Source organism: Varroa destructor, unplaced genomic scaffold, assembly GCF_002443255.2.
Source record: "Varroa destructor unplaced genomic scaffold, Vdes_3.0 BEIS01000007.1, whole genome shotgun sequence".
NCBI lineage: Eukaryota > Metazoa > Arthropoda > Arachnida > Mesostigmata > Varroidae > Varroa > Varroa destructor.
In genome coordinates, this window is record NW_019211460.1 from 34279080 (window position 1) to 34416960 (window position 137881).

Consider the following 137881-nt stretch of genomic DNA (forward strand, 5'->3'; position numbering starts at 1 on the left):
CCTGAGCTAAACCTTTTTCACACCCCCGTATCGGCCGTATCGTTCTACTGCGCAGCATATACGTGCGTCTAGCGCGAACAACTTGCTAAAACATATGCTAAAATAGAATACTTTTCATTGAAAAAATCGCTCTTAAAACGATCAGTTTTCAAGATACGTATCTTTCCCAATGTATTTTTGTTTTATTTAGATTCTTAGTTCAACTAAAGTAACTTGAACAATCACTTATAAACTTAGGTATGCCGAACTGTTCGGAAATTGTTATGACGCTAGTGTATGGAATCTATTACGGAAGTGCTGTTACCAGGCGGCAAACGAACACGAATACAGATTTGCGTGAGTTCCGCAAGCAAGCTACTTGGAGTTGTATCAACTTGTCTATGAGTGTTAAAAAATAGACACTTAGTGAAATAGTTCTATCCTTTTAAATCGTTTTTCGGTCGACGGCACGTAATCATATGAGGTCGAACACGGTTTCTCTTAAAACACTGTAGAAAACAAATAGCTTTGTTTCGTTATACGTCTTAGTGTAATGAGCTTGCTAGCGCAATGGACCGACGATCTGTAGCTGTTCATTAGTGAGTAAACGCATATGTATTACATAAGGAATCATTTAGCTTGCCCCTTTGCCGCCATTACTGAATACGTGCGGCGAAGATAACATGGCTGACGAAAGCCGCGTATAATGAAATACTCCATGGCACTTATCGTCTACCTAGACACTCTCATCGATGAGCTCGTTTCTACAAATTGCGTCAATTTGGCTGCCGAAACGGCGGAAAGTCGTTCAACAAGAATGGGACGTGAAGTTTTCTGTCTAAAATTAACTGATTCTTCATAAACTGAACGCAACGATCTTCTTAGTTTTAGCTTATCACACCTGTTTAACGCGTTCGATCAGCGTAAATATCACCGCACTGTTTCTGTCTGTAACATCGTAATTGGTATCACACGGGTTATACTGTCACCGGTCGAAGGTTTTGATCGAATAAAGTAGCATTATAACAGAGAAGAATAGTCAAAATACTCCCAAACATATCAATGTAACAGACGAAGTATAATTGCCGACAACGTAAAAACAGTACAAAACACCGAATAATAGGTCAGTAATAGCATTGTTCTGTTCGACTACATTTATCTCCTTTCTATAGAAGCTACTTTAACCTTGTTTGTGTCTCACCAGCCACAAACTAAAATCATCTGCTTGGTCCCTGTCGAAGGGGGAAAAAAACAGCAAAAAAATCTGTTTTACAGCATCGTCTAATGGACGCTGCTCGCGACATATTCTGTCTCCCTCAGAACAGTCAATGATTTTTTCATTCCGTTCCAGCTATAGGGAGACCGTGGCGACGACAGCTGCGTCAAGGAAGGATTCATCTAACGTGGAAGGACAAAAAAACTCGCTCTTGTTAGCGTTCCGGGTCACGTTCGTAGATAGTCGCTAGATGCCAAGATCTCTGCTGCTACGTACCTCTGGAGCTGCTATAGCGCTTACTGTCGCTGTATGAGTGGCTTACCTCTGGCTACGCTGTAATTTGGATACAAAGTACAGCAGTAGGAGCAGTTAGTTGCCAGATAGTAGCCACTATGGCCATGTAAATGTTAAGCGCCAAAGATACGTGCGTATGATATGCCCTGTTCTGAGCTCGTCTGGCTAGCTGACATATATATCTCCTACTTCGTGACTGTACGAAACAGGGTGGGGTGGGCAGGCAAAGTATAAACAAACGGTAAGTACGTATTGCAGGAGCACATATATGTGTATATCTAGATTATACAGGGACGGGTTCAGTGGGGGAACAGAAGTCGCTGCGCTATTACCGCTGACGCCAATGCTTCTTCTGCCGCAGTCAGTATTGCCTTTGCTACAGGAAAAGAAGTTCTCTTCATACAGCATGCTGAGCGTACCACACGTACTCGCGAACCACTTCACTGGTCAGTCAGATGTTCACGTAGCTGGCTTACTTGGTAAATAAGTAGTCTGCTGATAATGTGTTCTGTTGTCCTTTCTTAGCTAAAAAAAAAAAGCTGGACGTGGCGAGGGGAGCAAATCTCTGGCGGTGTTTGCTTCGTACTTGCATCTTTGCGGTTCTATTGTATTATAGCGAATTCAGTTCACGGCAAAAAAGCTACGAAGGCTAATGGAGACGCGCTTAGGAGTATATGGCATTGAAGACTGCTCAAAAAGTTGTTAACCTTCTATATAATCAGAACCTTCCCTGTACCGAGCGCTGCAAATTATTCTAAATATGTTCCCACTTTAAAAGGAAGACCTAAACAAAGCGCATATCATTATTTGTAAATTTTAATTACTATTTTAATGTGTATTTAATGCGTAGCTAGTTAATCCATAAATCACTTTAGGTCTACTGAGGTAAAGTTTGTCTAAGACTAGTATCGACTGCTTCATATTGTTGTGGTAGATTTTAAAAAATTCAATTAGCGGCCTAAACATACGCGTGCGACCCATATATTTGTGCTCCTTCTAAAGGATAGCTGAGGCACGGTTATATTGGCAAAAATCCTGAACGATACTGCTGTGGTAGAACATGACTTGTCAGTTGAGATAGGCAAAAAATTTCATCTAGACAAAGTTGTATTGTTCATAAAAACAAGAGATTAGAGATAATAACTCGTCTCGTATAAAAATGTAATAGTTAAATGGTGCAACCTGGAGCAATGAGAAGATAAAAATAAAGGAACGATTTTAGAGTGGATGTAGGTCGAATTAACAAAATTATATTACAAACAACACCAAAGAAACAAAAGCGGATATTTTGAATATTAATGTAGCTGCACTCATTATAGCTAGGTGAAGATCTAGCAGGCTTGAACGTAGTAAAAATTTGAAAGCTGCTTTAGATAGATGCTGAGTGTTTTTGATATTTGTTCATATTGAAACTATTATTGCATTGTCAATGGGGTGTGCATGTTATGTCATTTGGATGACGCCTACCCCCTATTTAGAGAAGCTGTGTTTTTTTGTAGCATACTTACCCGCCAAATACAAAAGTGTACACGCCTGCTCAACAAGCCCACTAAGCAGCAACACTAGAAGTCCTGCCCACACAAGGGGCATAGCTGGCCGTTTTCAAGAGATCATATTCAACATCAAAAGCGATTAGAAGCTTTTTTTTTCTGCTCTTACCTCTTACCTTTTACCTTTTTACATCATCCAGAGTTTGGGCTGTGTCCCTTGCTCCGCTGTGCTGTATCAGTTCCCCGGAGCCGTCCCAGGCGTCAATTTCGCTACTCGATACGCCAATGTAACGGAAAAGCAATCTTTTTTTTAGCGGCCCTTTGCAGCCCAATCCGCTGAATACGATGCTTTCGCGCGCTTTAGTCCTAGGAGCCACTTCGCTGAAGTCCTTGTATCAGTCTTTGACATTAGTATGTTAATAGCACGAAACAAAGGTATCAAAAAGGGAATGTCATTGCAGCCTCCGTGAGAGAACCAAGCAGGAACAGCGGTCCCCGCAACCACGATCACCCTTCGGCATCGGGAGAATCCCCAATGGAAACCAACGAGCTTTGATTCGATTGAAAGACGGCCCAGCGCTCACGAAATGGCAAAATGAAAGGAGACTCGCCTAGCGCGGAAGGACTTTAAGGAACAATAGTAATAACTCGACAAGTTAACTAAGGCAATGGTGACGATGAGGACGAGAAAATAAACTTACGGTTCTGGCGTCGGACAGCGCTGCCCGACTATGTGATTCTCATTATATTATCACAACGGTGCCAGCAGCAGAGGCGAACGATTACAAAGAGGACGTGGCTTTTCCGAAGCAACGCCGGGAGAGGTTGGAGATGCAGCAACTTGATAAAAGTGAGAGGGGAAAGAGAAAAGGCCCATGAAAAACAGCGAGAGGGCGGAGCCGCGAAAGAGGCATCCTGCGTGAAGAAACAGCAGAAGCAAAAGGAAAGATCAGGTGGCGAAAAGGAGAAAGTGAAGGGCATTAAGGAGAAGGACAAAAAGGACATCGTTATGGATCACCCGATGAAAGAGTAGAAATGAGGCCAGAAGACGACAAGGAAAAGACGAACGAAGGTGGAGAAACCATAACAATGGTAGTACAACCATACAATCGTGGGAGAAGGACACGCCGAGGACCAGCAGTAGCCTTTGCAGCGGCGAAGGATCTCCTCGCAGTATGGCGTATTGCGGCAAGTAAATAGACAGCATGCCGCAACGAAATCCCTTTACTGAACAAAGCTTCACTGCTCCACAGTGCTCGACTGCAGCATTCTCATTGGAGACGACGACTTCTTCGAAAAGACAACCAAGCCGAAGACCATCTAACAAAGTAATGAACAACTACGTAGAACGCCAACGCTGGTCTAAAACGGAAAGCCTGAAAAAAGAGGCGTAATCGAGAAGCTGAAAAGGAGAAGCGCCAGTTAAAAGGGTGGGCCTGCGACGCAAGACGAAGGCTCGTCGACTGTAATAATACGTTCGCTCAGCGTGCGTCGTTCGTCGCAAATGACGCCTCGCAATAGGGGATGCCTACAAAGGAAAGTGGGTTCCGCAGGACACAGTCAGGGAACCCAAAAAATCATCTTCCCGCTATTCAAACCGTTCGGTGATCACAGATAAACGACACTGTATTTATTTCGAAACAGTGCAACGTAAACTTCATCCTAACAGACGATGTATTGCCTCTTAAGCTAGTCATCCGTGTTGCTCGTCGAAGTGGCAAAAAAAATTGACAAGTCGTCGCTGTAGAGAGCAAGTATTATGCTTAGCTAGCAGACAGTTAATACACATTATGGTTGACTTTTTTATTATCAGCATATTTTTCCTTTTAAGCTAGAGGCTCTAAATTACTCTAAATTTAATAGGATTACTCTAAATTTTAAAGACTATGTTATGAGTAGACAGGACGACGAGATTACGGATACATTCGAAAACAGTTCAATTTTCTATGAACTATCGATGGGCTCACTTATCTGAAGCAAACAAAACTTTTTAAAACAGAATAGGACAACGAAAGTATAAGGTCATGTTAAATTCGATTTTTTCCCTATATAAATTTTGCCAAACAAATATCATACATATCGTGCCTCATTTTTTCGCACTTCCCTCGTTGTTCGCTCTTATTAGTGTCGTGGTTGAGTGTGCCGTCTGCTCCTTCTCTTTTTTTTTTTAGCCTCTCTAGTGAAACACGCCAGTGGACGCTCTATTCCCAGGGGAAATATTCGCTCATTTCCTGAAGGTTTTGAGTCACACTGGGTTACTTTCCTTTTTCTGCTGATCGCGCCGGCTGGCCCGCGGAGCGGTCTACACTTCGCTAGCGATCTCTGCCAGCAGCGGCTCTCGAACAAACCCTACTTCTAACTCGACAGCCCAGTCCGGGGTATGTATCGCGCAATATGCTGCTGAACTAAGCTGCGTTGTTGTCGTTGGGTGCTGTACGTACTCATTCTTCTTTGTGGTCTGTAGTGTTACCCCCTAATACGGCCGGCTATTTTTATCCCCTCCAGCCGAATCATTTCTTGCGTTGTACTGTTATTTCTTCTCTGGGTCGAGTTGTGTCCAGCATCTACTGCTGTTCGCAATGGATATACGTTGTCGGCACATAAAGAGTTTGTTACGCTCCCTAGTTCCCAACCAACGAAGCCGGCAAACGAGACTTAGAAGCAAAAAGACACTATCTGCATTGCGTCCTGCCGTAGAATCGGTGCCTTATTTAGACGAGCCAAAGACAACGAACCAGTTTGTTCGCAGGCGACCGAACGCATCGTAAATGGGTTGTGATTTTTCGATTGTGACAGGCTAGACGAAGCGTTAAAGAAGCAGGAAGTGGTAGGCTGGGCTTGACTAACGGCCACCAGAAGGACCAACGAACCGCTGTGGTGACAAGCAGCAGGCCATAAGAATGTTAGAGGCCAACAAGTCGCTTCAAGTAAACTGTAGCAACCGACAGTGAGTCAGGCTGCGTCCTTCGATGCCAACCAGTCACTCCATCGGATTAACAATGCTTTCATGCAGTCTCCTGATGACAACAACATTCGTTTAGAACAGGAAAAGGCTATTGTACAAGGACTCAGGTGTTAGCAGCATATACTTATGATCCAGTATGATAAACTCTAGAAAAAAGAAGGTAATCAATATTTGTTGCCGGATGCTGATAGTTTGAACACATTAGAGCAGCGTCCTTGACAGGCTTTGCTGGACCACCCTTATCAGCTAACCAACGCTGCCGATCAAGCTTTAAGTGAGCTGCTTTAGGAGATGGCTTTTGTAGCTCTGAATATAAAGTTTTACATGTAAAAAGGTTGACAAACAGTGCTTATCTCTCTAGAATAAATGCCTAATCGACTATTCCCCGTGTTCTTGGAGAAGAAACAATGCGTCAGCATGGCCTTAGCATAGTTCATCTGTCCAGAAGCTGCATAACTCGCGTGGGGAAGATCAGTTCTGCTGTTGTCTGCGTAGCTCGTCCCGTACGTACCTCGCTTGCACTCCTTTTGCACGTATCTCGCCCGCCCACCACTAGCGTTTTCTACTGTCTCCTGAGCTATTGCTGTACATTACCTTGACTAAGATCCCCAAATGAGAAGCTGGAAGCACACAACACCTCTCCTCTTTCTCTGTATTTTGCCGCAGGCTTTCGTCGTTGCCGCCGCTCCCGCTGTCTAGCCGTCATTGCGTAGTCTCTGCTATTGTGGACGCTCCTGATACTCTTCCTATTGTTTGCGTTAGGGCGTTATACTTCTAGCCATCTCCAAAATCTTACTCACGCATGTTGTCGGGGATGTAGCTGGGTATGCTGTTTCCGCGACAGGTAAGCGCTCATGAAAACACCAATAGGCGGAATAAGACGCCTCGCAAGTACGGGATGAATGTCAAAGCAGACTGCGAGTAAGCAGGCAGGAAAAAGAAACAAGAGTGAAACAATAAAAGCATAAAAACACCATGAAGGAAAACAACGAGAACAAGTCGCCATTCAAAATGATAAGAAGGAAACTCGAAACGAAAGGTCTAAAATGCACAGCCATGAGCATGGGTCCTCACGGCGGTCTTCGTATGTTCGCCAGCTCCCCATGTAAAACGTTAGGGATATTTAGTAAATCTATGCCTGATGTCATTACATCTTCGTCTATCTATTTACTCAACCAGGAAATCGTCCCTCAACCAGTAGCTTTTCTCTCCAAAAAACAGAAATTATTGCTGGAACTGAATTATTTTTCCAGCATCCTATTATAAAAAAAAAAGTTATACTAAATGCATTGTCTAGAATAAATCAGTTTTAAGGATCTACAGCAATTCCGGCACTTTGGATTACTTCGATAGGGAAGCTATGAATTTACGCCTTCTGTAGTGAACGCTACGTAGTGAAAAATAGTACGTATGAGAAGTGGGTTTTAGGATTCCCCTAAACAATTTGGTCGTAACGAGTGAATAGCATTTTCTGCTGACCGCGTTCGTTAGATTTGATCTATTATTTGGCGCAAATCATCGAACACAATTAGAATTCAGTAGCATTTCCTACCGAAGACCGTTCGAGCCGTTAACAAGCATTTGTTGGTCCTAGTCGCTCATTGCCGCTGCCATGGTTCTACGTACGACCCGGCGTTCTACAGCTGAAGTGAGTATGGAGGGCAGAGCTATGGGATGGGCGGCAACGCGGGTGGCAGAGCAAAACACACACGGACGTGTTCACTCGGGCGTGATTTCCACTTTATTGGAGACTCGCAACGGTCCGCTTGCTCCCTCATCCGGCTACGGCTGAAGCTCGAGTGCTTGCAACACAAATGCTAACCAACAGTAGTACATAGCTGTAGTACTTGTAGCAGCAGCAATACTGCCAGTTGTAGGCCAGCCAAATTGTCTGTCACGTCGTCCAAGGTCCTCCGATCTAACGTTCATCGCTGTTGAAAACGAACGCCAAATTGGAGGCAACGATTTGATTAAACCGTGAGAGAGAGAACTGACTTGGTTTGACATTCCTTTCGTTGGCAGTTGGAAAAGGACGGTGTCAAATCGTTTCAAGCGAAGACCCACGCGTGTCCTGCTTGGCGTTGGTCCATCAGTATATCTAACTAGTGGGGCCACGTTTAAGCAAATAGGAAGCAAATAAGAGATGGCGTGCCCCAGTTTCGTTGATCCATCGAGTCCCTTAACGTGGCTGTTCAGTCGCCGCTGGCAACGCAACCTGAAAATGAACTCCCAAACGTAGCAGACGGATATCGGCGTATCGACACTGTAGAAACCGAAGAAAAGTTTCGTTTTTATAGAATTCCGCCAAGAGGCAAGAAGAAATAGCAAGCGACTCATGTTGTTACCGCTGCTGCTTGTACAACGTGTGACGGAAACTGACATGGATGTGCAGTGGGAGCAACACGGTGAAGGTATAATTCGATAACAGGCTACACAGGACGCTTAGCGCCTACCTTCCAAGCTGGGTTCACTTAGCTTGCTCTACTGACTTTCTCCCTTGTAGCTCCGTGACTGAGACAATACCAAATAACACGAAAGGTGGGACACTTTAAGGAGAAGGGTATGCAGCGAAGGTTGAAGTGGTGGCTTCGTCTAGCCCCAGTCTGCGTCTGTTAACCCGTACTACCAATTTGAAGCGTCGTACTTCACTTCACGCATCCGCCCCACGAATGTCCGGAGGTGCGCAATGTCTCATTTATATACAGTGAACAACATAATCTTCTCGCGCGACCTATTCCCTACACCCTTTCCTGTTTCCACTCTCTGACTGCTTGGCCTTTGGCCACACAGCACGAAAGGCTACGCATCCGGCAACCGACAGCTTACTACCATCAGTTTTGAAAACGGGAAGGTCCATATTCATCCACCCGTACGTCGTCAAAACGAAGTATCTGCAACAGCGATCTTGGTACATTTTATACTAAACCTTCGGAGCCAACAAACCCACCTTGTCCTTCAGTCTTTAGATCTTGAAGAATTTTTCTGGACCAAATTTGTTGTCCGGTGAAAAAGTCACAGATTATTTACGGATAACAAGTATACGAATAAGATATAAGTATTAGCAATTGAATCAACATGGAAATAGTCTCTGTCCTCAGACGTTCACAGTTTTTTCTATCACATAGAGTCAGTCTTAAACATGTCTTTGGTATTTGACCCGGTATTCCGAGATGTTATTTTTTTGGGGGTTTCAACAGGTATCGATCAGATTGATCAAACATGATTTTAGATTATAATATTACGTTACACTAATACATTTGCTTTTGAGCAAACGTACTAGTGTAAGGACAATATTTTTGTATTATAATATTTTAGTACGAGTTTCCAAACTTTCTACAATTAAATAGCAGCAGCTCACGGAAGTCTATTCGAACGTGCTTTGTATATATAGCTAGTAGCTTGTTTCTCCCATCATGTATCGCTATCATATATTGTATCATACATTCTAGGTCGACTTATCGATAGCCTTCGTTGCATTGCTTTGTCGGCATATTCAACGACCATACTTTATGATAAGCTTCGAACCACCATCAAACGCTTCCATGTTCGAAAAACTTTAAGTGCTGTAAGAGAAGAGAAACTGGAACTGAGGGAGGAACAAGAGGATTATCTAATTTGGGAGGAGGTTCCTGCGAAGGAAGCTGAGAATTTCTTGGGCAGCAGCAAGATTCCTCAGGGAACGCGGAGGAAGATCAATCGTCGCTAGAACAACCCAGTTCCATACATATGAGTAGAGACACAAGAGCGAACATCGAAGTACACACACAGTCCTCGCTTAGCACGAAGAGACTAAAGCGCAGAAAGTAGTCAGCAGAGACGGTGATGGTGCACAAGCAGTTCACAGAGCGCCGTGTTTTTGCACGAGTGTACATTTTTCAAACGGGGCCGCTAAATGTTCTCTCAGGAGAGCGAGCAGCATAACCAGCCCTTGGCTAGTGCGCGCTCTATCTAGGTGTGAGGCCATAGGGAATATGGGTTGGGCTTAGTTTGATGAAATAGATCTAAATGATGACCCCGCAGACCCACTAGCAGCACCCAACTGATGCTCCAACGCGCTCCTTTTCTGCCTTACCGGTAATATTCATTACGTTCATTCATTAAGTGTAGTAAGACACTCTATAATACCACTACTCTTTCTTACAACCTAATAACCGCTACTACAACCCTGATTACACCTGTACAGCCCCCAACCTCCTAACATGAAATAGCAGTGGCCTGACGCGCCTACAGTCACAGAGAGTCTGATGGGCCATTGTATGTGGGAAAAGGATAAAGCGGATCCAGCCGCAAATACATACCAAACAAGTTTGTACATTTGGCACGCTGCATATATGCCGCGTTATCCCTGCCCGTTAGTAAGTTAACAATGAATAACTAAGTGGCTAATTCTCATCTGTTAGGAAGTTAATGATCGCTCGGTATCATGTAATTATGGTACTATGATTAAAATATAAAACTGTTCTTTTCATTAGACAATACGCTTAGCAGTATATTTATAGCCTCCATTTGATACATCGAGTAGTCGACAAAGAAGAGTGACTACATGGGATGAAGATCGTTAAAGACATGATAAGAGAAAATTATATCTGTATATTTGTCAAAAACGTTTCTACTTAGTGATTGAAATGGGTTCATTACAGTTAATTTACTTTCTAGAAAAGATAAATTGAAGTCTCTTATGAGGAGCTTATCTTGAATTACGAGATGAAGTTACGTGGGCCTGAGGTGAGGATATGGGCCAAACATCATAATAGATCATCATTATTATTCAAGTATATAATTGTCCATGGTGAATTCTGCTTTATAATTATGACCATTCATAATATTACGCATATGCTAACAATATTGTTTCGTCCGAATAACGCGTTATGCACAGAAGCGTCAACACGTTTTTTTTTCTAAAGCAACTACATGTGAAACGCCACATCATTTGGTACCGTACGTGCAGCACGACCATATATCGATCGACGTATATACACGTAGCCATGAGTTGTATTCTGATATCACTCAGTTTTACTAATTGAATCATCTGTAAAAGCGGCATAGATAGCATCCGATTTTCCATGTGCTATAAGTGCAGTAATCTTTATAGTCCTACCTCGCCCCTAGCCCAAAAGCCCCAGAGATATTATCTAACACAGATCTAAATAACGACTCTTATAAAACGTAGTTTGATTTTTATTTGACTTTGTATGTAAAATGTAGCTCTAGGATAGGCAAAACTGTAGTAGGAAAACGGGCTGTTCCGTTGCCTCTTTATCGTTCAGCAAAAATACAATGTAATACAAAAAAACATTTAGCGCTCCCATACGGACCCCATCTTTTGAGATTAGGTCAAAGAAATAGATCTAAATTGCGCATAGTTTCTGACCCATGCATATCTAAAAATTCAAAAACTTTCAGCGTCGTGGTTTAAATCAACGATTCCTGGCTAGAAAGAAACGCACTGACTCTCCTCCCGGCTTGAATTTTGGTAATCGCTAGGCTTACCGAAGCGAATCGAAGGCTTGTGACGTCAATCAAGGATAAAGGCATACCGACTACGTATACATGTGTATCTATAGGTAAGTATTGACTTTTTATTGGCTTTCCAACATTTCCGGCTATTGCAGGTGTTAGCCGAAATCATCGTTGTTGTTGTAAGAAATGTCGTCTGGCTGGACCATCCTGCATCTGTTGTTGTTGCGATGCCCTAACCCAAACAAAGACTGTGTTCAATGAAACGGAGCGTTGTATACGTCGTATGAGTTCTTACGATGTCCATGTCGTATGAAGAAGGTTTTAGCCGAATACCGTTATAAAGGGTCGGCGACGGGTTCGTGGCACGGTCATTAAACTAACTAACGATCAGCAGGGTCGTGTCAGGGATGGGGCAGAAAAAGAAACGAAGTGTCGATACAACGATATGGCGTAACGTGTCTCATACTTACCGACGACAGCTAAGTCTCTATATATATATATATATATATATATATATATATATGTGCGTATAAAACGTAAGTAGACAAACTAACTATATAGTAATTTCAAAGCTCTTAACAGTTGCGATTGCCTGTTATTAATTTGACATTTCCACTGGTGGTAGGCGGCATTGTTCGATCAACTAAACAAACCTAACTGTGTCTAGCTGAGTTTTTGCCCCTCGCTCGCCAGCTTAAGACAAAACAATTAAAATTATGTATTGTGATTACTGCACCACTTGTTTTTTCATTCTTCAGCTATTTTTACGGTTGAAATCCAGTGACAGAAATTGCTCGACATCTGAACGCGCAAGGGGTTGTTGGGAGGCACTATTCTGTCGCAAAGGCGATTGATCGGATTGCACTTCAACAAAACAATTTGAACGTTCAGCAAACATTTAGACTATACGAGGTGGCCTCATCGTACAAATACCAGCTTACTCAGCGAATTGGTTAGAATTGTAATAGACAGTAACCGAATCCGGGTGCGTGGGATTCAATAGGTTTCTTAATTAAACCTTCTTAGCTAAGGAAACATTCTTTGGCGAAATACACAGGCTATCGTTAATGTCCTGAATAGTGGAAAGGATGCTTAGCGAGCGTGTAGGCTCTCTTTCCCTCCGGATCTCATAATTATACAGCTAACTATACGGCGGGACAGTTTGTCCAAGAAAGGATCGTGCAGACCAGTGTTACCGGTGCTCTTATAGCACAACTTCTTTACGGAATACAACACACCAATCAAATAATCTCCGTCCCAGATAGAGAGCTTCAAGCTCGCTGTCCAAGCGCAGCAGCTTTTGTACTCAGTCGGCTTTCCCAGGCAATCTAGCCTTGTCCATCGCACCTTCGACCCGATGCACATCCAGCCAAGTCCTTCGCACGTCGTAGGTCTAGCGTAAAATCCCCCTAAGACGACGAATACGGTTAGGACTAAGATGGCAAAAGCAGATTCCATTCATATCTCACGTAGCCTGTACGCAGATGTTAGCAGCTGGAAGTATGTACGTGAGAGCTTTTATATATTCATCGAGACGCACAAGTATTTACAAATTATATATATTCGAAACTTGATAATGCCTCCTGTAACGGCCATCTCTTATTTTTCAAATGGCTTTCTATTCTTGTAATAAAGCGCGAATTTGTTAATGCCAGTAGCACCTCAACACAGCCTCGTGCATTGATTCCGTTCAGTCAAATTTTATCGAAAATAGACTTGATAAACATTTTATGTTACGAGACTGATTCACACAGAACGTATTTCATACGAATATATCATCGACAGTTTAATATATAATATATGCATAATATATGCATAATATATACATAATATATGCCATAGATATATGCCATAGACGGCATGCTTTGAGTACTTATGTGGTATCATCATCACAACGCTAAAGTAGATGTAATGGTATTCAGTCAGTTCTAAGAATGCCAACAACACATAAAAATTCTTCTTCAAAAATAATCTTCTTTTTTTGAGATGGCGAAGTCTAAAGAAAATTATTTCAAAGAAAGGTCCTCCACAAACAAACAAACAAACAAAAAAGAGATCACACTGCATATTGTCATGCGATAGGTTACTTGCCGATGTACAACGCTTGTTGTCGTCTTATAACAACAAACACAAATGGATAGACGCCTGTTTTTGACGTAATTGTTGAGCGGGACGTGCACACTACGCGAACTAAATGACGATGGTGAAGACTAAAAAACGTCGCATTCTGTGCATCGACTTTGCGAATTTTTGACGGGGAAAGGCCGACGGGGACGTTGACCATTGTCGATTAACAGTGGTCAGCACGATACCACCTAGTAGTTGGGCCCAGTGTATGAAGACCACTAATGCATGTACAAAAACACATCTCTCCTGCCTTCGTATCAAGCAGCAGCTAATTGCCCAGACTTACATTGCCGCTAGTGCTTGAGTTCTACTCTCGTCCGTTTACTTCGATCCAGTCTGAAGGTATGAGTGACAATCAGGGGTATAACTGTCCCTTATGTCTTATGACTTAATTTTGATAGCAAAGGTGACTGAGGCGAGACGAAAAGTTTACCATGTATTGTTACATTTAATATTAGAAATCTGTTATATATATATATGTAGACTTATACGGTATTGTTCAATCCCATTGATAACTACTTTTTGTCTACAGTTGTCCGTGTTTTTTTTTATTCATTCTGCACGTACAGCTTTAGCACGAAGGACTAAACTGTAATATATTCGAAATAAATTCCACCACGCTTCAAGCAGCAAGCTCTTTACGGAGATATAGTACTAAGAATGTGTATGATAAGATAATAAGGATCTCACCAAATATTGGTAGCATATAGATAGCACTACCATGTGTATCTAGCTGCAAAGGGCTGTACCAACTTCTAGGACGTTAATAAAGTAGTATCTTTTTTTGTCAAAATACAATTTGTCAGAACGAAAACAGAAAACGATGCGAAAAGAAAAATTTCGGAGTTGGCTAGTCCATATGGACTAGCCAACTTGAATGAGCATAACTATCAAGAGTGATCATGTAAAGCTAACGGGTCTCTAAGGAAGAATGCTTTGAAACAAGTACTTAAATTCTTCTAGATACAAGCACGGCCATCTGGTCGTCAAGTATCACGAAATGACGTCAACAAAAAGCAACTGAATATATTTATATGAGTCCTCCGTTAATATATATCTATGATCCTGCTTATGTATAGGCTCAATAGTGTAGGCTCTTTCGCCCTTCTTTATAGAAGTTACTCGCTTTACTCAGTTCTTGACCATCTGGCCCTATCTATAAAACGGTAGCACAGATATTTTTATCGGGTTTGCTGCTCACCCGCGGCATGTCGTAGACCGATGATCGTGGAGCTATCTACGAAAGAGGTTTACATCCCAAAAGAAACATTGTCTAGTGCGGCATGTGGGCCAGACCTGTCATTTGCACATTTTCTTCGAATGAACTGTGAACTCTGTTGCTTCCAGGCGACATCTCAAGCTTTCTTGTGGTCCGAGTTATTGAAAAAAAGGTTTACAAAGCATATGGTTCCAGCAGGAATATCCAGCTCGTTTTAATAAGGTCACTTCAGTGAGCGATTAATTTTCAGATGAAGTGATAGCAATGATCCGCTAGATTATATCATATAACCCCGCTTAATTTGTTTTATGGTGCTACCTAAAGCGCAAAGCGCACTAGGACGATTCACGGATGGTAGACAAGCTTAGAAAAGAATACCCGTGCCATTACGCTAGAGATAGGGCCAAGTGTAAGCGAAAAAGTAATCAAAATCTCAGTAAAGCGAATAACTGTCAAAAAGGGGTCAAGGACGTCATCTTCCATTGATGCTGCATCCAAATAAAATCTTAAATATATAAAGAAAGGAAAATTTATGCCACTGCTTTCAGTTGTTTTTTCCGACGTCATTTTAAAGCTGTTCCTCACCAGAGGGCCGCTCCTGTATCATAGCACACCCTCAGAGCACAAACGATAGAAACTGCAACCAATGGCTTTTAAAACATCTTTCAAATCGAACTAATGCGTTTCCATACGTCTTACGTACATCGTTCAACCAGACTCTAAAGCAAAGCAAACGCATAAGACTAAAGGGCTCTGAATGTTTAAGAAGAATTTTCATTGGGAAATATTAAACCTGACACTTTTAAAATAAGGCCACATACGTCAACTTGTCTGATGTCAACAAGATATCAGTATTCGGTATTTTTACCCCAATATAGTTACACCAAAAAAAGGTTTACCTTGGTCTTTGTTCTGACCAGCGGGGGGTGACAAATAAAAATTATATACGACAATAATATATATTGATAAAAAAAAAGAAGAGAACATATCAAACACATGTATTTAAAAAAGACCTATGTTCATCAGGATCGTCGAATTGTTCGAGCTATAGTGTCACCTTAAGCGTATGCTAACTATTTTTACTTGATTGAGTGCACGCTCTATTCTTGTGCTGTGAATGGAGGAGTCAGAAAAAGAGACAAGGGTATTCAGTCGAAATCCTTTCGGGAATAACACCTCTGACAGAATCCTACAAATTAAGAAGGCAATGGGAAGTAATAATACTAAGTTCCTACCATACGCTAACGTTTTTCGATCAGTAATCTAATCCTAACTAACCTGATAGAGACATGCCATAAAGGCTTTTCTTTACTTTGGGGAGACCCACAAGCCATCGTTCCTGACACAATAGTGCTTAACGTGCGTAAACAGATCGGTCAAATAAAAACTAGTTATCGAAATAAAAACCGCTGCCCGTATACATCTTTATTTTGGGATGAGCCTCCTGAAGCGATTCAATTTGCACTAACGGTCCTAAGGTCGAAAGGCCGTTATTTCACTAGTAAACAAAAGAAAAACAAAGCTAAGGATTCTGTTAAAAAATGCGGACCGTTTTGATAATTTGTTTAATATTTCTGTGTTTATTATATCTAACATTAAAACAATAGTGGCAAGGCTCAGACACAGCTTTATATATAAGTACAAAGGTTTTTTTCAGTTCAGGTTATTAAATTTTGAAATTTTTAACCTACTCAGAGCGTCATTTCCGAAAACACTTCTTTTGCTCGTATGAAGTGATGTTCTCTCTTGACAGATGGCAGGTTTACTTAAAGATTTCTGTGAAAATAGAGCATTCCTAGCAATGCTATTTCCACACGCCAGACACGGGATATAGAAAGGGAATCAGGGACTCTTAATTCGGGGTCTGAACGGGCCTTCTTTCGATCTGAGATGGCATCTGCAAATAGGGGAGCGACTTGGCTGAAAGTTTTCGTGGAGTTCGTTGGCTGCCAATTCGTCTTCCACGAGTCCGTGAGCGACTACTGAAAGCCTGCCGGGGGCTGAAGGGAAGGGCGAAGGGTATCGTCCTACAAAAAATAGCGTGCTGATGCTACTAGTCTGTCAGTGACAGTTGTAAGAGGGGGAGAACGTGGTAAGACGAGTGGACAAAATACAGCATTTGCTACGCCAAGCTGCAAAGCAAGCAAACGTTTTCCCGTCTCTCTTTGGCCGAGCCTCCGTCGTTCTCTGTCGGAAAACAACCGGCGACTTATTGAGAACCAGAAGAGGCACTCTCGACCAAAACATCTATCTCGCCGATAGTTCTTGTCAGTCTTTTGGCATGGTCCCTCTTTAGGCCTTGTCAGGAAGTAAAAGGATATTCCTGCATATGTTCAGATTTGTTTTCTTCTCTTCCTTATTATATTAACTATAAACTCAGTAAAACCGCCCTGCAGCCAATTATTCATTAGTTGCGTTTTTTTATACATATATATGTATACACGTTGTACTGTAAATACCTACGAAAATCATGATATCAAAAGGTGTTGTACAATATTTAACTTCAATAGACTGTTTTTCGGTTCCATGTTATGCTGAGCACTGTTAAAAAGAAAGAACCTTCTATAATTTGCGAAGGCCACCTAGTTCAAAACACCAGCTCATGAGTATACGAGACTGCATCTTGAAGTCTCATTTATTAAGCACCATTTGAACCTTTATCATAAGAACTAAACTCTGGATAGGGCTAAAGCAGAGGAGGTAGATCAACGTTCTGATACCGAACGACATATAAGGACTACACAATTTGTGTAAATAAAGGAAATATAAAATGTGAAAAATATTTGCCAGGGTATGAATGCATTTATTTATGAAGTCATGCAGTCATAGATGACTCAAAGCAAGCCTTTTCACGAACCTTTCCTGACTTACATCCACAATCGAAGTGCTGCCTCAGACTAAGGCCTTTCTATTGAAGTGAATTCTTTGCGTAGCATTCAAGTCCGGATTCCAAAGTCCCTTCTAGTTTTTCCTTCCGACTGCTCCATTTTGCCAGTTGAAGCTAATTTGTGCCCTTTTACAGCATCCACCTTCCACTCAGTGTCAACCAAGTGGCGCAGTATTGTCAGCGAGACGGAACAGCAAGTCACAAGGTCTATGACACAACCGCTACTACATTAGAACCGAGCCCGCATTAGCTCAGCACTGAATGAACGCATTGTAGAGGAAAGAAGGCTCTAGCGTCTTACCCTGGCGCCTTTGGCACACGGTAATCAGGCAACGGCCTAGGCGGCTGGCTATGTTGTATGTGCTTGTCGGCTACTAGCGCAGCCATAGGACGATTGACGACCCGGTAAGGCGGTGACGGATGCTTCTCGCTTCGTTGAGGTGGTAAAGGGAGCCTGCCCAGGAACTGTGAGCCGCGAAGACGAGATCCGGTAGTTGGCATCGGGAGAGAGAAATGAGGGAATTTCTTTGATAGCGGGAGTAATGTTTGGCAGGATTGAGCGGGGTCAGCTCTCTTGTTGACACGATGACGATGATGACGACAAGTGACGACGTCGATCGCTATGGATGCAGCAAGCCCGCCGCAGCAACAACACCAGCAATGGTAACGACCATAAAGATCGCAGAGACAAAAGCCACGAAGGCGGCATTTCCCATCACATTCCCCACATCCCATTCATACCTGTCGTGCGTCACTCCTCGCCCTTCCCGGACCGAACCCACGACACTGTTTTTTCCACCTTTAGAAACGTGACCTGCGTCCGCGACCTGTTTCGACCCCCTGTCGCTACCCTTTGCACAGCTTCTCTATGCAGCATTTTTTCGTCATCGCCTACGATCTTACACCTGCAATGCTATTGCCGCTGTTGCTACATCTGCTGTTCCTCTTCGGTTTGATGCTGTCGCCTTCATCTACGGGCGCATTAGAACGATCCGAACAGTGTCGACAGCAATGGCAGCATCGCATCCCTTGCAATGGCTGCCTTTCTTCAGTCGAAGAGAAATACGAAGGAAACGAAAAGGAAAAGATGTCGGCAGGACAAAAAAGATGGTCGAACAGGAGCTAGAAATGGCGACGACGGCTCGCGAACCGCGCTACGAAGAAGCGTTTGACGTGATGACAATTTCGTTATCGTGGGCTGGAGCAAATAGCAGACTCGTGTTTAGCACATAACAAGTAGGTAGGCGAGCGCTTGCATGCAAAGACTAATTCATTTCACTTGCTTCGCGACATCTTGTACCAACTATATGGATCAAGCAGGACTCTGCTTGGTACGAAACAAGTAGCTTACCAACAAATAGATTCTATTTACATCTTCATCTCTAGTTCGACCCTTAAAATCAGTATCTTTCTGGGTATTTCAGGAAAAAAAATATTTTTCTTTAATTTAGCTGATATAAATCCTTTAAGAATTACAGGAGAACGGCACCTCGGTTGTGTTGAAGCTCGGACAACGTACACAAGGACTTCAGTTGCCCCAAGGAAAAATTAGCTAAGGTTAATTGGGCTCTAAAAAATTAGAATTGTGCAGTTATCACAATTTAATTGGAAATGTGCCTTATCGAAAATCTATATATTAATTTACCGGAATCCAAAAACCATTTTATAGTAACGATAGAGATAAGAATCGTATCCCAACGTATCAATAAAATACTACTAATTGACCTAAGGCTTTTGCAGCTTACAAAAATCAAAAGTTACACTAATGATTACTAGTGTCTGCTTTACTTTACTACGTAACTTTTCGAAAAGTTGCGATAATTTTTCTAGCGTAATGCGAGCTTAAAGTGAACACGTGTGTAATGTATAATTAAACAGATTTATGCAAACTGGCTCTTTTAAATTGTCATCAGCATAGTTAGAGATAAAAAACTTCAAAAAGCATGATCTTGTCATATAAAAGCACCCCTATGAGCGTGACGACTAGACATTTGCCGCGAAACCCACGTCCATTGTCAATCCTTGTATACATATCTTCATATTCTTCCCAGAGGGGTTGTTGAGTGCACCTGACACAATTACTAATGATGCCACTATTGGATAATCTAGCTAGATCTATTGTAGAAAACATTATGCGAATAAATAGCAAACCTAAACAAATTAGTGCAAACAATATAAGCAGATCAACCAAAAGCAACGCATGTATGGAAATAAATCAAATCTATTTTCGTTGCCACCCGTATACAAATACTTTAAATAATAAAATAAATAAATAAAAATACCCCAGGCTAGCTTAACAGCATATCGCGTAATCACGAGATTATACCCCATACGAGGTAATGGCCTTCCTCTAATAAATCTCATGTAAGAATCTAGTTAAATCTGAGACATACAAACATACACTTGCAGAGATTCAGCTAAAATTAATTGAAAGAGCAAGGTTTCGCCGAGTGAATCCGATGAAGGATCGTTCATACGTACCAGCTCTCGTATAACTGAACGAGTTAGGGCCCATGTTCGGAAAGAATTAGGCAGGGCTTAAGTCGGTAGTGAATTTCAAAGTCGAGGACAATGGTAGAAAATTAGATTGCCGCGTTTACGACCCCTGGCTTGCCCCTGTCCGACGTATATCCCGGCGGCCATGGTGATTTTGCTGCTCGTGCTGATCACTGACAGCCCCGGCTAGCTTGCCTAAGTAGTTTAGGCACTACCCACTCTGCTTAGTCCACCCGGGAAACTTTTTTAGTCCAATGGCAGACGCAGGATGACTGGAATCGATTAGAAATTGACACTTGGTCGATGTTACATATTAAATATATTTTTGCAGAACATACACGAATACTCACTAAAGTAAGTCTATATATTTTTTTTTTATTTTAGACAAACGTCGAAACTTTCTTACATTGCATTCCCTTTCATATAGTACATCTCTGCCTAAAATTGAGGACTGAAACACATGCTAGCGTATGACATTCAGCTGCCCAATATCTCGGTCATCGGTTCAGAAGTATATTTTTTCTTATATCATGCTTTGCACGTCTCGCCATCCTTGCATACAGCAGAGGAGAAAGATCGACTGGTAAAAATGTATTCCTCATTTTAGTTTAGTTTGTATTATAGTTAAAGATGGATCTTAGCGAAAATTTTCTATTGGAAGAGCCATAACATAACTACTGGTTCAAACAAAGTATAGTTGAACCATGCTTTACGTTGCGTTCATGTTCGACAAGGTTGCAGTCACAACGGCTTCGTTTATCGTCTCCAGATGGATTTCAGGCAGTTGTGCTGTATTTTCGAAATTTCGACGTAAAAACTTCTTTCCAGAATAGAGGAAAACAGGCATGCCGTAAGGTAGCCAATCTCTAATCATAGTATTTTATGACTCCTCTACAGGGCTACGTAATGAGCTTTTCGTTACGACTAGCGACATCCTACCACGTTACTGTTTGCCTTTTTCAACAGCAATGTTGTTCGTGGCCCTTTCTGCCGTGTATGAACGAGAATTCCAAAAGACAAGAGACACGGAATCGGAAGCTGTTTGTGCATCATAGCCAAAGGATCTAAACGACTTCTGCACACATCGCTTTGCCTGATGGACCTACACGGCGGCTAGCAGGTTCAGATTCTAGCGTTCTAGGTAAGACGACGGCCCAGATGGGCAGCGACGGGAAGCCTTTATGCATTTATGAGAGATGAGAACCCCGGTTATTCTGCTAGCCATTGGCAATGCCAACCAACCTATCGGTCTTTTAGCATGACGTTGTCAGACCTCTACGACCGGAGGACTGCTAGAGCTGTCATACAGCACAGGAGACAGAGAGAAAGGGGAAATGGGGGAACTGCAGTGTTGCAGCGAGGCCACAGCTATAGAGATGAGGACATCCGGAGCTAAGCATCGTAAGTTGCATCCGCCTGCCACTTCCGGTAGCTGTCTATCAGTTTTACCTACAGCCTTTCGCCGACCTCCATATCGGGCCGTTCTTGCTGCCTTCGCAGAGACTGGAGAAACCGAACGAAAGAAATAGGAGCCTAGCATTTGATCTTACGGACGTCGATAGAACTTCGGAGCTTACTGCGATAAGTGAAATATCTGTGCTTATACAACCATTAAATCTACGTCTATTTGAGGAACTACGTAACATAATACGACGCAAAAAATATGATCGTTTATTATGGACAAAAGACACGAAGTATTTTGTATACTATATCTAGCTAATACCTTGGTAACCTACTAAACACACGTATTTACTTATTGTCTTACACGTGCCTATAGCTGTTGCACTTTAGAAGTCGGAATAATCCGGTTACCTGACTTCTACTACTGGAGGTAAACCGTGGTGTTTATTACGAAGATCCTTCCAGAAATACAGCAGTGTTTCAGTGTATTGTTGAACCTTAGCATCGTCTCTTAGCATGGTCACCTACTTTTAGTCAGAGTTACCGTAGTTCCTCAGACTATATAACAGGCAATATGTTTGTTTTAATGGTGTACCTTTGTGAAATCAAAAGTGACCTCTGTTATGCAGTAAAGTATGTTATCAGCAAGGTGAAGGCATAAGTGCTCAGTGCAACAGCCAGCCCATTACTTTTAATGTTAATGATCCTTTTCGATTGGCTAAGTAAGCATTTGAAGGTATATACTTATTTAAACTATGAGAACTACCAACTGTTACAAATGAAGACCAACCCGATGGCCATAAATGTTCGATCACGATACGCCAGTGATAGATGGCACGCGTCGACTAGTTGACTAAACGTTGACTGAAGAATCAAACGAATACAAGACGGATTTTTCTTTATTCTCTTTTTTCTGCTATTGAACTTTGTTGCTTCGTTGGTTGTCGATAGACGAACCCTCCCCGAAGTTCTGATTTAGCCACATATAAGCGAAAATCACTTTTATTTATCCGCACATCTTGTATACATGTATTCTATAGAGGTATTCTGCTACGGCCAGCCGTTCTGCAAATCTGTATTAAGACTCAGCCCAGTATATGAAATCAAATAGGCGTGTATACGGGACCTGACCCCGTGAACGCATCTTTTCGTGTGCGTACCTCGAAGCTGTGCCGCGGTTTTTAAACATAAAATACTATCTATTCTTTATCGCAATTTCAATATAGATTTTTCCCCTCGATCTGTCTGTAACTTCCGTATTCCCCTCGTAATCTCTCTATATTCTACCCTGTCACATACGCCGCAAGTCTCTAATACCCATCACAATGGAATGTCCCCGCTTTCTCCATTCCTTATAACGAAGATGGCGTTGTGCCGTCTTTCTCGAGAATGACGGTTCCAGAACAAGCGAACGACGGGCATGAAACGAAACTGAAGAGTAACGCAACGAAGGCCGTACGGTCGACTGTGCAGCGAAGCAACCAACCGATGGAAGCTTCGTCATATGACCGGCGGCGTCGCGTACAAGGCAGGCGCCCAGAAGCCTGCGAGGTGATGACACAGGAAGCGAAGGAGAGCATTGGTCTTGCTTTGGTGGCTAAACTCGCCGGCAACTACTCTACTCGCCGGCAACTACTCGCTGGCGCCTACTCTTGTTCGGAACGTACCTTTAGTACATCGACATGTCTGTCCTGTCAGCAAGACGGCTGTGACCAGCGACACAAAGGAAAAAAGAGATGACGCCAGTAATTGGAGAGATTCGATGGTCAACTAGTGCGAGCAGCGTCGAGGCGACAAAAAAAGAACGGAAAAAGCAGTAGCGGCGCAACGCTTTTCAAGTTGGTCAAAGAAGGATTGGGGTAACGAGCGGGGCACTACCCTCAAAAGAAGAACGGGAACGAAAAAGAAATAGAAACGAAAAGGTTTTTATAAGGCAACGGCCGCTCCCTTATGCCGAAGGTATAATGACAAGAGTAGCAAAAACAGGAAGCGGGATGGGTAAACGGTCAGTCGGCCAAGGACATCGAAGGCCGCGCTAAGTACCCGACTGCATTACACCGAATTCTGCTTGAGATCTGAGCACCTTGACACACACGTAATTGCAGAATTGTGTGGGGATGGGCGTCTCGGCTTACAAGGTGCGTTTCTCTGCGGGAGCTGATGTAAAAGCTGAATAAATAACTGCAGACGAAAAAAGAAACAAGAGAAGCAAGAACCATATCTGCCGAAAGTAGGATTTATGGAAATTGCAAGGATCGTTTATTATTAATCTCACGTGTTTCGTTATAGGGAAATTTGTTTCAATTGTGCCCAGCTTGCTAAATTCTTACTACGCAGCAATATATAATACTCTATCCCACTTCTGTAATAATGGCCATAATTCAACAATGCTACAATCGACATGTTGAGTTGTCGAAAAGTATTGACCGTCTTTAAGTGAAAATTGAAACAAAAATATTTTCGCCAATAATTTAAAATAATATCATTAAACTAAATATGGCCATTCTGGTCGATAACCTTCTGTGAAGCTCTGTGAAGCTCTGGGGAAAAATTTGTGACAAGTTATTTCTGCGTTCCTTCGTCAAAACTTCATTGACACCATCGAAGTAGTTGTATAAAGATCGAAACGGATGTCTTATGGTTCAAGACCCAATAAAGAAAACGCCTATGATCCCTAGACAGCATGTAATCCCCTATCATAATACAACGTATTTGCGAACGAACTTTTGCCTAAATCTCACTCATCTTCAAGGCGCTCTATCTTAAATATAAATACGGCAATTCGAACAATGCTAATACATTTACATTTTATTGTCAAATCTGAGCTTCCAGATAACGACAACGCCGGCGGAACTAGTATTACCTGAAGGATGTGAGCTGAAAGTTAGAAAAATGGTTGATATATTTTTAATAAGCCGACACCATATAGATATATGTTTTAATCGGACACTGAGCGCCGCTTGGCGCGAGCGTCCGGTCCAGATATACCGACAATATGGTATTTCTTTATATCGAATGAAATTGACCTTTAAAGGAATGATATTAGAGTTTTGCCGGTAAAAAGGCCAATGTTAAGCCGTTTTTTTCTATTGTTATTGTTCTAGCGATTTTCAGTAAAACCGATAGTTACAATTTTTATAAGTTATTTTTTTAACAAAACTTACTGCTAAGATATGAGGTACACATAGTTCTAGAAACAAGGACACAGGCACCAAAATAGTTGGGTCGACACGGCCGGCTTGAACGACTAAGTCCCTGGTTGAAAAAGATCAAGGGGTGCTGCTTCAACGGCGCATACTATAGTACAAACTATGTGATTAAAAGATATTAAATAAATATCAATCAATATTTATTCGTAATCGATGAAATCCTTGAGAACAGCAACGATCCAAATCCATACCCAACGAAAGAAATGCTTGACTGATCCAAAATAAATTATTATAGATATATCTATAGTGCTGCTGTAACAGGAAGTACCTGATCTATAAAAGTCAACTGGACAGTCAAACGAAGCGATGGACTCATAAAAATAGATTGACAAGATAAGACAAGCAGCTTAACAATAAGATAAAATGTACCTTGATTGTAAACCGACTTGTCTACATATTTTTTTTTCCTTTATCATGGACTGATGTGTCCCTGTAAGCCTATGTTTAATTTTCTGAACTTACAGCTATAAGTGCGGAGTATTAAATCCCGAATAAAGGTTACAATGATTGATGCGTGCTACAATTTCGTCTGTCTATAATCTGTGTTCGAGATAAGTTTTCGATTGAAGAACTCGACCATAGGTCTGTTATTTTTCCAGTGGGAACGAAGTTGTGTTGTGTAGTGTATTTCATTATTCAACTTAGGCTCAATGTTTAACTACGCAAATAGCCGGTGTTAGATCCTCGTTAATGCTGATTGATAATAACTCAGTCAATCGTGGCAATCATCTGAAAGAGTAATCAATAAAACAAATGATAAATGAGGTAGTAATAGTAGGATAATAAATACCTACAAAAGACACAAGGCGCTTATGAGATGGAATATTTGACATAACAAAAGGAGAGATTTACCTAGATATTTTGATCCATGGAGAGATTTTAGACATTGAGAAGCATTAGAGGATTTGCTGAATATAAATTGGTAAACATCCGAGCTCTGGCGTAGGAATAGCAGACGGTCAGAGCGTGAAGAAAACGAACGGAGCGGAAATCGTCGAACACACTAATCAAGCCAGCAGAGATTTTTTTAAAATCCTATTCGGACTTGGATGCGTCTCTGCACAAACGCGCGTTATTTATATACATATTGTGCCTATCTGATCAAGCATCCGCTATATAATTTCGCATCGTAGCCTTTAGCAGGGTTCTGCTGTCCGACGACGTTACGTCTATAATGAAAACTTCGCACAGGACACTGGAAACACTGGGGGTCACCTAATGGTGCTGATTGACATGTCTGGTAATCAAAACAGCACACATGATCAGCTCTTGATTGTTTTGTAGGATCTAGACGAGATTGTGTGTACATTTGCTTTTATACATAGCTGATCCTTGGCTGTTCCTTCTAGGCCATCGAATTAGCCTGCTAGAATAGTTTCGTAAGAAGCAAATAGTACGTTGTCTAACGTATATCGTACTCGCGAATACGTTTTCCAGTGATTTGAAAATGTGTGTGATTCCCTAAAAATATCTATTCGAAATGACGAAACCGGCGTGAAACGGAAAGGATGATCGTAATTGCCGTTATAATTTGATGCAATTTACAAATTACGACGTCTATCTATGCGAAATATCTATACGGAAATATCGTGATCGAGCGTTCGGGTTGATCTTTCTGCCATGCAAAGCACAGGCAATTACGCAACGGTAAGAGCTCGTTCCACATTACATGGATTTCTGCAGTACTGCAATGCTTCTGTCATCTTGCAACAAGTCTCTGCAACGAAAGGTAACTTATATCACATTCTTGTTGATAGGCTTCTTCACCACAAGTCCACGAAATATCGTTTTACAATTCTACTAAGCAGTAAGTTAACTTTACGTGCATATGTTGCTTAATTAAGGATTAGGTTACAACACACTAACGAAAAACTTACGTCTGATAGCGATATCTATAACAATATAAGCAGTAAATAAAATTCAAACACAAAAAAGCGACACAATCCATATAAGTATTCAAGCACTGGCACAACAGCAATACGGACAAAAAAGAATCTCAACATCCAAGTTGCGGTCGCCTCTAGCGGATGTCAATGTTATCGCGGCAAACAATAAAACGGCCTGGAAAAGGGACGAAAGGGAAAAGTGGTCGAGGGGGAACATAAGATTGCAGTTATTAACTTTTGTTTATTATCAGTTGCCAGTGGCCTTCGGAATCGTCGCCCGAGGCCAACTACATCTGAGGTTTTTACGCCCCCTTATTTTTACCTCTATGGCTCCGTACAGCAGAGCAGAGTGCACGATACTCGGTTGCGTTTATTACGCAATATTGCGCTGCTTTTATAGTATATGCGCACTGAAGCGAATAAACTTGCAACAAAAACAAAGCTATTCGTGTTTGATGCGACAAAAAATAGAAAAATTACAAGTCAGGCCTTTCTTTTTGTGTTCGTGTCAAGCAAATGCCGTCCATATTGTACCACCAACTCGTAGTAGCCTTTTCTTCCCATACCTATTTGAGTAAGATAAAATGATTTCATCCGGTACGTGATGCTCATAAGACATACAATGGTCATTTAGAAAGCAATCTTGTATTGTGATCTTCGCTCTCCTTAACACTTTACCTTACCTAAATTGTCACAGGTCCATGATGCACCCTTAGTGCTTACCTAAATTTCATTAGAAAAGACCATTGAATACGGAGAAAAACAAAAACGGTCGAGGATTGTTGAAAGAAACCCATCTTGTTACACAAAAAGAAAGACTTTACTGGCTCACAAATAAGTTCAACTCAACACACAGTCATAACGATGTACCTAACTACATTCAATTAGCATAAATGAAACCTAACAAATTTATTGCCTCCTTTGGTGTTGTTGTTTATTAATAAACGTGCGAGAATATTACTATATATACACTATATATATATATACTATAAAAACACTTGAACACAACATTTTAGTGTAAAAATTGCAGATATAGTAAATCACGAATTCACCGTCACGAATTTCTCTTATTCTTTTCGAATTTACCTCAGCTTAAGAAGCATCGATTTACTTCGGCAATTTAATTTTTTTTTACTTTTTTATAACAACTTCCGTTCTAATTAAATTACTTTTGCGTGAAATGTACTTATTTAGAATTGCTTGATTTGCCGCATGTGAACATTTTTTACTAAGAATACTGCTACTCTTATTTAGAACAACTGATCAGCATTTTCTCGCAGATTTTAATCAAATTAATAATAATTAATTAATTCGAACCCGTTTTTGCTCGACTTCTATATGCTCTCTGTCGAACAGTGTTCTTTAAACAATCATCAATTGATGGTTGGCAAGCGATCACCTATATACACACATATATATATATATACATATATATATATATATATATACATATATTTCCTCCAGAACTCAAAAGTGTGCTTCACTATTTTTACATACAGTATACGACAAAAAGTATTTCTCATTTTGTAATAGCTGATTTGTTACTCACTGTTTAAAAATATAAACCTTTAACCAGACGATCACTGCTGCCCGGGCGTCTTTTGATCAAACCTCCGACGTCCCACTGCTAGCCATCTCGAGGGCTTAGAGATAGACCGTCTATCTATAAACCTGGCTGGGCCCTTTGCTAGTCCTGTTTTGCTTTGCCCGCAACGACGCCCGCGTTTTCTGTCAACATCAGTTGGCCGGTCCGCTGTTTTAGAGGATGGCACATGAAGCACAATCGGCGATAGGGTTCTTTGCGTATAAGCCAGTTTATGTCAGCCAGCAGATTCGTTTCTCCGGCGTGTATTTTGTGTATTGCTCATGACGGAGCTCATAATAGGCATAATGATGTTACTAATTCCGTGCTCATTAAGGCTGCCATCCTCGCGATGGTGACTGTTCAAGATTATTATAACATAGGTGCGGAGCAAATAGTTTTATCCGTAATTGTTGATCTCATCTTTTGCAGCACTGGAAGCGGACTCGTCCATTACGGCCTGCTTGCGGGGTGCTTGCCGGTGATATCGATATAAATTTGTCAGATTTACCAACCTACGGTACACTGAGTATACTCGAGTAGTATCTAGTAAAAAAAACACGGGGCACCATATGCGTAGATCAATAAGAAAGTTGTAGAGGAAAATCTAGTTTTTCTAAGCTCCTCTCACAAAATATTGGCTTTAATCTTCAATCTGATGTACCTATTAAGGTTTGAGTCGGCAGTAAATTAGACAAAGGCAACATGTCGGATGATTAGCGCATGGTCGTTCTGTATATGATTAAGCGGATGCGCGAACTGCAACTGGGGCACTAGAAAGACATGCCAGGGTTCGGCGTACGCATAGGACCACTCGTTTATGCCCCCGCTTAAATGGACTCCATAGAAAACTAGTTTCATCAGCTTAGTGTACACCAAGAGCTTTTTCAAGCATAGCTATGGGACGAATCAAATCATACAGGAGAGCCTAATAAAACAGGTGTTTCAATATGCCCTATCGCATATGGAGAAAGCGTTCAGGCCCTCGTCCGATAAAAGTTACTAATGGTCTAACCAAGGAAATTAAATATAGAAATATCGAGAATTTTTAAAAATTTTGGAAAAGTGCTGGGTCTCAATGACAAGTTGTCGTTCGATACAATTGTGTACAAGTTTCCACATGATCTAAAAGTTGCTCGAATAATTGAAAAATACGAATAATTGGCTTGCCATTCTCAGAGTCCAGTCATAGCTAAAGCTGTAAGGGTCCCTATACAAGTTCTTTTTTCGGAACCTTTTCCACTTAAGGTACATTCAGACACGTGTGTTAGTAAAGCCAGCCAATAATCAGATGAACGAGTTCTGTCTTTTTTGCCTGAACTAAACTATGACTTGAAGTAAACACCTAAACTTTACTATAGAAACACAAACGAGATGAATCGTACAGCGCAAACTCACATGAAACGCTGCCTACCTGAATAATAAGAAAAAACAGTAGTAGACGTAATAATCCCACATAAAAAATAATTTTTTATAGTCATTGTTATCAAGAGCTGTTCCATATACAATACAAAAGACATAAAATCACTGTAAAAATAATTTATTCATACTTATGCCGTTTTCATTAGACATAAACCTTAAGGTTTCAGTACCGATGTGGAACTCCGTTACGTTCAAATCAGGATTTATTTATTTACTCTTGTCAAACTCATCGGTTAGTATCCTGCATCAGTATTACAAGCTCAAGGTTTTTTGTCAAAACATATAATGCTGTTTTAGTTCTATCTCGTGAAGTCGTTTTTAATTGGTTCAAATTGACTTGACAGACGTGTGTACTATTCTGTTAATACTGAAAGCACACTTTTAGTGATACTGGAAGGCTTGAGACTTTCTCTGTGACTCACCTTAATGCCCGCAAGGGCACATAGCTCAACGCGCATGTCTATGGGCGGTGTCCTTTGAGGAGCTGGAAGCAATGCAACCTTCTTTGAGGACCATCGCTGTTTTGGGGCCTTTCTCAGGAAATTTGCTGCCTTCCCTCCATTGATGCGACGGAGCTCGGGTGGGTCGACTCGAGTCCAACCATCCTGGCGCCAGCCCCGACTCGGAGGGTACCCGCAATAAACAAGCCCCAGTTTTGCAATGGGGCTTGCGTCGAGGTCGACAATGAAATCGATCGTCCTACGAACGGAAATTCTTCGAAGGAGGCAAATATTGCTGAGAAAGAACTTCACTCGTTTCTTGCGATTCATACAAGCTTGCAGGAAGTAGCGATACATCTGTAAGCGAAATTGTTATTTGGTCATTTCAATAGTTACTTTCCGAGACGAGTTAACTACAAAGGGTGAATGATTAGTTTCGAGGACAGAATCGGAATCTGGGTGTTGAACCTAGTGCGGTTTGAGAGCGGAGCCCTCTGTCGTTGTGTGCAGAAGCTCGTTTACAGAACTGTGTCAGATAAACAGAGACGCAAGGAGGTCTATTTTTTTCTGTGACAAAGACAGACTAGCAATAAGGCACGCATTTTTCGAAAGTGTGCACCAATTAATTTTGTCATTAATAACCATATCGTTTGCCCTATTGTTCCTATGTTATCATTACTAGATGTAATTCGTCGTTAACTATTACAAAGCCGGTGCTCTGGTTTACCGACACAAAGTCATGATACAGACGCTTAATGGACGAAACCATTTTTTAGTTAGAATTTTCTGTTTGACCTTAAGACTGTCTGGTCTGTCCAAGAATAGTTTTTAATGGTTCAGTCAATATTTTAGGAATCATTAGTTAATTATATCTACACAAGAAACATCTAAATGGGCGCTAAGTGTCACATTTTTGTGCAATATAATATTACTTTTCGATGGCTGAACGAGGGATTCTAGCAAGGTTTCATTTTATTTATTTATAGATTTTAGGTAGAAACCCTCGTTCAGTCATTTAAAAGTCAATAGAATCCATTATCATTCCATGGGTGGGCGAAACGAGGCTTGATCCTGTAGAATCAATCCTTGACTTTTTTCCCTGGCGAGTTCCACTCCGCAAGTTTTCCAACTAATAGAATCGATATTCCTCTCTTAGCAGGGCAACGATTGCAATCGCGCACTACCCGTAGCAGTAGCAACTGTCCCCTTGTCCTCCCGTTAGTTTTCCCACAAACGGAGACCCTCACAGTTGCTCTTGCCGCCATTATCTCTAGATGAGCATATGCTTTTTCCTAGTTAGCCTTCAAAACGTTTATAGCGAAGCAGAACGAAAGTTGTGCGGGAGAAACTTCACTGTCGCGCTGTTAAGAGCTCATACAGTTGATAGGCACCTTGTCAACTCGTCGATTTGCCATAGTAAAGCTGTCAGTAACTTATTGGACACGTAAGACGTTGACAAACACCTCAACAATCCAGTACGCGTGTGTTCTTATCGGTCCATTCCTTAGTTCTTTTTTCGATTGACCCGTTCTGAACTGGCAACGAAAATAATAGCAGTAGGCGGTATGATAGCAATTTTCTTGCATTTTTGTTAATTTTTTTTGCTGTTACGTCATACAAGTGAATAAGAAAAAAAAAAGGAGAGTATATTGCATTGCAAGTAAGCCTCCGTTGCAGGGTCCAGTGAAAACGAATACGTGCTATGGATAAAAGATTGGCTCATTTCAGACCCATAGGCTGTCCTATTAATCGGCAACAATTAGAAGCAAAAGCAAGTATTAGTTCAATAGGACGGTGGCTAGACATAAATCAGCGTATGCGTAACCTTGGTACTTTCCTTTGAGGCTTCTGGGGCAATACGAAAATCACCAAATAGGGTTGACTAGTAATAATTCCACTGGACATATTGCGCAGACAAAATGTTCGTATTACCGGCCATTTAGAATAAATTATTTTATCGAACAATTAGTAATTTTGTAGAACGACTATTTCTATACTAATAACCAATCCACGATGTATAGGGTTGATAGAGCACAAAATAGGTGAGCGCAGCAGAGTGTACCACTCAAATTCTAACAATAACTCGTTGTTATTTTCCCATTTGCCAGTTAGTTTTTCATTCTCATGAGAACTGATCGAATGTGTTATGGGGTAAAGGAAAAGTGGTGATTTTTCTACGATGTTTGCTTACTTCATGGAACTCTCCAATTTTGGTTAAATTTTATAGCTATAAAGTGCCTGTTGGTAGTTGTATAGCTGCAGTTAATAATTCTTCTCTCGCTTAATTCACTACTTTACTTTCCGCTGTCTTTCTTTGAAGATGCTTTCAACTGCTTTTCATTAACTTCGACCGATACGAATATTTCATGCTGTTTCGGCAGCTGCTTGACGGGGGCAAAAGATGAAACAAAATATGTGTCGAAAAGACTTTTCTTCCTTTTCCTGGAGCCTCCATATTTTATGGCGTCGACTTGACATAAACTTCCGTCCATTCGATCAAATCACAAAGGGAGATCGCACGTTTGAATGATTTATAGAAGTTAACAAGCAATGAAACGGTAATAAAAAAAGTAAAAAAATAAGCCTAAAATACCACTGTCGCAACCTATTCTTATTAGGATTCTTATTAGGATAGATTCGGTACCGCCACTTCGATAATACCTGTAAAATCCCATTGTGTCGCTTTACATTTTAGAACCCGATTCATAGGAATCTACCAAGAAAAGGTCAGGTTTTAACCAGCGTTTCGTAACTGTAAAGGCATCACTATTTCCATGTCATTCTCTAGTACCTATTATTATTACCTGCACATCCTTTCCCGGGTTCCACACAAAGTGGGTTTCACTTAAGTGGCATAAGTAGTATCGAGACACAGGCCACCGTAAGGCTGGAGCTCATTTTAAAAAAAAGCTTGTTTTCAAGCCGTGTACAAGAATCCCGGCATTTTCACTTTGTTTCGATTACTTATTATGAGTGTTAGTGGGAATCAATACTCACATACCGTTGTAAGCTAATTATAGCAGAATTGAATGAATGAAGCATGGAAATAACATTTATTACTAAATATACCAAACATGGAAACTTCCGTAGGCCAGACCACCTATTCTAAGTATCGTCAATCTAGCAACAAATCTTGTATGCTTAACTGAACAAAATTACATCCTTGCACTTGTATATGAGACACCAAAAAATAAAGAAAAAAAAAACATTAGTGATAATCTACAAGTTGACAATCTCATATGCAGCCTTTGCACGCTGCGGACATGTTGAGAGAAGCTACTAATTTTTTTGGAACGATTCAAGATATTTTTCAGCGAAGGTTGATCTTTGCCCTGAGCAGCTAACATAGCCTAGACAACGTCCTCGTGAACGAAGCTACACAGCATATTCAGTCAACAAGTGGGCAAAGTTTCCCTGGAACTACGGGCATAACCAAAAACTGTAGCTTACAACGTGCTTGCTGATACGATTTAGGCTTCGGAAGACATTCGAACACTTTCTGGACCTGGACAACCTGGCAACCTTATTTCAAATTTGAATTACAATTATTGTAAGTTAGCAAAAACTTACAATCTATCTACTATATTACTGTCTATGCTAATTTTAACTGAAATTTTTCGTCGCTAAGTAACTACACAGTACAAAATGAAAAGGCGAAGAGAAGTTAGACAAGTCGAATTGAATGGGCTAAGAGCTCTACTACTTCTAACAATCAACGCGATCATTGGAACCGGATTTAAAGAACGTACCGACAACTTGAGCCCACAAGTTGCAAGTGGAATCAATCTTCGCAATGAGCGTTGTTTTGCCCTCTAGCTAGCCTGTAAATCTAGGACACTATTCTATTCCGGGTTAAGATTTTGCCTCCTCCTTATTCTCTTAACAACTTGTCATTTTTAGATTATCTGTGTAACATTTGTTGTCTTATTTAATCAAAACTTGATTCGTAAAATTAAAAAGGTATAAATTCGGTTGAAGAGGACGTCTGCTGATGCTCTCTAAAAGTTGCGTGTCCACGTAGGTCCTGTTGATGAACGTTACTATCGCCCGTCGCCGATGTCGAGTTTCAAATCGCGAAAATCACATGACTTTGTCTTTTTTGGCAACTAATTCCTTCAGTCTATCCTGAACAAGCGCTTGCTGATGTAGCACAACTACAATCGCTGCAGAATGCGAAAATAAAGAAATCACCTGTCAACCGAAGATAATTATTGTATTAGGGTATGGCAAAGCGTCACTGGCCAAATCAACTTCAATGTCCTGATGAGTGTTCTCATTGTACTTGAAAATATCATTTCGCAGAGTGGTGACGAGCATGCCGGAATGAGACCTGAAATCTTCAACTCACTGAGGAATCGAATGTTGAATACCGAAAAAACAGTAGAAAAACTTATGAAAGTATGGAAATAAATCAACACATATGATAAGTACAAATCCCAAATTCCACGATTTCGTTGAGTCGAAGACAGCTTCTATCGTCTGTCGTCTGACAACTGACGGATGGGTTTTCCGGGTTCCTGACGGTTTCCGAAGTCAAGGCAGCTTCTTCGTTCACGACTTGCAACGAAGCAGCCTCGTCTAAAGTAATGCTTTGCTGACTTCGTCTGACGCCACCTTCTAGTTTGACTTCCTTAGCAATGAGAGCTTCAGCTACTTGGATTTTATCACAAGTTTTCTGTGGCTTGGTTCCTAGAAAAAGAGCCTGATTAACATCTTCTGAGGGACATTCGACAGATATATTCTTTCATTCACATCATGGCTAATTCTCCAGAGGAACACGTACGTCCTGGGCAGAGCATACTTTTCTAGCCGTACAGCTAACGGTGTCGCCAATTGCACACGGTTCTTGTGTTCTTTCTATGGAAACGTCTGAAATTGCCATTCCCGGATATTCACTGATAAAGATCAGTCTATTGCTTGGTGCGTGCTCGGTGCAGTGTTTTTCAAACTGTAATCGTACAGTGTACTTTTCATCAGTGATCAGTGTTTGCGCAATGCCTGCACGATTAATCGAAGAGCCTCGTGTCAACGACTCGCCGTCCTGATTCGGCATGGGTAAGGTGCTTCGGGGCTAACCAGCTGATGTTCCCAACAAACCAACCAAAAGTTGATTTGCCAACGAAGTCTTGACCGCGTTAGATGTTGGCAGTTTGGAATTTATGGTAACCTTGCGTGTTAGCGATGCACTGTTGCCAACTAGCATCTGCCAGCAGACGCTGGTCAACAGCTGTCCGCACACTTTTTCATTCTGACTTGCAAAAATCTCGGACAAGTACGATGCTCGCCGGCTGGAGTTCTGACAAAATTCCTGTTTGCTAACGGATACTGGCCGGTTGCCTCTCGCTGATAATCTTGAAGTTCTTACTCATTTGTAGCACACGCAACTTCTAGACGGGCGACACGTGGGTCGTTCAAGTTAAAATCATATTCAGTCGGTTCTGGTTAGCTGCTATAAAACTTCCTAATTGCTGTTTATATATGTCGCTCGATGACTACTTGCCTAAAGGTTTGATCATGCCCCTGCTCGTGGACAGTCGGAGGCTGTCCTTGGTGAACGACTTCATTTGATTCTTCCGTTGACAAACAGTCTGAACGGTATTTTGATAAATTATGGCTCTCGAGTCACGTTTATAGAATGCTTGAGAGTCTTCTTTAGATTTTTCCTGAGAATCTTGCTCGTAAACCCCGTCATAATTATCGTCATAATCTGTCTGAGTACCTTCCGAGTACAATGTTTGAGCTACCTGACAATCTTCGCTGTAAGTTACACGAGCTCTATAGAATTGCTCAATGATTTCGTTGAGAACAACTTCGTAAGCATATTGGTCGCAACGATCTTGAGCGGTACTTCCAAATTTCGTAGTATCATTCTCATGCTCGAGGCTATCCTCTACGTAGACTGGTTGAGTTCCCTAATATGCTGCTTACGTGTGTACGTGCGTACGTAGACAACCTGAGTGTCTTTCCCATAGACGGCCTGCGTACTTGTCTCACACAGAGCTTCAGTTCCTGTTTTGGGACCTATCCGTACGCCTTTTTCATTAATCACCTGCGCTCCGCTTTTGTATATTAGTTTCTATGCAGGTTCATAGAATATACGAATGCTACTTTTGTAAGTCATCCGACCATTTTTTATATATTGTATAGGACCACCTTCCGTATATTCTACGAGGACGGTTTCATAGATGATTTGCGATCCAGCTTCGTATTGCATAGCAGTCTCATCTTTGCGGATTATTTGACCTGTCGCTTCATGTTTGGCTACAGAAGATGCGCGCTGCTCATCAGCGTTGTATGCAGCGCTGTCAGACGTCTATCATTAGACGCTGTGCACATGCTCATTATAGAAAGCTTTTTCGAAATCCTGCTTGTACAGTACTTGGTCTCTCTCATCGTATGTTGCATCAGTCTCTTCTACATACATTGCAGTGCTCTACCGGTATTCTTCGTATGCTTGTTCTGTCAAAACAATATCTGTCTGATGACCTACATTTTTGTCGGCTGTAGGCGACATACGGCGCTTTCGATACTCTTAGAGTCAATCTGAGTTTTTTCGAAGCCTTATTCTAAGTCTGCATCAAGTACAAAGTTGACACCGTTTGACCGTATCGTTATCGCATACTCCGGCACCGCAATTTGTTTTTCGTTACAACTGACATCATGAACTATTTAAGGTAACTGAGGTACTTCAATGGACTGTAGTTGGTTTTTCGACTTAATATAAGCAGAATCTTCCGAGCCCTCAATGCACTCGTCAGTAGACGCCGGCGCGACAGACAGGCCGAACTGTGCCTGCGCCTATTTTACCCACAACGGATCATCTTGAGCGACGTTTTGAAAAAGCATCGCAGTTTTCGCCCCCTCTGCTTGAATCTCTTTCACTGCACCGAAGGTGGCACCAGATAAAGGGTATGTCAAATTGATAGAATAAAGTGTCCATGAGGAATTAAGTAAAGAAAAACCCTATGATTCAAAACTTATTATTTAGGGTCACTACGTTTAAAACTTTCTATTCAAATAATGGACGCATATTATGTGAACTTTATTTGCACGGGTTTCTACTCATTATGACGAACGTGTTCAACAGACCTATGAAGATGGGTCTGAATAAAGTCATCGGGTGGCACACCACGACTAGTTCTCTTTATATTCTTCATATTGAAATCATATTCATTCATGGCAGTCCTTACCAATAACAAACTAGGAGCATTTAAGGAGCTCAAGGAACTTAAGTATACTAACGTGTTCCAGATCAGCCAAAACCTCTCCAGTAGCAGGTCTAGACTCAATGTAGCGAAGGCACTTCAGCCCGACGATTTCGTTTACAGAAGTTCGTAGGTCCACTCGCACCTCGGAATCCGCATAAAATTGAGCAGCTTGATGAGATTAGATAGTATAAAAATCGATCATTAGGGGGATGCATGGAGTCTGGAAGTCCACGATCCAGGTTCAATACATCGCAGAGTATATATAAAAATCAATCATCTCCTTAGTCATGACAAATATTCACTGAACAATAACCTGAAAGTTGTAACATTGAACTTCACTGAAAAAAATTCGTTCTGCAGCACTTAAGCCATATGGTGGTAAGCGATCCGCATGAGCAAGAAGCTTTCGAGGTACTGCGCACTCAAAACCGCAGTCGGCCAACCAAACCTTGACACTGCGTGGATCTGTAGACGATACAGCCACGCCACGTTTCCAGTCCCCGTTTAACGGAACTGCAACCAGATGATCTTCCATAGACCCAAGAATTTTCGGAATAGAACTAATCTGTTTTGTTTGAGCAAGTTCAGCTTCAAGACGAGCTAGGTCCGATAGAGGAAAACGAGCCAATCGCACCAAGACCCGTTGCTCTCCATCGTCGATGACTAGTACAGGCTTCTTCACCTTCTTCTACCGGCGGGCGACACGTCAGCACTGCAAAAGTAAATTGCCGGCAGAATCGCACAAATGCATGCTATTGTAGTCTTCGACAAATGCAATCTATCAGAGAGTTTCTAGTTTGTTTCAAGTAGCATCGTTCGCGCATAGGCCTATTTGTAGGTACGAAGGTCAAGGAGGGGCTTACGAAAAGAACAATTTTCAAGCCAAGGTGTATCGATGTCTAAGCGAAGATAGGGTGTCACCGGTTGATAAAACGAGACGCCAGCCGATGACAACAATTGCACAATAGCAACCCTACTACTTTCGAGAAGAGCCTCGGCTGGTAAGTCATGCGAAGGTAACCCGTCACCAATGACAGTCTCCGTCCACGTATAATTAGTAATAACAGACATAATTTCTGTAGTTGGCGGGGATCATTTAAATGACAGTCGTGTACGCATAGCCTTTCGATAGGTCTCGTTTGGGCCTCAGGTATTAAACGGACACGTATCATTAACCGTATTTGAAATGTATAGCAAACATCGTATATGGGCAGATCGCTTAACTGCTCAAGCTTATGTCGCGGATAAACTGGCCATTATCGATCAAGGTCAATGAAACGCGATTCTGTGCTTCGTTAGCCGTTGGAAGTTTATCTACATGTGCCCGACACCTGAAATCAATATGGGATACACAAGTAATCCGTAGTTTGCGTTCAAAGATTCAGGTCCCTTTTAAGCCTATGAACATGTCGCAACGATATACATCTTCGCGCAAACAGGTCATATCGCGCTCGTTACAGAATAGTGTAATACACTCATAAACATGCCACATGTGGACGTCGCTATATAGACCACTAGTACAATGAAACCTAAATACGTGCTTTCAGTCGTACTTCGTTTCAGCATTTAGGACGGCAGGGCAAGTGTAGAAATGCAGGATAAAAATTCAATGCAAGATTGTATTTAACCAATAATTATTCGCTGATACTCCAATCAAAAACACAGCATATCGACGAGGTAACGTACGTATAACTCTAAACTTTCGGTTTGGTATCCGCCTGTTTTTTCTAGTATAAAGGCGCAAGCACTACCAGCAAATAATAGCTGGTATTCACTTCTGGTATTCGCTTCTACCACTGCAGATCGCTTAGACGGAAATGACAATAACAAATAGTTTCAATTGATTGACCTGAACGTTTGAGTCTCGAGTGTTATCCAACCTTTTTGAAAATCGCGGACTGAGCGACCTGGACATTCGAACGAACGTTGCTATCGTTCCATGATACTACGCAATGTGCGTGGCCACAACCGACCGTCTAGCCGCTGTAGGAGATTCTGCTAAACAAATTATGTGTTTACTGTCCAATAAAAACATACAATTGCTCCAACTATATAACTTCCGAGCCATTATTCCTATATCTATGTGTAGACACACGTAAAAAATACATTCGTTTTACATATAGACATATTCGGCCATTATGAAACCGGCAGTATTCACTAATGCTGTGATCTGGTGTTATGGCCCAGATATATATGTAGTATATTGCGATGCGTCAACAACACAACTTGGAAAATGAAACAAAATCATTTCTTACATTAAATTGTACACTACAGGACTAACCGCGTATTGTCTTATTTCCCCTATATAGTGAGGCGCAATAATTATTGAAGTACACATTCAAGAGAACTAGCGAACATAACATACGTGTGCACTTCATAGAGGTTTAAGCAATTTCGGAAGTCAATACGCGTCCAGCCTACCAACAATAACCGGTCCACCCATATCAATAGACAGCCCTCTACGGTTAGCAAGGCCGCCTTCACGTTTAATAGGCTAACCCTGGGCTGAAACCGTCGATAATAAACAAACTTTTCTCCAAAGCAAAACAAATAGCTTTTAAATTAAAGCCGACTCGAATCTCAAACGACGCTAAACGAGGCTTTTCGCCCTCCGTTTCATCTCAAAATTACAATAACGCGGGCGATTTCGAACGTGTTCGATGGCCCCTGTCTGCATAATGTGTTTATTGATAACCTGACATCGTCAGAGATCATAGATTTCTCATTTCATCGATAGTGTTTATATTGGTCGAAAGTGTAAAACAGGTACGTAAAAAACAAGTGAACTTAAGTTAATGGAAAATCGTGTGGGTGCAAGTTGTGCAAGTAATTGAAACTGAATTTATAGATTCATGAAACCTTTCATATAATCGAAAAGAGTGAAGATGTGCGTCAAGAAAATATCCTGTATTGACAAACGTATGTATTTTGTTAGGATATACGTTGATCTATTGAGGGGTGCTTAAATTGGAAACTCCTTTTGAGGGTGGAATAGCCTCTGGCTATGACAGAGTGTTAACAAATGAAAATTCAAACAAATGTGGAGCGCAGTTATACAATCTTCGAGTAGCGCCACGCGTGCTATGGTATTCCAGAACTCTGTCGTGTGCTATCACTAATGTATTCAAAGTTTTTTCAAAAGGGCTGACTCTGCGGGGTTCAATCAGAGTTCCATAGGGGTCGCGTCGAATCGACACCTAGTGTGTTAGAAACTTAAGCGGTATTAGTTCCATTCAGAATACAGTATATTTCGTACTGTCTTCTCACGGCAGTGATGAATTCAACTAAAGTAAGTATATTTCGTACGTGGGTTTATATTTACGGAAGTAATCATGATGAATACCCGCTATGGTTCGCGTGCCGGAGGTGGTTACTGGAGTATACACACATTGAGACCACCAAAGCTTTTCTATCTTATAAACACTACATTGGACACATAATCAATAGTAAGGCTAATCATGTTTATCATTTTGATGTTTAATTTCACATCGAAAAACTCAAACATCGGGAGCTGTTAAATCACTCTGTGCCAGATATGGCTGTACCAGCCATTAGCTACATGTCGAGCAGAAGGCGCAACATCATTGTCCCCGTTTCAACCAATCCCAATCTACGAAACCCTGTAGAACGTGTTATACATATATATATATATATATATATATATATATATATATATATATATATATACATTTTTAATTTTTTTGACGACTTTTAGGTTCTATTTGCAGCTGCGGTCTGAAATTCTGTTGCCCTCATATCCGATGTGGCTATCGCAACGTTTCAGCCAAATGAGCACTTCGTTCAAACAGAACAAGACTCGGAACAGATGTTATGCAAGTACCTTTGCGTGATTCCAGCTGCTATTGGGCGTGTGCACGAGCTCAATTAGTAACTTAGTTGGTTACAGCGGTTTAATTTACCTGATCTCACTAGTCTATTCCATTTACTCTTTTTTTTTTCGTTTTATTTTGGTTGCTTGTCGCGCCAACCTTTATATATATGGACTTCCCATTCCATCACAACTGTTTGTGCTAGGCGTCGTCCTATTATCCTCATTTTCAGCTCCCTCTCTGGCAGAACTCAGGTGTATTAGAAGGCCAACGGAATGCCCCAAGGGATCAAACAGTGGGCAGTAGTCGATCCTGAGCGCTCACCAGAACATCATTTATTCTAGCCTAAAAATGGGACACCGTATGGGTACGAAAGATCGTCTATCAACGTCTTTGACATTTAAGGCTGAAGTGGTGCGCATTTGCGTTTTTCAGTATTACTGGTTTCAATCTACACTCTCATTTATAATATCGGAAGTGCAGAAAGTTCAGGAAACGATAATCGTACATTAACTGCAACGAATTTTGCGTTAAATGGGCAATTAAAGAATGGTAGTTGGTAACTGCTATAATAATCATAGTATACCATTCACACAGGTTTGTACTGACCCTACAAACACCAGTAAATGTAAATTTTAAAATTCGGAACATTTTTTTGAGAGACGTTTTTTTCTGTAGAGTGCTTAAAGTGATGTTACAAAGTAAAACGATTGCACCTTTTTATCAACAGTTCACCTTGGCTCAACCTTAATTACAGAGCACAATTGTTAGCGGCTTCTACAGGTTATACTGTTTATTGCATTTCATTGTTGTTATCGGGGCTACGTAGTAAAAGCTTATACTGTCTCATAATTTTGACCTTAGCAGAGATTCTAATTAATTTTATGGGTACCATTGATTTCGTCGCACTGGTGCGTTTAGCTCACCACGTCTTTTCCTTGAACAGAAGGTCTCAAGTACATATTAAAAAGATAGATGAGCTTCGTTTAGGCGCCTTCTGGCTCATTGCCTGCCGCGCCACCCTTTACATTTACAATATATACCCTCCTAACTTCGTAGCGAATTTTTTGAGCAGCATGGATAGCGTAACCAGCCTACCCAGAGCACAGGGGGCCTTGGGCGACAGCGAAAGCTGGGAAGCTACGACCCGGGTAAAAAAGCAAGGATGGGCACATGACAACCACTCTATCTAGCCGATAATTAAATTTCAATTAAACGAACAGTGAACGGCCATTCGAACACTGTTCAACGATCACAATGGGGATGGAGGACGCGGATGCTGGTGAAGGTAACAGTAATCTCTCGCAATCAGGACTCGGAAGGTAAAGAATCATCAGAGTAGAAGTAGAGACGTCTACGCTAAGAATGAACAAAATACAGACGCCGCTTCCATCTACAGGAAACAAAATCGGGAGAAGAGTTAGCAAGCAAAAAAGCCAGTAAGTGAAGGATAAAAAGGTGGAACAAGGAAAACTTTGCGCAAAACTTGGACAAGATGAGGAAGACACTCGAGAAAAACGAATTCGGCTGCAGCGAAGGCAAACACAGAAACACAGTGCACCGATCATTGGCGTAGGACGTACAGACGTGCATGTCAAATTGAGACGATGAAAGAGGTGACATCATAATGGAAGAATGATAATGAAAGCAAAAAAAAAAAAAACAAAAAAAACAACAACCCATTTCACAAGTCACAACATAGGTGAGAACCGGGAGCAGAACGTTTGGTAATCAAAAGGCTTCGTGTGCATCGACCATCTGATGGCTAACTCGTTAGCCATTTAGAACACTGGCACAAGACACAGCGAGGACTATGACAAAACATTGTAGTATGGTAAATCGTCTTACTTCAATAACTCAAAAACAACAGTCAAACCCTTCCTTGTCTTGCTACCGCTTTCCAAAGCGTTCAGAACCAAAACAGACTCGAGTAGAGCAGAATCGAAAAAAGGTAAACCCAACACATAACGGTAGATGCGACATGAAGGCAGTAATTCGTAACTACGTGAAGCAAAACATGCAAAAAAACATACGAAAAAATATGTTTCCTTCTGATTTCTGATGATAGAAAATTTTAAATATTACGAGTCTAATCATGAAATGTGTCAACCAAATCATCCTTTATTGTCCATTATTTATTGCTTTCAGTCTACACAGACGTAGCTAAAAGCAAATGGCTGGTCAACCTTAGAGGTCGTCAATAGGTTAACATTATACGGCTTTTGCAATGTTAGCAAAGCGGCCAAACGATTCCTCAAAAACAAGGTTTGTTAGCTGCTGGTTGAAACTGCACAACCCAATATATTCCTAGCCTCCCTATTTGTTAGAAGGAGAAGATTAAGTTCGTTCCGTAATCTGACGCGGTATCTATAGACCAACTGAAAGGTCAGCTGAGTCACTACGTCAATGGGTGAGAAGCATTATGTCACCGAAATGTGATCGTTATCTAGCCTGCAAAAATCTGCCAGTCCATCATGGAAAAGGATGTACATACAAAAGGTATGGCCATGTAGAAATAAGGTCTTTCCTTGCAACGAAAAGGGTAGAGTGCTAGTTCGTCCGTTGAACTCGCTCCTATTGAGTTTGAGATAATCTGCGTCGAAAAGAGTGGCCTTACCACAACATGTGTTAGCCTAACTACAAAGCAGTATCGCTAGAACCCTTCTATAGAATTGACAATAGGACAAAACTCATCGCCTTAGTTCGTAAGAATATATCGGGCAACCACGAAATGAAAAGTGGTTCCAACTTTGACACCTAAGGTATGTAAAAGGCTTATGAAATTAGGAAGCCTGCTCTCCCATTCATTTACCCTTGACATACCATAGAAAAGGACAGCCAGCTTGACATAAACATTTATTATTAAAAAACATGATGATTTTTTTTGTTAAACGTGTGCCGAAGGGGGCGCTACTGTGTCGAACTTTTTAGCCTCCTCCTCATGCCGATATGCCTTCGCTTCGTGTTTCCAAGCCTAAGCCTCGTAGTTCTTCATCTTCGTTAGGTTTTTAGTTTGTTCAGCCGCAAATTGCGTAGCTCTTTGTACGCTTTTTTTTTAGTCTCATCATGATTGACTGGTGTCGACGACGGAATCGGTCGACCCGTAAAGCATATCTTGATGCTTGCTTTGTATGCGCGACTGCTTCTATAATATGCCTCAGAGGCATGTTGCGCAAAATTCTCGCGCGAGGTGCATGTCGGCAAATTGCCAATCGTATATCTTCTGGGCCTCGTTCAATTTACGTCTTCCGCTAACGCTTTTCTCTTCGACGTAGCTGCTCGCAGTGTTCTTGCTATGCTGCAACGATTGCTGTTCCATGCATTGCATAATCAGGGTTATTTCGTTGCACTTTGTTGGGTATCCATTGTACGGATTGCGCAGTTTCTCTCAATAATGAGGAAACAAGCGCATTCAATTGATGGTTCGCAGCATGAACTTTGAACCGCACTTGAATCTCATGACCGGTACGTAAAAACAAACGCTCCATTAGGCCCAAGGTAGGTTATTCAACAAAAAAAAAAACGCTAAGAAGAGTGGTCGCGCTAAAATAAAATGTTGAATACGTGAGAAACAATGGTAAGTACCTATCTTTAAATGTCCTATCGACACTTGTGTAACGAGGTGTCATTACTATTGTCTTTATATACTCATAAATATAGGGAATAACCTAGCAACGCTAATACAATCGCTTTACAATATGTGATCTCATTATGGAAACTTATTCAGCCTACCTTCTGGAATGGCTGCCCCATAAAATCGGGTGCTTCCACCTTGATTAAGAAAGAACGATCGTAAAACTACCCAGCCATTCCGGCACTACAAGGGAAGCTTCTCGTTGGCCTCGAGTTGACAGAACTAATTTAACTGCGTTAACCCACGTAAATCAAGTAAGCCAAAATATCTCCAAACTGTTCAAAGACATACGTCCTTAGTGGCTAGATGATGTGCTGCATAAACTTTAGTTTCACATTTACCTTTTTACTTAAAGTTATTCCTATTTGTTGTCCTCTCCATTTAGAAGGGACTGGTGAATTTATAGAACGTATTTTTCTCGTATAGACGAAGATAAGTCAGTTGGGCCTCGCTGCGAAAGTTATCAAAAAAAAAACCAAAGTTCTAGTTCAGGCGCACAGAAACGAAGAAATAAAATTCGCCAAACGACGCATCACGCGAACCGCCCAAAGACAATAAGCCATCACCCAGCTATCGCTCACACAATCATCGAATGAAATACTTCCGAACTATGTACTGAAAATTAGTTCGACTGCGTCATGTGTACGTTTTCGTTATACAACACCGTTATTTATGAACCGTACATACCCCGAAGAAGTTTCGACGAAAAGTTGTTTTTTATAGGCTCAGTCCTGAATACCAGTTTATAAGTACTTCTACTCCAGAAAGATTGTTACTCCTGATCTTCTCGATCTAAATCTATAGAATGGTCTAAACATGTTGCAGTTACTTTCCAACTAGTAGGAGGCAGGTTGCAAGAGACAAGACGAGTAGTGTACAGTGCAGGTTTAGTGTCCCGTGATTTTATAGCACAGGCGAAAATTAGCGCCATTATGGCTAAACAAAAGCAACAGCCGAAGATGTATCCGCCCGCGAAAACCCCTTCGATGAATATTGAAAAGAAAAGAAAACGATTCAGGGTAATAAACAAATTCTACTTGGCAGAGGTTCGACTAAACTGGGCAGAGGTTGAGGTGCACGTAGAAATGGCAGCGTGATGAACAAGTAGAAATGCAATAATCTGCCTAAGATAGATGACATCTTAGCGAGCTGCAGACGCGTGCCAATGAGGAAGATCGGCACGCATCGAAAGTAAGACACCACGAAGGCAGAGCAGATTAAAGCGATGGCTGACACTGGCGTTACGAGAAACTCGTTAGTCCGAAAATGTCGTCACTTACTGTGTAAAATAGTTGCTCTAAAGCAAAGATTAACGAATGTAACACGACCCGTGACCGACTAATCACAGTAAACATGACAATGGCGGCGCAAAAAAGGCATAATAACTGTCACAAACAGCACAGCTGAGAGTTTATGTGGTACTAGAATTCAGTAATCGCTTACGCATCTCGTAACTGCATTTCATCGTGAGATGCCTGGGCAATTCATGTCTAAGGAAAAGACAGCGTTACACACATGAACCGTACGCCCATGTACATGTGCATAATAACTTGTTTTACTTTGTGTCGGCAACAATATATAGATACATAAATAACAATAAAAGTTGGAAATCAGATCAAATTCAGGTTACCTACTAACGCCTTAATGGGCGCCGATAGAGTATACGGGTTGTATAAGTCTCGAACGTTGGATCATGCTTTTACATATAAATAATAGTATGTTATGCTTCTGCACAGAAGATGCCCGCGAAGGCCGTTAAAATGTAAATGCACTTGAATTCTTTGAACTTTGTTCTACAAAGCGCTTAACATTGCCAGAGTGCTATAACATTCGACTTTAGCATAACGATTTATTATGTGAAGTCTTTAGGAACATAACCTCAGTTTCTTCAGCAAACAATACGGAAGAAAGTAGAACGACATTTGAAATGCGTCCTTAAATAAACTATAATGTAATTATTTTCTAAAACGAATTAATCATATCCAAGATGAATATGTTCATCTCTAAATGATCTTTTGAACTCTTGTGATCTCTAAATGGTTTTGTGAACTTTTAAACCAGTCGAACCCGCACTGTTGCCCTGGCACACCGGGAGCCAACTGTTACAAACAGCACTTAAATACAGAACATAGGGAGAGAGAAGGGCCTCAAACTACCTCAGGTGATACCTCAGGAGATCTATTAAGCAAATAAGTAATGTACATTAGTTATTTGCCTTTGACAAAAGGTATATGGTACCATTTTTTTTTTATTCATTACACTCCTACGTAAGGCTAAAGTATGAAAGGGACCGTTACTGCAGCCAATCTAAAAATATCACAAGAGCAAATCATCGTGACGACTTCACTCTTAAAGGAACAGCTACAAACTCGGTAAAATGAATTCGCTTCCCACGCTCCGCAATTTTCCAAACCCTGTTGAAGCCGCCGAGGTGAGCATATCCAGAGATCACAATGACGATCATCGCAATGAGCATAACAACCAACTGAAATGCGTTTGTGTAGACTACTGCTTTGATTCCGCCAACAGATGTATAGAGAGTACACACGATGCTGATAGCACACACGGTGAGGTCAAGGCGCTTGATGATAGGGTTCCAATCTGTTTGTGTTTATTGTATCAATCCAATATATTCATTCCTGTTGTTATAAATACTAGCAGAGGCTTAGTGCTCTTAATTAATTTTTTTTTCTCAGAGTCATAGCAGGCTAAAGTACATTCATTAAACCTGCAACGATTGACTGAGGGCAATTTTCACGATACTTTAAGCATCATACACATAATTATCTATCGATAGTCACAGTCAATTAGAATGAGATTCTAACGAATTGCTTGCCGTGTAGTCGGGCGCAAACGTTTCGACGCCGTTAAACTTCCTTTAAGTTACCGTCTAACTGTCAGCATATAAGGTGGCATGAAACCCGGGTATTTATTTTAGTACTCTTTCCTGCGGACCACGAAACGGGTAAAATTCTGCCTTGAGTAGGCGGAGTATCATCAGATGAAAATGCTATCGACATACGGCCGAAACCTTACATTATCGTCAAGGGAACCAAGAAGAAGGGAGACAATATTCGCCAGACAATAAAGTCTAGCACCAAGCCCCAGCGCAATGTCTTTATATACCTTATAGAAAAATGTAACTAGTACAGTATGCAGTATTAAGCTTTAAAATGGGAATTGGTCGACTTCCTAAGCAACAGCAACCTATGCAACGGAAACGAGTATCGAAGAAGGCGCGAAGCCTCTTTGCCATTCCGTGATAAGACAAGACCGAAGGCGGCAACATTTATTCAAAACACGACGCTCAGTGTCAAAAGGCGAGCAGCTGGGAGGTCGGAAAAAGGTCGCATGGCACAAATTTGCCGCAGCAACTGTAGAAAACATGGCTGGTGACAGAACTTAAATGACATTTGAAAGTAGGTTAATAGCCCACGAACATTTGCTATACGCGTTATAAACTGTACGAAGTAAAAATGTCATTAGGCGATGTTCTTATCTCCGCCGAAGTATCTACACGCATGCACACGTTCACATATCAGCCATAAGACTCCTCCGTAGACGGCACGGCATGCATTTTGTATTTTTATATGGATGTTATAACGTATAATATCAATTGCTCGGACTTCGAACAGAGACCACCAGGTACTGACGACAGTTTTTGTATGGTGTTGGTGATCCATATGCTTCTGTACATATAGAGCAGACAAGTCACATCGAAGCCTTACGCGAATCTGCCGAAATCAGAATCAAGTGCGAAAAACGCAGACAACTTTTGCAACCAAGAGAGACCAATACATATAGGTACAAGCACAAGTGTGAGCTAAAAATGCATGCAGTTATAGCGTATATGCAGTTAACACAACGGCCCTGTACGAAATTTTTGCTTCTGTTGTAGTTATCAATATTTTGTTATATATTTTCAATACGTAGTGCGTAGGTTCGGCTCTATGATAAAAAAACAAATAATTTATTTTTCTATTAAACCTCCCATCGAGTTCGATTATACTGACAATATGATTTCGATGAACGCAGCAGATTAAAAATCAAGCTAAATAGATGATCGAAGCGACGCCCTGAAGGCAATACTGCCAATTTGGTTTTGTAACGTTGCTACTCAATTAAAAAATTACCCCATTGTAAGATCTCGATATCGATGAGAGATCATACATTCTCAATGGGAAGATCGAAATGTACATCAGCTATCTACGTTGCTATCTATCAGCTTTGGGTAACAAAATAAAACTGCACCTGGCGCAACATTGTTTACTTTTCTATTCATCTAAAACCGCTTAAGAAACAAATCATCTGACGACCGCATCGCTTTGACCCTTCAAATAAATGATTGATGATGGCTAAAAAAACTTTTAACCTCGCACAAACATTTTCCCGTCTGTAAAGAAAAGCGCAGTGCGATTTTTGCAGGCACCGGGTTCTCCATGTGGACTCCACATTTAAGCCCCAATGGTAAGGACTAGCGATTCGATAAAGCCTTTGAACTAAAGGGGTAGTGTCAAATAAAGTAGTGTATTAAAATATTTTGGAGCATGAAACATCTCTAGTTTGCTAGCCGATCTTATAGGTTGGTATAAGACAAGCGTTTCTCAGGTACTCAATAGAAGCTACTGGAGCCTGAAAAAGACGATAAAGAAACTTCCCGAAGGATTGGTTAGCTCCACAGAGCCGACATTAGTAACTTGCCTTATTCACACTAACGAAAATGATAATATAATAGTCTCATCATTATGGAGACCGTCAGGCGAGTGCCTCTCGAAATTGTGCGAATCTTCGCAAAAAGTCCAACACCACTTGTATTGAAGTATCTCTTCGAAATGGTATCATGGTAGGATTCGATTCAAGTTCTTCATAGTTTTTTTTTTTAGGAATATTCATATAACCATGAATTTTGCCTAGGCCTATATTTATTCATGAAGATTGAGTTTACGTACAAAGGGCTTGGAAGAAAAGAAAATTTGTCCTGCAAATAAAACAATGTTTAATATAATTTTTCACCAAAGATATTTTGAATCCTTACAAAAACCTTAAGGTACTATATAAAAAGTTGAGAAATAAATAAGTGTTGTATCTTAGGACATCTCGTATTTGCAGTTAAGTTAGCTCACAGCAATAAACTAAATACGAGTTCGTGTAATGAATTATACGTCGACATATTTACAGATACTTCAGTTTATTTCAACGCCTTTACATGTGTAAATTTAAAATACAGTGCGCATCTTTGTTGCATAATAAACGTTTCGTACATGGCTAAATGCGGAGCTCAAATGCATGATAAAGGAACTATCAAGTTGGTTGAAAGGTAATCTCGTTTTTGGCACACTTAAGTCAGTGCTAGGATTTCAAAGAAACTAATCTTTCCTATTTAGTTATTTTTTTCTTTTTATGGGCCTCCACCACTGTTCGAATATGAGACGGATTTCTCTGTTTACGAACGATATATCTGCTGCTTTCTTTCGGTAACACACGTTGATTTCATGGGCTCAAGTTAAAAACCCCTGAGTTTTTCGAGCAGAGATTTACCCAGCTAAATTACCCCAATGGAACGGCGGTGAACTGTAGAAATACTCTTTGGTGTATCTACTTAAAAAACTGTACTTAATTTAATTTTCGTTATTGGGATGTCTTTTCTCTATAGTTTTGTATGTTGGTGTCTCGTTTGCATATTCTGTAAGTTAACAACAAATCAGGCAACTGAGTATTAGTTAAAATAGAAAGTTAGTTATTACCATCTTACGTATCTGCGCCATATATAATACTCCACTTAAGTTACTAGCAGGTAAAATTTGCAATTACGTTGGATACTTGCAACATATTAACAACATAATATACATAAACTAAAGTAAATATAACAACTACAAAAGCTCCTGTTCTGTTCTCCAAGGGAAACATCCCATTTGTTCTTTGTCAGCATTAAAAGCCCGCGAGAACGATTACTTCGTAAGCTGTGTTCGCGCCATTTCTCTGCGAGACACTTGCATGGCCTTGTCCTAGAGCAAGTGCGCCGTGTTGTGCTTCTGCAGCAAAGAACAATTCCTGTCGAAGCCATGTTTTGATGAAACCGTCTGTTGGCTATGCTTTGTCGCGCATTGATCGCTAGCGTTCGCTTGGCTTCGTCTGTTCTTCAGCCGAAAGCCCCATTACACATTGTCAGTTTGTCAGGTTTCCTCGTTCAGGCTTCCTATAAAATAAGTATGCCTCCCAAAAAGGTCAAGGCTAGCTCGGCTGTCGGATCCTCAACAGCAGATCAGGTTGACAAAGTAGGAGTTGATCAAAGAACCAGAGGCAAAAGAGTAGCGCAGAAACAAAGCTACAAAGAAAGTGACAATAAAAACGAGTCGAACTCCAACGAGAAACCAGCTCCAAAAACTTCCAAACGAAAGAAGAAATCTGACAGCTCATCTGAAGACGTGGAACAGCCGAAACCTAAACGAAGCTTTAAAAAAAGCTCTCCTTCTACCGATGGATCGAAGCAAAAGTTGACTACAAACAAGCAGGTCGTAAAAACTAAGGATTTAAATAATGCAGGAGATGACGAAAGCAATGCTGCTGTTAACTACGATAAAAAAGGTAACAAAAATTACACCGGAAGCAGCTATTGAGTTTGATGGAATTCCGATTATACTATTGTCGTTGAATCCAGCTACACTGTAATATGCAGCGGAGGATATTAAACCTATTAAGCGTAGTGAATCATTCCAAAGCCTGAGAACGTATTATAATGATATCTGAGCTTAATAAAAAACATCTTTGTGAGGTAAATGAAGATGTATATATCTTAAAACGCTGCCAAGTATAAGTTATGTGCTTAGATAAAGTATCACCCTCCGCTATCCTTTACTACTATCGACCTGACCAAATAATAACTGTAACAAATCAACATATCAAAAGTTTTTCTTTGATCTTTTTTCAACCAACCCTACAAACGTGTTTACGCTTCAGGCTCGCTCAAAATCGTCTCGTGGAATATCAATGGAGTTCGCGCGTGGCTACCAAAAGGAGGGCTTGAGTATCTTAATCGAGAAGCTCCCGACGTATTCTGCATTCAGGAGACAAAGTGTTCAGACAATAAGCTTCCCAAGGAACTAGAATCGATACGAGGATATAAAAGCTATTTCCTGGCCGGAGACAAGGAAGGCTACTCTGGTGTGGGCATCCTGTCCAAAATAGAGCCCCTTAACGTTTCCTACGGCATTGGCGTGAACGAACACGACGCTGAAGGTCGGGTGATCACGATGGAGTTTGAAGATTTCTTCTTGATTAATGCTTACGTCCCCAATGCTGGTCGGGGCCTTGTTAGGTTGGACTACAGAATGAAATGGGACAAAGATTTCAGGTTTGTATCTATGGTTGGGTACCGTGAACGCACCCGATTGCGGCGAAAGCAAATGCATAATTTAAGTATGTTTGATAGCCATTGTGCTGACACAGCATTACTTTCATAAATTGCTTGATTTCATAAATGCGTGATTTCTCAAAGAATGCGAAATAAAACATTCTCTGAACGTATTTAATCTTTATCTAGTAAATCTATCATAGGGCCCTAAAATATTTCGTAAATATTAGCCAACTTCTTTTCTGTAAAGTTCTTTAATATTTGTAATACCTTTAAATATATTTTCCAAGAAACTTGCGCAGGACAAAAGACCTTCCCGGTACCCGCTCTTGTTTTATATATCGCAACACACATTTTTAAACTCGAAAGTTTTGTTTGGTGTAGGCGTTTAGCTTTTATGAGAACAAAATGCTTCATTGACGCTATTCACTCGTTCGACTATTTTCCAGAATGTATCTTTGCAACCTGAAAAAGAAAAAGCATGTCATCTTGACAGGCGATTTGAACGTGGCTCATCAGGAGATCGATCTGGCCAATCCCAAAACCAACAAACGTAATGCTGGATTCACCCAGGAGGAACGTGATGGGTTGACAGCTCTGCTCGAGCAGGGTTTTGTCGATACGTTCCGCAAACTCTACCCAAACCGTACAAAAGCATACACATTCTGGTCGTACATGATGAACGCTCGCGCGAAAAATATTGGCTGGCGCCTTGATTACTTTATTGTGTCGGAACAATTCGTGAGCAAAGTCATTGATAATGAGATTAGGGATAAAGTAATGGGAAGTGATCACTGTCCTATTGTTCTACATATTAAGTAATATCAGAAAATTTTACCCACAAGCATGCACAACCGCGAGTTGGGCATCACCTTTGATCATAGCGCAGCCACTATTTAAAAGAACGAGGAAATTCGTAAAATCCTAGCTGTATATTGCCTCCATAAATTACTACAGGCACTAATTGCGTAACTTCACTAGTACGCAAAAGACGCACTAATATATGAAAATAACTGTACATAGGAAATATCTGTGGGTTACGAGTGTTCCAATATGTACTTATGAACTCTTGTAAGAATCAGATCTTAAACAATAATAACAATATGTGTAATAACAATAAAGTGTTATTAATTTTGAACATAAATGATTTCTTTATGTTTATGTTGGCCGCCTATAGCCTGCCTTTAAGTTTTGTCGTACAAAGAGAAGACTGCGGAGGTAAACAGCGACAAACCGCAAAAAGCAAAAAAGCTGTCATTGAGATAGCTTCTTTAATTAACTGAAGGTTATTTCATGGCTCGCCTCTTGCATTGCTAAGAACATGACTAAACCCATATGAACCAATAAAATATGCGAAAACATCGAGTATTGAAAAATCTAAAGCGTCATTACGGCTTAAATGATCCTCCATTTTTAGCATCTCCAATTTTAGGTATAAAGATGTTAAAATATAAGCTTGCCTCATTCTCTATTTCCAGTTTCTTTTCCTTTATCCGAACCGGCCTTTATTCAAGTAAGACTGGGAATCGATTCGACCAATTAGAAGATCCGTAGAGTTAGAGCAACTCTTGTAACCTCTCTAACATAAAAATAACTAAATCACTTAAAATCAATTTCGGCAAACTTCAGGAGATCCTGTTCTTGAAGTGGACAAATTAAAATAAATTCTCTGAATGATCTGCGCATTTGCAGTTGCTCACTCGACACGGGTGCTAATTTTATACACGTCCTCGTTTTCCTGTAAAGTTTGACGCTGTTTTTCAGGATATGTACCTCCATAATAGCCAATCCAACAAATTTCTATTATTTTGTCGACAGAACGTGTTACAAGAGGCGAGCTGCTAAAATTTTGAGGATTTTTTTGTACCTAAAATGTGTTACGATTTTATGTCTGATAGAAGTATTCAATAAAAAAAAAATGAATACGACCTTACGAAGTACTTTTTGCGCGGCCTTTCTCAATAAATACCCGCATATGGATTCGTGCCGGCATCACGGAAATATATGAACTATGTCTAACTACATATGTCTATTAAAGCAATGCTTCATTATCATACAAGGCTTAGGAGTCGCATCAGTAGAAATGGGCACGTTCGTTGTAACCTACAGTTCCAAGGGATCCTTCTATATGCCTCGAATATTAGAGCAATATGTTTGAGTATATTATGATTAGTAAAGTTCAATATGTTCAGCAGAAAGCTCGTACGCAATACGTGCCATAACTATGCTGCTGTTACGTTTGTGGTATTCATGCACTCTAAGCTTTATAAATGAGGACACGGCAAAACCTACGCTTCTAAGCAGCACATATACATTTATTTTTCAACGTATTTTCATAGTGAGGATTGCTTAATGGATTTGTTATATATACATGATAACATTTTTTTCGCTTAACCTTATTATTACTATTTCTTGTTTCATCATATTTATCGGTTTTTCCCGCCCCCTATACATGACGCTTACTCGCACATTACACAAGTATCCCTAAAGAGCACAAATGCTCATTAAACGCAGTACTTCCAACTGAACGCCAGCAGTAATGTTCTGTATTGTTGGCTTTGCTTCCGTCGTCTCTCTCTTCGCATTTTTCTTTATTCCATTTTGCCTCCTCGTGTTTCTCTTTATGTCGCCTAGTACCCTCCGCGTCCTCCTCGTCCACCTCCACGACCTCCGAACCCACCTCGACCGCCACCCCCGCGACCTCCGAAACTGCCTCCGCGACCTCCGAAACTGCCTCCGCGACCTCCAGAACCACCACCGCGGCCTCCAAAACCGCCTCCGCGACCTCCGAAACCACCTCCTCGACCTCCTCGGCCACCCCTATCAAAGCCACCTCTTCCACCGCCCCCGCGGCCTCCACCACGGCCTCCTCGGCCACTGCCGCCACGCTGTTGCGGTGCGCCTGGAAGGAATCTTTCGAGAGGCAGTAACTTGGCTGGATCGATGTAAAAGTTCTCTTTATCTTTGAACGAATTAGCTTTTACGTCGTCGTTTAGCTTGACCGACACCCAGTAATCTTTGACATTACCAAGAATCTCATCGATAATACCGATCTTCTCTTTGTTCTCGAGATAGACAGGCGCATTAAAGTATGGGACTTTGTCTCCCATCGTCACTTTGACAACGATATCTTTCTGAGCTGTGTTCTGGAAAAAGCCAAGTGGCACAACCTCCTCTGGTGGGCCCATGTCCTGTTGGAAACTTGGCCTACCTCCGAAACCACCACGGCCACCGCCTCGTCCGCCACCGCCACCACGGCCACCAAATCCTCCACCGCGGCCCCCAAATCCTCCATTGCCTCCACTTCCACGACCACCTCTACCTCCGCGGAATGACATCACTCTTCTGAAACACAACAAGTGCGACATATAAAGCGTTTACTTGTTGTTAATAATTTCAGTGAAAAAGACCTTGGGAAACAGATGTAAAAAAGGTCATATGTCTTCTTTAAAAATACATATACAGGCTGCTTATTTGATCGAGTGCATGGTAACGTAATCGATTGGGTTTACAGTCGCTAAAGATTATGAATTTCTTTCGCCCTCATATACGATTATAAGTATGTATTTACTTGTATTTAGTACAGCAGGTCTTATTAACGAAATATTGTTCGGGTGGTGAAAATCATGTTTGTGCTGTGAACGACGATAGTACCTTAACGAGTTATTAAAATAATGCATTCAAGCACGGTGGTACCTTTTAAAATCAAAACCCACGATTAATTCTTGGAACTTTTTTTAACTACTATTTGGATATATAACTTATAATGGTCAATCATACAAAGTCATCGACTACTGTCACAGTAAACAAATGAAGATTACAGTAATCTCAAGCTAGGATAAGGTCTTTTAATGAGAAAGACGCGCAAGTTGTTTGCAGTATGCCGTTGCATATATTCGACCACGGAGGTTACTAGTGGATCGAATGTATAAAAAAAACAGCTGCATTTAAGTAGCCCTTAATGCAATAACAAGTACCTTATGACTATTAAACATTTTCACAACGATTTTAATTAAAGCGTTGCTAAAAATTAGAAGCATCGAAGCATCGCAAAAGCGATATATGTATCTCATCAGTTCCAACCTTAACTTGTTTTCAATGACTTAACCTACATTCCCAAACATACTATCACTATGCCCAATTTTTCATACTATTGGTATAAAAAAAAATTATAAACATCAACTATATACCAGCGCATATAACCGGCGCGTGCCACGCGGATACAAAGTATATTTTTATTCAGCAAGGAACTGCATTTAGTGAACACTATGACAGCTTTATAGGAACATATCTAAATTTAGCCCGAAGTAATTTGTCTCAAATAGCAGTGTATTGCTTACCTTATGTAAGAACAGCCTGCGCTCAAAGAAGACTACTTGTCTACACAAAATAGAGCGGTCTCGTGAGCGTCGACCGCAATTCACCACGTGTTTAGTTGTAAGTCCAGCCGGAGTACCAAAAACATCAGCTACACAATTCACAAACACACACGCTATTTCGAAACGACAATGTTCGCTGACTTGATGGTAACCCACAGTGAATGTAAACAGAGAAAACACCTGTTGTTTATTTTCGTCCCTTTCGCTTGCCAGACCACTCTCACCATCTCCGCGAATACTCCTAGCTACTAGATCTCTAAGAAAAGCGAAATTTGAGCATCAGTAAAAAAGCTGCATGCAAGTATTTCTTCTCTTGCTCGGACCTGCAAAACGCGCCTGCATTAACAGCTGACTAGTGCAGCCTCGGAACACCGTTTCGTAGCAGACGCGCATACTTGATGGTGCAATCCTATACTGCGTTACATTTAGCTTGTCGATTCTGATTACTTCAGTGACTCCGTAGAATTTCGAAAAACCTTAGTATTGCGATTGTTCTACAAGGGCTGGTGATTCTGAGTTCGGTTTCCTTGTTGATACCGTGTATATTTTCTAGCTACAGGTTGTCAACTGGACAAAAAATATTTTTAAAGAGACTTGACTAATGGCCGATACACGGAGCACTACACCAAACTTTCTGTCCGTTTTTTCTCTATTGACAAGAAAGTTATATTGTGTTATTATTTGTATATTATTTTGATTGTGCGTGTATCTAAGTGATGAAATATTGCGGCAGCCTGTTAGTAAGCGGGAACTTCAACGTTCCGCTAGAGCGGTTCCGGCAATCAGACATAAGCTGCGGACATTTTAATTTATCTTCCCAGAAGAGAGCAACAATATCACTTATTATTGCAGTACCCGCAGTAGCGACATACCACGACAGCCGCTGCTGAGTCAGCTGTCGTTGAGAATCAAGTCAAACTCCTGCTGCTGTAGATAGGCGCGCTCAGTGACGGTTAGTATGGAGCTTTACACTCCCGTACCTAGGCGGTCAGTTAGTGTAATGGTCAACTACAGATAGATAGTACCAAAGAGCAGAGGTACACCATATCGTTTTTATGATGGACGCAATTTGAAGTGGTAAAGCAGTTGTAATACAGTTAAATAAGGCTGTCTGCCTTTAATTAAGGTGGATACGATTGACTTAAGTACTGGCATCATGTAGCATGTTGAGTCAGTTGCTGAAAGAGAAAAAACAATTGATGCGCTTACAAACTGTCACCATGGATATTTTATGTTATAAATATAACTCTCAGGAATGCTTTAGTGAGTGAATGATACCGCGAAAAGCATTTAATTCACTACTAAATAAAAAAAAGTGCTGTTAGGAACGCCTTTTAATCAGCTCTAGTAACTGCTGCTAACCATTACAACTAATATTGTATATGTGCGTGTCCAGTGAATATGTCCAGGAACACTCATGTGACCGATATGGTCGCTTAAAATTAAAAAATGTTTCGCTATACACATTAATATACACACATCTATGTATGTATATTCAAAATATGCGCGTATAATTGCAGCTAGTGGGCTCTTGTATGAAGTTAACCACATTCCATTGTGAATGAATATCTCTACTTAGAAATGTGTCTAAAGCGTAAAGAATAGAAATTGACGACAGAGCCATAAGGTAACTAAGTTAAACCAAGGATTTTTTGTCTGGAAAGAATGCCTAGGGGAATATTTTCTATGTGCATTACGAAATGTTTACCGAAATATTATTTGTTGCGCTTTGAATTGTGTTTGGATACCAATCTGTCTAATTGTATGAAGGTATTAACTTCATAGCGTAATATATCAGGGTAATACTTTTTCTATAAGAGGTAGCATCAAATATAAATTTTTATAATATGCATGTAATAACTACAGTGTTTTCCGAAGCTTTAAATTAGATGACAATAACATAAAGGTAGCAAAACGCATTTGCTGTGGTTTCCGGGATGACAGAAATCGTAATATTTCAAAATGTCTGCAAGTGTATGGTGAAAGCTAGCTAAATAACGTGGGCGCAGTTTTTTTCTTAACTTTTAAAGCGTCTTATAGTAAAGCCGTATAAAAGAACTTTATAATAAGCCTTTTTACGCACAGTTTAATTTCTATGATGTATCAAATAACTATGGCTTCCTACATTTTAGATGGATGATCTTTCGCCACTTGGAGTATTCCTTGTCCGCCGAGATGCCAATGGGTCTCGGCTTCTCTTCAAGTATCCTTTTCAGCCTGCTAAAGACCCAAGATCAGATGGTATGTTTTGCTTACCAAATACTAGAAAACTGCTCTCGTTTTATTCATTTTACCAGGCGATCTTAAAGCCTTCGTTCCATTCAGGTTGCGGCTTTACCCAAATCCTATGTTACATGAATTGTGAAAGCGATATTTCTTCTCATAGCTAACCTATTATTAGAATAAACGATTATTTCAGTTGGCCCAAGAAACCCATATGCGATTGAGGATAGCGATGAAAATTTATTCCATTCGCGTTCGGCGTGGACAGGAGACGTCTTTGAGGGAAACTACGTTAAGTAAGTAGATTGAGTTTCCGCCCGATTTCTTTCACGAAGCCAAGGATTTTCGTTAAAATAAGTTCGAATGCGTACTGCATCCAGCGCCAAGCTAGAATACTCTCATTCCTGGATCTTGGTTATTGTTATTGATACGATCATGAGCAACAACGAATTGAGTTCTCAAGCTTCCAATAAATTCTCATCCTCGCTCTTTCATGGGAATTCGAGAACTTACATTTATCCCACAGTGACGAATGTGAATATCAGGAAACTAGTGTCTTCGTAAAAAGGCTCAGTAACGTTCATGTCAACTAAATGGTAAATTACAAGAAAACTTCTCTTGTTATATTTACCATAGGTGGTTCGTAAGTAGGTTAGAATGGATTATCCTAAAGCCATACTTATGGGATAAATGTACGGAATTTCAGGATCTCAGATGAACAGATCTCGAACCTGTTTGCCTGTCCCCAGGGTCTATGCAACGAGAAGTTTGAACTGAAGGTGAACAATGTACGCTTTGTGGGCCATCCTATCATGGTTCAACAAACGGATGGTGGCGGGCCCCGACATGGGCCAGCGGGTCCTGGAACCGGAGGTACCCGGCAGACAGCTCCAGTCGACTCGCAGGGGGTTAGTGGGGCTGTTCGCCATGGGAACGTCGATGGGCAAGAGCCACCTACGCAAATGCTCAACGCTGTTTTTGCACTCAAAGCGCAAGCGAGCCATGAAATCGTACAACAATACCATGACTTGAGCCGAAAAATAGCCACTTCAGTGTGCAAGTAAACATTGGACTCTGCAAAAAGTGTTCTCTTAAATTTAAAATATTAATTTTTGTCACTGCTGCTAAGGCGCATGCCGCAGTGCATCTGCATAAAACTGACGAGATTATTTGGTTAGAAATATGAGACATTCGGCTGATAGACGAAATTGTTGAGTAAGTTTCTTAAGGCAACAGCACAAAACTCTCAAATGCCGTCCACTCTTTCTTTTATTTAAACGTAATTATTTTGCATTTTCATTGTGTACTCTCTAATATAATCTTTTTGCTTAAAGGATGAAGTGGATCTACTCTGTGAAACACGGAACATAGGTTTGTGAAACGGGATGTTTTCTAATATCATTCTGGTGATTTATTTTTTACTTAAATTTACAATTTCTGTTTATTTTTTTGCAGGGAAGAAGCCACGTCACGGTATTTCACGCAGCAATGCAGTATTATGATCCAAATTCATGATAATGATGGAAATGAATCAGACACTTCTGAAGGTGAAATTTCCCGACCGAGTCCATTCGCTCGCATTCTTCAGGAAAGCGACCTAGCTCGCATGCTGCAACAAGCTTTCATCGGGTTGTGCAATTCTGGAGCGCTGTACCTAAAAATTAACAACAAAAATCTCATGCCATTTTGTGTCGTGCATAAAACCCATAAATTGAATGCGTCATCGACGTCAGCTCACACGGACGTGCTTCGTAAGTGTATGGACCAAATCTCGCAACATATTAAGCCATACCATGCATTACTTCTTGTTGTGACCCCCGAAGAGCTACTCAAACAATTGTCAAGCGAATATCGACGGGCTCTCGAACGTCTTATAAAGTGCGCATCGGCTACAAAAAACATGATCGAGCTAGGGTATGATACCGACATATTTCTCGATACCGTTCTAGAAATGGCTTTCCCACTGGTGTATTTTGCGCACGCCATCGTGATTTTTCCTGTTAAGCCAACAAATCGTTACGTCGTCGCACCAAATGCGCCTACTAAGCTGCAGCATCCACTCGTAACTGAGTTTTCGAACAAGTTCCCACAAATGTCGCTAGCCTCTATGCTAGCAGAATTCTCTTTGCCGACGAGTCTTTCACACCTGTACAATCCTCAGCTTCACGAACCCTCCCACTTGCAAACGCTTCAAGATATCGTTGTGTGGTCGCTGCAGAAACGAATACTGATGCAGGTCCACCTTTACGTATATCTTGTTCTGCCCGACGACTCAACAGAAAACACATTGAATTGGCCTACATCTGGTTCAACTAGCGACTTTAGGGAGAACTCTGTAAAAACTGCAATCGAAGATGAACAGATTCCTGACGACGGATCAGAGACGCCGCAAATCTGGCGGATTATGAAGCCCAAACAACGAAAACTCATCGAAGATTTACCAGTGTTTAAGGATCCGCAAGATCAGGCCTTGTTCTTTAAATTATTACCCTTTTTTGATGGCAAAAATCATATCGAGCATATGATATACTGTGTAAATGTAACTCGAACAAGACTCATGGCGCTTCTGGAAAAGTTTCAAGATGTCCTCGTTACGGTGGAGCACGCTGATCCAGCATTTGATATTTTCTATCGATGACCCATTCAACAAAAAAAACGCTATTAAATGCGTATTGAAGTTATTTACTTTCGAATAGTCAATTAGCATATCGTTATTGCACTCAAACCGTAATATTGCCATGATCTGAATCAGGTTCCTACTAACTTCCTTCAAAGGTACTCAAAGCATCCAACGCAGTGTGTAGTAACACATGACAGATAAAAGTTGATGTTAAATAAATATAACACTACTTTTCTTATGTATATATATATATAAAATTATTTTTATTTTCGTCTTTCTCTTCGAGCAGTCTGTCTTTCTCTTCGAGCAGTCTTATAGCGCATTTATAGTGTAAGCGAATAACAGATATACAGTATTCGCTACAACAACGCCTTCGGTGACATTTCTCCTAGACTTTGTCGATATTCCTCAATATATTTAACATAAGCTAAAAGCACATTTACATCGTTCGACAACTATGCGTCTACGAATTACACAACGTCATTATGCGTTTGCCGATTCGCTACTACCCTCTAGAGGCATGTCTAATGGGGAAATGGGTTTGAACTGTTCCGATTGCATACGTGTGAACAGGATTCCCGCACCTTCAATTAGCGACAAAAGAATACCACCTGAAAAGTAACGGTATTCAGTCAACACTTTACTAGCATGAAGTCGAAGCAACAATTACTTGATATAATTTGTCTTGCCAAGAGTGTGTATCAGTTCACTGTTTTTAAAATGTCCGGCGAAAGTTTAGTTAAAATTGTAACAATGTGTTAACGAGCGCACCGTTCTTTCGGTACTACAGCTAGGCGTGCATCGAAACATGTTTCTGGATGTTATAGAAGTTGCAGCTTTTAATTAATGTCGTTTGCTTAAATCAGTTTCCACTACAGTGAATTTGCATTGAATTGGTATGAATGTGTATTGTCTGCTGTTACTTTTTTTAGTAGCTTACTCCAATAAATTTCATTTCCTCATTGTTAATTTATTGCTTACTCGCTACCTATTTAGTAAAACTACGTTTGATCCAAAGTTTGGGCTGGTTATTCTGATGTTGACAACTAGCCTTACCAATAATAGCTGATCCCACCATTGTTCCTGTTCCTTGTCTGACAGCGAGGATACCACCTGTAATTGCTCCAGACGCAATCGAATTCCATGGGTCTTCTTTCTTCCTAATATGCGCCAATGAACAATCGATTGTTGAGAACACCCCGCCCCACATAGCAAATTGACCACCTATAAAAACAGACAATAGAAACACACGTTAATATAAGTGGCCTCTTAGCTGTTATAAAACTCAGCCAAATATAAATTTGGTTGAGATAGGTACAAGGAGACAAAGACCGGTAAACTACCTTTTTGACTACATTTCCGGTAACTAAAGGATAACTATCGGAAATAATATTCTTCCGCACATATTCTTTATAAGGGTCTTAGGTTTGAAGTCCATTTAATAGTTTTGCACTCAAATACAGATTTTCTGCATCCACAAGTTTCGTTAAAGATTAGCAGTAAATACGCTCACAAATTTTGTTATACAATGATGCTTTCTTGAAAACTTGTGAGTGACTTCTCCGGGCCCACCGTCAACTAAAGTGTATTACTAAATAGAAAGGAAAGCCAATATTTCGAAGTAATGACATCAATCTATAGTACAGTTATTGTTTAACAGAGCACTTGTTTTCCTATAAAAACATTTTGGTAACCTGGAGGCAACTGCATACATACAAAAAGAGCAACTACAGAAGTTTCGGTCAATAAACCATTTTTAGACCTTCGCAAACTTAGGTATTAGAGTCCTTATATTTTTTAATTTAAATTCCTCATTATGCCTTACTGACTTCAGGTAGCAAGGAGGCCCTCCGCAGACGGTGCTAGGTACCGGAAAATCATTGCTGGTGGAGTGTCCCGAGGAACCGTCCTCCGAAAGCTGAGGTGAACCCAAGGGAAGATCAGTCACAGGCACAGTTCACTAAAATGTGACTTTCTATAAGGTTTGCTTAGTAACGGAACTGTTGCCACCGCTGCTAATGAACTACTTCATCTTCCGTTCTCGATTCTAGGCTCTATTTCAACATCTTTTACAGTCTGATATTGAGTTCACCTACCGGTAAAGGGTGCGCGAGTTTTGATAGCCGTTAGGGATCCAGCTAACCGTCGGCTAAATCCTGTTGGAGCATTGCGATAACCTTTGATAGAGTGGAAAATTCCACCACCAATGAGACCCATCGAAAAGGCGCCTCCAGCGTCGTCCACGATGCGCCAGGGGCATGGTTCGCGCGTGTACTCATCCATTTCGAGATATATGTTATATTACCGCTTAGCCTGTTTTTTTGGCAGGCTATAGAGCCGTTGATTACACGAGTGGTCACCACACGAAAACGATCACACTGAGAATAAATTTTCTTTCCACTACGTAACAAGCATAGTTTATGGACAGGAGATATGATAAAAAATACACGACTTCTCTCCAATGTTCCTCGTGAACTCGGAATACTGCACGAGGAGGCTGCGTTCTCAAAACGTTTGTGTGTCTGATTTATCTTTCAAGTAATCCCAGACAGCTTCTTGATCAACACGTTACACCATAGATGATTCTTCTAGCACTAGGTCTTAACATTTTTTAGAAATTTTTCCGTAAGGGAAACTAACGGTATAATTACTTATTAACATGTTTCGATACAGAACATCCATCTCTTAGAAAAATTTAGATTAGAAAAATTTTCATTATGTAGAAAGGTAGATATTACAAGCACCAGTTTCCTGTCAAATAAGCAACAGAGAGAGAAGATATTATTGTTGTTTCGAACGGGGTAGAATGGATGGAGAAAGGGTGTCACGAGCTACGGACGAATCAATCATAAAATTTTTCGTTTGATTGAAAATCTGGTATTAGTCAACATATCCGATTCGATGTGATGCGAAACTGTGATATCTGTTTAATTTTTGTGCGACTATTGCGCAAGCTCGCACACAGCGTGGATACGAGTGCTGCTGGGAAAACTTGGTTGGTTGTTAAACACACTCGATACTTGACAAACAATGGGTCTGTTTGGAAAGGATAAAACACCTAAAGATCAGGTAAGTGATACTAACAACATCTATAATGAGTACATATTTATTTCTTTATAATTTTACAGCTAGCCTGAGTTGCTCTTGGGACGAAGTGTTTTCCAGCTGGTAAAGACATTATTTAATAATCAACTTTCGTAATGTTAAATTCAATTATTGTAGATGTGTGACTCCATTTTAGTATATCAGTAAAAAACGTTCAGTTCTAATGCAAGCGCAGAAAGAATCATTACGTTGTTCATGTTATATTTTGCAAAAATCTATGACAGAGGAAAATGTGATTGAGCAATAAAGAAACATATTTCAGGTGAGTTGCAACTATACACAACTGCAAGATAAAAAGGTTATAGAATGTGTAAAAATTTCTGTTATTTTTGTTTCAGGTCTTGTTAGCCGTCCTTAAATCATTAGAAACTAAGAAAAAGTTTACTCACAAGTGATATCTGCAGTTTCGTTAACTGTATAATTTTCTTTTCTATTTTTCTATAGGTACGAGAATGGATTTCGAAGCTACGGAAGGAGACATACCAACTCGATCGGCAGATTCGAAGTATGGTTATATTTTGCATGGATCTTGTGATATATGCATAATCGTACGTGTTTGAGGTTCTCAGTTGACTTTTTACGTGACATCGTTTACTCTTACATCGATTGAGCGCCAATTGATTTTCTATTATGTTTCTTGTAGATATTCAACGCGAGGAGGAAAAGATCAAGAAAAGTCTCAAGGAGGCTGCAAAAAAGGGCGATAGAGATGTTTGCAATATTCTAGCAAGAGAAGTGGTCCGATCGCGCAAAGCCATTGCTCGAATACATGTTTCGAAAACACAAATCAACTCAGTGATCATGGGCATCAACCATCAGCTCGGTAAGAGCGTGACCTCGGTTGCGTATTTAAATTTATTCTAGACGGTAGATCTGTTCTCCACCGGTACCAACATTGCAGTAAATCTTTGGAATTTTTCAAATACATGTCACGCAAATCGGTTAGCTAATCGAGTTCTGAACGCGTAATAATATCTTTTCATTGTTGATATTTCTAGCTACCCTTCGTGTTGCTGGATCGCTGCAGAAGAGCACGGATGTGATGAAGTCCATGCAGTCGCTAGTGAAAGTTCCCGAAGTTGCACAGACGATGCAAGAACTCTCGAAGGAAATGATGAAAGCTGGCATCATTGAAGAGGTACGATGGACACTTACGAAACATAATAGTTTAAATTTAAAAATGAAATTAATTTAAATGACTAACTTTTTATTATGCCTTTCAAAGTAGTGTAGTAGTCCGGCTGATCTATGATTTCTTCCGGCATATGCTTGCTTCGAGAGTATTAAAGTACCTTTTTTAAGCTTCAATTATACTTAACCATATCTTGCATCTCATCTTGTTTCTCAGACTCTTATCTTACAAACTGACCGCTTATCTTTGTTGCAGATAATGCAAGACACATTAGATGAAACACTTGATAACAATGAGGAAATGGAGGCAGAGGCCCAGGAGGAAATTGACAAAGTCATATTTGAAGTTACCGCAGGCAAGTGTGCGGCGTGAATAGTTATAGGGCAACCAAACACTCGCCCTTTGGTATTTTCGTTTCGATACTATAACGCTATTCATATAATCTGGCAACCAACTACATGACCATGGACAAGGCGTAATTCTTTATGTTAATTTATCACGAGTTAGTAAAACCATCTCTCAAGAATGCCTTTTTTTTACCATACTTTTTCGTCAATTAATTGAGGCTCGATTTTGTCTTGGCTTACGTTTCATTCACAGGAGCTTTAGACACGGCTCCAGCCGCGGTTCACGGAAATTTAGAAGAGCCTGCCAGTTCTTCAAAGGAGGAAGAGGATCTCGCAGCGCTTGGAGAGCGTTTTCAAGCTCTGAAGAGCTAGGGTTTTCAAGGCGTTGTGCCCCTGCACGCCAACTTTGTGTTTGACGAGCTTTGCAAGTGTGTTTACTTTTAAAGAGTTGTATCTTATTTTCCTTACACTAGGACCAACGTGTTTGGTATACAGCATTGAAGCATTGAATACAACGATGAAGAAGACCGCTAATGTTTAACTGTAAAAAGGTGCATATTACGGGAATAAATAAATTACTATTAAGCAGACTATTTAATTTGATTATCATTTATCATGCTTTGTTTTGTTATTACTACTATCATTATTCCATTCCAAATTACATTAGGCGTATTTTAAAATAATGATACTGTATTTAACTAAAAGCATTCTTGTAGGACTGAACATAATTACATTTGTGTGAGGTGGTTGGACATAAGAAGGTCGACCCTTATAAACAGGGCGTCCGGTTGTTAAATTGTCTTCTCTTTCTGTCTCGTTGCAGAGGGGATATAGTACGCCGAGGATGGTTGCAAAGCATACGGTTTGGTTGCTTCTGCTTTTCATATTTTTGAGCATGGCACAAGTTGTCTTTTATTGTTTTTTAAGTTATTTTAGTGTAATGTTATCCCAAGATCCTAAACTAAGCAAGTTTGTCTAACTGATTAGAATCTTTGCATCATTGGTCAAGCTCCTGATGGGAGTTTTGGAAGCTACATCACAGATAATTGGGGTAACTCACTTCTTGATTTGCGATGTACATCGATTTCTGCCTTTTAATGAGATAATTTCTAATGTAATCGTTGATAATGAAGAATAATCATAGTGTTTTTTCAAACTAGTTTTTCCATTACCTGTTTTTAACTGCGGCTCTTTATGTAGGGTTTTAATTTATAACTCGTTGCTTGACGCGACCAGGAGATGCTCAAGCAGTTTCCGCTCATCCGTGCCTTACCTTTTTAAACTATTTCTTTACCAAACCTGACGCTTCACTTAAGGTTTCGGTCTATATGTCGTTTGCATATTTTCCTCCAGGTAGGCACTCATCACGTCGAACTCAAATTAAGAATATCGTTTGCTTCTGTCGATTGCTACACCTTTTATGCATGTCCTACGCACTTATGGAACACGTACACGTTTAACATGAAAGTTATTTTTATATTGAACGCGTAGTGTTTTTTTCTGCAAACTGTATATGGAACTTCGACTGCCAGCGTGTTGCATATTTGATTTGAACCAGTAGAGCTTAGCTGAAGCTGGCCTATCCCTGGCACAGATCCTGTCATCCGCTTTCTCATAGGACATTTTGCTGTATCTATCTAATGTGGTTTGCCAAAGCAACCCTACATGGAATCTGTTATAGTTTTTACGAGAATTCTAATAAATCGGTGATACGACCTGTAACTTAGCGACACATACTGGGTCTTACACTTGCGGTACCAATATTTATTCTTCTCATAAAAACGAATATTTTCACTAGATGTCAAACGACTCTAGGATATTCCCAGCATAAACAAACATGGACACGCTTTATTGAGTTTCTCGTCGCTGCTTTATAATAAAAACACAAAAATTTGCCGACGTTCACGTCACAATAAACTCTTGGTTTTTATTGACGTCCAACGTTTAAGCGGTGTCCATTTTGACACTTTCTTCGGAGTGCTTGCCTTTGTCCGACGCAGCCAGGCGGCCCTTAGCCTTACGTTCAAGTAGGCTCTTCCTGTCCTTATCAAGCTTTAGTTTAACAATTTGGACATTTGACGGGTGGATGGGCACGTACACGGAGTTGCCGTCGGCCTTTTCTCGCTGGATACGCTCGATGTATATACAATATCGTCTGCGATACACCTGCACCACTTTACCAACTTGTTGGCCCTTGTGGTGCCCACGCATTATTTGAACCTGTTGACAGATAGTAAGTAAATGAAAAAAATCCACAAACTTTAAAGCACATGAAATTGTTACATTACAATTCGGTTGTGTTTTACTGTCGATGTTGAATTAGGGAATAGGTTATTAACAATAACATCTGAATAAATGCTGTGAGTTTTTGGTCCAGTGCTGCCTTGAACATTGCCACAATCGTGTCTGACTGATGTAGGTACGACCTCAAACACGACACGCACTTTAACAACATTTTAGTTCGTGACAAAGAACATCGAGGACGAATTCAGAAATTTGTAATAAGTCACTTCCGCCATTTTCGAACATCGAAAAAGTACATACATATATAATTACCCTGCTCATAACCACAAAAGAAGCAACTTGTCTCAAAAATACACTATCCTAGGCTAAAACGATGGTACGTACTTCATCATCCTTACGGATAGGCATCGAGCGAACATTGTACTTCTGACGGAGGTCCTTTGAGAGAGTCGCGGACATGATCCTCCAGCGAATGTGCGATGGCGCGTTGAAGTGGCGCCTGCGGGCCACCCGTCGTGAAGAAGACACAAACTGGTTTCTCTTCATTTTCGAGCTGTAATAGTCGAATAGAGAGAGAATGACAAGTAAGTAATCAAGTTGATGCGCAGAAATTATCCTGCGAGGACCAATGTTAAATATTGAAGCTTAAAATCAAACGTTTCATCGTTCAAACGAGACGTTCAGTCGTTCAAAACGAAAAAAAGAAATTATCTTAAATATTGCACTAGTCAAACATTGTATCCAACAGCAGCCTTCTTTTGTCCGAACTAAAAGATGTTAACGGCGAAATCTATAAAGCACATTCACACTGAATCCTTCTCTTATGTACACCATCATTCTATAAGGCATACGACAGTCGAACCGACCACAACACGGTATCTTAAGGTACACGTGAATTCGAGTGCTATGCGAAAATTTATAGAAGTCTGCTAACACCAAGGAGCCATTTGAATGTGACATTTCCTTTGATAACTACAAGTAATTAGTAATACTTAAATTATTAATGAGATATAAAACAAATTAACCGGTAAACGTGGCCAACTCAATATAGCTCCTAATACCCAAACGTGTCTGGATTCAACGGATACTAGCATAGTGGTGTGGAACACCATTTTTTGTAGAACTGTAACATAGCACCATGACTTGACACGAACTTTCTCGTGAGAAATGAATAACTATAGCTTCACTCAAACACGTAATAGTGTCTGAGTGCCGTCAATTTTATTGATTTCTACGGATTAAACTGCACAAATTTAAGAGAAACCAACCTCACAGCAAGATGGCCACTGGAAAAAGACCTCTCAAACAGTAAATAAACATCGAGCCGTTTCGGTAAGCAGAAGACACTTCAAGCCGAATTTATTTTTAGTTCAGACTCAATTGCTCTAAGCAAATGTATTGCTAACCACTAACGTGTGCTAACCAACCACAAATATTTCTTTTCCAAATACACATAGAGAACGAAAATTTACTAAGCAACTTCCAAATGTTGCGAACATTTGCGATATTTGACGGCGAGTGGTTTCGAAATCAATTCTTTCTTCCAACTTTCTCCGACCTTATCAATGGTTTTGCCTGTGTTGTTGTGTGGGTTTCGTATGCGGGTAGCGGGTGGTAGCGAAGACAGCAAGCGGTAAACCACAGAGTGTGTGACGTTTCTCTTATACGCAGACTGGTATATGTCTGCGAGTCGGGCCTTCGTAGCGGGTTTCCTTTGTGTGAGTGTTCGTGGAGTGTTTTTTTGTGTTGACGGGGTACAAGTGACAGCCAGTTTCCGCGTCAAGTGAATAACCCCGTCGCGTAAGAACATTTGCGTACCGTTTTGTCACAGAGCAGTCATGTACACTGTGATACTCTAGAGAACAAGGCGGTCAGATTGCTCTGACTGATTGTCTGTCATCTTTTAATCGAATCATGGCCAGCTTATTAGGTCTCCCAATTGGCTCGCAACTCTTTGACTAATCCGTCTGGACAGGCATATCATGTACAATTAAGAGAGACAAGTAAATAGCACTGTTAAGTAATATTTTAGTCCTGAATATTTTCTAATTTCTTTGCGTGCTAGTTTGAGGGAGTGGTATATATAAGATATATTAAATAGAACTCTGCTATAGATCATACAATTGGCTTCCAAACCTCTTAAGACATTCCCGGAGTACCTGGTACTTATTTCTGTCCTGTAATTATAATTGCAATGAGATGCGTGTCGGTCACTTGGTTGAGATAAACAAGTAGAGAAAAAGGAGGAACTGAATTGTTTTTCACAAATCGTAAACAAGCTGAGGTGTGCACCCAAATGTATAACTCGATTGTGTTTTTATCGTATTTTTGATGTTTAACTTTCCAGAAGTTTCACAATGGTAAAGCTTTTCCATATTGCGGTACTTTATAAGTACCAGTCAAAGGTGACGCTAATGACGGCAGCTAGCGACCTTTCATCAATTGGTTTCTTCCAGCGATCTAGGTTTGTAAGATAATTCCTGAACTTACCTAATACGTTTGAGCCATCATTAAGGTGGCTGTATTTTATTTATTCAAAATATTTTATAGCCTCATCAAAAATTAAATAGGGTAGGTCTTAATAATGTCTTGGCAGGTTAGCAATCAACATTCTTTTTTGCTTTGCTGTAGTTCTTTTGTTAGCCATATTTAATCGCACAATACCTTTGATCTTAGAATATATACTAAAAAATATCTATATATATGACATTCTTAATGAAAGTAGTGTACACAATAAGAACTTTTCTTTATTTATTGGTGTTAGTAAATCAATCCGGAGATACACTGATATTAGTTGTGAATTTGAGTGAGATAGTGCCAATAACATCGTGTCACCACACGTAAAGGCCATGTTTCGGCGGCATCGAAAAGAAAGTAGGTTAAGCAGTTTGAGTCGATACCTTTTGTGAATACCTTATATATTCATGGAAACCTTTGTACGTATTTGATTGTTTAGTATTGATTTTTAATAGTAGATAGGATCGGGCCAATCTGATTGGAAAATAGCCGGTGGTTACGTTCACGTGAAAGATCGGGCAACGTGAGTTCGGTCTTGATCAAATGGTGCTCTTTGAGTACCATAAGTAAGAGAAAGAACGTTGCTAATTAAATAAGGAGTTTTTATTCAAGTATAGTAATAATATTAGTTAAATATAATAATACTACATTAATAATATTAATTGGCGTATAATAATATTGTTACACATATTGTGTAACTATTAACCTGTACAATACTCCATGATTAAGAATTGATGCCATTCATAGATTAGTAGTTAACTTCGAGCTTTCAGAGGCCGAGAAAACCAAGATACTTTTATCCTGAAATATAGTCCCATGTAGGAAAGGCCTCTGCGTTATTATTGGGTTCTGTGTTGAATGCGTAATGTAGATAAGATCTAACTAGCAGCAATGAAATTTCAGTGCGGCGGAGTTTATGAAATTTACATCGAGCGTCGTTGTCGAAAGAATGCAACTTACCACCAGAACCACAATCAAAGAAGGAGGTAAATGCAGCTTTGATGGCTAGTGATGATATTAGGAACAACAGTATATCAAGTTGAGTGAATTATATCGTGGCTGAGTACTACCGCTAGACTACAGCAGAAGCTTCTCTTTCATAGCAATTTTTGCGAGACGACTGTGCCCATAAACAAAATAACTGTCAACAAAACAGCTTTCTACCAATATTGTAAGCGTATCTGTAATATCGCTTCTGATTAATATTAACATATTCAATAATTTTTAAGTTGCCGTAAAAAAGCTACAGTAAAGTTGTTATCAAAACTTTCCGTTTCAATTTCGAACTTAGTATTTAAATCACGCTAGCAGTCGGACTAGCGTTGAGGCACCACAGTGCTCGTATAGTTTCTATTATTCTTATTCATTAAAACTCATTAAAACTACAGCGTTTCAATTTAGGTCATAGGTTAGAAGTAAAGTGAAATTCTGTGCGTATCATCACTTCTGGCTATCTGATTTACGAAAGTCTGCGACGTCTTGCAACGACAGATGGCACTATACAAGCTACAGTATAGAAGGAGTCCTGCTCTTGTCAGCGAAATTAATGCCTTTTGTAGGATCTAGTATATGACTATGTTTGCCTAAAGAAGCGCACTTGATTTCGAGGCTAAATTCCTCCTAATCTTGTTTGTGACTGTGATTAACATTTCAATTGGACCAGTGAGTCCGGAAAGTTTTAGTTGCATCGCAGCCTTTACAATAGTATGTCTACGTTCTTAGAGTAACTACTCTAACAGTAACCGCAGTGAACTTATGTAGGCAAATACCTGGAATTTGTTGAAACTCGCTTTAATATCGATAACTTTATACTATTTCAAATACTATTTCAGAGTACATGTGCCACTGTTACTTACGTTGCGATGGCCTGTCGGGTGTACTGATTTCGGATCACGAATATCCCAACAGAGTCGCTCATACGTTTATTAATAAGGTAAGGTAAACTCAATTTTACTAAATCGTAAATAGCAGTTATTCCTGTTGACCAGTTATGTACTTTTAAATTACGCTTTAATGTTTAAAACGCGAAGGTTCGTCTTGCTGAGATGTTCAAATTATTGACGAACATCTAGTAAAGCTTCTTTTCAGAATTCTGTTATACGTGTTTAGTCGCAATAATAAACGAGCAGGAAGAAAGAGAATAAAAATAATAGACTTATCGGTGGTATAACTCCAATTGTTTCTCGTTGGTTTATGTTAAAGTTTTTTAAACTTCCATTAAATAAAGCGTAGTGATGCTTTGGTTACTGCAACGCATTCCAATATCTTCACAGAGTTTATAATGCAGTACGTTTAATGCACGTTACACATTAGCATACCAAATACGCTTGGTTATAAAGAATTATCATTTTTAAACATGTAATTCATTCGGTAGGTCTTAGATGATTTTGCGGCGAAGTACCCTCCTGATACCTGGTCATCGGGAAGCTCGTTCCCCTTACCGGGTTTGGAGGCCCAGTTGGCCAAGTTCCAAACCCCCAATCAGGCGGACGCTATGTTAAGAATCCAGGCTGATCTAGACGAGACGAAAATTATTCTACATAACACGATCGAGGCAGTTTTGGAGAGAGGAGAAAAACTCGACGATCTTGTCGCCAAATCAGATGATCTCAGCTCTCAGAGTAAAATGTTTTACAAAACGGTTAGTTTCTCCAAAACGAGTGTGATTTTGTTGTGCTTTTACTTGCGTTATTAAAACGATTACCCAAGAATAACTTGCTTACAGACTCGTAGAGATAATGCATTAAGTTCTGTACGAAACTTTCTGCAATGAAAATTCACTTGTTGAGGATACGAATAAGTATGATCTACCACTTGTTTGTTACATACGCAACTGTAAAGCCACACGGGCTGAAATATGTGGCTAAATGAGCATTTGAGGAAATCGTCTTTTTTTTTTTAAACTAAAATTGAGCTCAGCATTCTCCTAAACAAAATGCTCGGATGACATAATCGTTGGTACGTCAAGTTACCTCGTATTACACCATGTCTATATGTCGTACTTTCAGTTTCGTATTTTCTTCAAATATGGAATTGTCAACATTCTAATTAAGGGATATCTATTGACACTAAATGCTTCTATATGTTGTCATTTCAGGCGCGAAAGACAAATCAGTGCTGTGTTCTTCTCTAGACTGCGCAATGTTTTCTCGTGAATTCTAAGTGTGCGTCGTGATCCTGTGGGATTTTCCAGAAAGGTTTATTGCCGCTGTCTTGGGGGAAAAACAAAATTTGACAAAATCGTCAAAAAGACCGACCCGCCGACAAGTGGAACCTTTTATTCTAGTTATGTCAAAGAAACGAATGACTATTTTCGAAATGTGTACCACATGGCCACATGTTCCAGAACAGGTAACAACACATACTATACCCAATAAATGACCCTATTTTCGTATCCTCACATAAAACAAAATCTATTAATAAATGTAGCATTGTTTAGTAACTCGGAAACAATTATAAAAATGAGTCCTAAAATAAGATCATGTAAGCTGTCGTAACCTTCAAGGATATAATAACCGTATTTTAGCTTGTAGGCGAAATAGCGAAAATACTACGAAGTAAACTCCAGTAGCATCGGCGCATTAACGTAACAAATATACTGTTTGATATGAATGAATCGATATATATTTTGTATATAAGTGTATGTACGTATAGGAAAAATAAGTGAAGTTATAATAATTACAATAAAATAGAAATACAAGCAAGAAATGGGATGAAACTACTATACATAAATATAGTGTGTCTACACTACTAGAATATTGTCGACGTTAAAATTTTAGTAATTTACTTGGAATATGTTAGCTAAGAAAAAGAGAAATCATTTTGAGAGAGAAACCAATTTTATTGTTATTCTCCCATTAAATGTACTTGTAGTTCGGAAGAAAATATCTAAATATAATTATAAACGATACTACTCTTGTCTTTCGTCTATATTATGCTCCTGATACTTGTCTTATAGATCGTTGCTATTTTAATAAAATTACTGTATTACTATATAAAAATGTATGAAACATACTAATATAAATATGAACTAATTCTTAAGAATATTTCGTCTCCAGATGATAACAGTTGCTGTATATGGGGTTCATTGCCCCGCGTCCTGGCGAATCATTGCTTCATTGAAAACACATAATCTGCAAACGCTGATTAAATTTAAATTGTCTCACAACGTCGTCTACCAATTCCTTATGGGTTCTATCTGTGGCGCCCAACCGATCCTTACATGGCCGCAACACTTCGCTGAAAACGTATTTAATAGCGAACAAGTTATTAGCCGCTATTTGGGCAATTATGCTAAGAATTACTAATGAATTACACAATATTAAACGACTCTTCTCATGCATTTGTGATTGATCCGTCTTCAGAAACATGCAACTGTGATACTGGACGGACCCGCAAGCTTCGCCCACCACTTTTTTTATCATTAATTAGACTAATTTGGTCCCGTACACCTTGGAGTTATTTCAGCAGCTCATTATATTATAAACAAATTTTACTCGCGCTAAGCGTGTCCAATACGTTAACTATGGTTCGCTTACGCCTTTCTTACACCTTTCCTGTAATCCCGTTATAACTCTCCTGAGATTACAAATCTTTAGCAATAATATATATATATAATGTGAACTCACAAAAGGTTGTTTTTATCAAGGGACCTAAGGGCGCTTTCTAGTGCCAAAATGTCAACGCATATTTGTAGATTGTTTCCTTGCACAGATGTCGCTTTAACGTGCTGGCATTGGCGAGCAACCTCAGCGACAAGTGCGGCTGCTATCGGGGGTAGCACCCGCTCAATAAGCGTAGGGCAGATGCGTAAGATTTGCTGTTGAACCTCTGTCAGCTCCAGAAGTAATTCCTGAGTAAAAGCCAGACGCAGTATGTTACAAAAATTACCTTTTAAATTGCCTTAATATCAAACAGAGGTCATTCGTCTTGTTGAACAAATACACGAGCGTGAGGTATAGAGTCTCAGGTACTTATAGCATCAGGTACTTACGGCAGACGACCTTCATTATATTTCTGAAAAATTCCTGTGGATGAAGCTTGTCAGTCTTTTTATGGTAAGCATGCATATATGAATGAAGAAACAGCTTTATTTATTTACCCAAATTGTCTAAGGTTTCACTTTTTAAATTAGGTATGGAGGTTCGTTCGTGTATGGAGAACGCTAAGTTGGCCTTTATTTCGAAACGAAGTATGATTAATAAATTAAGCGAAATCTTCGTAGTAACAATAGTTAAGTCAACTCCGAAAATTCCAAGGTTAGAGATAGATCTCTTGCAGCAAACTTACCTTAACATACGTTGAAACATCGTTTGGTATCTTGGGAGTGTTCCACTCGACGCTGTACTCCTGCATAAGTTCTTCAACCATATCAACGAGGGGTCTTTGCAGTCGGCTGATAACAAGTTGTAAAACCCTTTGATCCACCTGAGCTAATAACCGATCTCCTTCCTATGAAAAAAAAAAGCGTAAGTAGCAGTTAGTATCTGGACCCAATAAAAGCATCCACTAACGATAGAGTCATTTTACATGCGTTACAAGTATACTACATTATATGAAACTAACATATGTGATAACTTACCCATGGTATAAAGCAATAAATGAAAAAAAGTTATCTCTACCAAAAGTGCAGTTATTAAGTCTGTATTCACTAAATGAGTACAAACTAGAATATACTACTGGTATTTTAATAATTTTAACAATTTTAATAACGTTTATTTTAATAACAAATTTTAAACAAATGATGACACATGGCAAAACGGATTAATTTTTCACCTACATTTATGATGTCCGTTATATCGGGATACTGTTGGTTATCAAATGCGTCTTTGATACGTCGAAGTACGTGCTCACGACTAACAGCAACATTCGCCAATGTGATTAAGAGTTTGTCTTCGATTGAAAGGCGGCCACCTGGGCTGTTTCCACAGCCACGATCTAAGACCTCGCGTAAAATTGTTTGCGTCTATCATATACGAGAGTATTCTCAAGGAAAATGGATATCAATTAGCTAATTTGTACTCGAATTAATGTATTAATAGATATTAATCCACATAATAGTTGGAAGATTAGTCTAAGTTCAGAAATGTCTAGGTACACAAATTCCATAATGCGTACCAGGCTGACGGACCTATATGTTATTAAATATTAAAAAAAATTAAATATATATATATAGAGAAACGAATTGACAAAAAGAAAACAATTTTTCTTTGACAACAATTATATGTAACTCACGTAAATAACAAATATTCTTAATTAGATATTTTCTTTTTGTTTCCTATATTTCTTAGAATTTTCTTAGATAAGAGGCTAATATTGCAATGCAATATCTTCTTTTTGGATAAAGTATACATAACTTTATCGCTATGCAAGCTTTTTATTTTTCAAAAAATCAATATGAAAATACAAGAATTTCACCTTTTCTGTGGACGGAGCTTTCTCTAGGGCATTGACGTATGACTTTATCATTGCCTCTACATTCTGCATTATTGCAACTTTGACGTTCATTTGTTTAAACATTTGACCAGCGGAAGATTGTAGCACGTTCTCTTGAATCACCTAAAAAACAAATGCCCAAGCCAAATGGTAGTTTTTATTAACTGATAAACGGGTTTAGCAGTATATACACAGCTTGAGTCAACAATTATTCGTTATCAAGATTACTAAAACCTTTTAGAAGGTGTTGGATGAAGAGGATTCCTAGGCAATCCTCTTGTGGCATCAAATTCCGCGTTCAGCTTAACTAAACTATAGCCAGTTGGTTACTATTTGAATTGTTCATCAGTCTCGGCATAGTTACATTTGACTGGTGTGAATTTCATCACATACGCTAGGCGTAATTTAGACATCATTAGCCTACATGGTGCTACCATTGAGGGGATATTTATGCTAAAAGGTTACAGCTTACACAAAAAACTAAGACATGTTTATTGTGTAGAATCGAATACGTACACAACCCTGAATTAAATTGAAAAAAACATTAAAGGTTGTTTTATTCAGGATAACTAAAACCATGTTTTGACCTTGAAAGATATTCATAAATAAAAAAAAAAGATTAGTTTTACTCTGCATACACAGATATAGATTACAATACAAAGTTGGTAGATAACCAAATTAACGCGAAATATGTAACTGTCTATTGGGAAATTCTAAGAAACTAGTAAATTTTCTAGAGCCAAAATTGTGCGACTCTAATGGTGTTAATTAAAACTGACATTCATAGTTCCCTTTAAAACACTTATTATTAAAGCAGTAATCGTTGGTAATAATATGTTACAGTAATAACATTTACAGCTGTCGAGGCCGTTTCAAAGTACTTTAATGCAAAAAGTAATGTCTTTTTATTAGATTGTTGTCAGTTGTCGTCAGGTGTATTAGATTGTTGACAAATCCAAAAGCTATTTTCTAAGCAGGTAAAATATATGTACCTGTAATGCCTCAATGACGCGGTTTTCAAACAGAAGAGGTAACTGCGACGCTCCGAAATGTGCGCCTTGGAATTGGTTGCCACCCCCGCCGCCAACCATAATTCTGCCACCACAGCCCACTGGAGCTGAAGGAACATCAAACGACGAACTGCTTTGCCACGTCTCGTATTCATGTAGATGACTGATATCTAATTATAAACACGTGTAAATTGAGAAACCTGCTAAGCTATAAACGTGTATAGTTGCTGTCGATGTATTATTTACACCTAGTTAATGACATCTCATTGCAAATTTTAGCTATATTAGTCAGTCGAGGAGAATAGCTGTAAATTAAATATGATTTTGAAGAGAAATAATCTATTTGAGCATAGAGAAAGTCAACTCTGTTACCTAGACCACTTAATAAAATTTTCAAAGCTCAACTACTTGGGTCTGTCCTGCCTAAAACATACAGTCCTTTGACTCACAGATAGAGGTATGTGTCAAGTTTCCTCTATATTTCTTTACGTCATATGGCATTAAAACTGACCCTGTGCTGCTTGACTCAGTAGCGAGATGATTGCGTGCTCACGAAGGTCCGTAATAAGGCTTTGCATTCTGGCAGCTGCGTGTGGGGGATCCAACTTCAACACGCTGGAGTAGCACTTCCTGCAGAATGGTACAGTAACAATAACACCATCTTAATTAATTTTATTAACCTTGCTAGAAACACATGGCTTTGGAGACTCATATCAATGTAATAATTTTATGTTTGATCATGGTGAATGACCTACCTGACATGCCGGAGGCAAGTCGGAAGCCATGGGCCGATCGACTGGCTAGGCGAATGGGGCCAAGCCACTACGGGACTCATGGCAGGCGTGGGCAACAGTGCAGATCGTACCTCAAGACAAAGTCGGGACTCCAACTGTAAAGTTAAGTCGCTACTGCGACGTTCTTCTTCTTCACTGGGGGCTGTTTGAATTCCCTCCATATCTCGCTGAAGGTAAGCTTGCTGGAGTCTATTCAGGCATCATTGGAAATATCATAAGTCATCTTAATATGTATCGTAACTGACATATTTTCAGATGAAAACGAATAGAAAGACTATTTTACATTACCATAATATAAGATGTAAATTATAAAATGGAAGCTGCATATTTTCTCTCGACAAAAATACTGTATAATGCACAATTAATCCAAAAATATATTGCTGCTCAGTTCTTTTATATCTAAACCGCTTTGGACCGACTCTGTAGATTTAAGTTGAATCGCCATTTGACAACAACTGAATCTCATGGAGTGTATTCACGTTGGTTAAGGGGCGATGCCAATTTTCTCTCAGTTTCTTTATTCTGTCTCATAAAGAATTCCTGGGTTTAATGTTACAAAACTAATCAATTTTTTAATTCGGTAATCAAATGTACTGCTGTGAATTTAATTTACCAGGGGTTAAGAAACCTCACAATCTGCCTGCGTGATATCTGGGGAGTATGGTGAGAGCAAAAGAACCTTCCGCTCAGGTTTTGCCGCGCGCTTTGATCGACCTTTGCACGGTCTGACCTGGCACTGTCATGAAGAAGGACGATTTCGCTAGTTCGTTCACACGATTGGCCATACACAGATTCTTAACGTTTTTTTGGTCCTTCTAAACAATTTCCAAGTGTATATCAACCTTCTGGTTTCCAGTATGGAGTTCTCGCTGAATTTTAGACTTAGGCGTATTTCCTTAGACTACCTATTTACCTCTATTATTCATATTAACGTGAAGACACCATTTCAGGCAGAACATTTTTTTTGTGCAGGAAACTGCCGTTGTGGGTGCCTGTTGCTTAGTGCCAGATGAGATATTCAGAGGCCGTGTTTTTAATGTTTCACAAAGTTTACGGGCGCTTAGATTCTTAATTTTGAATAAAATTACATTGATTCAGGGTGTCTGGTGACAGTCGACTATCCTCGGCCAATTGCCTAGGTTGTTGCCATTCAAGGTCATCTCCGATCTCGAATAACCAACCGCACCACCTGGTCTAAGATGTCAGTTTTTAACTTAACGAACCACTTTCGAGCATCTTCTTTAATTGTAGAGTTTTCGTTATATCCTGGGTTGCTTCTGTTCCTTTCTAAAGCAAGTATCGAAAATTAATTCTTCTATTATTAAGTATAACCGCATTTAAAGTCTGAATTTTAACTAACGTTTCCCCCAGCGCAGCGGAAATCATATAGTGTTTAAGGAGAGGAGAAAGCGTTTTTGGATAGCATAAAGGGAGTAAATAGGATGAGGAACAGTCGACCTTTGAAAGAACCCGCACGCAGCTTTTTGATTTACTTACTTGAAGAAATCTGGAGCATTACTGCAGAAGAATCTGCAGAGACTGAGCACGAATTCTACCTGTGGAGGATCACTCTCCCCTTCAGTATCAGTCATGCTAGCTCGACTACAAGCCCGAGATAGGTGAAGGTTTTTTAGATCATCCATAGACTTGAGAAGCCACTTTTGGTTCAGCTTGATTGCCTCCCAGCCTGGATTCCGTTCCGGTTCCAGTTGTACAAGGTAGCTAAAAGGAAGTTAACACAGCGTTACGTGAGTTAATTTAAAAGTTGCCACAGTGCACGATGTAACACATCCACGACGTTATACCTGTTTTATATCTGATTGTATCTCTTCCAAATACCTGATGAGCTTCTTGCGTTGATCAAGTGGTCCCGGGAATTTTCTGATACCCTCGTAAAGCTTCTCCTTGAACAGGGCCACTTTCGATTCAACATCATTAAGGACCCGTTTAAAGATGCCAACCTCAGTGTCGTGAAACACTGAACGGGCACGCGCATAATCACTTATGACTGTGTCGTACTCTCCCTGCGAAAAAAAAATAGTGGAATATAAAAATAACCATTTGGGTTATTGACGTACCTAAAAACGTGGTCATAGGGAAACTTCATATTTTTTTTTATATTTACACTTAATTTGTCTAAGTCAGAAGTGATATTAAATTAGCATAGAAAATTTCCGTCAAGAATTATCAGTACCGTTTATAACAGAGGCACATGTAATGCCAGAAATGAAATGCAGAAATTAATAGTTACCGCTTTGACATTGTGTTCGATTTGGGCGGGCAAATTAAAGAGAAAGCGGAATTTGTGCAGAATCGATAGCGAAGTTCTCATTGAATCGGAGCTCTCTTTTCGCCTCAGAATTTGTTCAAAGATCGAAGATGCCTCGTACAAGGTCTCTGTAATTTCAGCACCGTGCAGATTACCAACGAGAACAAATCATAAAGGGCATGTAAAATGTCAAACACAAGCAGACACTGACAGAAAGCTAACGTAAAGGACTACAACAACCATTGACTTACCTTTGAGGTGCTGCGCTACATTTTCTGTAAGAGCTGAACCCATCTCAGTGCGGTCCTTGTTCATAACTTTATTGAGTTCTTTAAGAACATCAAGGCACTTCACAATTGCATAAACGTTAGACTTGAGAAATGTTGTAGGTCCTTCCTGTTGGTTGCTTACACGTCTTTCTAACTCTTTTAGACCAGTACGAAGATTCTCGAAACTAGAGAATGAAAATGAAGCAAAAAGACAAACAAAGTAAGATGAAAACACTGCATACGGTACGCATCTAGGTTCGCGGCCGCTTGTTAATTGAAACTTGTTAAAAACCCACTAGCTGAACTATCTTATCAAGTCGCGGGGTGATTTCTACAGCAATGGAATGGCAATTCTACAACCTTATTATACACAGTAAAAAATTGTCCCTATATTTGACATTAAGTTACTACTAAACATAACGTTTCATACAAATAGTGGGAAATCATTCTAGTAACAGTAGTTTTAGACAAATAAGAAAAGCTTGGTAGCTATAACTGACGATTTGTTCGAACGTAGAGCACAATATCTGGTACCTGCATTGCATGTGGTTTGTAAGAAGATAGAGGTCTGGACTAAAGTTTCGGGAAAAAACGTCCGTGGTCTTATCTCCAAACTGAGCTTTAAGGTCACTTTCCTTGGTGGGACTTAAGGCAGTTTGGTCAGCTCCACCCAGTAGGTTAAGTTCTTTGGCGAGCGACGACGACGAAGTAGGACCTTTCATCGATGGGAAAAATGGCCCATGGAAATGATGCGCCTCATCCACCCAAACAGCGGACTCTACCGTTGGCGATACAGATTCATGGATGCCTAGCAAAAGAATCATTACTTAGTATGATATACTTGACATACTTAGATGTTGATATATTTGACATTTGAGTAAAGGATTGCTTTTAGTAAACCAATGTTTACCCTTAAATTGCACAGTGCAGCTTCCTTTTCCGCCGGATTTCGTTGTAATAATAACGTCACCCACACCCGAACAGATCCGAGTCCGTGTGACAATTTTGTGCGAAGACTTCCACTCCGAGAACATGGTGCAATCCATACCACAGATTGTCACGGCTGAAAGCGCCAGATTTATGTTAGCTATATATGTTGCGCTGCATTGGTAAGACATAAAACTGTGCTGTGCTAAAAGCGCTTGATTCCATTTGCATAAAAAAGCTAACAGCTAAGCATTTCCCATGATATGCAAAGAAACACTTTTTTTTTACGAAAAGCTTAATTCACATTCTATTTGTGGGTGTATATTTGTCAGGCAGTGTGCATAAGTATGTATTTGACATACTGCTTGCAAAACTATCCAGCATCTAACAACTGAGGAATAAAACGTGCAGTACAGGAATGAAGAATTATTATTTTTGACTACATGACCAAGCCTTCCTTTTTTTTCTTTCTTCTATGTATTAAAAGCGTGCGCAAACCTCAGCAGTACAGATTCAATATGCTACCGGTACTGGCTGGTCGTAATAACAGGTGAAATCAATACATTCGCCTCCTCCTCATTTTCTCTAAAGCAGATAATTCGGCCTTTTGCTCATCGTTTCAGTGGACCCGAATGAAAGTAATAGCGAGCGATTGCAATGATTATAAATACTTCAGTTAAGTTAAGAGAAAGTAGAATAGATGGCGAGTTCTATCGTTATAAATTGAGGATAACAGGTGCGTTCATAGGACATTACGCCAGGTAAAGGAAATACAGCAGAAGGGACGGGTATAAAGATCCACGATAGCCTGTCCTGTAACAATGGTCATGCATTAGCCACATATTTCTGATACAGTTCTCAAATCTGTAGTGCTTTGAAGCGCCGATGCTGCCCGACCAAAATGTTAAATTCGAATATCACATGAAGAAACACTGTATGATAAGCGTTTGTGACTTTGTGAATGTAGGCCTGTGTCGGCATGCTTAGCTTGTGTCGTTGATCATGCTCCAGCGTTTTGGTACGTAGTCGACTTTTATACAATTAAAGCTGCCACATAGCATGTTACCGTCGTTTAACCTATAAAATCTATTTTGAAAATGTTTTTTTACTTTAAAGGGGGATTACTTCTTGCAAAAAAGTGATATGCGCTTCCTGATAAGCACTTTGGCATGCACACTCTAGATTGATTAAGAATATTTATTTATTTTCAATAACATATAATCATACATAAAAAAGAAGTTACTTAACTGTCAATTATTTTGGTATTCAATCAATTGCACCTTCAACCCGCTTCAAACATATAGCCTTAATAAACAATTGTTACAACGTTACTTCTCATCGGCAAATGAAGTTCTCTATGATTGCATCTACCTAGCGAATTTTTATTTAACACAGCAATTTAATATATAAACGTATACTTACAAACAAGGTCATTTTGGCCGGTTCCAAAGTTCTCTCCTCTTATTGTCACCTTGGTTCCTGGCGAGCCCTCGGCAGGCGAAAGGCCTGTGACCTTTGGGGTATAATCGTCCATGCTGCAAGCCAAGAAAAATCAAAAGCTCTAGCGACAAATAGCCTAGAAAATAATTGATTATGATATCCCTAAACTTTTCCAGTTGTCATAAATAATTTTGCATTAAAAAGCATTGTATCAAGTACACGTTGTTTTGCATACGTCACACTCAACTAACTACAATAGAAATTAAATTTTCGTGCATTAATAATATATAGAAGAATGCGCGTCGGATGTAATCAATGTCTCGAAACTTTCAACTAACCGAAATTGTAATAGATTTGTATCAAATTATAGCTTAAGTCAAGTGTACTTCTCTTATTCCGGTTGACCCCTCTAAGTCGTTGTTCTAAGGAACTGTATATGTCTTACGCATCTGTTCAATAGAGTTTAATGTAGTTCTATGTAAATAGTTATCTGTTACCGGTTTAAAAGGTGCTAACGCAAGTTCATCAAAAGAAAAGGCCGTTTAAGTTATCTACTCGTTTATTACAATTGTCATATAATTAAGCGTTCTGGTGAATCACATTTGATTCACAGAAAGACTCTAGCAGTGTATGCTCAACGTGTTAGATCAAAGTTTGGAACACGTTCAGTTGTGTCTTAAGCCAGATCAAATGCATTAAAGTAGTATCATTATTATCTTCAAGTATAGTAAGTTTACTTCTACTATAAGTTTGGCATGCTCTACTTACAAGTATACGTAGTATTATTTCGCTTCGTTCGTACCAGCATTTCAAATAATTGCAAAAAGAAGGTATGGATTAGGAACACACAGTAACTTTTTTGTTTAGTTATGATCTCAGTGATAGACCCGGGAAACCACGCTTAACAGTTGCTGGATAACTTTCCAGCTGGGTCCAGCTTGGACCTTATATAGGATTAACTAATAAAATTTTAATATAGCGTTTACTGTACAAAATAATAGTGGCGGTGCTATAATAATACAATAATTAAGGTGTATTACTAATAATAATTAATGTAAAGTATTTTGCAGGATGCGACACTTTTTCTATCATTACTTTTTCGAGAATCTAAGCGTTGTGAGGACTGTAGTTTTATCTTGTGACGTTCGTACAAACAAAACATGTTTTGGAGCAAAAATGACAGAAACTCACAAAGATAATGTCATAATCTCACTACTGATATATTATATGAGTTCCTTCATGAGCTAGGCACGTTTACCAATTTTTCTTATCAAGGACATTTTTTAGTTCCTGACTGGCAAAAGGTTTCTTCGTACTTTGGCTTTCAAAGAAAATCACGAAAAAAAAAGCAGTGATATTAGTTCACACGACCAAGAAGGCCACGCTACAAGTATCCTGCCTTCATCAAACCTATCTTTCACTGCCCTTAGTGCTTCGTGTGCCCAATAGCAGATAGCACTGCCTTGTTGGCACCACATATTATTTAAATCCGACTTATCTAGTTTCGTAGATGGAAAATCCTGGAAAGCAACATGTTTTCGCAGGGTCAAAAACACGGTCCAATGGTAGCTCCCGCCCAGAATTCGCACAATACGGTTACCTTAATCACGTAATGTGGTTCTTAGTAAATAGCATGAGCGTCATTGTGTGCTTATTTATGGCAGTTTTGTGTATGCATCAAGGCGATTACGTACGAATACATTTAACCTGAGACGACGATTTTTATTACGAATGTGGATGGATCGCGTTAAAACTGTTCTTCGACTTATGTATTAAACGTATAACATTTTGCATGATTTGCAAGCTTTAACTCTTGGGTTAACTGACTTTTTTTTACAGGAACGGACACCACGATTTTCGTACATATGAGCTAGTAGAGTACGACAGACTTATATGTTATCCTCTGCAAGAAATTGTAGGTGTCAGGATTTTCTGAATTGCTGCCTTCATGACTTTTCTGTGCGGATTCTCCATAAGGCATGAAGTAACGGATGCAGGTACACTTCTTTCAAATCTTTGGACAAAACAACATAATATGATTGTAGAGAACCGAGCACTTTTAGCATGTATTGATACTTAAGCTTTACAGCAAGAGTTCTTATAAAAATTTTACCCCGACGATTTAGTAGTCCTCCGAACATTCTAATTAATTTATATATATATATATATATATATATATATATATGAGACAGTTTGGCGAGCTATTTTCCTCGGCGTATGTGCATTCCTTTGCTATTCCTGGTAGCAGAAACCCGGTCCTTTTTAGAACAAAACCGAAAACTCATCATGGCAGAGGCAAAAAGTTCATGTTCGAAATATAAGCCAGGACTAATTATCGTATAATATGCTAATGTCCTCATATCGGACGAACTCGTACCAGGGTTATAAACTCTATTAATTGCCTAAAATCGACGGTCTACGTTATAATTACTGTGTAGTACCCAAAAAGTTCGACGATTCCTCGCACGAGGCAAGATGATGGAGATTAGACCATATGGACTCGAGATTTCACCCAAATGGTATAACAGGTCTATAATAATAATGATACTAAAACAAGATGATGCTAAATGTTAATGCATAAGTTCGTTGATGTTTCCAAGAGAATTTCCCATTTTTACAATTAAATCATCCCGATGTAGAATTAACAATCAGTCTTTTTAGACCTTTGCATAATTTCGTTTTCTTGACGTTTTTTGACTTCTGGTATACTGTCGGCCACATATTTATATCAACCGAATTGTGTGTAGAAAAACTATTGAAAACGACTCGAGCAGATCTATACGTATCAATATCACCCTGCTCACGATTAAAATTAGAATTCATTCACACATTTAAAGAACTAATCTTTAAAAATAACTTGCAAACCATTTAGAATCTGAATCAAAGTCTTTATTGACGACAGGTATATTTAATAGATACATTTGAAAGAAACACTCTATCGCCACATGTAACATTTTTTATACAAACTGCTGTTTTCATTTAGACGTGACGTATTAGCAAACGACATCATGTTTGTCCCGATGTATTTCAAACACCCTGAATATATAGACCAAATATTTGAAATCTCGAAATCGATTCTGGAACGAAAAATAAAGCTCTGTTAACGAGGCATTTTTCAATAAGATGATGCGCACCTACCTCGGTTTTTTCTGGTAAGAGTCGAAATCTATGAAGGAAAGTAAATATTACTGGGCAAATATCATAAAAAAACATATAATTCGCGTGCAATTATACCAGGACGGCTCTAAGTTTCTAAGTAAATCTAAAAAATAAATTTTTCATTATCATGTGTCTCGTCGAATCAAACCTGGCCACCGCAAATAATCACAATCGTTGGAGCCACTTTCAAGAGCATCAACACGCAAATACATAAACACTTCACTCGCCTTCAACTATAATTTGGATCAAATGTTCAGTAGCCCTCGTAAGACGATTCAAGCACCGTGCGATGTTGGCTGCTGTAAGTATTTCTAGCAGCAACGCAGACATTCGCTATTACTTCTACTCCAAACAGACGCAATAAAACAAAGCTAGCTTCATTGAATATTAGTTATATATTCTGACCAGATTGTTTGTAAGTTAGCACCATCACCTAGAATATTAGGATTATGCGGTGCATATTGAATATATGTCACTGTTAATTCAATGTTTTTTTACAGGAAACAGTCAAGAAGCTAAACGAGGATAAAAACTAACGCGGATCATTGCGGTACTTTAGTAGCGGTAGCAGAACAGAGAAGCACCACTAGAGCACACGCATTTCTCAAATCATTGAGTTCGAGGAAGCATACATAGAAATGGTATGATAAAAAAAGGATGAACCGACTTGTTTACTAAACAAATCCTCACAGCACCGTCTGCGATGTAAGGTACTCTAAGGATTTCAGTTTGTTCGAGTTTTAAAAAAGAATGCGGCTGACTTCTGCCTGATGGATGATTATAAGTCAGTACACGAGCAATCAAATAATAACTGAAGTTTTTTCTCACCTTAGCATACCTTCTGCTCTATAATAATAGCTTAACACCTATTAAACTATAACGAAGAAAACATATAGGTAAGAACTGTGAAATGATGATTTTCATACAAAAAACCGGATTATTTTAAGTCGAATACACTAAACTTGTCTTTGATAAATACGTCACTCACAGAACATAGAGCTAAGTTAATTCAAGGTACCGCATAAATCACACAATAAAGATAGTCAATATCGCACACTTACGAAATATAGCTAAGCAGAATCGGAAGTATTTTGTCCTTTCAATTATGTGAGCTTGTTCAGTTTAACTTTCCCATTCGACGCAGTGCAAACTCAATGCGAACGGAGGCAGTAACTCGCCGTTTCATGTATGGCCTTTGAACCCATACCGTCACTATTTACGGTACAGTGTCTAGTTTGCTGGGTTCCATCCAGGACTTCACCGTTAACCTGTGTACCAGTTAGTCCCCGTGATAGTAGTATAGCTAACGTGTTTTCCTAGCAGTTTCAGAGACAGGTGGCAGTATCGGTTCGAATTCGGCCGTTGGCCCGCTTCGTTTCATACCGACAGCATGCGGTTCTAGTGACAGCCAAAGGTATAACTACCGAGCGTAAAACACAGAAACATCCTTTGTACACAACAAGACACCATACTCCAATAAGGAGAAGTCTGAGGGCCACATAAACAAACACACACAGACGCATAATTGAGCGTTTATCGTATGGATTGTGTATATAGACTATGTAGTAGAATCAGCTGACGGTGCTTAATCCATAGTCATAAAGGTATGCGTTCTATTGGGAGCCCTAAGTACAGCAATAGTTTATATTAATTTAATAGTTTCACTTGTGCTAACGAATGTTTGCATCCGGTGCATTGAATTAATGTTCCAACAATAGAATATCATATCTGAATTAGCAAACAGATTACAGCTGCAGTTTACAAAATTTGTTAGTCGGAACTTGACGCATGATTATGTGTGTGAACAAACATTTGAATTTTTCATGTTGATTACATTTACCTGCCCTGTATGGTTTATGTTCAAGTGTTAATCTGAACAGAGAAATGAGCAAATAAGCATAATGTTAACTAAAATAGATTCTTTGACGACAAACTTTTTTTGTAGATAATTTTCTACGTTTATTTGTGCTGGGAAGGCTGATTGGCCCTGAGCAAGATGTCGATGGTTGCTAGTGCCGTATGACATAGTATAACGATGGTATACTCCATACACCTGGCTACATTTGCCGAACAGGGAGAGCCACAAATTCTTTATTCACGGGCTTTTTGCCAAAGTTTGCCCCTGCCTCAGTCACCGCTGGATAAGCTATGCACGTTTAGCCTTCAAGGAGTTGACACCCTCAATGACGAGCAAGATAAGGTGCGTATATATCTATTGTCGGTAATATGGCGTTAATATGCGTTACATGTTCTGTCTGTGGTATTTAGTCCTGTTCATTCGGAGCGCGTCGTTTGTTCTGGGAAACTTGCTTGGAGCCTTAGTTCTACTCGAACATATTCGTAATGATTTGTTTTTAGGAGCAGCAACTGCTTCGTATTTCCGAAGGCAACGACGTTTTGGATTATTTGCTACGAGAGGGAAAAGCAGAATTTCATGCAGCGCTTGCGCGAAGCTCAGAAAAGGAAGCCAAAATGCGTGACTTCCTCAATGGGACCTTCCGGCTGATGGGATCGGATCTGGTATGTACAAACCGCGTGCTCCTTTTCTATTATTTATGTGTATACTATTGGCCTATAACAAAAAGACTATTTGACTCCAACTTTTTGCGGATAGAAATCGTTGCAGTTAGCGTATCATAGATGAGCGCGTAAGAGAAATGCACAAGCCTCTTGCATCTTCGAAATAATGCTGTTTGTATATTTGTATATGAATAATCAGCACCTGTTTTTCTCTTGTATGCCTGAATAGGCTGTCCACTGGATAGCTACTCTTCGTGGTACTGTCCTCATGACGATTGCAGCATCTTCAGATCCTCCATCGGTGATTCGAACCAATCTTCGTCTCTTAATGACATCGCTATCTAACCGAATTCGGTTGGACCAAACGCGTGAAGTGTTCCTGAAATCGCACGTAATTGCGCTCACCATCAAGTATTATTTACCTTGTGGGCAACTGTTACTCCAGCCAGCTGTCATTCAGAAACAGGTTGACGAAACCATCGGAAAATTGCTTAAATAATTGAGTGCGTGACTGCGCTATGGCTTTTCTCCAAGACTGTAACCTTCATACGAACAATATAAGCCTTTGCGTCTATACCGTGGCATCGCTTGGCAACTGATGCCAGTGGATACGAGGAGTCAATATAGAGGTGGCTGGCGTCAGGGAAGTCCATCCTGGGAAGCCTGCCGAAACTGGAGTATGCTAGACGCATCCAAAAGTCGATATGTACTGAATGCGCTCGAAGCCATACTTGAAGCATAAGGCGCATGAGTACACGTAATATTTCGTTGTAGTAATTATTAAATAGAATCCAATTTGCTTTTCGATTCCCGTTATGTCAAATGGCCTACTAGCAGTGGTGTGTATTTGTCGCCTCGATAGTACTTTTAAGTAGAACGTTGCAAAAGTTATTGAACTTCCAAGGGTTACCTGCAACTTTATAACTACAGAAGACTTTTTAATTTCAGTCTGAAACGGAAATAGGATTATTAGTTCTTCAAGGTTGTACTTTTTTGCTTCTATACTTGGTACATTACTGTATTTTGAATTCGAAAATCGAAAAGTAAAAAAGCTTGATTGCAAAATAATAAAATAGTAACTTTATCGGATAGAAGTATCTAGAATACAAAACATATGTAGTAAATGCAGAGGCGGGACTTACCTATTATTAGAAAATATTGCCAGTATGTAAATACAAAGCGTTTCACAGTGTTCTACAAATTTTTGTGCACTTAAACCCTCTATGATACATAGAATCATACAGTTGTTTGTTGAGGAGATTCACAATACCACAGAAAGGTAGAAGTTACGTCAACAATGATAACTGGCGCAGTCGAGGCTCAGCAAATCCAAAGTGACTAGAAAAAGCCTGCTTCGTCCAAAACAAGTCAACGTGCCACTATTGGAGAGCAAGTTGTGATACTTGAGACATTTGATACATGAAAGGAAATCATTTAACTAGGATTATGTCGTTCCAAGCAAATAAAGCTAGGTTTCAATTAATTTATTTAACTTTTTTTTTTAAATAGTTTGCACTTCTTTCCAATACAGATTTATTCATAATTTGGAATCGGTGGAATAACACCTCATATTTAGGTTTTGAAGCCAGAGGAACCGTATAGTATTCTAAATAAATGATCTTGGAATAACTTGAAAAATAAATGCAATTAAAAAACCTTACAAAATGTAATAACCTGTACTTCGAAAAAGTGATTCTTTTGAAGAACGGACGACAATTTTGCGAGTTATTAGAATCGGTGTGTTTGTTACTTAGTGTGAAGAAAAGATAACACTGAGAAATATTGGTGAGCTTTTGATAAGGTTTTACGTTGAAATAAAATGAATTAATCTAGTTCACCGAAATGATAGCCACTTTGTCGGGGATGAGTGACAATAGCTTATTACCGCTACGATTTTTTTTTCTTTATCTTTGTGTTCATTGTCTGTTTTGAGCCTATACAAGCGACGATCGGATTTCTGCTTACCACCAGTTGGTAATTTGGCTGAACAGCTCTAAGCTGAGTACTGATGATTTTTTGCATTATGGCTCCAACTTTTGTTGTTACAGTCTTCCTATTGTATGTGCACACAGTAAATTAGCTAATTTTAGTACGCTGGTTTGGTATACAACAAAAATTCAGTGGCACCATGCTAATTTAGTTTTTATCAAAACAGTTATTTGCGGTGTTCGTTTTTCTTTTTGAGACAAAGCTCTTTACTGTCGATCAGAAATATCAACTCCACTTACACTTTTACATGTTTTAAACTAAAATATTTTGTTTAAACAACTCCGACGTAGTTGTGTACGTATGTGCGTGTTACCAAGAAACCCTACAGCTTAAACTGCAAACCCATAAGCAGAAAAATTAAATTAGCATCTATCTGCTATTAAAGCCTTGTTCTCGATACATTGGCGTACAGTTTATTCTATTGATAATGTCTGACATAATTCATATTGCTTCGTATCGATCAAAATTGTGGTCTTTCTCGAATGGCGACTGATTTCTTATTGGCCCAGATATACTGCTAGAAATCTGATTGCCACCGAGACTGACGGAAGGTACACGAATGATAAGAATGTGAACACAACTTGGGCTTTGTTCATATACGGTATTTTGGTATAGATAGATAACACATCTGATAATTTCGTTTTGCTCAGAGTTGCGTGGGCCTCCGTGCTGTTTTTGCAAACACAGTCCAATTAGCTGCTGCGTACCTTGGGCTTAACTGTCAATAACTATTTCTTTCTATTTATTCTGCTCGATTTGTAGGTTGGGCAGATAGAATACCTCGTTGTATTGGGGAAGAATAAGGACAAGTTCAAATTGCGTACGTAATTACAGTGGCGTTAATGTAGTCTCCATCTTCGTCGTTAAAAACGACACCATCCAGGACTCGGACAACTAGACTGTAAAGCGTGTGCATGGGAAGACCCCGAAACGTGCACGTGCTTTTGTCAGAACCGATTGTGTGAAAGGCGTAGCACCGGTTCGAATTTAGGCAAACGACTTTATAGTAAACAAAATTGCCAATAAATCCCTCTGAATTCCTTGAATTCCTGAATGGACTTGACTAAAGGTACTTAAGACATGATTAGGGCTTGTCGTATTGGCCTGATCCGTCGCTAGCGCACAGGAAATAGAGAGCAGTGGTAAGAAATATTGCTGCTATCTCACAAGCAGCCCCAGACTCTGTACATCGAGCTGAAGACTCGGAAGTGGGCGCAACTGATGTGGTGCGGGCTGCATTTGTGCACACTTTTTCAAAAACGTCGTCTATAACTGCATATATACACTCACATCATTTGACGCTACAAACTAGAGGAGTATAGATTTATGGTAGTGCAACTTCGACTTGGCATAACTGACAGCCTTATCTCTAATGTATCCAGTTCTAAGAATATACTAGTGAAAACAGTGTTGACTATTATGCCCCACATGTGATGTAATGTTACTTAGAAGACCGTTCAGGGATGGGTAAAACGACGACCTCCTTATCATCTAAAGACGATATAATATCTGGGGAGATGAATTATCTTTTTTTTTTAATTTTGTAAACGTTTCCAATGTAAAAACAAGAAACACAAAGTGTACGGATGGGGTGGTGATCTACGAAACTGGTGGCCCGTACGAAATTGACGTCAATCTTTCAGGAACTATACCTACAATAATAGACAATTTGGTTCCAGCCTAAATCTTAAACAGGAGGTTCTATATTCAAAATAACTATTAATTATAATTATATAACTTCTGTTGTCAACGTAACTTGGCAGTTAAATTTTTGGCTAAAGAAGTTTAGGATTCCGCGCTTTACCTCCCCGCATGCTACAATCGATGATACGGTGCTAACGTGTGCGTGGACACGTTAGCAATAGCACAACGCACTGTCGGTCCCGCTGTCACGCGTAGGCGCTGTAAGAGTCACGAAGCATACTAAGCGAAATCCCCTCTTAGTATGTGCATCCGGCCGCCATTCTCTTCACGCCTCGGGGTTAATGAATTCACACTCACATAGCAAATATATTATTTTGATTATAAATTCGAACACATTGGACCTGTTTCTTCTTCCCAACCATCCCTTTTATCATACACAACAACGTCGACGACTTACATACCGTAAATCGGTTCACCAAAGCTTTACTGCTTGCGTTCTGCCGATTACCCCTTCCAGATCCCATTCCAGCAAAGTTGGCTGATGTTGATGCACTTGCTCCTTTAATCTCATTTCAAAATCCCTGTTGTCCGCGCAGATCCTCGCACGATTTAAAGCTATTTATTATTACTTTTCTGTCGGATTAGAAAATGTGTTGATTTTGTCTTGTGACTCTTTGCTCTTTTTCATCCTGAAAAAATCGGATATGCTTTACGTATTAAAATAAATATTAGGTCCATCATAAAAATTACTTGATTGCATTTTTAATTGAAAAAGGCCGTAAAAGAAATGCGAAATAAGATATATAAAAGATAGATAAAAGATGCCAGTTCGACACTAGAGAACGGCAAACCCTAAACCCTCGAGTTAGTTGTTTCAGTTGCTCTGGAAAAGGTGGTTGTAAACGCTATATATAATAAAAGCAGCTATCGTTGCGTGTGCTATATGACCTGCACTAAAGGACAAGAATATTCAATGAAGGCAAATCTTCAAGCCTTTACTGACGGTAAATAATGATGGCGCAGCTTATCTGAATAGACACTTGCTAACACATTAAAATCTGCAGAGATAGAGAAGGAACGCAAAAAGCAACGCAACGCTCGAGAAAGACATGTTTGCTTTCTGCTTGGCTTCCTTGAAGAAAACTAGCGGATGACAAGATTTTGTTTGGTTATATTTAAGATAATGGTATTTTGCTTCCATTTTCATCCGCGTCATCTATTCTATTGACGCTTTCGCATAGGTCTTAGCTATAAAAGAAGAGTTATTAACTTAGTTATGAATTTTCTAACAACAATGTGTTTTATACTGAAGTGTACTGTAACGTACATCTGATCCCTTTCATGTGTTTGCGAAAGGCTTTAGCTAATTTATATAGACAAAATTGGCATTAAATCATCAAACGTTTGGGTTCACTTTCTTCTATATTTCTTTTTGAATAATTAAATTGAGACTAATCTCCTTAGGCTAGAGAAATGCACTGTGTACGTCCTCATGCTAATCCTAACGCCACCAATAACATTAAATTAACGACCTAAAACAAGATCTCTCTCGACAACTATACTATTACCTACATCGCCAGTCAGTATTGTAGTTGTCTTTCAGCTGGAAAAGCCCTATAAGCCAGGGCAACCTTGGAAATCAACATGCTTCATCTTTTACATCATTTATGAACCTAGCCGATAAATAGTCTAGTAAAGGTAACAGAAATGTTAATCAGCGTTAATTACATAACAATATGATCGGGAAAGTTTATATGTTTATAGTAGATTACAAATTAATTGAATTAAATCGTGGTGTTATTACGAGATATCAGAACGAGCAGTGTTGGCGCAGATAATAACAAAAGGACGCCAAATGCAGGTGTATAGAAACATTATTAATATCCTTTGAAATTATTAATTTGGAACGCCCAAAAGCAGAGTCGCCCAATGATTTTTTTTAAGGCAAAAGCTGATTAACCCCCCAGCGGCAGAAACCTCATCAAATGATACTAGGCACCGCAAAGCCACTGAGGCGGAGAGTTCCAAAAACCCGCTAAGCGCCCAGGCGGCCTGAATGTAGACGCCACAGCCCTTGAACAGATCAGGACAAGACGGCTGGCTAAGTAGACCGGCCATTAAGATATTCTGTAGCTTGCCGCATTACGTAATGACCGACCAATATTATGAGTCACTGTCGGAAATTGCTTGCTTGTGGGTATATTCATACGGGAGACAGTGCCCCCGAAAGGACACGCCTAAGACATCTGTAGGCTTTTTTAAAAAAAACGATAACATAGTTTAACTGTGAAGTGGAATTGTTCCGAACTAAGTTTATAGTTTTGGTAATCAGAAATAATAAATCAAATCTGTCAATGGAGCTATTCCGTCTCTATAGCTGTTCACCAACCAACGACGTTACACAGAGATAAACACACTGTTTTGAAATCTACTTTTGTGTCGATTGCGTAACGTATTACTCGCCACATTTAGACCCAACCTCGTCTGCAGCCAATTCAAGAATTACTTATGGGCCTATTGGAGATCTGAGCTGCAAGTATATAAACCCCCAGTGTATGATTTTAATTGAATAAAGAAGACAACAAGTTCCACTGCTACCAGCGGAAGTGCTACACTTACGTATAAACGAATGTTGTACAATAAAATACCCTCCAAAAAAAGACGCCATGCGTATTTACACATGTTAATCATCATGAAATAAATTTTTATTCGATGGAAATGTATTGTTAGATATGAATCCCTTAGGAAGGGTGTTATTAAAGTACAAAACGCATAATACAAGAAAAGGCTTAAAGAATCATGTCACTTTATGCTATTTCCTTCCACATTCTGTTCATAAAGATTATCCGCTGATGTTATTGCCGTCTTCCCTGCATCTGTTGCGTGTCTGTTTTTTTACTATACCTTTACTTGTCTACTTCAGTATCTCAGTAAATAAATACAGCTTATTAATCTCGTTTAAGGTTATGTTGTATTTACTACGCTCACCTTTATTTGGTATCAACTTTTGGGCAGAAGACGTTGAATTATCGTAGTCATGAGATATTTACGTCTCCGTGTTGTATATCGCTGTGTTTGTAAAAAAAATTTGTATTTACGTGTGTCATATATATATATATATATATATATATATATATATATATATAGGATCTTTACATAGGATCTTTTCAATGGCAGCCACGCGCTGATCAAAATGCACAGAGATAGTAAAAACATCTGGTAAAACATACTAAATAGTTAAGGTGTGCCAGCAACCATAGATTTGGCATTATTATGAATTCCGTATCTCATTTTCTCCTCATATATCTTTCGCTATCATATCCTAGGCAGATCCATAGATCGTTTCATATGGTACTTTTTCTTTTCATACGAGGCTTTTCTTAAACATCGTCATTTTTCCTTAAGCAACGAAATTAAATATGTGGATTTCCTAACTGGTTTCTTAAATACCCATACAATTATTATATATCACACAACTTCTGTGAAGTGAATCGTGATCTCTTCTCTGTTTTATATCTGTCATATTTGGTACACGTTTATCTTGTTTCCCCTCCTTAGTATATATGACTTTTAACGTAAACAGACCAAATGTACGTTAATCTTCTTCCTCGTTTATTTTGCGCATTATATCAATTAATGCATTGAGAACCACTGACTAGATTTTTGTTCCCGAGAGACAGATTGGACAGATGTTAAACGGCTCACGTCAAAGATTGCCGCTATACGATAATAGCATTTCACTGTTATTAATTAGCCGCATCTATAATTCGAGTAAGTATTTCAGTAATTAATTGGAATTAATGCTCTACTAGCAACATTCACAGTAAAATTGTTACAAAATCCATCCACCAATCGCTTAACCATGCGTCATCTCAATATTCAATTTTCGTCTTTCACACACATTGTGCTGTATATGTAAATAGGAATAACATTCTCAACGGCTTTTCTCTCTACATTTTTCACACTTTATATTCCTTCCGTCATCTCCCCGGCCCCATACCGACCATAAAGTCCTCTCCATTTGTCGTTTCCCTAATTCGATATTTCCGCAATATGTACATGTATCTCTCAGCGAGTTCTGCTCATATTGTGTCTTTCATTACTGTACAATGCTACATAATACACTCTTACAGAACAGACTGTACATCTACTTCGCCGTTCTTATTGTTCGTTCCGCTTTGATGTTTTTGCAGCACCATCCGCTTATCAGTTTTTGACCATTTTACCGCAATCGTAAATCAACATTGCTTCTTCTACTACATTACTGTCAAATTCAGACCTTTTCTATGATAACCTAATCATATTCATTCCCTTTCTCCTTTTGCTTCTTAGTTCCTGTTTGGTTATTTGAACTTTTCCAATTACTGACCGGTGAATGCGATTCAGAATGATTGATTGAGGTACCAGTAGAAGGAAAATCTGCGGGCACGACGAAGTGACGCATCCTTCGTTTTGTTCACCTGTGTTACCCGTTTTTCATCCCTGCTTTCCGCTTTCACTGAGAACGAAAACTTACCTGCGAAACTCTTATCTCTAATAATACTTATTTTCTTTCGAGTGTGACAGTTACACTTGTCTTTTTTTTTCTTTATTTTAACGTATTTTTTCCGGGTTTTCTTATTTCCTTACCGTATATCAGTCCATTGCATGTCATCTCTAACTCCTTACTCCGCCCTGTGCTGGGTAACCGATATCTGGCCGTTTCATTTCGTTTTCGAATAAATCGCTAGCTTGCTACTAGCTAATCAAATAGGCCTATTGTAGTAATCGGCTACTCTAATATGCTAATTCACTGGCGACAGTGCGAACTCTCCGAGTCCGATGGTTGCAACAGCTGCCTGTGGTTCAGTTACATCTGGGAGGCAGCGGCGGGGGAGACTATATATCACAAATGTCAACCTTGTGCATTGTTGGGCCAAACTGCCGACTGAGACTTTGTCGCCGTTTAAGCGACCGAAGATCTTGTATGCTCTCATAGATAGCGTACGCATTTTCCGAACTTTTTTCTGAACGGGGAATAGTTGAATACGGCGTAGAATTGACACTCTTTTTGCGCGAAGTTTGGCGTGAGTATGTGGCGTATGGGTTCATTTGGTATGCATTGTACGGGTTCATCTTCATGGTCATACCAGGCAGGACCTGTTGCCCACCCGGAATGTTGGTAAAACAGAAATCATAATCTGCGTTCACGGGCGGTGGAGGGTCTGTTCCCTTCTTTTTCGCATACATATAGACCCCAGTACCCGATAAAACTGCCACGATTACCAAGAGAAGGCAAACCAACGGTACTACCGTATACATAACCTCTGCTTCGGCAGCATTGATGCTTACGTCATCAGTCGTTTGGGGACTTTTGCTGGGATCGGGCACTCGGATCGACAGCACATCCGACGGTTCGGTCTTACCGAGATTCGTGTGAGCCACCATATATATCTGGTAGTATTCGTTCAAGTTCAATCCAGTTAACTGGTACGTACTTTGGCCTGGATGATCTATATATGTTTCCTTCCACACGCTCTGCTCGCCTTGTCGACTATAGATAGTGTAACCAGTTACTTTAGTCGAGGGTGAAGACCAGCGCAGGGTGGCCGATTGACCATCAAGAGTTTTTAGATGCAGCTGAGGTGGTGGCATATAGTCGCCATCCTCGGTATAGAACGACGTCTCCAAACTTGGTGGTGAATACCCGATACCATTAACAGCTTTGACAACGACGCCGTAAAGCGTGTATTTCATGAGCCCTCGTAGTGTGTATGTGCTCTGATCAGGACCCACCGTATGGAAAGAGTATGGCCGATTCGAGTCTTGACTAGCTGCCTTATAACCGACGAAGTAACCGGTCAGTTGCTCAGAATTCCATTCAGACTCTGGGGGAGGTATCCAGGATATGACGGCGTGATTAGGTCCTGTCGAGATGACCTGAACATTTGAAGGGGCTGCAGAAGGTTGTTCATCTTTCGTACGTACTGTAACGGTACGTGACTGTTCCGAAGGGCCAACATCGTTGTAAGCGATAATGTAAAGTTTGTATTCAGTCGCTGGGTGAAGCTTTGGAATCTGGACTGTAGTGGATGAACCGGCCACGCTTATATTGAACCTAAAGCAAGAAACAAATAAACTTACTTTCAAGTTTTTCATTTTACAATAGGTAAGCTTTTTGGAGAATTATATAAAATACAGGGCATGCATAAAGTTTGTTTTAACTAATCACCTATCCGAATCGCCTATATTTTTACTTGTTAAAATAAGGCCAAAGTTAAAGTCTTTTTATTTCAAAAGCGATACATCATACATAAGTGCGTTTAATTCACAGTTCCGTATTTCTATCTATTAGTACAAGAGTTTACGAAAGCTTTCGTTCAAAAGCGAAGAACTAATTGCATTAAAAAACGGATTTTTACTACGCAATAAAATTTTGTATTTTTTAAGCACCAGGGCACGAATAGAAGACTTAGACGTACTGAGTAGCGTTCGAAATATTTGATGTTTCTGATTTGACCTCACTTGAGATCACTATATTTGATATCATTAATATGTTAGAAGCTTAATGTTTATCTAGTAGATTCCTTCGGAAGTTTGTCATCGTACAGAATGTTTTGGTGAAATTTGGAAGTAAAAAAATAGAACTATTTTAAATGTATTGTTAAAAGCGCTGGAAAACCTGAATAAATGACTACGCAACGTTAAGACGTTAGATTGGCACTCAAATGGCCGCCAGGCATTTCTCTAATTTGCACGGGTGCTCTAGCTTTCTTAACCCTATTTTATTTGTTTAGAACAACTGATGCATCTCCAGTATGATAGAACATTTTCTTCTAAAAAATGGACAAGAAGCGCAAGGTATAATATAGATTACTTCGAGAGCTACAACTGAGCCGTAATTGATTTCAGTAGCATCGTGTCAACACTTCGAGATCTACCTGACGTCACTATTACTCTTCTAGCGTTTAGGGTCAAATAGTTATTACACAGTGTTTCCTTGTACAATAAGCAGATTGTAGCTTTGAAATAAGTGCCCTTTTTCTATTTGCCATGCACACTATTGAAATTACGATCAACCCTGATTGAAAATAACTGTAAAACGAAGCTTTACAGCAATAGTTTTTTTAAATTTACTTTATGGTATGTTGATAGTGTGCTGTATGCGCTACTAATGGTGCTAATTAATATCATCTAATAGTCCTATTAAATACCTACGTGTACTTTTGATTTCCGCTAAACTTACTTTGTTATATCTCTGTGCGACCAGAAACACACGTTATACCCAGTGACCACAACTCGCTTAGGAGTGGTCCAGGTCACGCGCGCACTACGACTCCAGATTCCAGACACTTCAATACCTTCCGGTACTTCAGGCGGTTCGCGCACCACTAAGCGTGCTTCGGCCTGATCTTCGCCGAATGAATTCTTCGCAACGCACATGTATCGACCAGCATGCTGAGCACCAGCATCTCGAATAATGAAATTCGAAAAGAGTTGCTCTTGCTCCTTATCGCCTAGTAGAATTTTATCCGAAGAACTTTCCGGCATGGTTTGGCCGTCATGGCGCCACTCAACGATGATCGGATAATCGCCAGCAGCCGAGCACGACATATTGACGGTGCCACCCCGTTCAACCTGCACAAGCGTTTGCGGAAGCTTGACGCGCGGCCGCACAAATACCCTAATTGTTGCCTGTTTAACCAGTGCAGACCCGATTGAGTTTGATGCCTCGCATGAAAATACACCTGCGTCAATTTTTTTAGCAGCGTTCACTATGAGTGCTCCATCTACAGTGATGTCATAGCGGCTTCTAATTAATAGCTGATTGCCTTTTGACCATCGATACGTCGGCGCCGGCGATCCCCCGGCATGGCAGGGAATCTTTAGTATTTGGCCCTCTTCGACATCCATATCGAATGGCTCTTGCATCCAAAACGGTGCGACATTCACTCGAAGGTGCGCCTTCACTGAGGCTTTACCTGCTAAATTTATCGCTTCACAGCGGTATTCACCGACATCATCTTCTGAAAGTGATTTAAACGTCAATGTGGATGTATGCTCAGCTTGTGTGATGACCGTCATGGCTGACGAGAATAAGCGCACACCGTTTTTTTGCCATTCGAAAGCAAGTGGCGAATCGCCGATGGCGACACTGCATGTAAGCCGATACTCTGTTCCTTTGACGAGGTCTTCTGGAATAACTAGCCGTGCAAGCTGGGGTGCCTTTGCGGCCGCCCCCGCTGCCACGCACAGGCCTACGAGCGTAGCAAAGGCGGCGATGGGCGACCCCATCGCGTACGGTTTAAGTTCAGCTTAATACGAGGCTAGCTGAAGTCTATGCCCTGTCTGCTGAGCGCTGCCGGTCAAATGTACTATCTTCTCCTAATGTCCGTGTTTCCTGTCCGCCTTTTTAATCCGAAAATGTCTGTGGATTTGTTTTGATGTTAGCTCGCCATCGTTCCATGGCTACACGCGGCGGCCTAAATCCCCGTTGTTCCGCGCGGAAAACCTCACTTTAGAGAATACACATACGCGTACATCAATATACAAAGATTTACACTCATACTAAGCATACACCCTGTTCAGTAATAGTAATGAGCATAATAGATAAACACACAAGAAGTAAATCCCTTCTCCTCTACTGCCACTTCCGTCGTACACAACAACGTCTACTGCACTGTATCGCCACGATATGTTGCTTCCATTATTGTTTCTTGCTTGTTTGCAGCTGAATGATGGCTCACAGTATTCGTGGCCTCTATGCAATCGAAGCGCAGTAACCGGTGGAGAGGTTACTGCTTCGACCGGCAGCAGCTCAACAATGAAAGATCTACATGAGCACTTCACTACAATACACTGCGTTGTAGCTGTGCAGCCATATTGCAACCGTTCTGTCCTATGGGTTTCTGTATTAGACACGGGCTCAAGCTAGGCATTTGGTGCCTGCTTGCCTTTCCGAGACGCAAATGGCTGGCTAGGACGGCTCAGCGTACAGAAAGCCAGCTTGCAGACGTCGTACACAGTTAGAATGGGTGTGAATGCCTATGCATATTGGTATGAATAATTTCTGTTCGGCGCCTGTCTCCGTATCAGTTTAGTGGAGATCGACTGTATAGTTAGGGCGCAGTAGTGTAACTATGAGAAGAGTGAGTCATTCATAAAGAAGAGAAAGGGCGGTGCCGATCGCGAAGCGAGGGTGACATTAGCATGGAGCCGATCCGATGCTACCCTGAACACGACTGGTGCCGCTCCACCGAAGCGAATGGTTCGCTGCTGTCGAAAGCAGCAGGCCTCTTACCTAGCGGGGCCCCGTAGACTGAGGACGAACAAGCGGCACGGATAAGAAGAAGTAGCGCGAAGGAAAGGGGGCAAGCAAACAATCACTTTAGAGAGGGCAAACGCGGGGCCGCCACAAATGCTAGAAAGAGTACTTCTCCTGTGGAAAATTGACTAATTACAAGTTCAGACTGTGTGAGAGGCAGACTCTGGAAATACCCACAGAAACGCTGCAAGAAGGGCCGGGAAAGTAAAACAGATCACCATCAGGGGAAAATACCGGTAGAGCCATATAGTCTAAATTCGGGCGCAAACCGCAGACAAATCTTATAGGCGTGTACTGCGTATTTTTTCCAAGCATACCTATGTCCTATGACTATTCTTGTATCTCTTAACTTCCAGAATAAATACGATAACCATTATCTGGAAGGAAAAATGACACAACTTGATAGTCAAAATATTCTCCAATTTTAATTTTCACACGTATAGAGCAATCCATCATACAACTAAGTTATAACTAAAACCAAGGAGACTCTGATAATGTATCTAAAACTGGCTTCAATATAACAAAAAAACTAGCCACCCACTACTTGTATTATCTATAAACAGGAGCTCACTAGCTCACAAACTTGTCTATATGAAACGCGTATACCTTGAATGCCCCTTGCACGAAGTTTGCTTTGAGCAATAAAAAATTAACGAGAGGCAATTGCTTCCAGTTACTCCTGATGATTCTACCAGTTGCTTATTTAGCCTATAAAATAAAAACGAAGGAAACATATAATAAAAAGAAATGTGGAATGCATCAACGGCATGGGCAATAATCTTCCCGTTCCCGTGTTCATTCGGTAATACAAATACGATCATCTGGTCGGAAGCAACTTCAAAAATACGCCAAAAAAAGGCAACAGCAAGCTACTAGATGTATTGACATACCTTTTTTCTTCATTACAAAGTTTACGCTTAAGCCTTAAATACAACATTAATAAGGTAACCTCTAGCACTGTTGGCACTGCTCACAAGATTTACTCGCTCCGCTTGGCTTTTCCCCGCCTTTCAAAGATTTTCGGTCTTACTCCTTAAATGACAACGCGGATCCTTTCAGATGTGTCCATCGCCCGTGAGTTGTCGTAAGCCGAGAATCCCCGTGTTAACCACGAAAGAGGTTTACAACCTGAAAACACAACTGTTTGACGCGGCGTGTAGGCCGCACCCTTGGCCTTGATCTATTTCAAGAAACTGTTAAGTCTGTTTTCTGCCAAAAAATGACCTCAGGCTTTCTTGTACTCTAATCGTTTTCAGAACATGTGGTTTTAGCACGACGGTCCACATAACAGATAACGTAACCGTATCAGGAAGATCGTTTCGGTGAACGACACTTCCAGCGGGGTGACGTCGAATGACCTCTTGGATCATGTGGCATAACTCTACTCGACTTTTTTTGTATGGAAGTACCTAAATGGCACGATGTACTGTGACAATCCACAAACAGTAGATAAACTTAACGAAAATAATTGTGCCACCATATCAGAGATAGGGCCACACGTATGTGAAAAAGCAGCAAAAAAATTTGCAGAAGCTAATAAATGATAAAAGAGTCCACTTTATTGATTTTATATGTAAACAAAAATTTAAATGTAGAAATATTGTGGTGAATAATGAGTTGTATAAACACATTTAATTGTTTTTCGTTAGCGTTATTATGAAGTTGCTCCTGTCTTTGTATATAGCTACATACGATTCAGTAAACTACATTTCATTTTTGAAATCACTGAATCAGTTTAATTTATTTACTTCATTTTAACAGAATGCTCTCAACAGGGACTGACACAAAACGTTGTTCTTACAGTTTATATAGACAATAGCTGTAGGTGATGTGCGTGTAATATGTGTGTGTCTTTATCAGTATTAATTTCCATCAGTTGAACTTACTTAACATGAACTCAAAGTTTACTTAAGAGCTATACCATTTTAATCTCAGAGAATGTCGATCTAGTGACTTTAAAAGGTAAGATCGAACTTTTATGTTTTTAAAGTAGGAAATTGTTAAAGGTTGAAGATTTCAATTTTTTTACTAGGTAAATAGTAATAACACGCTACATCACACTACCCCAAGCTGAAAACAAAATACTGCAAGATAGGTATTTCATTACAATTTCTAATAAAGCAACACTTTTATGATATCTAATATGCACGCGGACCTCAATATTATCTAAAACAAAATTATGTTTAAAATAAATCTTTAATAGTTTCTGTTTTTTAAATAGCTATTAACAGAGATTGGGAGCTCAGGCGATATTTCGGTTTTGCGAATGGCTGTTACAATCCTTTCAATTATTGAGAGGCCTGTTAATTAATAAATAATCACTCCATCGACTATACTATGTAAAACAAAATGGAAACCGCGGTTAAACGGCAACCCCTTTAGCAGATCTAGATTTTAGGGTAGGCTATCGTGTTAATTTACTACGAAATTTTCTATTTCAACTAATAATGTTCGCTAACTTGATTTAATGTAGAAAAAATACTCAATGTGCATCTCGAGCTGCTGCTAAAATCGCTGACTCATCTAGAAACTGTCGAAGCTTGTGGTTAGTTGCAACTTTAACTTTCCGTGAATGTATCACAACACTATGATGGTAAAATGTGCAATTCCTAGGTCTGAAGAAATTTAAAGCCTTTATTTAACTGGGGTAGTGCCGTTTTTCAAAAGTTTTATGCATTAATGCAAAGCCAGCAAGATCCTGTTAATTTCAGGCTTTCTCGAAGCGTAATCTGCACATTATTGTGAATTCAGCCCAATAGCCAAGCTGCGCTCTGGGTCAATCCGATTTCCGTAGAACACTAGGTGCTTACCAATTATGAGTATAATACTGTAAGTAAAGACAGCACTTTCGATTAATAATAGCCAAGGATCGCGTCGGCTTTGGGAGCATTTGAAACACTGCTTTGTTTCACCTGGCAGTCATCTGACTGATGACCATGTGTGGCTCGAATATTGTAAATGCTGACGACAAAATTTTAACAGACTTCTCGGCATAAATTAGAGTACCATATGTACACCCCGCTCTACTGTTTCTCGCATCATTCGCCTTCCGAAGGTGTGTATATACTGTTTATAACAGAACACAGATATTTTGATGAATTGTTTGCTGAAGGATTTGTCTATTAAAGTAGTTGTTATTGTTTTTTAAAGCCTGAAACCTTCACAACCGTTACAACAGTCTTGTTCACATTCTTTGATAGCGGCAGTTAGCGAGACGGCATTGTCACACTTAAGTTCCATGGATTTTTCCTCGATCACACACGGGTTCAAATTTAGGCTGCAAAGAGGCCATTAAATACAGGAAGTACCCACTTACTCAGCCACCTGAGCAACCATTTCATTAACCTGCTCATGGTCGCCGGTGAGCCATCAGAAGTAAAAATGTGTGGTCTACCGTTTGCAACAGTAGCCATACCTACGATGCCCCTAGTAATAGATAGATTTTCCTGAAAGCAGTGTGTCTTGTGACATGTTGTCTAACGCCGGAGAGGATACTAAGAGCGCGGACATCGGCTGAAAATTTGGTTCTACTGATAAAAGGGGCATTTGAATTGTTGTAACGTTAAGGATCGTCTCTGTGATTAATTTTCACATCTAACACAAATGCTGTGCATCTAATGCAAACGCTTTTGTCTTAAGGCATAATATTTGTACTTAATTATAGTAAATAATTTAAGCCATTATATTCTTGTCGTCTTAAATGCAGTACCAAAGGGTGAACCAAAACCTCAGGATAATAAAAATTGCACTTTTGCTCCCTTTTAATTAATCGTGAACCCCTACAGCAGATGTTCTGTCGTGTTTATCTTCGTTTTATATAAAAATCTGCTCCTGGTTCTTCAGTAGCCAGGTTCACAGTTGTAATCACGAGTAACCAAAACAGCTAAGAATCTTGGCAAGGATATGTCTAACGCAAGAGTATCCAAAAATAATTAATCTTTTATTGCAGCAGTAGATCCCTTGCCTCACCCTAAATGACTTATGGTCTTGTACAGGAAATGACAGGCGTTGTTCTCGTTCTAAGAATCGTGGGTACACACACGCCGTATAACTCCCCACAAAAAATTTATCCGAATGTATCTTCAGCACTCTGTAAATAAGAGCCATTGGTCTGTGTACCAAGACTTTTGGACATGCATGATTTCCGCGATGGTGCAGTTGCGATGTGTATATTTACTAAACTAAAAAGCAAAGATTCCGCGCTTGTTTCCTGCAGGGGCCAGTCGCCTGACACAACGGTACTACAAGACTCGAAACATGATCTCAAACGTTGAGGTAAGCTTTTCCCCATTTAGCTATGAATTAATGATCACAAACAATATATTTGGCGCTTTTAGACAAATTACTGGCTGTTTCTATAGCATCGTTGGCGTTGGCGTTATATTGGGTTTTAGCAGAGATACCGCTCAGACTAGGACTAAATCATTACACATAATATATATTAAAGTGACTGCGTTGTTTTTAATGAACAATCATTTGAACGCACGACGACCGAAGTATTTACAACGGGATTTAAAAATCTGTATGTTGTACTACTTTATTTACATCGAATCACCTTGGGCACAAGTATGACACTATCTAGATGAGGGTTCACTCACTTCAACAAACTGTTTTTGATGTGTGGTTCAATCAGTTGACGCAGATTTTTATTGATTGAGAACTCTACTATTGATAGCCATGTTTTTATTCGCACTATAAGCTTAACTAAACAAACGTGCGTTGTTAGATTGCATAGATAATTTAAACATCACACACGTATCTCAACTTCTACTTTAAGGCCTTTCGTTTTTTTATCAAAAGACATTTTACTTCACGAACCTTCCCTGATGAGCTTTATAATTGCGTAAGTACTAAGCAGAACCATGTAGATCTTATATTGGAAATTTTACAGATAGTTCAACACATTGATAGTTTCTAATATACAATGGATATTTCAGTCCAGATTTGACTGATAGAGACGAAGCTGAAACCTCCTACAGGTGTGGTCCCACTACGTGTGCCGCTGTTCTGCGGAACAGCAATCCAAGAATTACTATTATGAACGGTAGAAGCCAACGTACGATCTTTTATGCATTAAGCGCCATTAAGCAAACCGAAACAGAACCGATGGATACGAGTGAGCCGTACGTTGCGGGGATGGACATTTATGATCAGTTTATAGGAGAACCGATGGAGATTGATGGAGAATACAGTACCGACCAGATGGAACTTGACGAGCAATTTGTTATGCCATTTGCGCCTTTTACGGCCATCTCAGTCAAAAATTTTTGACCAGCCTCGTCCAGGGACTTACTACCTCAACCCATTTTTCTAATCTTCGAATTTTTCTCGGAAAACGTTTGCCTTCATACCATGTCTCGATTTGGCGTGTAGGGTATGCGACCTTAGCACTTGTGAGCCGCCCTTAGAGAACTGCACTGAAAATTACGTACGAAAAATAAATTCGACTGCTGAGCTGCTGTCGGTAAGAATGCCGCGCGAGTCACTCGCGTTGTCGGTAGGGATCCGAATCTATTTTCAAGTAGATTCGTACTTTCGTTATGCTTTTTTCCTGGTCATCTACTGAAGAAATTTGCCGATGAACACTGTTCTAATCACACTTCACCACATGCCTTGCATTTTGTGGGAACTGATCGAACAACACGTTTGACGATGCTGGTGGTAGCGTGCCCACTCTACTTGCATAGTATCTATTTCCCTGATTAGGATGCTGCTATAATAGGCTCATTTCAAAGGCAGCCAGGGCCGGTTCGTTACAGTTATTTTTATTACTATTATTTTCACGGGATCATAAAATATGCATAGAAGAGAAATTATATACAGGACCGTTATCAACCTAGCAGTAATATCAAACTTACATACATCTCTGTCCTATATTGCAGTATTACTGGTTTATACGTATGTAGGAATCGACTGAGATATCGGTTGTATATAGAGCAGTACGAGGATCACCTCTCTCTGCCGTTCCTTTGCCCTTTCCATTTCCAGCTTCGTTCTATTCACACTCCACCCCAACCCATCGCTTTTTCCGCGAATGGAGCAGGTGATCTCCGCCAAGAAATTTCTTGCTATATGGGGCCAGCGCGGCTATAGCTCACGCAGTTTGCATTGAGTCGTGAGGCGAGCGTATTGCGTCACGCCTGGCAGCATATCTATTGTTACGGTAGGAGAGATATTTACAGAACGCATAGAATAGAACGAAGGCAATAACAACAACTAGCTTTAGTAAACTACAATGGTGACCGGCTCGTGGCTGGTGACGCCCAAGCCTTATTCGGTTCACCAACTTTATTCACATTCACAGTGACATCATAGCAATCCAATGTTAAACGTCCCATGAATAACACCATAGGCGGCGTATCAGCGTTAACAACATAGCATCACATAAGAACAACAGCGATACCTCTACAGCCATAACGATGAAGGGGAATTCATGAGATCTCACCTCATACTTACGACGCACCCGACTTGTGTCTACAAAGCAGCTCTTGGGTCACCTTACGTGTTTTCTCGTTATGCGTTTTCTCATCATCATATCACTATCTGACAACATTCTTTCACATGTCACTATCTGACAATATTCGTTCATAAACAATAATTCGCGACAATGGATAACAGTCTTCGTTTTTTTCATCACCTAGTTGTGGCTTGCGCCCACAAGATGTCATGCATGTAACTGTGCCAAAATACGTGCCACCTAGAACGTTATCATGAAGACCGATGGACTGCTAATTAGCCGAGGAGCGCGCAGGCGGAACATTTTCTGGGTGGCTCAGTACCCGTTCGCATGGGGAGTAGCGAAAGCGCGTTGCGACTTTATATACCTTTTACACCAGATTTAATCATTTTCACCACATTTAATGAGGAGTCACTCAGCCAACCAGTTGATGAAAGCCAACGGAGTCTCTGCTCTCTTTAGCTTCGCGATTTATGCAACAACAAGACGGCAACTCAATCAGCGTTTACGGTTGCGTCAAGTCACGCACTACGATTCTAGCCATGCAGTAACGGTAGTAGTATTAGCAAATGTAGCGACTACTACACTTTTGGAAACGACGACGGCTGAAGACATCCTTTCTGTAACTGCTGTTTTGACTGTTAATGAAGATCAATCACCAATCACAGTCTGTACCAGGACCGTGTTGTTTCATTATTTCTTCTTGCTAAGAGTTCGTTGTTTTTCGGCATGTTCGACAACATGCTCTTTCACTTTGAGACCTTTACGCCGACGCACCTGTTAATGAGCGTAAAGAGTAACATTTAGATGCACTAGAAGCTGATATCAAGCATACTCATCTACAGCTATCTAGAATCCTATTGGAACAACTGCTCTGTCATGCCTTGATACCTGCTTTTGTGTCTCGATCTTATGCCGTGGTCAGGTAACTGACATATAGACATCGCGATTGGCAACCTCAAGCACCAGCCAAAAAATTTCTACAAATCAACTATTATTGATTAGGTGTATGTAATAATGTATTTAGCATAATGACTGTTAAATACATTATTCTACACCAATACTTTGCTATAATAACGTATTTGATATAGATACGCTCGTATGTATGCCCCGTTCCTCGTCAACAAGTCGGACACTGTTTGGACAATACGTCATAACGACCAACAGTTTGCGAACGCTGAAATTTTATCATGATAACGTACATTTAGATCCCACAGCTTCGCAAATAATTAGCGATCTTACAGTTACAGCGTAAATGGATGATTAAGATAATTTAGTTAGAGCATAAATGGATGATTAAGATAATTTAGTTACAGCATAAATGGATGATAAATGGATGATTAAGATAATTTATTATTATATAAAAGAAACTGCTACATGAATCAAAAATACACACCTGGTTCATGTACTTCATTGCACGGTTTTCCGAATCGGCTTTTTCTCCGAAATGTAGCAGCTCTTCTTCGGTGTTCGGCACCCAAAAAGGATCGACATCAATTAGCTCCCAGTGGCTGAAGAACAGTTGCGGCTGAGCTAAACCGCTTGTTTGTTTGCGCATTTCGTCGGCCAACCGGAAGCTTTCAATGACCGGTAACACTGCTCGGACTTCAAAGGATGAGCTACCCTCGATGAGGTCGCCAGATGTTACGCGGCCATGTCGTCGTGCAACAACGGAATACATTTTTCGCAAAGCCTCCGCCGTGACTCCTATTGTGCATTCATACATAGCAGCCATTAAGCGCTGTGGCTGAATCTGCAATCAAGCGGAAGCAGGTTGACTACGGTATAAAATCCAGTCAACAGAGATACCAATAAAGATATATACGAATAATATCTGGAATAATATCTGAATCAACGTAACGGTCCCTTAAATATTCTAACCTGAAAAGCTTTGCGACAAGCATCTTTGACTGTAGCCATAATTTGTCCTGATAGAGGTCCATATGGGGAGCTTGCGTCTTCGCTGCTACTGACAATCTCCCATTCTGAAACCACAAATGCCACACCGCGCAACGGTTCCTCGCATAATGGCCCCGCTAGAGTGGCAAGCTGAAACCCAGACACGACGTTGCTCTCCAACAACTGCCGCTCACCCAGGCTTTTATCGACAGTTTCCCAATAGCTAACCTGAAAATTGATTTGGAAACACGAATTAACTGTGTGTACTGTAAAGAGCAAACTATGCTAAACTGCAAAAACCACAGTTCCTACAACGCTATCCCGATTTATTGCAAACTTCCACATTTTATATGGTTGTACGACAAAACCAATCAGCGAAAATTATTTTCAAAATTGATCTCTTGATATCTTTTCTACAGTTTTTAACTATTTACATTGTGTGCGCAGCCCTAAAAAAAATTAATTTTTTTATCTGTTGAATATTCGCTAGTCTACCCAATAACGAAGATTGGTATTTTTAAACTTACTGGGAAATCTTTGACGGCATTAATGAGCACATTCGGTCCACATTTTTTCGGGCCAAAACTCCAGATTTGTTCGACATCAAAATTTTTCCACAGGTCGATATCAGATTCACCAAACGTCTTTTGAAGCTTTTCCCGAAACATTTTCACTCTCTCTGTAAGCTGGCAGCCAATTTCTGAGTTATTTTCTCGCTCTTTTTTCTTAGCTTGATCAAACTTTTTCAATAAAGATGTCTCCAAATCCAGCAGGGATGCTATTGTTTCTGGAAGAGGCAGCGCCTTGATAGTGAGGAAACTCTGTTTGGAAGCTGTGAATAAAGTTACGCTTCGGTCGGGATTAATTGTCTTATCTCCATCATCCTCTTTAATTGTTAGCCTATTTGAAATATCAATCACCTCATTAACCATGTCGGTTTTTGGAGGTTCGACGACAGTCTCGCGGAAGGCAACAATAGGTTCAGAGACTGTCACGTCGATTTTGGCAAATCGCTCCTTTAGATCTAACAGGCAACGTTCAAGATGTACTTCTCCCGCCGTTATCAGAACGTGCTCCCCGGTTTCCTGTAGAATCACCTGTACGCACGGATCAGCTTGGTTGAGTAATTTCATGCCGTGAATAAGTTTAGGCATATCTTGAAGATTCTTCGGCTCAAGCGCTACCCTCAAAATAGGAGCAACGGGCGACGTTAGGTCAGTAAATGCTGGACACATCACGCTGCTACTCAGGGTCGCGTACTTTGCAACGTGTTGCTCTAACAGTCCACCAATACCAAGAATGTTTCCAGCAGGTACTTCGTTTATGGCCGCGAGTTCTTTTCCCATAAGCAGATACAGTCGATCAATTGTTATGCGAGTTACATGCTCGTCAGCTTGGAGGTCTTTCAGTGTCCGCTTTTGGTCCACTTGGAGTGTGGGATTCTGTTACAACAAATTAAGATTTTCGTTACCTTTCACCGTATTGTTTACAAATTGCTGGTCTCCTAGAAATTGTTGATTGTTAAATCACGGAAGATAATGATCCAACAAAATGCAGGTCAGCATTCTTTATTTTACGATTGCATAAATAAAGCTAAAAGATACCTTAGTCAAGAAAGTTCGTGGATCGTGCTTTGGTCCCAGGACGTAAAGCTCAGTTCCTATTCTCAGTGTTCCACTGAAGACTCTGGCAAAGCCCACAAAAACTGTTGTGTTTTCGTTCTCCTCGAGAGACTCTGTTAGATGGCTTTTAGTTTCTTCATCTAACTTTTCATCTAATGGTTTTTCGCAATCTGAAACTTATTGAAAATTCAATAACACTATAACTGCGAGGAATATAAATTCGCTCATTTATTACAGCAAGAAAACTCCCTGGTTGTTCATATATATATATATATATATATATATATATATATATATATATACTTAAAGAGAGAACAACCGAAACGTCTATTTCATTCAAATTTCAGAACGGAGCCTAAAATTTCATTTCCAGATTATTCAAGCACCTTGTTTAGTCGACTCATCATTTTGCTCTATTTTCTGTGATTTGAGTTCAAGCCTTCGTTTTGCCTCAGTACGTCTCTCGGCCATTTCTTGAGTCGTCAGCTGTATGGGCCTGTATTCCGGCAATGAGGCTTTATCGACAGCGAACATCTTTGACACAAACAAAATCACTGGAGCATTTGTGGATGGGTCACCGACGCGCAAAGCTGAAAGTAAGACGAAGCAATACATAAGAAGTTAAGTATCAGAGGTACTATTGCGCGCAGGTCAGCCTACTCAGAGAGCTTGAACTCTATAAGAACTGTGATTCCCATTTACAACTATTTACGATCAGAATTGTAGAATAAACTATGCATACAATTGAGTTTGAACCAGGGACTCACCATTTTTCATAGTAACAGAGTCTTCAGGAAGATCTTGAGTATCGTTAAGGTTAAGAATTTGATTCACTCGCTGCTCTGGCATTTCGCCGGGTGGTGAAACACATTGGCACACCATACTGAGTACGGTTCGCGACAAAGGAAGCCATGCACTCATCATGGCACGAACTTTTACGCGAGGATCAGTCTGGCGTAAATCTCGAGCTTGCAGCTTTACTCCTAATGAAGTGCACATCTTCTCTAATGCCTCGTTGTCCCTAACGAGAGGCGAGGTGAATAGATATTATGTTATGGTGCTACAATTATATTTGCCTTACTCATTATTTAATAAGAGAAGTGTCTGTAGATATAACAGACGAAGGGCCTTCAGTGACCATAGCACTAAGACCTTGTTTTAAGAAGCGTTGTTATTACGGTTTATCTCCTCTAGCAGAATATCCTAAACCATAAACAAAATTACTACAAATTACTGATTTTTTTTATAGCGATAGGGACTAAGAGAAAAACACAGCTATATACCGTTAACTCACCTTTTAATGCAGATAGCTTCATAGGCATCAAATATGGGTTGGAGAACTAGCTGCACAAACAGTGGTTTTTTGGCTTTAGCCTGGGCACCTTTTTGGATTTTCCTTGCTTTCATATTAAGACAAAAGTCGCCCCAAAGTGTTCGTCGCAACATTTCGTATCGAGTACGCAATTTTACCGAGTAAATTCTAGCAAAGTCCTCAATTGAAAAGCCCCAGCCGTCCATGGCAGAGGTAAACACAACGTTACCACTGGCAGGATCGAAGTATAATGTAGAATCATCAATATCGTCAAGACGGGCATCCCAGTCGTATATCTGCGACAAGAAAACCATTGGTCCTTTTATTATTTGTAGATGTTAAAATATTCCACGAGTTATAATATTCACGATTTACTACATTAATTTTCTTATAAGCTCGAAGGTTTAGAATTCAATACTGAACTTCATTTGTAATCTAGTCTGGGGCACCTACCTCTGACTCGCTGGTTACACAATTTCCTTGATCTTTAACTTCTGTATCGTCCTGACGTAAGCCAATTCTCTCAAGAGCCGTTTTGGTAAACATTTCGCCGGTAACAGCGTTCACCTGTTCGAGAACCTGTTGTAGCCGTACATATGCGTCAAGTGGGGTCATTTGTTTCTCGAGGATCAATCGATCAATCTTGTTTAATACTAGAACGGGACGTAGTTGCTCACGGTAAATCAACTCCAAGGCTACCTTTGTTTGGGCACAAACTCCTGTTTTGTTAAAACAACAATGATATAACAAAAAGTAAAATTAGCACCTATATGTGCGCTCTAACAATTTTGAACCAATCATACAATCAAAATTAGGATTTAGTAAAACAGTAATATTATCACTGAAGATGTTGTTAGTTTTTAAGTGTGCCGCTCTACATTATAACTGTAAGCTTATTTTAGTAGACTATGCGCTCGTATTTATCGCTTCGAAATAAATAGATCATGACAGAGTGCGACTGACCTTCAATAACATCAACAACTACAATTGCGGCATCGCAAAGTCGGATAGCCGTTGTTACTTCGGAGGTGAAGTCTACATGTCCTGGTGAGTCAATGAGATTGACGAGATACTCCTTTTTGCTGCCTGTTTCCAGGGCAAAGTGCAGAGAAATGGCGGACGACTTCATGGTAATTCCACGTTCCTGTTCATCCCACCTCGAATCCAGATAACGGACCTTTTTCAGAGAATTCAAGTTATTTGCGAACAGAACAATATGATAATTCTTTGATTCGCTCTTGAAGAAAAGTCGCAAACGTAACATAGGGCTTAAAGCGAACTTCTTTCGATACAGCCTACAAACCCATGGATGTCTCTATGGGTTAAATTAATCTATCTTTCATGAATGTACGAAGTCTATTTCAATTATTAAACGAGTAAATTGGGAAAAAATGATTACTGCTCGCTATAATATATACGAAATCTACACTTGGGATAGATTTTAAAAGTGCACCACTAGAAGAAACAAACCTTCCCTGCCATCCTCTGAGAAATGATTCCATTGCTGGCAACCAGTGAATCTGCCAACGTAGTCTTCCCTGTTCAGTCCAATAGAAACAGACTTTTTTAGCTTTTTAGAATGCGATGTTTCGTTTAATTTCTGCAGATTAATTATATCTGTAATAACCCTTAACAAAAGACATCTTGAATACTCTCATATCTTCGTCTACATTGACACACGGAATAATGTAGAAAAAAATTAATTATGTCATCGAATTCTTTGTGCTTAATAAATCACCTTATTAAAGGGTGGCATATTATCCAGTATTTTTCCTCTATTCTCAATAATTTTCAGTTAAATTGATGTTTTTTTAACTAGTCACTATAGCAACGAGTAAGACGTTATCAGAATATTGAAACTGCACAAATTACCTAGTATCTATTTAAATACACAATTGTGCAGAGACTTTATAACTGAAAATGTCTGATAAAATAAAAACGGACGTAAAAATATAACAGATAAAAAAAAGACGTAAAAACTAAAAAGCGGTTCAGCCTTTTCTCCTATCGCATCTTGAAAAATAACTTAATTTATACAAATGACATGATTTTTTTCTTTAATTAAATTCTAACTTGATATATTCTCCTAAATTCCCCGAACTTACCGTGATCGACGTGGGCCAGAATGCAAACATTTCGAATATTTTCAGTTTTCTTTTGAAGCTGCTCTAACAGTTGGAGTGGCGTTTTCTGTCGCGACATGTCTAAGCAGTTGCTTCTTATTAAATATCACAGACGATTGCGGGAATACTGTGGCCCAAAACAACAATCAGGTAACAACAATAAAGAGACACTTTATAACGGAGTCTACACTACGCACACTATATCGAACAACAACAAGGCACAAATAAACGTAATTTAGCACCGGCACGTGGTATGTACTCATACCCTGGCACTGAACGCTACTCTCGAAAGCCGCAAGACCCTAAAAATTGCATCCCTAAGTCAACTCCTGTGTTTTGCCATTCGCTGATCACCTGAGAGAGGGCGTTTCGGTTCTATGGCGGGTCATTTTAAAATAGGGAGACAACAAAAAAGAAGTTCCCATTCACATAAATCAAGGCTTTGATCATAGCAATTAAAGTTCGTCTTTAGATGCCTTCTGTTAACAGATCTCGTGACATTTTTTGATTGCATTCCCTCCTCCGCTATGGGTTTTGCTAGTTTTTAACTGACTCTGATCAGCTAAAGGTATTCTAGTAAATTATTTGGAAGAAATGCTTCTTTATAAAATAAACCGTTTTTCAAGCTGACTTTTACCCAGTGGAGTATTTACGACACGGAATGAACTATAATTACCACAGCGTCTTATTGAATCGTACAGGGTAGGAGAGTGAGCCATCATTTAGGCCGATATACATCTTCTTTCCGAATTAAATACATAAATGATTTTAATACATTGTAGCAAAAAATATATACAGTCACATCACCTCTTTGTATGACTAATCAGCATACTAGCTTGTTTTAGATTAGGACTTCTGTTATTTTTAAACATGACGAAAACGAGAAGCAGTGAAACATGAAAAGCGCTTTTTAAAATTTCTTCTTTTTTTTAGTCGATAGATATCTATTTCTTATATTTAGCCGACTCTATCCCTGATATATATACATACATATCTGTGACTGTCTCTCTATCCGTCCGAAAATACGGTCCATTCATTATCGACACACCCATATTTGATGTAAAGCGTAAATTACATACACAGCAGAGCTGATGCAAAAAATATATCTTCCGACTGGAACAATCCTACTATGAGGCACAGAAACCTGAAAAAGGGGTGTTTGCTTTGCCGCGACAGGAACATAGATACGTGTACTGTCCTGTTTGGCAGTTGATAGCACTCTATAGGCAAAAAGAACTACCCAGTGTACGACACAGTGTAGCATTTTCTATAAAGATTGCAACTTCCAGCAAAATAAAGTAGTGAGTTTCAGTGAAGCAGAGAAAAATAAATTTATTTGGGTGGTTCAGAACTATCCTATCTTGACCAAACGTTGTACTACTCAGTCATCGGTGAATCCTTGAGGAATAACTATAGGAAATAAACAAAGCTGTAGTTATGTACGCAATGGATGCCAAATTTTCAACTTATCTATATTCTTTTTAAATGACAAATATACAAATTAGTATATTATTTACAAATTGTAGTTATATATTTTGAAACGTTAACAAGCGTAGACTAGAGGATTTATGGGAGTGAAATTAACTGATTTAGAAATAGATTATATTATTCGAAGTTACAAAAACAATTACACGTACGTATAAAGGACTAGGTCGAAAACTACTGCTTATTATTGTGTCACGTGTTTAAGTATAGTTAATTTAAAGACGCAGTGCGAATATAACATGAGTCATTTTTATTACTCCACAGATAATTTGTCACAACGAGCACGCAAAACGCTACTCTCAGCAATTAAGTTTCGATCGTAACCGGGTCGCTACTATCTGAATGAAATTTGGAAAGCTGGTCAATACATACGAAGCCAAGTCTAAATGATCACAGACAATTAGAATAAACAATTTTCGTAAAGCTATCTTAGTGGTTAACACATGTGAAGACTTAATGACAAAAAAGGTCCAAATATTCGTGTTAACCGTCTGTTAGAAATCGTTCGGATATGAAGATAATACACAAAAAACCTATTACAGATTTAAAGGTGCAAGATTTTTTCCGTGAATCCAGCAGAACCTGTAGAAAAATTTTTTTCTCAAATAGGCTGCTGTTTCATTCCCTTGCTACTACGCATTATCCCTTATTCTAGTGGCCTACGAATTTGCGGGCAATGTTAAGAAAGCTTGATATGCTCGATTGATTCTGTGTCTATATTGCCACCACATCCTACAAGCTCTAAAGCACTAGTTTGCAGCTTTGTGTATTAGGGAAATTATTAAGAGTGAGAGACGTTTCATTCAGGAGCTTAAGGATGCGCGGTATATGCTGATTCAGGTCACTCGTATAACCACCCTCCTGATATGCGGTGTTCATGAGGTCGAGAATAGCGTCAGTATTCCGCCGGTAACTCGGTAACTGCGATAGAAATCCCTGCAAAAATCAGAGGTAAAGACATGTTTCTAACTACCCCATCCGCCATTCGCCTCATTAATCTGGCTTGTCGACCAAACGAGCTTGTCGAAAGCTCTACCTCTAGTTGTATCATTTTTTATAATTCTGATTTCGTTTTTAGCATTCGTCAGATATTGTGTACCTACAGGGGTGCAAGCATTTCATCATAGGGTAGTTCCGTTGGCTCTCCTTTAAAATCTCAGAAGTGAACAATAGCCTGGTCAAATAATCGCCAGAACGTCTCCTCCTAAAAAAGTTTTTTAGCTGAGAAAAGTATTTCGTGAGTATCTATCTAGAGCTGAACCTGAATGGAGAATATGATACTGCAAATTCTGATGGGAGCCCTGCAATGATACATGCTTACACACCACCTATATATGAATCAAAAAGTCGTAAAGGAAATAAAGATTCATTGCCATAAACGAACATCATTAAATATTTAAAACTGGACTGCTCACCCCGTTGTAATTTATTTATTTTTGACGTTTCAAGTGCCATGGGATACTTGCCTTTTTTGAGCAAAACTGTTTCTTTAGAATGACATTTTGTTCCACGTAGAATTGACTCTTCCATATATTATACATAAGGTGATTAAAAGGTTACGCTAACATAACATTAATAATTAATGCAACAACGTTATTATAGGCCCTTATGAGCGCCTAAGGTTAGATCACTTTCAATCGAATTATTTCATAATAGAAGAATAAACAGTTCAAGAGTTAATTTTTTTTAACTATGTGCCTTATAAGTAACGAATACAATTGGTAAGTCTAGCGTTTCCTCTATTGGTTGTTTCAGAAAACACTGTAGTTCCTCGTGAACCTCAGCGGTTGGCTTGAGGACAAACATAGTATTTGCATCGCAAAAGATATCTAAAGAATTATGTCATATTACCTAAGCCTAGTGGGTAATGTATTTGCTTATTAATTTGAGAGACACGCTATGGTGTAGGTTGGAACCCAGGCATAGACAGACATCATTTCGTGCTGGCCATCTGGTAGAATACCTAACGGTAATACTGGGCTTAAAACTCGAGACGTAGAGGTTATTTAAGCCTAACTTAGTAGATGTGTAGACATCCTATTTTGCAAAAAAAAGTGTTTCAAGGGCCTCAGTGGTTTCACTACGTACGAAAATCACTTAGCCCATTGTGCATTGAAATAAGCGCATACACGGTTTTCGTACTTTGCGAAAGTCGATTTATGTCTTTAAGGAATTTACATTAATACCAGCACAAGTAACCTACGGGAAAAACACAGACGACATAATTTTTGTACTGCAAGTCAGATTGTAGCTCAGGGAGAAGTTTTTCACTAATGCAATTCATCATTTTTCTTGCTATCACAGACAATGTCTTTTTAATATAGGAAAACAGAGAATGAATTGCGGCAAATGCAAGAATATATGCAATGGGGTAGTTACCGCAATGATTTGCCAATGTTGCTTGTAGGGCAAACCAGGACTAACTTTAGCTTATATAACATATAATGCTTGCGACAGCGGGTTACAATATATGCGCCAAAATGTTGAATGCAATATGACGCACGTTCCCAATTTCGTTAGTGGTTTTATGTGTGACCTTTATTGGGTGAACAGCATCCATTCTAAACAGTACTGGGCTGGAACGAGAGCCTTGAAACTGCCCAGAGTGGTAACCGACTAACCGACTCTGACTCCTGGAGGAATATAAAACAGGATGGCAAAAATGTAATCAAGAACTGTAGAAATCATATTAGCGTCTACGCCTAATAGAATGATGCCATTCATAGTACTATCGATTATGTCCAGGTGTCTGGAAAAATGCCTTTTTGCCTAGTCGAGTTCGTTCGACGCGAATAAGTCTTTCTTCGCTATTTGAATTACAGTCATGTTTAGGTGATGTTTACGCAAGTAGTCGAGCATTCACTATCGTTGTATGACTGTAGGGCATATTGTATGTGACTTTTCTCTAAGTAAAATAAACGGTGTCGATTTGAATTCTTAATTAATATGGTAGAGGTAGGTGGGAAATCACTTATCATGGCTAGTAATGATACCAGTGGTTATAGCATATATTACCTATACAACTAAAGCAAGCGCAAAATAATAAAAACGAACGTACGTATCTCACCAGAGGCTCAGTGGCATCAGAGCTTGCGGCATAAGAGATCGGGCGTCATGCTGCATCCTGCAGATTAGACTTCGTTAGAGAATTCGGGTAGGAACGAACGAAAAGACACGTTTCCTTATTTCTTATTATGATCTATGCCTGTCACGCAGTATACAGGAAACAAACTACATGATAAACACTAGATGAAGCTTTGTGGATGCAGCTGATTAAAGTAATTTCATTTACTCTTTACAGACCTGTCACATCACTGTAGCAATTTCGGGACAGCCATTTATTTACCACTAGCGTTCCCATATACGATTTCTTTAGAGATGGTATCGAAGTAAATCGGCAATGGGATATACTTAGACGATAGTTGCCTTTTTTGGGGCATGGAAAACACCATAATCACACAAACCTACACCGGAAAAGTAAGCAGTTGAAGCCAATGTTGGATATTCCTTTGCTCAATCCAGAAGGTAGCTGAAGCATGGCTGCGAGCTTTTGACTGCCATGCCAACGATCGATGAGTCTCTTGGGGAACTCGAGATAGCAAGCTACATTGATTGTTTGATTTGCGGCAAGCATTTTAAAGTGGTAGATGCCCCTTTATGTCCAAATACCTAAAATGCGGAAATTATGTGGAATACGAATCCACTTTATGTTGTCCCCAGGCCAATTAGAAATGCGTATGGTGTATTCCACGTACGTTTTGCGAAACTTGAATCAACAGAAAACGCACTTGGAGCGTGCGGTCACCACAGGCGGGACATGGTTCCATCTTTACGGAAAGAATCAAGACAAGCGTATGGCGTCGTTCTGGAAAGAGATCGAGTTCGGTGAGAGTGTCGAGTTGTACTAGACGTAAGGTGATACTGGTATTTGGTTATTATCGGTCTGTAACAATTTACGTGTACAATGTCAGTCTTGGCCGAGAAAACCTTTAAATGCAAAACCTTTCGCGAAAAACCCCTTCGATTGCGAGAATTGTGTTTGTTCTTGGGGTTCCGATATCTGGTCCCGTGCTCACTTGCTCCCAAGACTCCAATCTCCGTGTGTGAAACGTTAATGCCTTTCACGTTTAAGACCTCCTCGCCTAATTTATCTCCAATATTGTATGAAATTTAAAAGCGCTCTGGTCATCAAACAACGACCTGACCATTAAACGTCGATTTTAGAGACTAAAAGGTGTTTATTCTTCCGAGCACATTTTTCCTGTATCTATCGACTAAATTTCGTCTGAAGCTCAAAGGTTATTTAATTTTAAAGTCCGCCGACTTCGCTCAAGAAAAAATATATAGATGTACACAGCATGTAATAATCTCAATAGCAGCTCGATTAACGATAGCCTATATGTAAGGAGCTACTGTGCACTCCCTCGAAGGTTGAGAGCAAGGTGACTGACAATCAAGCCTCCGTGTTCCACAAACGACAGACAACGTCGCGGCATTTATTCCAAATTAGAAAAAGAGGTATTTGACTTGAAGGTTTTCGAACACGTTTGTTCAAACACCTGACAGGTTATTGAAAAATCAAACAATGCGGTACTTATCCAGTTAATGTTAGGTCCGGTTTTGTTTTTTTTCAGCGAGCCTTAAAATACAAACACTGAGCAAGTTGAGTGCAACTATAATTCGAATATGCTTAGTTATATCGTGAACAAAGATTTTTAATCAAAATTAGGCTCTACAATTATTAGACTGGCTGCAACGTTTTTTTCTACAGCATTTGCCGATCTCTATCAGCCTTAGGATAATTCTAAGTAAAATCTTAGCATTTTAGACGATCACTAACAATATGGATCGCAACTAAAGCGTTAGACAGGAAGTTAAAACAGCATTTCATTCGTTCAAATGGGTCCCACAGTTAACTAAATATCCGTAACAAGCCAACTATGCATTCGAATATGAGAGTGGAAATTTTATCAGAATTCGTCCAACAAGTTGGATTCAGATATGAAATTTATCATATAAATTTGAGTAGGAAGTCAAACTTTCAATTTGAATATGAGTTCAAAATTAAATAAGAATAAATAGGAAGTAGCAGATCGTTTTGCACCTCGGTCGTGGTATATTAATTATTTATCCCAGTATTGAGTTAGAATGATTTATTTCTAAGCGTAAACCTGGATGAAAACGTGAGATCATCTGGATGAATACCACGACATACTCGAGCGATTAGAATTCTATACGTTATCAGAAATATGCACCATAAAGCCAAACCTTCATAAGATTCTCGCTTTTACGTCCTGCCTTAACGTGACGGAAAGCAACATTAGTTACTATGTTTATTATAATAAAAATAAACAAAAAACGGGTTGTTTTTCGCGAAAAAACGCGATACGCCTGTTCATATATATCGTAAATATACAATAATATATATATATATATAGTATTGTATATTTTTTGCTGCTTTTATATTCAGATTTTGGAGATGGTATAGCTTTGAAGTTTGACCAGTCTCTCTCCCGCGCTTTGGTATGCCTCTATGTATTTTCAGACATTTAGGCCATCTGCGATTCGTACAGAGGCGACAAAGTAGACATCGGAAATTCAAGACGCGTCACACTATTCAAGTGAAAATGAAAACTACTTAAATAATAAAACGTAATAATTCAATTCAGAACGATAGTTTAGTGTGCGTTGCAACTTACAAAAATGTTACAATAATTTACTTTCCCATAGGAACCTCGGCTTTGGATTATTGTCCAGAGCCTGGACAAAAGCATTTAGGACAAGAAATTTCGGGCTTTGCTAGACGAAATTCAGTTTGTTCATAGCAGGAATTGCTGATTTATTAGCAACGACTCGATAAAGAGTTTTTAGTTAGGCCCACGCTATGAAAAAAGACGCACAAGCTATAAAACGATTTCGTATGATCTAAGTGAGTAGCAGTAATAGTTACCTGTTCTACATCAAATCGTTGCCGGCTGTAAGAAGTGCATTTTCGATTCTAATCACAACTACAGAACATTGTCGGTTAATCATAAATAATCAGCCAAACGGAACGGAGGTTCTTCCAGGTGTCTGATAAAATCTAGAGCAGTTGCTTCGTTTCGAACTTATAAAACTGTAAGTGCAGAATGTTATTTGTGTCAAACATACACGTTTTACCGTTCAAAAAATTGCAACATGATTTCGGCGCGTCTAGTGTTTGTCCCCACTCGGGCTTAAAACTGCGGAAAGCCATCTCATTCAGATGGCTTTATAGCTTGCTAGTAAATCATTCGCTCTCACAAGGCCCGTTCTCCAGATTTTCCGCGAGCTGTCCAACCAAACATTTTTTACAACAGGAAGAAGTTACCTGACATTTTGAAAGTTTGCATTTTACATCTGCAGAGTAACAACAGGGTAGAGCCTAGTAAACATAAGCGTAAAAAAGTTATGTAAAGACTCCGAAATTATTAACTGACTCTTGTCGCATCCTGCATAGAACGTGACTATAGATCATAACTAAAAGTACTTCGAAATCTCTTCGAAATATACATAGATAATCGATAGTTGCCAACATCTCATGGCGAAAGGTCTCAGTAAACTCGAGTTGCCCTAATTTCCACAGTGTATTCTAGCGGGATCTCTCATGCCTTCTGCGCTTTAAAATCAGATCCAAACTTAAAGCAGTGAATAATTTAAATATGTTTTCAATTCAAATATTCAAACCCTTCTGGATATCTAAGAGCTTAGTTTTGAAGCAGTAACTCTGCAAACGCCCCTAGCCTTAGTAAGAGCAGTGTGAATGTCTCCATAAAAACATCTCGGAGTTTATAATACACTCTATTTGCCTTCTACATTATCCACTTTTCACTTTACTTATCCTGATGCTCAGGAGTTACATTCGTAGGTTAACAAATCTATCGTCTACCATTTTCAACAATTTATCTTGGGCTTCGTGCTTCTGGGTTTGCTTTCTCACCAGAGTAGCGTTCCGTTTCACACAAAATTCACCAATTGAAATTCGTGTTAGTAGACTATTTACTGTGTTCACAAGATTTTCCCCCAGCGTCTTTTTTTTGTCTCCTAGGGTCAAAAATTTCTTTGAAGGATAGAGATTTTCTTCGAATGGAGAGGCCACCACAACCCCAAAAGTGTATTTTGCAGGCTGAGACGCCCAATTATTATTACTAAGACGGATTAAGGACATCGAAGCATCGCTGGGAAAAGTGCATAAACTAATCAGAAAATATGTACAGATATAAAATTTAAAAAGGTTTTTTTTTTCTAAAAAATTATCAGTCTGCTAACGTATGGCCAATGTACATTAGGGAATTTATTAGCAAGCACGGCTAAGCTTGTTTTGTGGTTGCTTCTAAAGTTGGGTTCTTTAGCGGATTTAGCGAATATTTTTTTCAATGTAGTTTGGTTTGTTAAAATTTATTGTGTTTGTGGAAATAAAATTTATTGAAAACTCCAAATTGCGGCCTATATATTGCGGTCAGTAATTTTTCGACTGCTTAAAATTTGAACTATTTAAAAGGCGCAAAGGGACAAACATCTTCGTTACAAGACACAAATCGATCCTGAAAGAGCAGATCCTACTCAAAAACCTTCTCGTAGCTATCTCGATAATTTCTGTAGCGAGGATACGTATATATATGTGTATTTCAAAGTCAAACATTATTCAAGTGTGCCCATGGCAAGCCGTAGATACTTTATTTCTAATTGTCGAAATATATCCTCAAGTAACATCACAGACACACTTGAGAATTGACTGAGAAATTGAAGAAAATGAGTTCTGAGGTATTTGCTATTTCTTAACGTTCATTTCAAATCACTCATTTACAAATTGTCAATCAATTAGTAGTAGCAAGGTAAAGAAGACACTTTTCGAATTTATTAAGTTGAATTATTTTACATAAATTTAGTATATATAATTTAATATAAAACGGATTTATTTAAACTATCCATTATGGTTCAACTTACATCAGCCCTTGTGTCGAGTTTTTCGTGTGGAATTACTCAAACGACAAATGGTGGGTTCAAATAACCTTCAGAAAGACGTTGTTCTACCAGATCACTTTTTTGGACATGTTCGAGAAAAAGAGAGGCGTTTTTAAACATATTCAAAAGTCACGGAACGCCACGAGATATAGAAGGTAGAATTCCCTTAAATATCTTGCAAAACACCTTAAAATCATGTGGTGTAATCAATGGTGTAACTTTATATGAACGCCATAGGATTGACGCAACTTTTTAACACACAGTAAGTTGCCTGACTTCCGTGGCTGTCGTTAAACTTAAGAGAAACAACTGAATGAACATTCAATAAGCTCAACGACGCAGTCATGAGCATACCTATACAAAATCTCTTTTTATCGTTATTAAATTAAGGTCATTCTCCAGCTAAACCTTGCGGCAAGTTAGCTAAAAATGAATGGTTTTTGAAAGTCAATTTTACAAACCGCACATCGACCACAATTTTATATCGTTGTCTCTGTTTGCGTAATGTATGGCGATGGTAATGTAACAATGACCCACGATGAACATTGAAATTTACTCTGTAAAATAATGAAAGAGCCAATGAAGGGGTAATTTCGTACATTACATACTAGTCCTTGCAAATAACGTATTTGCGCATTACAAAAGGACTCCAACGTAACTATATATAAACGAAGTTTCTAACATAAGATCTCAAACGGTACATTCTCATGAGACAGCTCAGCCAGCTAAGGCATCATTTCCAGAAGGCTGATCGGGCCGCCGACTCTAACCATTGTGTTAATGATCCTTTAGTACTAAATTCAATGTTTTAATGACGCCTATTTCAGTTCGTTCCCTACTTATACGCGATCCGCACTCGTTCCACTCACTTTTAAAAATATATGCAGAAATTCTCTTATAGAAACAAAGACAGATAATGTCATGTCTGGCATTCGTTGATGGTAAATCTGCACCGGTGTGATAATTCGCTTATATTCGGTGCATGATCGAGTATAAGCACAAAATGAGTGCAAGTGTAGGATTTAATTCATCTCTCAATTTAGGGAGAAAAGGTAAGAACTGCTTATTAAAATTAAGAAAGTTAACACATCGATATATGATAATGGTAGGCAACTTTACGAGAGCACAGACTGATACTTAGCTACTAAAAGTAAAGCATCTTCAAAAATCAAAAAGTAGCATAAATAAACCAGTAATTTTTTTATAGGCTATTCTTTGCATTTCAATCAGATGTGGCAAGTCAATTCAGAGAAACGTGCTGTTCATTCGTTTATTTATCAGACTTCGTAAGACATTTAATGTTATGTCTACCGTTGTGTCTGGCTAAATTTTGCTTCAACATATACGAGAGCTCATACCCCTAGATGATAACCTTTCGTCTTATGCACCCGTTTTTGTGTGTCATTACTTTGCCGAAATTAACATGCCTTATGTTTAGAAAGCGGTGTAATGAACTTACAGTGAGAACTTACCTTAATCTTACAATGCGTCAGCGATGTGAGGTTCGTTCTAACAATCAGCACAGATTATAGGTGAACTAGGTAGCTAAGAGCTATGCACTGCTAAGTCAATATATAAATGTAATTTTACATATACATAAGTAGATTTTTGAATGACGAATAAAATGAGCAGACTGTGGAAAATTGAGGTACATTCTTTCTAACGCTAGAGGCTGTTCGGTATATTTATTTTCGCTGGTTCTTAATGACAGCGATACAGCTACGATGTGTTCAGGTATCGCAAATGCGTTTCCGTCGCATTCAAACGCGAAACCCACCGGAGCCTCATTTCGATCGAAAAGCGATGCTTGAAGTTTGTAAACCCATTATCCCTCCAAAAGAGAAAGTCTGCGGCCACCTTAACCGTGTCGAACGTATTTACGAGGTAAAATATACGATAGAAATATCTGTAGAGATTTATGTTATTATTACTACGATATCGCAACTATTACTTAACTGCATAGGTTTGTCTATATATAATGCTATCAATATTTAAGCGAGCACCTAACTCGAATTGGTAATATGAACAAATATCTGGAGCTACAACTAGCTGGTTCAGGCGACTGATTGGATTTCGAAAAAAAAGTTTACTCTTTCTCACTTCGAATATTATCATTTGAGCAACCTAATGCAATGTCAGCCCAACCTCAACAGTAATATGGCGGTAAATAGCCGGTCTGTAACTACTACCCATTTATTCTACAAGCGCATGCCGTATGGATGACTACCGGTTGATTTTGCCATGAGTGCTACTCCTAACCATTACAGTATTTACTTACATTACAGCCTCACCCTTGGAACGTCCTTAAGGCTAAAAGACTTCGAGCAAATCTTGAAGAGGCCTCAATGATTTTGTTCTACCACAAGAATTCGGTCAAACGTGAAGACGATTTTAAAATCCATAACATGCTTTTCAAAAAGAAGCTTTATTTACAAACTAACATTTCTAACGAGGTGAGTTTTTCATGGTTATTTGATAGCGGTATTTAGTTACCTCGTTAGTTTTTTTTACCACTTTATTTCTCGTACAAATTTGTCTGACAAATTTCATCCGTAGTGGTAATGCTGAAGTTGGCTTAACTCTCACACTACACCAATAATGGTTAAGCCACAATCTCACATGAACTTATCCTTAATATAGGTAACTCGTCTGGCTATAAAAGACACCTTTCTAGCTAACGCCACTCCATTTACCTTCTCGAAGAACGCAATCATCATTTCACCCCACAAGAATATCACGGTAGCAATAGAGCTTCTGAAAAAGATGCCTCAGTATATACTTTTAGGTGAGTGAGACAAAGTTTTGGCGTAATTCAATATGCTAGAGCAATGAATTGATTCCAATAGTTACAAAAATAGAATTCTTGTGGCATGTGTGTGAAGTGAATTAGGAAACAAGTTTTAAGCAAATGTGCATTTTGGCATTACTCGAAGTGCTGATAAAACGCATGAAAATGCCCAACCAATTAATAGACCTGTTCTTATAAAGAAATAGGATTTTTGTATAATATTGACGATTTTAATTAGGTCATTCATATACCGTGCAGCATTTTCGTTATAGCCGATACTCTATTGACATACATAATCTCAGAATTTTTTGCGTATTCTTATCCACTGATTTTTTTTATTCGCTTTAGTCTATCGCATCAACGGAAAGTTTGATCTATAGAGGTTTAACTATCTAACTTCCCCGTTGATGCGATAAACTAAATCGAACATGTGTATTGATCATAAACCTAATTATGCTCCTCTTTAATTATATAGAGATATTACATCCATTTCTTGATTCTTAACCGCGCACACCTTTCCTTAATTTTTCTTATGTTTCTGTTCACGACAGCTGGTGTAATCGATAGAATTTTCTTGTCACGTGACCAGCTACAGTGGTTGGCCACGGTCCCGTCAATAGAGTTCGTACAGGCTATCACTGCCAAACTTTTGGCTACGCACTCACAAAACTTATGCTTCAACCTGAATCGACATCAACTGAGACTTTCAAATTTTCTTGCGGAGCATTCGAAGACGGCTTTCACCACCACAGCTTCATCGCCTACAGCTACTACTGGAGCACCGCCGCAGGCTTAAAAACGTCTGCTATTGAATAGAAGCCTAGTAGGGACAAGGACAGGAAAGAATAACTTACAGATAACAGATGTCAATGTATAGAATATTTTGTAAAATTAATAAGACATAAGTTATCATAATCTTCATGATTTTTATGACATGGGTTCGACCGAACACTTATAGCAATACGGAATAAGTTAGAGCACTACATTTTAGAAAAAATCCTACTAAACAAAAATAAAACTACAATTCGATAGCTAAACTGTGATATTTTTATTGTACTTACATATATTATATATATACCTTTTTATGTATTTATATTTAAGGGAGATAGTCGCGATTCGTTCATTAGATAAAAATACGTAGAGGAGACAAAAACTTCTTTTTCAAATAACAGACATTTATCGCGACTTAATCATTAACCATCACGACTTTCCAGTTTCACTGTGTATATTACTGTAATTCACTCGTTTTTATTTAAATTTTTATATTTTGTCCTATACTATTATGACTGTATGTTTTGATAGTTAATTTGTTTTTTTATATTGTCTATATTTTATCTATGTCTCAGTGGTATACACCAGAATCACTTTACATTAATGGCATTAAAGGCACACACACACATTTTAAAAAGTCGTGTGTGCCATATATGTAACACTGAATAATTGGTTTCATCACGTTACACAAATTTTCGCATTCTGTTCTCCATTTTTTCTGCCATATTCGCTTTTCCACTTTCATTTAAAATAACTTTCTATTTTAACAGTTTAATAAAATCCTACAGCCTTTTGCGAAGAAATTTTTAGGAAAGCAAAGCCTGGGACGCTCGACTGTGCCCCCCGAGTCAGCCAAGTTTTGAGGCTCCCTTAGGTTGCAAATAGGTATTCAGGATTAATGCTTTACGACGCCGACAAGTGCGGGCCGAATGACTCGGTCCCTGAGGCGGTAACCAAGCTTGCTAACGACAGCGATAGAATCGACTTCTTTGCTCTTGTCTTCAGCCATGAAGACAGCCTCATGCTCGTTCGGGTTGAATTTCTCGCCGAGAGGGTTGATTTGAGTTAGGCCGTGTCTGTAAATCAGTCGAATAGTATGCTTAATTTTCGATATACGGCGAGTACGATAAGACTATTCGCATAATGGATGCATTTAACTAGTTCCTATCGTTTATCTGTCCATATCGATGCTAAACATTAGCACATTCAAGCTAGCACAATATGCTGGTCTTTCTAAATTTCTTTTGATTCAATGTCGTGCGTGTCTCACCTTCGAAAAACACTCTGCAACTGTGATTCGGTCATCTGTAATCCTTCAAAGAGGTTTTTTAAATATGGGTTTTTCTCCAACTCTTCTTTCGGTACTGCTTCGCAAGCGATTTGCAAAACATCAGCTATTTCAAGCAAATCTGTGCAGAATTTTTGGATGCCAAAAACTTTCGTATCCTCGATTTGCTTCGTGAGACGCATCCGTAAGTTCTCCGAATCGGCAAGAGATCGCTTGTATTTATCCTAGGCCCAAAAGACAAATACAAATTAGGTTAGCAGTTTTATACGAACCTTCTTAAAATATATATCAAAGCCCGCGCGGAGATGTACACAAAAATCCAACTATACCTATTATTGTGTCTTTGCCGGACCTATATAGAAGGGTCTTATCTTGGCACTGCCGACAAAATACATAAATAAAACGTATTCTAAACTGACAGATCTTATTACTCTTAGTGCAATATTACAGAATTTCTAACTCGTCTTAACGTACAAGCACTAAAACGAGTTAGAAATTAAGTACCTGAATTGAGGCTCTTACAACTTGACTTTAATATGGAAACAAGAAGAGTGTCCTCATGTGTTACGATGTCTGAAGTGCCGAACTGTGTACGTACATCAAGCTCCTTGACGTTTTGAAGCAAATTCGCGGTCCTCTGTCTGAGCTTTTCATATTCGGCTGGATCGACGGCTGGTGGTTTTTCCGTTGCTTCGCCTTCCAACGGTTTTTCAGTGGCTAAATGTGGAGTTGTGGAGAACATGCGACTGTAAAATATATATATATATATATAGAGACCGTCAACTGCTTTACCTGTGCTGGCTATTACTTTTTTCAGTATTTATATTTTTATGTATGGTTATCATATATTGGCGAAACTTTTATCTATCAATTCATTCGTTACGATGTAACTCAGCGAAAAAATTAGAAGTAGATTTTCTTATAAAACTACCGCCTCCACTTATTCCGAATTATGCAGAGCGACTGCGCAGTAAGGAAAGGACATTTGCTCTATGAAGTACCCGGGCCCGTATCTACCATCGTTACATTTCACAGGTATTATATATGACAACCCTTTAATCATGTACATAAAATTTACTGATAATCGTTATCAAATATAGTATTACTAAATCGGCTCACAGTGCGTGTGAACGAAGTTTCAACGGGGTGAAGAAGATAGCTCTGAATTTTGTTGAAACTTGGTAGCCTAAGGTCGGAGGGCCTGCTTGGACCACAATGGAAATCGCGCATGTGATGCAATCTATAGCAATCAAACAACAAACACTGTAGGATAACACATTGTTGACCAACGAAATTTCACCATTGGCCTGAATCTTTTCTAAAGGTTACCTGATTGCATCTTGTCGACCTCCCTGGATGATTAATTGTCGCATAAAACGGCACAAATTCATCGCGCACATGTTGGTCACATTTGACGCCATGTTGTTCCACAAGTCAATGGCAACGGACAGCGTGAACTACTCGAATTGTTTCTGTATGGCGCACACTAAACGTCGTCTGCTACACAGCAGACTCAGGTGGAATCAACACAGACGAGAATCATATCCTGTCGGAAAAATCCCTTTAATGCTATAGCATGCGCAACTTAGTAAAATAATTACGTAAAGTATCCCTCGAATCTTGATGTTTATATGTAGGCTGATAGAAGCTTTACTCTTCAACAACGAAATGAAAAGTCCACTCTAGCTTTATATATTTTTTATTACTGCCACTGTAATGAGAGTATCTCACTGAAAGGCAATATGCGGTTTATTCATCCACCTTTATTTTCAAGTTTGTGCCGTAGTTCAGCTTCGCAATCTATGCTAATAGCAATCTTCGTCAATCGAAGCTTGATTCTATACAAACGTTAGTATGGAGAATAATAGCGTAGCAACTTCTGTTTGCGCTTCATCACGATCATTTGGTTCCTTTGACGTCACTGCCTCCACAGTCGTAGAGGCAGAACGCGACGACGTATCGCCCTGATAAGAACCGACCTAGCAACTACTAACGCTCGAGTTAGTTTTATCGTTTTACCGTTATTATAACATGAAATTGCATAACATGCAATAGCATCCTGCGTAACTTGGTATTTGTAATCCACTGCTAGCTGGGTGGTATTAGCAAAGTCGTTTTCCCTAAGTATTGGTGTCAATTCATGGAGTGGATAACGCGCTCGGCTAAATTCGGAAAGCTCAGTGAGCTGCTATACAAGTAAGTTGTCTTGAATTTTATATGAAATCTTTAATGTTACGTATCCTGTAAACTGTCAACCTAATTTTGTCTTACTAGTAGCTAGCACACTGCTTTCCATCTAACGATTAGACGATTTACGCACAGTAGTCACTCCTTCATGCTTTCGCACGTAACGTAGCTAGTAGATTGCCAGTTCCTTGTTTTCCTTGTGCTATGAGATGTATGGTTAAGCAATAAATGTGTTTTATTTTACACTATTGTGGAAAATATGTTACGAATTAACTAGTAATAAGAACAAGTACAATAGAAATATGAAAAAAATTGGCCGTTTTTAGCTACATTAACTTTTCCAAAAAAATAAAAGGACAAGGAAATTTACTGGTGAAGCTGGAAGTGGACCCATACGCGTTTACTGATGTAAAAGTTTTGCGTTTTCCATATATTGGTAATGATAGAATCCGCCGATGCCACTAAAATTGCGCTTACATATTCAGTATCTAATAATGTAAGTAGAATAGGCACGTATATTTTGTATATAGCTCAACTATCATTTTGTACAATAATGAGTAGAGTTCAGGGTCAATTATTTGATACATAGAATATGACGCTTTAACAAGAAACAGCCCTGACCACAGGTCATTTTTTATTTATTTAAATACACTCATCGTGTAGTATATACCGTTATCTCGCTTATGCGAAAATATGGAAAGATCTACACGACGATGAGTAATGAAGTAGCTTCATGCATTTAGTTTTCAACCAACTCTTTCATTGCATGATGCTGCATTACATTTGTCAATGTATTACTTTTGTGTGAGACCTTCATCCAGTACGAAAGTCGGAAGTGTTCAACAGAGTTCTAAGCGCTCAGCGCCTGTGCAGCTTTGTGCACTTATGGCAGTTCAAGTGAACATTAGCTCGAGGTTGTGCAATACGCTGACCGTTTTTTAAATTAACAGTAATGAGAATAACCGTCAGAATAATCGTAAGGAATTATCTGAGCGCAAAATATGGCATAGCCAACGGTGAAGCGTTCAGCCCACGTTCTCATCTCCCCTTTTTTAAATCTTCTATATAGCGGCTTCGAGAAAAAGGGACTACGGCATTTAATACAAATTATCCAATAGAGCCAGTTCAGGGCTCATGTAATGGCGATTACAAGAGGTATGTATGGGGTATTACTACTATTAATTATCTGATGATAAATAAGAGTAAGAAGGGTTGCTCTAAGATTGTTGTATATTGAACTAACATCTTCATCTTTTTCAGATGGTTCATTATGAAGACTGTGCTGCCTCTGCGACAACAGCTGTCACCTCGCGTGTATCGTGTACTTGGTAAAGAGTATTTAAGTTTCTTAAAAGTGATTTTTTAGGAAGTTTAAAACATGAAACAAAATATGAAGAATGATAACTAATTTGTACTATATTGGGTACTACAATTAGATTAAGCATTTTGATGCAGACTTTCATACTAAAGGCATCCATTTTATTATCCAAAGCCGTCTACCATAGCCGTACCTCATGATTCCACGTAAAAAATACAGAACAATTTCACTTCATGTTTAAATCAAACTTCATACTTAATTTGTTTAGGTTGCAATCCAGGTATTATGACATTGCAAGGTACGAATACATATCTCATTGGCACTGGACGAAACAGAGTGCTAGTTGACACCAGTTCATCAGATTATCCGGAATATGTTCAATCACTAAAAATCGCTCTCGACGAACTTCAGGTTGGTTGATTAATGCATGCACTTTGTCGCTCAACTTTTCAGTATCAAGTAATATAGTCATTACTTCCAGAATAATGTTCAGAAGGATTTAGTTTTATTTCACTTACGCATTGACATGTTTGTTTTATGTGACGATTTCCATTAGGTTCAAATTGAGAAAGTCATCGTCACCCACTGGCATCACGACCATGTTGGAGGGATCGTGGATCTGATGCGCGAAGGCGTAGTCAACACCGCTACCCCCATCTCCAAGATCCCCTTTCCACTGAAGGATGACCCTACCGGTTAATACTACTAGAACATTTATCCGAATGACTGTGTGCAAACAAAGGGCTCATTAGAGTCCACAAGAGATAACATCTGATTTCTGAAACATACAATAATCTTACTTGACACCCCTTTTAACACTCGCTGAATGTGAATATTTTGCATTTCAATTAAGGTGATCAATTATCCATTAGTGCGCATCTTTTTTGCTTTGCAACATATCGACACATCAATTAAATATTCAACGTAATTTTTAGGCCTGAAATTTACACCATTAAGCGACGGTCAAAAGATTACTGTAGAAGGTGCAACGTTGCAAGTTATAGCTACACCGGGTCATACAAAGGATCACCTCTGTTTGGTGCTTGAAGAGGAACAAGCAATATTCTCCGGTGACTGTATTCTTGGTGAAGGCTCGTCGGTGTTCGAAGAATTCGGACCTTACATGGAGTCTTTACGTCGCATTGAGACGTACTCACCAGAAATAATTTACCCAGGCCATGGGCCTGTTATTGCACACGCAGTCAACAAGGTCAAGGCCTATATAGAACACAGGTAGGCAGTCTGAACTTCGCTTCCATTTGACAAATCCAGAATTTGCAAACAAAATTTGTAACGAAATCAATAGTAGTAAAATGAAAACTCCTTTTTGGACCAACGCTGGCTATTATTGGGAAATACATAGTCTTTCCTTACAGGAACATTCGTAAACTCGAGATTTTACAGTAGTCTCAAAACATAAATCAAAACATGTACATGCGACAGAAAATCACCGAATAAACGAGAGCAAAGAGACCCCTTAGACATCAGTTATCTGCTGTTGATGAACGATATATTACCTCAGAATATTTTTTGCGGGTCCCAAAAAGTACTCCATAGTATCGCAGCTGCTGGAAGAAATTCGAGGTTGTTCGGTAACGATTGATGCACTTTCAGTGACCGCTACCTTGCGGAAAATTTGATATAGACTAGGTACCAAAGTTAATATATCCTTCAATATTAAACTGGACTGGATTATATCATTTAGTAAGATTCTAGTTGAAATAATGCGACATTGAATTATATTCGTATCGTGTGCGGATGTGTGTTCCATTTGTAGACTGATTCGCGAGAAGCAGATCATGGAATGTCTTGAGAGAGACAGAGGTAACGGTCTAACAGCATTAGAGATCGTGGAGAAGGTGTACGGACAGGAGATACCCAAGTTCAAGTATCCGGCAGCTAAAATCAATGTTGAACACCATCTTAGTAAACTAATTGAAGATGGCTGTGTAGAGAAACGTAAAAGACAAGAAGGCATCATAGGTGTCGAAGACATATACGTAGCGATCGCTAAGTAACACCCAGAATTGTAAAGAATAAAGCAACTTGTTATGCGATTAGAAATCAACAAATTCTTACTCTATGTGAGTAAGAATTACTCACAATGTAAAAAAAAAGATGCTATCATGAAAAATAGACGAATCTATCTATGGGGGTTGTGCAATAGCGTATTGTGGTGTGCAGTGGTCAGTTATTGTCTTCATAAGCCGCAATACATTATACCGATTCGGAGGAGTGTCGACGTGATCCATTTAAAAGACGAAGTCGTTCTGTGTCCACCGGCCTGGCTAGGACTCATTACGTATATTAGAAATGTTTCTAAAATTTATCGGAATTACAACTTAACTGACTACGAGCTAAGTTCGAAACGCAGATAATGTTTTCGTCGTTCTCAGTGAGACTGTATTTCGCCAACCGAAGAGAGTAAGTTTGGTGTTTACGAAGTTCTTCTTACGCGAAGCTGAAGCGCTTCTTGAAACTGCCAACTTTGTTAGCTCTTTCGTGTTTCTAAAATTAAGTAATTTCTGCAAATGGCTACACTTTACGAATACCGCTCCTTTAGGCATAGGGGTATTCGCGACGTGTAGTCAATCGCAAAAATCATTTACTTTTAGAGGCATGAAACAGCCTAAGAAGTTGTCAGCTTCAATCGAATATCGTCTACAAACATTATACATATAATATAATCATCACCCCTAAGCGAATGGTATTCGCATTGTAAGATAAATTGGTAGACCACTTTGTAGGACTTCTCTTTTTTAGATGTGAAAGTATTTCCTACCAATTCGTACATATCAACGCATCTAGTCGTACTAAACGTTCTTGCAATTCATATTTTGGAAAAATATATTTTGAACAAGACGTGTCATATCTATTTTAATGAGTCGATTTAACTTCTGTCGACGAATATCTCACTCGTATTCACGTACCGCGATGCGTTTGTTACCACCAAAATATTACTAATTAAATTTAATAGATTTTTAAGTGATGATTTGGATATACGAAGCGGGAAAGGCCCGGATAAGCTGTTTTTTCTTATCGGGTTTCCTTTGTTTTTTTCTTGCCTTCACAGATCTGTTTTAGCAAAATAATCTGGAAGGAAAATATTCATGTTGCTGTGTTTGACTAATGTGCTTCATCAGATTTCACTTTAAATTTTCCGAGAAAAAATTTCTTCCCGTTGTGTTTTTAGAAGATATTCCATTTTCACTGTTAAGTTGCTTAATTATTATTTAACATAAACAAATTTAAAATACATTTCGAACATGCGCGACTGAGCGATTCTGCTCGGACAGACGCGCTACTATGGGTGCGTTTCGGACCGCTCTCCCGGCGCCCTATTTCAGCGACTCTATGGACACCTTAAACACCTCATCATTCGAAGCGGGCGCTGTCTGAGCAAATCTTAGTTCATACTTACAACAGGTGGAATACGATTAGTGAAGTTCAGATTCGACGGGTAATTCAGGATAGCTCTGCTTCACAATTTTACATGGCGTGTATATATCCAAATATGTCCAAATATATAGATCCAGTTTGCTACACATTAATATTTCACTAACTTTTTATCGCATCAAACATAGCCATAAAATCAGAATCCTTGTGGATATTATCAAGATTATCTACATACACACACGCTCTCATTTATACATAAACCTTATGTGCTTTGAAATAGAGTCTATCCATATTTTTTTGTTACCAAACCCGTTGTGACTGTTCAGCTGTTGCAAGCGAATTTGGAAGACTTTTGAGCTAGTTGGGTTAAAAAGACTTTAATTAGTTTCTTAAAGGTACGTTTAATTTTCACGCATTTTGCCAGTGCGTTGATAACGTCTAAACAGCCATATACTTACCACTCGCCTTCCTATAGATAGTTTCTCCATACATGGGTTCCCGAAATAAATTGATAGTGCTTTCCATGCCTTAAAAAGCATGGGAAGCCCTATAATGACGCGGACTTGGGTCTGAAAAACAAGCGGATCGGAACCAACCTTGGATATCCCTTTGTTTTATCCAGAAAATAATTAAGGCTCGCCATGAGGTCTAGCGTTGTTGCCGAGTAACCACACTGCAGTCCAACGGTGCATCGGTCTCTTTAGAAAGTTGACATAGTGACCCGCATTCACTGTGTAATTTTTGGTGATTATCTTATACTAGTAGGTTTCCTCAATGTCCATCGCAAGTACTACTTCATGTCAGAATCAACTCGACACAACCACCGCAC

General features: G+C 39.5%; 16 protein-coding genes and 2 long non-coding RNA genes across 65 annotated transcripts in view; 9 read left to right on the top strand and 9 right to left on the bottom strand.

Moving 5' to 3' along the window:
- Nucleotides 1-10956: 10956 nt before the first annotated feature.
- On the top strand, nucleotides 10957-19930 carry LOC147754625 (uncharacterized). The gene is made up of 4 exons (XR_015316998.1): nucleotides 10957-11110; nucleotides 11348-11508; nucleotides 17773-18873; nucleotides 19108-19930. It is a non-coding gene; the product is annotated as an uncharacterized LOC147754625 (long non-coding RNA).
- A 4389-nt stretch (nucleotides 19931-24319) lies between these two features.
- On the bottom strand, nucleotides 24320-43010 carry LOC111254122 (uncharacterized). Of its 8 annotated transcripts, none has more exons than XR_015317833.1 (4): nucleotides 37316-38174; nucleotides 30056-30430; nucleotides 25206-25472; nucleotides 24320-24411 (listed from the first exon to the last, which is right to left on the bottom strand). XR_015317833.1 is itself a non-coding variant. In XM_086975851.1 (4 exons), the coding sequence occupies exons 3-4, from the start codon at nucleotides 30428-30430 to the stop codon at nucleotides 28317-28319; spliced, it is 441 nt and encodes a 146-aa protein (XP_086831977.1). In that variant the 5' UTR covers nucleotides 37316-37993; nucleotides 38506-38521; the 3' UTR covers nucleotides 26467-28316. The 8 variants fall into 8 exon arrangements, 6 of the variants coding, with proteins under 6 accessions (XP_086831979.1, XP_022670391.1, XP_086831980.1 ...); XR_015317832.1 differs by having other exon boundaries at nucleotides 24699-25472; XM_086975851.1 differs by lacking the exons at nucleotides 24320-24411; nucleotides 25206-25472 and adding exons at nucleotides 26467-28382; nucleotides 38506-38521 and having other exon boundaries at nucleotides 37316-37993.
- LOC111254763 (DNA repair nuclease APEX1-like) lies at nucleotides 39929-54024 on the top strand. Of its 3 annotated transcripts, none has more exons than XM_022815948.2 (4): nucleotides 39929-40047; nucleotides 50645-51330; nucleotides 51703-52096; nucleotides 52546-54024. In XM_022815948.2, exons 2-4 carry the CDS (start codon nucleotides 50835-50837, stop codon nucleotides 52916-52918), a joined length of 1263 nt encoding a protein of 420 aa, XP_022671683.1. In that variant the 5' UTR covers nucleotides 39929-40047; nucleotides 50645-50834; the 3' UTR covers nucleotides 52919-54024. The 3 variants fall into 3 exon arrangements, with proteins under 3 accessions (XP_022671683.1, XP_086831970.1, XP_022671682.1); XM_022815947.2 differs by having other exon boundaries at nucleotides 39998-40200; XM_086975844.1 differs by lacking the exon at nucleotides 50645-51330 and having other exon boundaries at nucleotides 39994-40200.
- Nucleotides 54025-54385: 361 nt separating this feature from the next.
- LOC111253972 (uncharacterized) lies at nucleotides 54386-56838 on the bottom strand. Of its 2 annotated transcripts, XM_086975845.1 has the most exons (3): nucleotides 56437-56838; nucleotides 55308-55441; nucleotides 54386-55009 (listed from the first exon to the last, which is right to left on the bottom strand). In XM_086975845.1, the coding sequence occupies exons 2-3, from the start codon at nucleotides 55432-55434 to the stop codon at nucleotides 54567-54569; spliced, it is 570 nt and encodes a 189-aa protein (XP_086831971.1). In that variant the 5' UTR covers nucleotides 55435-55441; nucleotides 56437-56838; the 3' UTR covers nucleotides 54386-54566. The 2 variants fall into 2 exon arrangements, with proteins under 2 accessions (XP_086831971.1, XP_022670032.1); XM_022814297.2 differs by having other exon boundaries at nucleotides 54590-55441; nucleotides 56437-56836.
- Nucleotides 56839-56985: 147 nt separating this feature from the next.
- On the top strand, nucleotides 56986-62287 carry Nprl3 (GATOR complex protein Nprl3). 3 transcript variants are annotated; one of them, XM_022814165.2, is made up of 5 exons: nucleotides 56986-57427; nucleotides 58608-58716; nucleotides 58895-58994; nucleotides 59405-59758; nucleotides 60154-62287. In XM_022814165.2, exons 2-5 carry the CDS (start codon nucleotides 58608-58610, stop codon nucleotides 61334-61336), a joined length of 1746 nt encoding a protein of 581 aa, XP_022669900.1. In that variant the 5' UTR covers nucleotides 56986-57427; the 3' UTR covers nucleotides 61337-62287. The 3 variants fall into 3 exon arrangements, with proteins under 3 accessions (XP_022669900.1, XP_086831968.1, XP_086831969.1); XM_086975842.1 differs by lacking the exon at nucleotides 56986-57427 and adding an exon at nucleotides 57434-57552; XM_086975843.1 differs by lacking the exon at nucleotides 56986-57427 and adding an exon at nucleotides 57717-57738.
- On the bottom strand, nucleotides 61549-63815 carry Tim17b (Translocase of the inner mitochondrial membrane 17b). Its single transcript, XM_022814174.2, has 3 exons — nucleotides 63415-63815; nucleotides 62375-62542; nucleotides 61549-61929 (listed from the first exon to the last, which is right to left on the bottom strand). The coding sequence occupies exons 1-3, from the start codon at nucleotides 63599-63601 to the stop codon at nucleotides 61802-61804; spliced, it is 483 nt and encodes a 160-aa protein (XP_022669909.1). The 5' UTR covers nucleotides 63602-63815; the 3' UTR covers nucleotides 61549-61801.
- Nucleotides 63816-63984: 169 nt separating this feature from the next.
- Nucleotides 63985-67634, top strand: Vps24 (vacuolar protein sorting 24). 4 transcript variants are annotated; one of them, XR_015317828.1, is made up of 8 exons: nucleotides 63985-64387; nucleotides 64868-64928; nucleotides 65067-65246; nucleotides 65422-65561; nucleotides 65811-65910; nucleotides 66156-66453; nucleotides 66726-66764; nucleotides 67256-67634. XR_015317828.1 is itself a non-coding variant. In XM_086975846.1 (6 exons), exons 1-6 carry the CDS (start codon nucleotides 64349-64351, stop codon nucleotides 66272-66274), a joined length of 639 nt encoding a protein of 212 aa, XP_086831972.1. In that variant the 5' UTR covers nucleotides 63985-64348; the 3' UTR covers nucleotides 66275-66495. The 4 variants fall into 4 exon arrangements, 1 of the variants encoding a protein (XP_086831972.1); XR_015317827.1 differs by having other exon boundaries at nucleotides 66726-67634; XM_086975846.1 differs by lacking the exons at nucleotides 66726-66764; nucleotides 67256-67634 and having other exon boundaries at nucleotides 66156-66495.
- A 159-nt stretch (nucleotides 67635-67793) lies between these two features.
- Nucleotides 67794-69561, bottom strand: RpL26 (ribosomal protein L26). 2 transcript variants are annotated; one of them, XM_022814175.2, is made up of 3 exons: nucleotides 69415-69561; nucleotides 68531-68699; nucleotides 67794-68122 (listed from the first exon to the last, which is right to left on the bottom strand). In XM_022814175.2, exons 2-3 carry the CDS (start codon nucleotides 68690-68692, stop codon nucleotides 67847-67849), a joined length of 438 nt encoding a protein of 145 aa, XP_022669910.1. In that variant the 5' UTR covers nucleotides 68693-68699; nucleotides 69415-69561; the 3' UTR covers nucleotides 67794-67846. The 2 variants fall into 2 exon arrangements, with proteins under 2 accessions (XP_022669910.1, XP_086831981.1); XM_086975855.1 differs by lacking the exon at nucleotides 69415-69561 and adding an exon at nucleotides 69172-69196.
- A 150-nt stretch (nucleotides 69562-69711) lies between these two features.
- Ykt6 (YKT6 v-SNARE homolog) lies at nucleotides 69712-74573 on the top strand. Of its 4 annotated transcripts, none has more exons than XM_022814173.2 (6): nucleotides 69712-70161; nucleotides 70494-70610; nucleotides 71567-71649; nucleotides 72496-72596; nucleotides 73038-73304; nucleotides 73761-74573. In XM_022814173.2, exons 2-6 carry the CDS (start codon nucleotides 70504-70506, stop codon nucleotides 73794-73796), a joined length of 594 nt encoding a protein of 197 aa, XP_022669908.1. In that variant the 5' UTR covers nucleotides 69712-70161; nucleotides 70494-70503; the 3' UTR covers nucleotides 73797-74573. The 4 variants fall into 4 exon arrangements, with proteins under 4 accessions (XP_022669908.1, XP_022669905.1, XP_022669907.1 ...); XM_022814170.2 differs by having other exon boundaries at nucleotides 69712-70149; XM_022814172.2 differs by having other exon boundaries at nucleotides 69712-69946.
- On the bottom strand, nucleotides 74484-88169 carry Sec5 (exocyst complex component secretory 5). 2 transcript variants are annotated; one of them, XM_022814163.2, is made up of 16 exons: nucleotides 88028-88169; nucleotides 83790-83902; nucleotides 82351-82503; nucleotides 81975-82248; nucleotides 81423-81625; nucleotides 81154-81299; nucleotides 80742-80926; nucleotides 80400-80624; nucleotides 78864-79091; nucleotides 78620-78738; nucleotides 78091-78278; nucleotides 77081-77221; nucleotides 76443-76628; nucleotides 75953-76114; nucleotides 75292-75515; nucleotides 74484-74902 (listed from the first exon to the last, which is right to left on the bottom strand). In XM_022814163.2, the coding sequence occupies exons 2-16, from the start codon at nucleotides 83899-83901 to the stop codon at nucleotides 74779-74781; spliced, it is 2670 nt and encodes an 889-aa protein (XP_022669898.1). In that variant the 5' UTR covers nucleotide 83902; nucleotides 88028-88169; the 3' UTR covers nucleotides 74484-74778. The 2 variants fall into 2 exon arrangements, with proteins under 2 accessions (XP_022669898.1, XP_086831967.1); XM_086975841.1 differs by lacking the exon at nucleotides 88028-88169 and adding an exon at nucleotides 87194-87999.
- Nucleotides 88170-88240: 71 nt separating this feature from the next.
- Nucleotides 88241-90969, top strand: LOC111253923 (uncharacterized). Of its 3 annotated transcripts, none has more exons than XM_086975847.1 (4): nucleotides 88241-88380; nucleotides 88912-89166; nucleotides 89325-89486; nucleotides 89716-90969. In XM_086975847.1, exons 2-4 carry the CDS (start codon nucleotides 89002-89004, stop codon nucleotides 89983-89985), a joined length of 597 nt encoding a protein of 198 aa, XP_086831973.1. In that variant the 5' UTR covers nucleotides 88241-88380; nucleotides 88912-89001; the 3' UTR covers nucleotides 89986-90969. The 3 variants fall into 3 exon arrangements, with proteins under 3 accessions (XP_086831973.1, XP_086831974.1, XP_086831975.1); XM_086975848.1 differs by lacking the exon at nucleotides 88241-88380 and adding an exon at nucleotides 88434-88570; XM_086975849.1 differs by lacking the exon at nucleotides 88241-88380 and adding an exon at nucleotides 88564-88595.
- Nucleotides 90970-96710: 5741 nt separating this feature from the next.
- Nucleotides 96711-102494, bottom strand: LOC111253920 (cell adhesion molecule Dscam1-like). Its single transcript, XM_022814164.2, has 2 exons — nucleotides 100345-102494; nucleotides 96711-99216 (listed from the first exon to the last, which is right to left on the bottom strand). The coding sequence occupies exons 1-2, from the start codon at nucleotides 101391-101393 to the stop codon at nucleotides 97998-98000; spliced, it is 2268 nt and encodes a 755-aa protein (XP_022669899.1). The 5' UTR covers nucleotides 101394-102494; the 3' UTR covers nucleotides 96711-97997.
- Nucleotides 102495-104974: 2480 nt separating this feature from the next.
- LOC147754626 (uncharacterized) lies at nucleotides 104975-109116 on the top strand. The gene is made up of 2 exons (XR_015317834.1): nucleotides 104975-105478; nucleotides 106640-109116. It is a non-coding gene; the product is annotated as an uncharacterized LOC147754626 (long non-coding RNA).
- LOC111253918 (elongation factor-like GTPase 1) lies at nucleotides 108645-116167 on the bottom strand. 2 transcript variants are annotated; one of them, XM_022814160.2, is made up of 12 exons: nucleotides 115819-116167; nucleotides 115184-115251; nucleotides 114677-114890; nucleotides 114167-114432; nucleotides 113696-114009; nucleotides 113169-113422; nucleotides 112788-112991; nucleotides 112384-112577; nucleotides 111307-112221; nucleotides 110762-111007; nucleotides 110277-110633; nucleotides 108645-109657 (listed from the first exon to the last, which is right to left on the bottom strand). In XM_022814160.2, the coding sequence occupies exons 1-12, from the start codon at nucleotides 115913-115915 to the stop codon at nucleotides 109574-109576; spliced, it is 3213 nt and encodes a 1070-aa protein (XP_022669895.1). In that variant the 5' UTR covers nucleotides 115916-116167; the 3' UTR covers nucleotides 108645-109573. The 2 variants fall into 2 exon arrangements, with proteins under 2 accessions (XP_022669895.1, XP_022669897.1); XM_022814162.2 differs by having other exon boundaries at nucleotides 112384-112571; nucleotides 115819-116166.
- A 1387-nt stretch (nucleotides 116168-117554) lies between these two features.
- On the bottom strand, nucleotides 117555-127020 carry LOC111253626 (uncharacterized). Of its 20 annotated transcripts, none has more exons than XM_086974025.1 (6): nucleotides 126006-126178; nucleotides 125287-125380; nucleotides 121077-121186; nucleotides 120389-120445; nucleotides 119825-119954; nucleotides 117555-118257 (listed from the first exon to the last, which is right to left on the bottom strand). In XM_086974025.1, exons 4-6 carry the CDS (start codon nucleotides 120442-120444, stop codon nucleotides 118063-118065), a joined length of 381 nt encoding a protein of 126 aa, XP_086830151.1. In that variant the 5' UTR covers nucleotide 120445; nucleotides 121077-121186; nucleotides 125287-125380; nucleotides 126006-126178; the 3' UTR covers nucleotides 117555-118062. The 20 variants fall into 20 exon arrangements, 7 of the variants coding, with proteins under 7 accessions (XP_086830151.1, XP_086830152.1, XP_086830153.1 ...); XM_086974026.1 differs by having other exon boundaries at nucleotides 126075-126162; XR_002674736.2 differs by having other exon boundaries at nucleotides 119858-119954; nucleotides 120380-120445; nucleotides 125287-126178.
- On the top strand, nucleotides 126197-129129 carry mRpL10 (mitochondrial ribosomal protein L10). Of its 2 annotated transcripts, none has more exons than XM_022813311.2 (5): nucleotides 126197-126356; nucleotides 127016-127188; nucleotides 127590-127757; nucleotides 127945-128089; nucleotides 128644-129129. In XM_022813311.2, exons 1-5 carry the CDS (start codon nucleotides 126287-126289, stop codon nucleotides 128886-128888), a joined length of 801 nt encoding a protein of 266 aa, XP_022669046.1. In that variant the 5' UTR covers nucleotides 126197-126286; the 3' UTR covers nucleotides 128889-129129. The 2 variants fall into 2 exon arrangements, with proteins under 2 accessions (XP_022669046.1, XP_022669047.1); XM_022813312.2 differs by having other exon boundaries at nucleotides 128008-128089.
- Nucleotides 129117-137881, bottom strand: part of Roe1 (grpE protein homolog, mitochondrial Roe1) — a 10599-nt gene continuing 1834 nt past the window's right edge. Inside the window, exons 1-5 of one of the 4 annotated variants that reach the window (XM_086974023.1) lie at nucleotides 131481-131621; nucleotides 131271-131391; nucleotides 130750-130897; nucleotides 130134-130375; nucleotides 129117-129939 (exon numbers count right to left, since the gene is read on the bottom strand). In XM_086974023.1, coding sequence (XP_086830149.1) covers nucleotides 129759-129939; nucleotides 130134-130375; nucleotides 130750-130897; nucleotides 131271-131391; nucleotides 131481-131490 — 702 coding nt within the window. In that variant the 5' untranslated portion in view covers nucleotides 131491-131621 and the 3' untranslated portion in view covers nucleotides 129117-129758. Of the gene's footprint in view, nucleotides 129940-130133; nucleotides 130376-130749; nucleotides 130898-131270; nucleotides 131392-131480; nucleotides 131643-137881 lie in introns of those variants that run through there. The other 3 variants (XM_022813315.2, XM_022813314.2, XM_022813316.2) reach the window with 3 other exon arrangements.
- On the top strand, nucleotides 131731-135728 carry LOC111253619 (endoribonuclease LACTB2). 2 transcript variants are annotated; one of them, XM_022813307.2, is made up of 6 exons: nucleotides 131731-132347; nucleotides 133599-133666; nucleotides 133937-134067; nucleotides 134213-134351; nucleotides 134592-134889; nucleotides 135434-135728. In XM_022813307.2, exons 1-6 carry the CDS (start codon nucleotides 132292-132294, stop codon nucleotides 135672-135674), a joined length of 933 nt encoding a protein of 310 aa, XP_022669042.1. In that variant the 5' UTR covers nucleotides 131731-132291; the 3' UTR covers nucleotides 135675-135728. The 2 variants fall into 2 exon arrangements, with proteins under 2 accessions (XP_022669042.1, XP_022669041.1); XM_022813306.2 differs by having other exon boundaries at nucleotides 131740-132347; nucleotides 133925-134067.

Excerpts from the sequence above, each read along its gene's own strand:
- LOC111254122 (XM_086975852.1), bottom strand. The coding sequence starts at position 30,430 with ATGTATCGCTACTTCCTGCAAGCTTGTATGAATCGCAAGAAACGAGTG. Across the intron at positions 28,383-30,055 it reads GTGCCCTTGCGGGCATTAAG|CGGACCGGCCAACTGATGTT; the intron begins GTGAGTCACAGA and ends CCTCTAAAACAG.
- LOC111254763 (XM_022815948.2), top strand. The coding sequence starts at position 50,835 with ATGCTTTGTCGCGCATTGATCGCTAGCGTTCGCTTGGCTTCGTCTGTT. Across the intron at positions 51,331-51,702 it reads TGTTAACTACGATAAAAAAG|GCTCGCTCAAAATCGTCTCG; the intron begins GTAACAAAAATT and ends TTTACGCTTCAG. Across the intron at positions 52,097-52,545 it reads AAATGGGACAAAGATTTCAG|AATGTATCTTTGCAACCTGA; the intron begins GTTTGTATCTAT and ends ACTATTTTCCAG.
- LOC111253972 (XM_022814297.2), bottom strand. The coding sequence starts at position 55,434 with ATGTCATTCCGCGGAGGTAGAGGTGGTCGTGGAAGTGGAGGCAATGGA.
- Nprl3 (XM_022814165.2), top strand. The coding sequence starts at position 58,608 with ATGGATGATCTTTCGCCACTTGGAGTATTCCTTGTCCGCCGAGATGCC. Across the intron at positions 58,995-59,404 it reads TTTGAGGGAAACTACGTTAA|GATCTCAGATGAACAGATCT; the intron begins GTAAGTAGATTG and ends ACGGAATTTCAG. Across the intron at positions 59,759-60,153 it reads ATAGCCACTTCAGTGTGCAA|GGAAGAAGCCACGTCACGGT; the intron begins GTAAACATTGGA and ends ATTTTTTTGCAG.
- Tim17b (XM_022814174.2), bottom strand. The coding sequence starts at position 63,601 with ATGGATGAGTACACGCGCGAACCATGCCCCTGGCGCATCGTGGACGAC. Across the intron at positions 62,543-63,414 it reads AACTCGCGCACCCTTTACCG|GTGGTCAATTTGCTATGTGG; the intron begins GTAGGTGAACTC and ends CTGTTTTTATAG. Across the intron at positions 61,930-62,374 it reads GGTGGGATCAGCTATTATTG|GTGGTATTCTTTTGTCGCTA; the intron begins GTAAGGCTAGTT and ends GTTACTTTTCAG.
- Vps24 (XM_086975846.1), top strand. The coding sequence starts at position 64,349 with ATGGGTCTGTTTGGAAAGGATAAAACACCTAAAGATCAG. Across the intron at positions 64,388-64,867 it reads ATAAAACACCTAAAGATCAG|GTACGAGAATGGATTTCGAA; the intron begins GTAAGTGATACT and ends ATTTTTCTATAG. Across the intron at positions 65,911-66,155 it reads CATATTTGAAGTTACCGCAG|GAGCTTTAGACACGGCTCCA; the intron begins GCAAGTGTGCGG and ends TTTCATTCACAG.
- RpL26 (XM_022814175.2), bottom strand. The coding sequence starts at position 68,692 with ATGAAGAGAAACCAGTTTGTGTCTTCTTCACGACGGGTGGCCCGCAGG. Across the intron at positions 68,123-68,530 it reads CTATCCGTAAGGATGATGAA|GTTCAAATAATGCGTGGGCA; the intron begins GTACGTACCATC and ends ATCTGTCAACAG.
- Ykt6 (XM_022814173.2), top strand. The coding sequence starts at position 70,504 with ATGGTAAAGCTTTTCCATATTGCGGTACTTTATAAGTACCAGTCAAAG. Across the intron at positions 70,611-71,566 it reads GGTTTCTTCCAGCGATCTAG|TGCGGCGGAGTTTATGAAAT; the intron begins GTTTGTAAGATA and ends ATGAAATTTCAG. Across the intron at positions 71,650-72,495 it reads AACCACAATCAAAGAAGGAG|AGTACATGTGCCACTGTTAC; the intron begins GTAAATGCAGCT and ends ATACTATTTCAG.
- Sec5 (XM_022814163.2), bottom strand. The coding sequence starts at position 83,901 with ATGGACGATTATACCCCAAAGGTCACAGGCCTTTCGCCTGCCGAGGGC. Across the intron at positions 79,092-80,399 it reads AATGCTCCAGATTTCTTCAA|ACTCCAGCAAGCTTACCTTC; the intron begins GTAAGTAAATCA and ends ATGCCTGAATAG. Across the intron at positions 77,222-78,090 it reads GCGTCATTGAGGCATTACAG|GTGATTCAAGAGAACGTGCT; the intron begins GTACATATATTT and ends TTTGTTTTTTAG.
- LOC111253923 (XM_086975847.1), top strand. The coding sequence starts at position 89,002 with ATGGTATACTCCATACACCTGGCTACATTTGCCGAACAGGGAGAGCCA. Across the intron at positions 89,167-89,324 it reads TCAATGACGAGCAAGATAAG|GAGCAGCAACTGCTTCGTAT; the intron begins GTGCGTATATAT and ends ATTTGTTTTTAG. Across the intron at positions 89,487-89,715 it reads GGCTGATGGGATCGGATCTG|GCTGTCCACTGGATAGCTAC; the intron begins GTATGTACAAAC and ends ATGCCTGAATAG.
- LOC111253920 (XM_022814164.2), bottom strand. The coding sequence starts at position 101,393 with ATGGGGTCGCCCATCGCCGCCTTTGCTACGCTCGTAGGCCTGTGCGTG. Across the intron at positions 99,217-100,344 it reads TCGCACAGAGATATAACAAA|GTTCAATATAAGCGTGGCCG; the intron begins GTAAGTTTAGCG and ends TTCTTGCTTTAG.
- LOC111253918 (XM_022814160.2), bottom strand. The coding sequence starts at position 115,915 with ATGTCGCGACAGAAAACGCCACTCCAACTGTTAGAGCAGCTTCAAAAG. Across the intron at positions 111,008-111,306 it reads ATGCCGTCAAAGATTTCCCA|GTTAGCTATTGGGAAACTGT; the intron begins GTAAGTTTAAAA and ends ATCAATTTTCAG. Across the intron at positions 109,658-110,276 it reads CAATGAAGTACATGAACCAG|GTGCGTCGGCGTAAAGGTCT; the intron begins GTGTGTATTTTT and ends GCTCATTAACAG.
- LOC111253626 (XM_086974024.1), bottom strand. The coding sequence starts at position 120,955 with ATGCTTGCCGCAAATCAAACAATCAATGTAGCTTGCTATCTCGAGTTC. Across the intron at positions 120,446-120,785 it reads TGCTTACTTTTCCGGTGTAG|GATGCAGCATGACGCCCGAT; the intron begins GTTTGTGTGATT and ends TCTAATCTGCAG. Across the intron at positions 119,955-120,388 it reads CTGATGCCACTGAGCCTCTG|GAGTCAGAGTCGGTTAGTCG; the intron begins GTGAGATACGTA and ends ATATTCCTCCAG.
- mRpL10 (XM_022813311.2), top strand. The coding sequence starts at position 126,287 with ATGATCGAGTATAAGCACAAAATGAGTGCAAGTGTAGGATTTAATTCA. Across the intron at positions 126,357-127,015 it reads TCTCAATTTAGGGAGAAAAG|CGATACAGCTACGATGTGTT; the intron begins GTAAGAACTGCT and ends TCTTAATGACAG. Across the intron at positions 127,189-127,589 it reads GTGTCGAACGTATTTACGAG|CCTCACCCTTGGAACGTCCT; the intron begins GTAAAATATACG and ends CTTACATTACAG.
- LOC111253619 (XM_022813306.2), top strand. The coding sequence starts at position 132,292 with ATGGAGTGGATAACGCGCTCGGCTAAATTCGGAAAGCTCAGTGAGCTG. Across the intron at positions 132,348-133,598 it reads CTCAGTGAGCTGCTATACAA|ATGGTTCATTATGAAGACTG; the intron begins GTAAGTTGTCTT and ends CATCTTTTTCAG. Across the intron at positions 134,068-134,212 it reads TCGCTCTCGACGAACTTCAG|GTTCAAATTGAGAAAGTCAT; the intron begins GTTGGTTGATTA and ends GATTTCCATTAG.